The sequence below is a fragment of the Anabrus simplex genome, chromosome 1 (assembly GCF_040414725.1).
Source record: "Anabrus simplex isolate iqAnaSimp1 chromosome 1, ASM4041472v1, whole genome shotgun sequence".
In the NCBI taxonomy this organism is placed as follows: Eukaryota; Metazoa; Arthropoda; class Insecta; order Orthoptera; family Tettigoniidae; genus Anabrus; species Anabrus simplex.
Window position 1 is genome coordinate 731,134,268 of NC_090265.1, and position 113,816 is coordinate 731,248,083.

The 113,816-nt window shown below is 41.1% G+C and overlaps 1 protein-coding gene across 1 annotated transcript; it reads right to left on the reverse strand.

Annotated features, from left to right (window-relative positions):
- Positions 1–6,487: 6,487 nt before the first annotated feature.
- On the reverse strand, positions 6,488–110,915 carry Rh3 (Rhodopsin 3). The gene is made up of 8 exons (XM_067146644.2): positions 110,846–110,915; positions 87,270–87,449; positions 86,970–87,185; positions 67,417–67,547; positions 50,438–50,610; positions 25,824–25,984; positions 25,643–25,744; positions 6,488–6,952 (listed from the first exon to the last, which is right to left on the reverse strand). The coding sequence occupies exons 1-8, from the start codon at positions 110,899–110,901 to the stop codon at positions 6,844–6,846; spliced, it is 1,128 nt and encodes a 375-aa protein (XP_067002745.1). The 5' UTR covers positions 110,902–110,915; the 3' UTR covers positions 6,488–6,843.
- Between the last annotated feature and the right edge of the window lie 2,901 nt (positions 110,916–113,816).

Here is a 113,816-nt window from a genome sequence, read left to right on the forward strand (position 1 = left end):
CAAACGTACACTAAGTATGGTAAATACAGTATTTTACTGCTATTTTTGAAATGTACCGGTATACAGCCTATGCCACACTTCATAATGGACAACTTTCAAGCTTACCTTTCAGCTAGTAATCCCAGTATGATATGGTAATGGGAGAAACATGATATCCCCCCTGTATTATAATAAATAATTACACTAAACGATTATTGTGGTAAAGTATTCATGGGCCGCCTCCGTGGTGCACTGGTTAGCGTGAGCAGCTGCCACCCCTGGAAGCCCGGGTTCGATTCCCAGCTTCGCCACGAAATTTGAAAAGGGGCACGAGGGCTGTAACAGGATTCTATCAGCCTGGGGAGGTCAACTGAGTAGAAGTGGGTTCGACTCCCACCTCAGCCATCCTCGAAGTGATTTTTCGTGGTTTCCCACTTCTCCAGGCATATGCCGGGATGGTACCTAGCTTAAGGCCACGGCCGCTTCCTTCTCCCCCCCCCCCCCCCCACAAGGCCCCTGTTCAGCATAGCAGGTGCAACCCTCCCTCACAGTTGTATCCCCCGACCCAATGTCTCACGCTCCAGAACACTGTCCTTGAGGTGGTAGAGGTGGGATCCGTCGCTGAGTCCGTGGGAAAAACCAACCCGGGAGGGTAAACTGATTAAGAAAGGAACAGTACTCATGAGGATGCAATAATTTTAAAAATATGAACAGAATGAGGTTGTAACCTATTGTAGGTCCTTATGATTTTAAGGTTTCCTGTCATAAATATTTATGTCCATCGTTGTTTTTTTTTTTCTCTCTCTAATTTACGCTTAACCACAACAGCCAAGCAGGGTAACGCTCTTGTTCCGATTTCGAGGCCTATTCGTATGCCACTGTGCGATGATTTCGAACTACCCTACAATCAACTGATCGTGATGTTGGCCTCGTGCCGCAATATGATAAAGTGGCGGTATTCGCTTTCATGCTTCAAGCTTTCGGCAACGGTCTTTAATTATCGCCCAGCGATTCTAAAATGCGCATTTTCTACACTTTTCGTCATTTAAAAGCCATGCCCCCTTGCTTGTGTGACCACAGGAAACATGGCGGACGTTCGTTCTATTAGGTTCACCCAGGCAGCGCTTCCGCCTCTCTATGTTATTCTAGCTCGTTGGTCCGTCCTGTTCTTGTCACAACCTCCCTAACAGTACGGGACGACGACGGCTGTGTCACTGGACTGTTTGCGAATAGCAGTAACAACACTTCCCGGTACAGCAAACTGCGAGTCGCAGCGCAACACTGTCACAGTAGCAGACAGCAGTGGACCGTTAGCAGCAAACTGCAAGTCGCAGCGCAAGACTGTCAATGTACGACACATACATCAATCAAACAAAACAGTTCCGCACCATTAAACTCACTTCTCTCGGCCTAAGAGCTAGTAGTTTAGCTGTGGCCCGCCCACCTCACTTGTAGGTGGGAATAAACGAACTCCTTGATTGATTGATTGATTGATTGATTGATTGATTGATTGATTGATTGATTGATTGATTGATTGATTGATTGATTGATTGATTGATTGATTGATTGATTGATTGATTGTCCCACCGACACAATAGGTCTTATGGCGAGGACAGCCCCAGCATTTACCTGGTGTTAAAAAGGATTAAACCCTGAGGGTGTTAAGTGGGAGTTAAGACCCAAGTCAAAAAATACTCATTTCTCCAAAAATGTTTAATGTTTTATTCCATATAGCGGCATATATTTTGAAGCGTTATTAACAAAATACGCTACTTGTGACATATATTCGGACAATCATCTGTCTATGCAACAATTATTTAAATTGTGTCCTTTATCGGCATTCTTAAATTTGGGTGGACTATTGATTTCTGCTATGAACCTCGTTGTTCCCGGTCTAGCGACCGTGCGGAACTGTAATATTACCAACATTTATATGAGACTGGAATTATACTATAATTGAAGTATTGAATTAATAACAACTTTGTATTTCGTGGACTCTGATAATATCTGCCTATACGAGGAGTGGTGTACCTTTTCTTCGCATAGTTACTCTGTGTATTGTCGTTTCTAAGCGTGTGAATGCACTGTAGCAAATACAGTAGAGACAATACGCGACACTGAGCGAGATATCGAGGGACAGCTGTTGGAGCTCACTCTAGCGGATAGACCTGAACGGTACTGATTCTCTCATAAGAGCACGTGTATTTTTGTGTGAAGTTTTTGGTGTTATTTATGCGTTTTCAGTGAGCTGACATAATTAAATAGTAGCGTGTGTCATTCCTTGATATCTCCTCTCAACATGAAGGGAAAGGTATGTGCTGTGTTTGGCTGCAGTAATTACGAAGTAGAGAAAAATGCGCGGTCGTTCTTCAGGTTCCCTCGTGACAAGAAGTAAGTAATATTGTGTTTGATATATTCTTCCAGTGACAAGAGACTTTTATAGTACTTCATAATCATCATCTAACCTGCTCAACTCATATTTTAACTGGCATAAAATGTAATACGCATATTTTATTGTATAGTGCAGCAGTTAACCTTCAATACCGATGTGTTGTTGTAGGTGTGATCTGTGGGTTTTGAAATGTCACAGAAGTGATTTGGATAAGGTGTACAAGAAAGAAGGGACGTTACGCTTATATAAGAATTATAAGATCTGTTCAGATCATTTCCAGGCCAGCGACTTTAAAAATCCTCGACTATACAGCCAAGGGTATGTTACATTTTTACTCTAATTGTACGTAAATATTACTCAAAGCATCACTATCGACAGCATTTTCATACTTTTCTTTCTTTAATCCATCTCAGATTAAAGCCGGAATTTTATAGTTTTTCTTTCCGCTAGTAGGCTTCATGTTAAGAGGAAAATTGTCCAGCTTTTAAATGTTAATTCATTGCATCATGTGTGTAAGGAATGTGCCGATATTTTTATTGACAAGTGTCTTAATATGATGATACAATGTTTTTAAATGAGAAAAAAAGACAAATCCAACCGTAAGAGTTCAGGCAGGAATGCTAAAGCTAAAAAAGTAACGCATAAATGAAAGATCAAGCCATTTCACAGCAGCCCATTTCATATCTTGTTTATGTGTCTAATTTCAGTCTTTAGATAATAACCTTTTAAATAATTCTTCATTCATTTATCCAGAATTGCTTTAGCAACTTCGAAGTTAATATCTCAATACCACTTTCTTTCTAGACGTTATTTATCCACTTCCGTATATACATTTCCATTGATATTTGAATTTAGCGCGATTTGTTCAGGTCAAGTCACTAGGAGCGCTACCGTCGAATTGTCTCCCATTTTAGCAAGGCGAAATCCGTAAGTGTCGTGTATTATTATCTCTACTGTATTTGACTGTAGGCAGCTACATGGACTGCTATGCCTTCTATCAGATTACATTTGGTACTAATGAGTGTGATGTGACATTTGCCCACCAGGGCGCGTATCGGGTCTTTACTGTGTCGCTCCTACCGAGGAACTTGTAAGCGTGGCATTTTGCGCAGCAAGTCTTGGAGACTAGTCGTTGCAAGGATGGTTACTGTTACCGTTACCAAAGTGATGTCTCCTCCAACTGGAGTCGGATGATAACCTGGAAAAATCCTCATCTAAGGGATGGAAGTGACTATTTTTGTATTATACGTGTGTTCCTTCTGTATGTATGTATGTAGTTATGTAGGTAGTTTTATTTGATTCTGGTGATGTGCTAGTGTTAAGGTCAAATTACGAGGTGAGTTATCTTAGCATAAGGCCTACTTGTAAAAAGGTTTAATGTATTATTTCTAATGAAATTACCTAACGGTGTATGTATTATACTCAGTTTTGGTGTGGTATATTGATGTAATGGACATCTATATTTGGTGATGCCGTGTTCTGCTATAAGTGTGCGTGTAACAGGTAACGTATGGCCATTATTGTGCTGAGATAATATTTGAAATTTTTCGGTGTCGGTTTGTTTATTTTGGTCATTCTCTTCGCCCCGGGCTTATTTTTCTGGTGTATTTGCTGTTAATTTCTATGCTATGCCCTTATGCGTGTGCCGTTTTTCCTTGTAATTTGGTATTTTGTTCTCTTCTTTCGTGATGTATTGTGTGCTCATATTCATGTTTCGGTTTCTCTCCTTGGGCAATTGTGTGCTCTTGTCGCGTGTTTTGGCTATCGTGTACCCGTAATTTGACCTAACGCTACACTTACTCTTGTCTCTATAATTTTCTTTAAAATTCTATTAACTTTATTATTATTATTATTATTATTATTATTATTATTATTATTATTATTATTATTATTATTATTATTAGTAATACTTTTTTAAGATGGTTAATACTTTCATTTCTTAGGGAATATTTTATTTGAGTTTGGTCAGGCTATTCCCTTTCCCCTTTGGGGGCTTTTAAAATGATAATACTATATTGTTGGTGTAATATCGCATTAATGTTATCTCACTTTCAACAATACAAGTAACGTCTGTAAGGCGAGGGTTGGACAGCCCTGGAGTGAAGGATATGGTGCCTTATCTCATCTTTGGTTTGGGAATTGTTGTCTTTATCTTTTCGTGCTTGACAATTACTTAATTTTATTATTGGCGAGAGAATGTGTATTGTCTCTGCCGCGATGACTGTATGGTGTGTTCTGCCCCGTGAATACTACTAGGGCCTATGAATCTATTTTCTTCTGATACTGTTGGTTTGCTTTTGTGTTTTGGGTTATGTGAAGTGATCTGCTCGTGCTATTTTAGAGATGTTTCTGTGACGTAATTATTGGGCTGGTTATCCATGGTGTTGAGATTGTAAATTATTTTGATCTTGGGCAAAAATGTTTTTTAAATCGCGGTGCGAGTTTGTTCTTGCGACATTATGTCAGTAATTGTGGGCTGATTTATTGGTCATGTACGGTGGTGTGTCCTTCATGTCTGGATTTGTGGTGGCCCATTTACTTCGACTGGGTGCTGTCGGAGTCCTCGATTTGCAAAACTTTTTCTTCCTTTTCTAGCTTAAAAGTTAATGTTTCATTTAATTTTAATAGTCTCCAAAAATGTGCTTACCATGGTAATTATATAGTTCTACTGATGCATCAGTGTATGGCCCCTATATGTGTATATATTTTTGGGGGGAGGGAAAAGTAGGGTAACTTTATTTGACAATGAATTGTTTTTCCCTATTTTCTCTAATTCATTTAGTTACTAAATTTTCTTTTTACTCTTTAATGTTATCCTAATTGATTGTTTATCTATTCGTTTCAAGTTATTTAAATTTTATTTAAAGTTTTGAATTGTAGTGTATAGAAAGATTTATTTATTATATTTTATATTTTTGAAAATATTGGTGTTATTTTCTTGGTGTCTGCTACGCAATTTCCTGGATCCCCACCTCTATACTTCATATGGGTAGGCCTCCGCACCCTCCCCTTGCTTCCGTTATTCCGTATCCTTGTAGTGTTTTCTGATTTATCTTGTATTATTTGCTATTTTGACATTTTTTTGTACATGCACGTCTCTATGACTTATGTCGTTTATTCCTAATATATGTAAGGGCGTTGCAATTTTTAAAAGTAGATGCAGGGCAAGACAAGACTTCGAGAACCTTACTACAAACGGTATACCGGTGACGAAGTTTCCCCGGTAAAATTGAATTTAAAGTATCGAGAGTTTTAACTCACGTAATTTATGTAGGTAGGAATTTTTAAAGCCGGCCCTGCGGTCTAGCTTACCTGAAGGCAATAGGTTCAATTCCCGGCCTGGTCAGGCATTTTTACCTGGATTTGTGGGTTGGTTCTAAGTCCACTCTACATATGTGATCACTGATTACGATTAATTGTAGAGCTATCTGATGGTGAGATAGTGACCTCGGTCTAGAGAGCCAGGAATAATGGCTGAGGGGATTCATCATACTGACCCTGCATCACCTCATAATCTGCAGGCTTTCCGGGCGAGGAGCACTCGCTTGGTAGGTCAAGGCCTGTTAGGGCTAAGTTTGGTTTGCTTCAGGAGTTTTTTGCAAGTTTATGATTATACACATTACATTATTGTGATGTTTAGCCAAATAGTTGATAGTTTTAAATCATTCCCAAATTTTCTGTTTTCCCGTATTGTATGGGGTTCTTTCAGTGGTCCCTCCAAAAAAAGGAGAATTAAGGCTTGACTGTAGTGGGTTTGAACCCCACTGTCGGCAGCCCTGAAGATATTGGTGGTTTCCCATTTTCACACCAGGAGAATGCAGAGCCTGTACCTTAATTAGACCATAGTCACTTCCTTCCGACTCCTAGTCTTTTCCTATCCAATCGTCACCATAAGACCTATCTGTGTCGGTGCGACGTAAATCAAATCGTAAGGCTGGAAACTTTCTAGATGTGGTGTTGAGTAGTTGGACAAGGGAGATGAGCAATACTGAGGTGTTGGAGGCAGCTGTTAATTGTGAGTCATATCTCATGTGGATAGAATGCGTCCCCGACGAAGAATAATGCTGGACTGGAAGACATTACAAACAAGGATCATGGGAGAAGGCAAGTACACACTTTATAAATGCTTCAACACAAAGTTTTATTACTGAACGACACAACCAGATGTAGAACATCCAGTGTGGTAAAAGTAAACAACAATAAAAATCCTTTACACTGGCAAAATGTTGGCACTGCAAAGAGTCCTCATGGTTGGGTTGACCAGTTCTCCCTCTCTCCTGACAGTTCTGACTTAGAAACTAGTTTATTGGCACATTAAGCAGGATTTAAGAATATCTACTTGTACAGATTAGGATAAAGACTGATCATGAGCAGAACGTTATTGTCATGAATATGCCCCGCGCGTATAGTTGCAGTGACGTATTTTGCCAGCAAGCCGTGTCCGTGAAAAGAGCCGAGTCGTATAAGGTAGCCTAGCCGGAGACCGGTCCGGAGGCGACGGTAGTTGCAGTAGAGGCGGTATCACTGGCTGGTTGGTCTTCCTGAATGCACAGCCAGGGCAAACGTTTCTGCAGCTCCAGCCTGAAAATGGAAGACAGCCATTATGAGGATCTCAAATATATACGACCCTGTTTCAGATGTTTATCATCACCAGTGCTGCCCCTGCCTATTGGTCAGTACATGCCAATTCATATGGTCAATCGCATCATCCTGTTCATGGAGTCCTTTCAAAATGCAAATAAATAGTAGCAATAACACAATCACCAGTATCCCAAACTTTCTAGATCTTGCGATGGGTTAATCTGTCATGTATGACCTGAGCCATCCCTCCCCTGTGAACCATTTGACCTTGCCGCGGTGGGGAGGCTTGCATTTCCCAATGAAGCAGATAGCCGAGCCGCAGATGCAACCATACCGGATGGGTATCTGTCAAGAGACCAGACTAAGGAATGGTTCGTCGAAACTGGGGGAGGGGGGTAGCAGCCTTTTGGAAGTTGCAAGGGCGGCAGTCAGGATGATAGACTGATATGGTCTTGTAATAATACTCAACATGGCTTAGCTGTGTTGATACTGCTACACAGCTGAAAGCAACGGGAAACTACAGCCGTAACTAACTCCCGAGGACATTCAGCTATATGATAAAGGTTAGCACAGGATAGGCTACCATGGAGAGCCGCATCGAAACAGTCTATGAACTGAAGACTAAAATAAGAGCATTTGCCATCTCCAACTTCTTCCTGAGATGGTGAAAGTGTGTCTGAAATGCCATCAAGAGGTCCTTGGACTCATCAACCTCAAGAGATTCAGACCAAATTAAATTGAATATGACAAATCAAGACGTACGTGGAAATATCCTGACTGGGAAAGCATCATAAGTCACGAATTTCATTATGGTCCGTATTGACAATTGATCATTATCAAAGGGTAGAGAAGGGTCCAACCTATTCAATACCAATACCATTTGGACTTCATCAATATTTTAAATTAAGATTGTAAATTGTGACATACCGGATTGTTTAATTTATGTGTGCATATGTTTTCTAATTGGGGCGTGGCTGAAGATGACCCAATATATATGGGGTCGCAACTAGTCCCAGTTTTATAAGACAATATATAAGCTAATGGTATCGAATAGGTGGACCATTTTCTATCCTTTGATAGTGTGGGGAAGCATGTTTAATTTGTAATTATTTGTATGAATATGCTAGACAATAAAAAATAATCCTTCTGGGTTCTTTTACTTTTCTTGTCCTAATCCACTGATCTCAGTATTTCCTGTAATAATAATTGTAAGGTCTCGCTTGCCATGTGCAGGTACTCGGATTTGTCACCATCTCGGCTGCTATTGGATGACATATAGTTGGGTTTTAACTATCAGGTGAGCACCAAATGCTGACATCGTATGGTATGTAGTGATGAACGGACTACTGTTTCTGTTACGTTTCACATTCTCATAGCAGACCACAAACTGACAAGTGTGGACAGTGGACATAATGCACCCTTACAAAGAGAGACTGGTCAAATGTTATGAGAACAGCCCGACTCGTACACTTGGGTGCACTGCTGGTCAAGACTGGCGCAGGACATTGGATGATGTCATAAAGAAACAAATACACAAGAATGAAAGAGGCTTATCAGCAAGACAGAAACTGAAACTGTAAAATTATGATGATAGCAGTACTGTCATCATCCAGCAAGCTGGGTGCCTCCTCCAATTTGACCTCTCCATCCACGAATGTTGTCATATTTGCGACACCAGTTCACATCTGTAATTCCAAGGTCCTTGAAAATATGCTTCTCCCAAACCTCACTAGGTCTTCCTCTTGGTCTCTTTCCAGGAACACTGTGGTCAAAGTATGTTTGAGGAGCTTTGTGGGGATCCAATATTTTCATGTGACCATACCATTGCAATCTCTTCACTTCTAGGCTCTCGAGCAAGCTTCTTTCCAATCCAAGCTGTTGTCGGATATCCACATTCCTTATTTTATCCTTTTTTGTAGACAAGCACGAAGGAACTCCATTTCTGCTGCCTGAAGACGACTTTTTGTTGATCCAGTAAGTGTTCTTGCTCCCAGACCATACACCAGTATAGGTAGCAGCTATATTTTGTACAAGCCGATCTAAGAAATGAACAAAAATGTTTCATCCCCAAGTATTTGACGTACGGCGTGATAGAATGTGGAAGCTTTCTGTATTCTCTTGCTAATCTCTTGATGTATGGTATGGTCTGAAGACAGAACACTACCTAAGTACTAGAAGTTGTCTGCAATTTCCGTCTCTCGTCTCCAATTCTTACATGAACAATTGGAGAGTTTCTACTCATCACCAAGCCAACTGTCTTGATTTTGCTGATTTTAAAAGATAAGGTTGAAAAAGCTTCATGCCAAAGATGTAGTCTAACTTGAACTTCCGTCTTCATATTACTTCATCCCCTGTGGGTGGGGAGGTAGAATAACACCCATGGTATCCCCTGCCTGTCGTAAGAGGCGACTAAAAGGGGCCCAGGAGCTCTGAACTTTGGAGCGTGGGTTGGCGACCACGGAGCTCTCAGTTGAGTCCTGGCATTGCTTCCACTTACTTGTTCCAGGCTTCTCACGTTCATCAAATACAGTAGAATAATAATAATAATAATAATCGTATGGCCTCAGCTACCGTGTGCAGACATTTCAATTTGACGCCATCTGGCTGTCTGCTCGTCAATTTCGACGTTCCGTTTTTCTCTAGGCCCCCACTAGGTGGCAGACCGAGTAAACCGAAACTCTCTTGGGCGTCTATGGCTGAGATTTAATTAATTTTGTCGGGTAAACACCAAATATGTCACCAGAGATCTTTTACATGCCGACATCGTACGATATGGAGTGTCGAATGGACTTTTTTCCGCCCTTCAAAAATCCGACTACCTCTGCCGGGTTTGAACCCGTTATCTTGGGGGTCGCGGTGGGCTCTGCACCAGCTTACACTATTCCTTCCTCTCCTTACAGGTATGCACAACGCATAAAATTTTCAATAATTTTTATTTTTCTATTCTATGGCCTAAGAGCCGCTCGTTCGGGTTAGGAGTTGAAATAACTTTTTGATTCGATTTTTTTAGTCAACCCAATGAGTAAAGGTGTAAACATTGCCAACTACAAATATCTCGACATACTCCCACCTAATTTACAATTTTCTCAAGATTGGAAATTATCAAGACACTGAGACTAGCTGACAAGTGGCTTCTTTCTCCTCTGCATCATGAAATCAATGATTTAGTCTTTTAGGAGGAACCACATTTCTTCCTGTTCTTGTTCTTAATTCTTCAGGGGATTTAGACACATCCTCATCCTTGAGCTGGGTTATCGTTTGGTAACTCTCGGCTCTAGACTAGACCTCCAAGGGGTACACTCTCTGTAGAGGACGTACAACGGTACCACTGCTAGTATTTAGTTGAACTACCCGGACTCTTCCATCTCGCCATGGAATGAGATGCTCAATTCTTGCCAAAGGTCAATCAATCCTCTTTTGATTGTCCGATCCTATTATTACCACCTCACCAACTATAGGCTTTATAGTTTCACGTCGTTTTGTCCAAGTTAACTGTCCCAGATATTCTGAACGGAAACGTCTTCTTAGCTCTTCTCTCAGTCTTTGCAGATACCGAATTTTTCGAGTGATGCTTGCAGACTCAATGCAGTCTAGGTCAGACACTCCTGTCTCTCGTATTTCTTGTAGTAGCATGGATGGAGTCAATGGAATAGGATCTTTATTATCTTCCGCTGTATAAGTCAATGGTCGTGCATTGATCACTGCTTCACAGTCAATAAGTACCGGTACAGTCTGAAGTTCATCCCAAGACAACGCAGCCTTCCCAGAGTCTTCCGTAAAATTTGCTTCACCAGGTTCACTAATCGTTCCCAGAAGCCTTCCCACCATGAAGCCGTAGGCGGATTGAACCTCCAAATTATGCGTTCCCCGGTGCTGTATGTAACAATTCGATCCGAGTCTAACTTTTCCAGAGCATTACATGTTCCTAGAAAATTGGTGCCATTATCACAGAGGATCACTTTACGTCGACCACGCCGTGCGATAAAAACGCCTCAGTGCTATTATGAATGCTTCAGTGCCACATAAACTAGTTTTTAAGTCAGAACTGTCGGTTGACAGAGACGGAACTAGTTCCAGAGGGACAGCGCGGTAGCAAGCACACTTGAATAGGGCAAACCATGTCGTTGACGAATCACGAAGATACAAAGGTCCTGCAAAATCTAATCCGATGACTTCGAATACGGCTCCAACCTTGACTCGAAGAAGGAGGGTACTGAGTGTCAAAGTTTTTGCATGAAAACGCCGGCAATAACACATTTCTTGACAATTCCTCTCGCAAACTGGCGTCCTTTAAGGATCCAGAATCCCTCGCACAACAAACCTAGGAGAGTTGCTGGATCGGGATGATTATTTTTACGATGCAATTCTTCCGCATACCTTTTGACCACCGTATGTTTGGGAGGCAGCAAGGTTGGTAGTCTGAAGGGGCCCTTGTAGACACGTTCGACTATCCGTGTCTGGAATCTAATTATGCCCCTTTGGCCTTGGAATACTTGAAAATTATTAAGTCTCTGATCGTCTGGAAATTCGAAGGACTCTGCCTGAATGAGCAGAACAATTTTATCTTCAGCTGCAGCTACCTCACTTGTCGATAACGGACCTCTTCTTTTAATTTCATTACGTCGGCAATTGTTGAGAAATCTGAAGATCCATCCCACCATCCGCACAACTTTTTCATATATGCTGAGCCGGAATACAGCCACGCAGTGTTGTAAGTGACTGCAATAAGATTATATTCGTTTGCCACTTCATAGCTCATGTGAGATTCAAGCCACTTTGGCCCTTTCCACCATTTGGATTCGAGCGACGGTATATCCTCTTGAGGGTAGATCTGCGGGGTTCAAGTCGCCTGGTATGTGTCTCCAGCTGCGTGCGTCAGTGAGTTCGCTTATCTCCTTCACTCGATTCCTAATAAACACAGTCTTGTCTTCATTGCCAAGAATCCAGGCTAGCACAGTGCTTGAGTCGGTCCAGCAATGAACAGGGACTTCTTTCCAACCTAGGCTTTCTTGAATTGATTTCAACAAACGAGCCCCAATGAGAGTTCCTAATAATTCCACTTGAGGAATGGTCAGGCGCTTACGCGGTGTTACTCTTGCTTTAGCTACCACTAACAGAATGTGTACCTCGCCCTGGTAACCGCTCCTGATAAAAACGACAGCTGCATACGCATTCTGATTTCCATCACAGAATACGTGCAGTAAGATATCCTCCTCGCTGCCGAGATGGGACATCATCCCGATTTCCCTCAAGTGAGGCAATTCCTTCAACCACCTGTCAAAATGTCTTCGAGTAACTTCATCAATAGGGTTGTGCCATCCTAACTTTCTGGTCCATAACTTTTGAATTAGCTTTTTCAACCTAATCGATACTGGAACGGTTAGTCCAGTCGGATCAAAAATGCGGTGAACTATTGAAAGAACAGTCCTTTTCGTCAAATTTTCCATTTCCCACGATTTCTCCCACCAAACCATATTGATATTCAAAATGTCATCTCGATTATTCCACCTAATGCCAAGCAGTGTAGGCTCCTGGGGAGAGTTGTGTCCGGTCCACTCCCACCCTCGAAGGTCGAACCCGGCCCGCGCCATGATGGTCCTTGAAAGAGAAACGAATTCCTCTACTTCTTCTTCCCGGTCGAGGCTTGTCACTAGATTGTCAACATAAACATTATTCTTCAATGATGCCACGAATTTAACCTCCTTTGGATCAGTAGATTTCATACATTTTTCTAGGTGGTATTCAAGAACTGCTCCAAGGAGATACTGTGATAGTACATATATCACACCCCCGAATTATATGTAGAAGTTAGCGATATTATTGTCAGTATTGGATTTATTATTATTATTATTATTATTATTATTATTATTATTATTATTATTATTTGTATTTCATTTGTATATTTTGTCATTTATATTTGTAAGCTGGGAGATATCCACATATGTAGGTCTGAGTAATTTGTTTTGCACGAGTGGGGAAACATTACTATATTGGACTCTGGTAATTTGGATGGCTCATGCGGGCATCCCAGTGTCTGATGAGATGTGTTTGTTGATGTTATTGTACTAGTAAAGTTTTATGAGTCATGTGACATACCCCAGCGTTTGTTTATTTCTTGGGGCCAAGTATGGCTTCAGGGCATGGTCTTGACGAGAGCATCACTCATGATTGGCTGGCAAGGACCAATCCAGGCGTATTATCTGAGAGGAAGGGGAATGCTGATGTCTATAAAGGTTGATCAAACGGCGGGAACCAGACAATCACTACGGAAGAGAACCATAACTGACACACTGTATGAAGGAACCACAACTGGCACACTGTACGGGAAGGAAGTAGTGCTGATACACGGTACTGGAGTGACACGGCTGCAATGGACTGGACTTCAAACGTTCGTGGAGCGTAGTCTTGTTATGTTCGTGGAAAGTGGCTGATCGACAGATTGTGGAGTGCTTGCGCATTAAGTATTGTAGCACTTGTGGCAGCCTGGCATTATATGTTGGTGAAAGCTATCTCAGCCTTTCCATAATTTATGTTCAGGGTCGACAAGCGTGTGTTACTTAAATGTATATATCTTTACAACAAGTGTTAAAGTCTGTGAATACAGTATTACGAGGTACAGTATCTGTGTGATGTTAGAAGTGCTGATTATGAGAATTAGCAAGTAGTATTGATACAGAGACAGTGAAGGGTATTTATCTACATGTATGTACATTGTTCATCGGACTATCTATAAATGGTAGCTTAGTTCTCGCTTTCGTTTTCCCACTGTTTTCATTATTGTTGTTGTTGTAAATATGGAGTCTTCCAGCAATCTTTTGTGTGTGTATTATATGTATAATTTTGTGTGTTGATGAGGTGCTCATGCACGGATTTTGTTAAGAATATAGTTAGCTATTTTGGAATCAGTGGAGTTATTGATGAACCTAGGTGCAGTTCCTACCTATTTAGTCGTTTTCAGGAGGTTAGGTAAGGCTTGCAGCAGATGTACCAGTACACAGCATTATGTACACGCCCTGGGATATAAAGTTTATCATGCTCTATTTAAATTCGAGGGATCCATTCTGGTGAACTCTGGCGCCCATACTACGGACATTTCGGTTAATTATGTTTATTAACTTTATTAAGTTTTGAGTAATTTTATTTATATATTTTTATTCATGATTTTATTTATTAGTATTCATCAAAATGTTACAATACGGACTACTCGTAACACCGAATACGACTCTGGCATGTGGCATGACGAAGGACTCGTAGGTCTTTCTCATCATTTTCATACCACAAGAACTTCAGGTAGTCTATCTCCTCTGGGTGTATTCTTATCTGCAAAAATGTCTTTTTATATATCAGCTGTGATACCTATTCCCCGTTGTCGAAACCTCAAGAGGAATTCTGGTATGATTTCAACGAGGTTCGGTCCTTCTTCAAGGAAGTCGTTCAGTGATGGGAAACCTCTCTCTTTCGCCGATGCGTCGAACACGGAACGCACTTTCGTAGTTGCACTCATTTCCTTCAGTACCGGGCGGTGAGGAAGGTAGTGTCCTGTAAATAGATCCATTGCATCTTCGACAATGCCTTCTTTCACCCAGTCTCGTAAAATGGTATCATATTCTTCGTAGTCCACGCTTTACCTTTAATTTTCGGATCATTCGAATTAATCTCTTTTTGTTTGTAGTTTTACGTCACCAGATAGGTCTTATGGCGACGATGGGATAGGAAAGGCCCAGGAGTTGGGAGGAAGCGGCCGTGGCCTTAATTAAGGTACAGCCCCAGCATTTGCCTGGTGTGAACATGGGAAACCACGGAAAACCATATTCAGGGCTGTCAACAGTGGGATTCGAACCCACTATCTCCTGAATGCAAGCACACAGCCGCAGCCCACTAACCGCACGGCCAACTCGCCCGGTCGAATTAATCTGCCTTCTGCAATCTCTCTATTAGTTGGAAGGTCTGGAGCGTCTCTCCTCCATGGAAGACGTACCTTATACCTGCCATCTACAAAATTAACCGTATTTTTGAAATACCTCAGTGCTGACATCCTCTTCTCCCGCTTCATTGCATTCTCTACTGGATCGGTTATCCTAACGGTCTCCATTTTCCAGAGATCAGACACAGGTAGCTGAGTAATACTAAATGCAGTGACTGTATTCGCAATACTTGCATGCTTGGCTAGATAGTTTATTCCTACGGTGCATACTTCCTTTTTCTTCCCCGTTCCCGTTCATCCTAAACGGGTTTCAGTGGGTACCAGTCCTGAAGGTAGAGTCTTTATTTTACTCGTCGACAACTTTCCCGCGATGTCAGAACCTATCGAGTTGTCAATTGGAGTCCTAGAATCTCTGCGCATTGGAATGTGTGCTCTCAGTAATTCTTCCCTCGCGTCGTTCCTGACTTCTACTGATGGAATCGCACATGTAATTTATTGTTCTCTGGTCTAACGGTATGAAGTTGCATGCAAAGCCATAACATAAGCTGAGTAAGTGCACTTTATCGCATCTGTTGGCTTGCTACCAAAAAGAGAGTGAATAATGTTTTCTTCCCTAATCGGAAAGTAGTTCATTTCTTCGGCCAAACTACTAGAAATATGTCCGACTCGTTGGCTGAACAGTCAGCGTACTGGCCTTCGGTTCAGAGGGTCCCGAGTTCGATTACCGGCCGGGTCGGGGATTTTAACCTTAATTGATTGATTCCAATAGCCCGGGGGCTGGGTGTATGTGTTGTCTTCATCATCCTGTCATCCTCATCACGACGCGCAGGTCGCCTACACGCGTCAAATAGAAAGATCTGCACCTGGCGAGCCGAACCCGTCCTGGTGTATCCCGGCACTAAAAGCCATATGACATTTCTTTTACTAGAAATATACGAACGTTGGGATCCACTGTCTATCAGTAACCTGGCCTTCCTGATTTTGTCACCATTCTTTACATTAACTAGCAGAGTCTGTAGATAGACCTCCGTTTGGGAGCTAATTGTCAAATTGCTATCAACAGAGGAAGTATTGAACACGAAAACCTCTTCTCGTTTACTCTCAGGGTGACTCCCCTCAACACATTTTTTCTCTTCCACTTGGTACTTCTCAACAGATGGTCATAATAATGGCACATGTCGTCCACGACAAACAATACATCGTGTTCGACATTGCTGCGCAGAATGGCCTGCTTTGGTACAAGAAAAACAGCACTTAACTTTAAACAGAACCCCTTTTCTGTCTTTTCTGTCATTTTTTGTGCATGGAGGCATTATGTTGAATAATGATTTACCCCTTTACAAAATACACACTTCTGAGAGTCAGATTCAATTCCGAGTGCGACAAGATCGATCGCAGAGGCAAAATGAACTTTGTCCGTATCATGCGATTTCCCCGGATTCTTAGCCTGGCTATAGGAAAGGGACTGATTATTTGCCATAGCGACTCTCTCCTCCCCTTCTACTTCTCTTTTCAAAAACAGCATTAAATTATCCATTTGCTCCTGCAGTGTCCTGTTGGGTTCAATGGAACGTTGCCACACCTTCAATATGTCTGTGGGCAGACACGATTCTATAAGCGGCATTCTGTAATGCGGCATAATTATCCGAGAAGACATTTAATGCTTCTAGTGTCCGTAACTGCGTTTCTAGTTTGTTGTACAAAATGCTGATCTTGACTGTCTTCTTTTCTAAAACCAAACTCAGTAGCTCCCGAACATAATACTCAGTAAGGAGTCATTACGCCCAAATCTATCCTTAATTGCTTGAATGGCCTTTCCGTAATTTTCGCCTGAGGGAGGAAAACTCATAACAACCACGCGTGCTCGTGAATTCTCTTTCGTGGTTTGAATCAAATACTGAAATTTTTCTTCCCTACTTACCGACTGGCTCTCGTCAATTTGTGAGAACTCTGGCCAGAATGATATTCAACCGGCTATTTTCCCGTCATACTTATTTCATTCCAATTTCGGTAGACGAAGAGATATTTCGTTTCCCGAACGATCACCAACACAACTAGATGAAGTATGAGCAGCGCTATTCATTGTGATCAAATCGGAGGCCTTACCTTTAATGCTGTGGTAACGTAAGGTATACTCCTCTGATTTCTCCATTTCTGCCATCAGTACTTCTTCAAACTACTCTTCCTTTGTTTCAGCACAGATGTTTTCACAAATCTGACTGTCCAATTCCGACAACTCGTTTCTTCTCTCTTCGAGCACTAGTAAACGCGCCTTTATTAATTGTAAATTTGCATCCCTCTGCGTCACTAGTTCGTCTATAGCATTCATGGGCGCCCATGCTCGGGGGCAAGGTGGGGACGCCCCCTCCCCCACTCCTAGCCCTCAGGGAAAGGGAAAATATTCCGAAGTATTAAAAATACTACATACCCCCAGGTCTAGCCCCCACCCCCCACACTACAAACCAGTGGAGTGCGGTGGTTTCGAAAAGTGGGTATGCTGTCCAAAGTAGGACGTACTAATTACCTGACGTAGGAAGTACAATTTAACGTACGTCGATATATAAAAGAATGTAATCAAGCTGTAACGATATAGACTTCTATATTATCATGAAAATTGAAGAACTTCTAACCAGAGCGTAAGGTATCATGTCAAATCATTGGCTTTTCGGGAAACACTAAATAACTAGTGACGTCACTTCTGTAGAATTAAAAAATCGATATAGACTATATTTTAAAGCTGCAATTAACTTATTGAGATGTATAGAAATAGCTTATTTATTTCTAATGACAGTGCATAATCCGTAAAAAACGGAAACAAGCGTGTCATTGTTACGTTTTATGTCTGATAATTGTTATTTTATTCAGTTTCCTATATCAAAGTGCATAGATTAGTACAAATCACGTATAATTCATGAATTACCCGTCACTATTATGTTAAAAATCTCCTTGATCTCTTATGTATGTATCAGAAAACTCTCTGACCTGTTACACTTTTCACCCTTCAGCCTGGAAGCCGACTTGAAGTACCTCTGACACTGATGCAACAGCATCATTCATATTACATTGTACAGATAGGCCTATGTCAAAATTGATAGTAACTTACTTGCTACGTTTTTGTCAGAAGTTCTTATACTGTCCACTGTATGCTCCACTACTAACAAAACTATGCATGATGTTCCTCCGCAATATTTTTTGTTGCTTTGAGTGTACTGGAAGGTAAAATCTAGTCGCCTCTCTTGTTTTGTGAATGTTGTGATGACATTATCATAAAATGTGTCTGTACTTTTCAGTTGGTGCAGAACTTCCTCTTCTATGGACTGAACTGCCAAGTCTGAAAGTCGCTCTTGTCTCTGTGTTGCCCTATGATAAGTCTTAATCTTCCTGAGAGCTGAAAACTATCTTTTAACTAACGCTGTTGTGCTTGGAACAGTTACTATAAGTACACCCAACTTGTACACTTCAGGCAGAGCTGCATCTAATTGTTTGCTTTTCAGAGAACACACTAACTGATGAGGGTGTTGACCATAAAATTCGTCAAAATAATACAGCACAGTAAGTTCATTCTTCAATCGGATAAAATCAAACAAGACTTTATAGGACAGCTAAATATTTTCAAAAGCAGAATGAGGAAAAGTACCTTAGTACGTTTCATACTTCAGAGGATCCAATAACGATGTAAACTGTAATTGGTTTAATGACCCGAATCGTTAGTCTAATTGTACAATAATGTGGTAAAGAATCGAGTGGTATAGGAATTTCCTTGAAATTATTGGATCTTCTTCCCGATATTTTCATTTAGTTGGTGGAGAGTCTTCGACACCATGATAGACCAGAGTCTCGGATCAAGTTACGTCGCACTTATTCCCGAGGTTTAGTATCTCTATTTTGATTTCCTGAATATTCTGGGAGCAATATAGGACGTCTAAACGCTTGGATTGAAGGACTTTGGAAACGATATAAGTGAAGGTAAAAATGTTGCTAAAATCAGTAAAAAAAGGAAGTTTCAATGCTAGTTAGAAATTTCATGAGGCATTGTGCCGCTACTATTGTATACTGTACCAGTTTGAGCTTTCATCTAAAACAATCCGAAAGAATTCAAGGAATGAAGTGAAATGTTCTTTCACTGTGTGAACAAGACGAGATGAAAAATTCCACCGTGTAGGAGTATTTCTAGGCATCCTCTTTGCTGTAAATTCTTTCATTTCATGAGATCGTTTAGAGAACTTGTGGAAAAATGTTCCTAATCCCGCTAAGGTCTGAAAATATATTCTACATTCCTTGACACAGGAAACTGACTGTGACAAAATCAGATTAAGCTTGTGACTAAAGCATTGGATAAATGTGGCCTCGGAAATAGTTTTTGTACTTTGTATCTTAATTCACTTGTGTGGCCGGCCATCACACCTGCTCCGTCGAACGTTTGTGCAACCAACCTGTAATTTACGTCAAACTCAGTAACAATGTTTTACAGATGTTCAAGCAAACCACTGACTATTCGATCTTCGCTGACATCAGTGAAAGAAATTTACCTTTCGTGAACTTTACCACTTTCAGAATCAACGTATCTCAGAGTGGTTGATAGCTGAGACAAATTCATTATGTCTGAAGTCTCGTCAAGAAGAAGGGTAACAAAAATAGCTTGTTTTATATCTGACTTCACTTTTTCTAATACTACATCACTGACAGCCCTTATTAAGTCATTTTCTATCCTGTCTGGAGTTCCGCGAAACACGGTCGATGTTTCTAGGTGTGTACTTAACGTCGCATCGTAAGTGGCGAGTAAGTTCAATGCACCCAAATAAGCACCCCTGTTCAAAGAAGCTTCGCCCTCAGAATGTCCCCGGAATGGTAATTCGTGAGTAGCTAAAAACCACAACATCAATCAATCGTTTGAGCACCTCTGTTTTTTCGAACGGTTTCATTATATTGTACAGTGCTTGGACGGCAATTGAGCATCGAGCTGAACATCAATTCTAGATTTTACAAACGTTCTCAGCTCTAACAGTGCAGAAATGTGTGACTACGATATCTCATGCTTTTGAATGGCACTGTGCAAGTTACTCAGATTATCATAACCAGTGTCCGACTCGTTGGCTGAACGGTCAGCGTACTGGCCTTCGGTTCAGAGGGTCCCGGGTTCGATTCCCGGCCGGGTCGAGGATTTTAACCTTAATTGGTTAATTCCAATGGCACGGGGACTGGGTGTATGTGTCGTCTTCATCATCATTTCATCCTCATCACGACGCGCAGGTCACCTACGGGTGTCAAATAGAAAGACCTGCACCTGGCGAGCCGAACCCGTCCTGGGATATCCCGGCACTAAAAGCCATACGACATTTCATTTTTTCATAACCAGTGTCGGACACCAACGTTCGGTCTCTTGCAAAGAGTAAACATGGCCAGAAGAACAGTTTATTAAATTTGGAACTTCCAGCAATCCATTCTGTTTTACTGTACTGTGAACTTTGGAAACGACGAACGTACTCTTGATTTTTGTTTTTATGCGTTTCTAAGGTTGGACATATCTGGAGAAGGTTTCCCAGATTGAACAATTTCTAATAAGCTCTTAGAACGAGACTGCTTGTCTAACAGTTGTTCAATCACACAAATTGAGTCAGCCATCGTAAATATTACGATACGGTAGTTGAAAAGTAAGAAGAAATTATATTTCACTTAATACTTCTACATAAATACACAAGTACGCACTCACGACAAAGGCTAATTATAAGCACTGTCCACGTTGCGTGTTATTAATATGAAAATAATTAGAATATCCACTCCTACAAACACGCCACATGCTCCACTATAACGCTGGTACCTACTAGTAGCCAAGTTTTTCTCACACTGTTATATTTAAGAAAAAACTATATTTCATTTCTAAAAGGCATTGGATATTCGTACTTTTAATAAGTTCTTCACTGCTGTCAGTTGTCACTCACAAGAGCTGTTTCAGCAATAAGCTAAATCACCGTAAATAAGATAATGCTGCACCATGCGATCAAGCCGGGCAGTGTTGAGTTGTCGGCTTACCAAGCGCGGTTACTACGCATGCGTCACCTTGAGCTCAACGCTGGGCGAGCCAAGCGGTAGGTGTATCGCGTACCCTCGCTACTGCAGAAATTCGCTCTGCAGAATTTATTTATACATACTGCAGAAAACCATACTGGAGTAATTGTGTAGTTTAAAAAATTGGCAACTGACAAGATAAAATTAATTGTTGCTCTTACAGTCGCATTAGTTTGTTTACTTTGTTTCTCAAATCCAACGGGTAAGCCTGGCTTAGCCTGCATACCCACAATGCACGCCACTGCTACAAACTATCCTATGGGCGCCCGTGATAGCATTGTAAGCTTTCGTGAACAATGTGCGGATAACCGCTCTTCTCTTAGTTACTTGTGTAAACGCCATAATTGCGATATATGAAAGTAAACAACAGGTTACGTTATACTGGATAGGCCTATACAGACACAGTTATACTCGCTATCATCAAATTATAACTGCATAGCCTTTGGTGGTGTTATTTGAGGATCCAACCAACCTCTGGGCTGATGACCTAACAGACAGACATCATCAAATTATAATTCAACAAAGTCTACGTTAAGTCCTGTCAACGGTCGCCATATGTTGATTAGGTCGTAGACCTACATATAGCCTACATTATTTTTGTAACAACTTATTCAGTTTTCAATATTCATTAAAAAAATTTATTCACAATCAAAACATGATAACACCAGTCCACAGAATAGTCAACCCAATGAGTGAAGGAGTAAACATTGCCAACCATAACATCTATGAAAATTTCTACAATAACTATTGATAGCATTTTCATGCTTTTCTTTATTTTATCCCTCTCCTCAGATTAAAGCCGTGATCTGTACCAACACAGAAAATCCCAAAAAAATGAAACATCAAATGCTACCGACCCTTTCAAAAGGGGTGGTCCTTCCAAGAGAAAAAGATAAGAATGTGCCGATCTGTTTATTGACAATACATGTCTTATTGTGATGATACAATGTTTTTTTTAATGAGGGAATAGACACATCTAACCGGAAAAATTCAGGCAGGAATGTTGAAGCAAAAAAAAGACCAAGCCCTTTCACAGCAGTGCATTTGACATCTTGATTACCGTATATATATGTCTAATTTCAGTCTTCACGTAATAACCTGTTAAATAACACCGGCCTGCGAAAAAAAATGTCTCCGGCGAAAAGTTGAAGAGGTAATTTACCCTAATTTAGGTGTGCTGATTTCAAATATTTAAACCGTTTTTGCCTATCACGTACAGTTTTTTAAATCCAAAGTTGACATCTTGTTGTAATTTCGATAGAAAACACCACAAATGAAATGAAATGTCGTATGGCTTTTAGTGCCGGGATATCCCAGGACAGGTTCGGCTCGCCAGGTGAACGTCTGTCTATTTGACTCCCGTAGGCGACCTGCGCGTCATGATGAGGATGAAATGATGATGAAGACAACACATACACCCAGCCCCCGTGCCATTGGAATTAACCAATTAGGGTTAAAATCCCCGACCCAGCCGGGAATCGAACCTGGGACCCTCTGAACCGAAGGCTTGGATGCTGATCGTTCAGCCAACGAGTCGGACACCACAATAGAGAATGTATGCAATTTTAATGGAACATGATCAAATTTCAACGAATATGCAAAAAAGTAATATGTTCATTGCTAGAATGTATGAATCGCAGTACAAGAACACTATTATTTGCTGCACTTTGATGTGAATGAACGCTGTGTTGATTTGCGTTTGTGTTCCTCAGTAGTGTTATCTCGCATTAGACACCAACAGTAATCTGACATCATGGAGACGTCCCATCGCCCCTGATACCTTCGTCCCATTTCTTTTAGATCCTGATGGAACCGCTCGTCATGTTCCTCGCTGAATACTCCTAAATTTTCAGGAAAATAATCCAGATGACTGTGCAGGAAATATAATTTTAAGCTCATGCGGCAACCTAATTTCTGGAAGTTGTACAGCACAATCTGTTGGTATGTTGCCATTGATGCTTTCACGGCCCGTACTTGTAGACATGATATAGGCTTTTGGGCTTATGGCGTGTTAAGAAAATACGGTGAAATTCTTTACGTTTCGCAGAGAACTGTGCTCTGCGTTTTCTTCTGATGACGCAGAGAACTGTGCTCTGCAAAACGTAAAGAATTTCACCTTGTTTTCTTGACACGGCATAAGCCCAAAAGCCTATATCATGCCAATCTGTTGGTAGTTGACATCTTTAACATTACCCAGGAATTTTCTACAAACATCCTTGAATGATTCCCATGTCTGAAGCTGTGTTTTGTTCAACGTCGTACTGAATGTCAGATCCTTCATAAGCTTCCAAATTAGGGGGCCGTCAAAAACACCTTCCTTAATTTTGGCATCCGACAGTCCTCGATATTTCTGACTGAGGTACCGACAGCAGGGACTGCCTCTATCCAAACTCTTCACGTACTGCTTCATAATTCTCAATTTAATATGTAAAGGGGGCAATAACACACTTTGAGTATCAGTTAATGGACGATTTACAATGTTCTTCTTTTTTTCTCCAGACACGAACTGTTCCTCTTGGGCCACTCAGACTCTAACCAGTGACGATCCCTGTCCCGGAAGTCCCGCTCACACAGAAAACAGGGGAACTTTGTATACCATCCTTGCTGCCCTAATATGATACCGCACACTTTTAAATCACAGAACAGTAACCATCTCTTCTCATTGTAGTTCAGTTTCTGCAACACCATAGATAAATTGTGATAGTTTTCATGAAAAGATGTTGAATGGGCGACTGGCACTGAAGCAATATTATTTCCATTGTGCAGAAGAACACCTTTGAGACGTCTTTTACTGGTATCAATAAATAGACGCCAGTCCTTTGCCTGGTAAATAGTTCCAAGACGACGAATCAAGCCAGGGATATCACAGCAAAACACAAGTTCGTCTTCGTGAACAAAAAACTGCCGGAATTCTTCCTCTCGATTTCTGTAACAATATGAATTTGTCCCAGGAAGCAAAAAATTTATCTCTTTTAATCTTGATCCTAAAATTTTACTCTTTTCTTTAGTGAGACCTAGATCACGCACCAAATCATTTAAGTCACACTGATTATAACGACGTGGAGTTTTATCCTCAATATCCGGCACAAAGGTATCATCATCACCATCCTCCTCACTTGAAGATGACGAAGGCACGCTCTCTGGTAACTGTATTGGTGGTCTGGGGACAGGAATATCGGGTCCATGTAGTACGGGGTTATGGCAGATGGAAGGCAGGGATACACATTGTGGTTTTTTGTTTTTCGTATTCAACCCGAACACTTTACATACCGTACACAAAACGATTCCCTTGTTCCCGCCAAGCCATTGGGATTCCGAATGGCATTGGCGGAAACAACCCAGTATACCATTGCCGCACGTTTTCTACACACGTTTTACACACAATATGGCGTGCGAAATTCTTGTCCTGATCACCTAACTTCATGTTAAACTATGCCAAGTACAGGCTTTTTATAAATGGCGTAATATTTTGCTTCTGGCCTTTAATTGTATATTGACCACATATATAACAGAAAGAGCTGAGTTTGTTCACACATTTTCGCCTCCAAACATCACTGCCACTTGCCATTTTAACACAAACTCACTTATTCACTCAATCGACTTCAAGTGCAGACTTGTAAACAAGGCGTGACACACGTTCTCAGATTCTCTTCTCAGACTTCGGAGAAACGCGATCTTGGCGTTTTGACCTTGCGCATGCGCGAACTGCAACTGTTCTAATTGTTCTTCCGGTGTTTCTGTATGATTACTCTCATCCAAAACAGAGCACATACAATATTTTCTCTCAGACATGTCCATACCTGCAGTCCATACAACCAATCCAAACCTCATTTACAACGAAGAAGCTCCATTAGCATAAACATGAGACGGGCTTATGACAAATCTGTACGTGATACGAAACAATGGTATTATTTTTTACATAAGGACACTAAATGTAACGTAAATCATATACAAGCACTTTTTCCGGAAAATCTTCGCAGACCAGTGTATTCTTCTTTCATTTACCCTAAGTTATCTAGAAGCACTTAGCAACTTTAAAGTTAATATCTTGATAACACTTTATTCCTAGACGCAATTTATTTATCCATTTCCGTATATGACTTTCCATTGATATTTGAATTTAGCGCGAATTTCCAGGTCATGCCACTAGGCGCGCCACTTGTGAATTGTCTCCCGTTTTAACAAGGCTAAATCCGGAAGTGTTCTGTACTGTCTGTACTGTATTTGCTTTCATCTATCCTATCCGACCTCCCTTGGTCAACTCTTGTTCCTTTCCGACCCCGACGGTATTAGAGGCCTAGGGAGTCTTTCATTTTCACGTCCTTAGAGGCCCTTGTGTTCCTTTGGCGGATACCTTCATTTTTCGAAGTGTCAGACACCCTCAATTTTTTTTATCTCTATTAAGTGTTATATAGAGGATGGCAGGCGGCATTCCTCTTAAAACAATAATCACTACCACAACCACCACCTCATATTAGTTCAAAGGATAGGGAATATGATCCATGTTAGATGATGCCTCACAGGGTATGTGCAGGAGAGCAAGCACAGTACTTAAAAGAAAGTACAAGGGGTTCTGTAAACAACCAAAAGAAGGTGGGAGTTTTTAAAATATTTAAAAGTCATCTCTGTTATCCTGAAAAGTTGCTATTGAAAATTCCGTTTTTATTCTTAAGTTATTTACAATTTTCTGAAAGGTTTACCTGTATCGTGGATGGCTGATGGCATACACATAGGGATCAAGGCAGGCCACAGCTTTACACGCACAAGCTGGTATCATGGTGACTCCTGGCGACAGCAGTGCCCTACGACATAAAGACGTGTTACATCGCACGCAGTGAGCTAGCAGCTAGGTCACCGCAACGCACTTGCACTTCTACTTACTTATTGCCGAAGGTCCCAATGAGAGCCATGACTGCGTATGGCGTCCACGAAGCCACAAACAGAAAGCAGATCCCAATGGCTACCTTGGCAATTCGGATCTCAGCTGACGTCTGGTTGGCTTGTTGGTTGCTTCTCAGAGAGTCCACGTTCATTTTCTTGGCCTGCAAGCACAATACAGCTACATTCTCTAGAATATGTGATGGGGGAATAGTACAAGGAAAATCCTAAGAAGATAAAAATGGGATACTCTTTAAGGGTACAATCAAAGGTTCCACCTTTACAATAGTAAATAATTATATTTACTTAGGGTGACGTTAACAAGTTTCGAGACATGTTTCATCCTTCTTTTTGGACATCATCAGCTGAAAATAATTGTAAGATGAGTAAAATAGACAAGGTCACAAATACACATTAAAATGCGATTCGAGTTACCGAATACGTCGAGTTAAAATACACGATAAAATTCGAAGAATTACATGTGTTCATTTTATCTTTATTTCAACAGAACAAAAAAGCAATTGAGCTCCAGGATTTTGGGAACATTCTTCAAGTTTTATCATGTATTTTAACCTCGTCCGCTCTGTGGTGTAGTGGTTAGTGTGATTAGCTGCCACCCCCGGAGGCCCCCAGTTGTATCACCGACCCAATGTCTCACGCTCCAGGACACTGCCCTTGAGACGGTAGAGGTGGCATCCCTCGCTGAGTCCGAGGGAAAAACCAACCCTGGAGGGTAAGCAGATTAAGAAAGACAAGAAAGAAAGAAAGAAAGAAAGAAAGAAAGAAAGAAAGATTTTTACCTGACGTATTCGGTAACGTGAATCGTTAATGTGTATTCGTGACCTTGTTTATTTTACTCATCTTACAATTATTTTCGGCTGATGATGTCCAAAAAGAAGGACGAAATATGTCCCGACACTTCTTAATGCCATCCTAATTTAAAATAATTTTATGGTATTCTAAAGGTGAAACTTTTGATTGTACCTTTAAAAAGTATACTATCAACAATATGGGATTTGCAATGAAATTCATTTTATGCAATAAAAATTAGAACCAAGAAAGATGAAATGAACTTAAATTGCTTGGGATTTTGCTACATTTACTAGCTAATAATATTCAAGAAGCCAGAAATCAAATAAGTCTACAGAATATAGCACAAAAATAGGATTCCAGATATAATTAAAAAATTACTGCGATAATGGTAGTAAATCCACTAGTAATAAACCACATAACAGTAAATAACAGGAGAGTAAAAGTAGTGAAACAATTTAAATATCTAGGAGAAATTATAATGTACAACTTGGATGAAAAACGTGCACGGCAAGAAATAACTAATATGGTAAAATGGTAAAGCTCAAAAGTTAACAAGGTCTACATACAATAAAAAATGTCTATCGATCAAAACAAAATTAAAACATTACAAGATGGTGGTTCAACAAGAGGTGACATATGGAAGGAAACTCTTTTTAAAGTCACTCAGAGAAACAGAATTGATAAAATCCTAAAAGTAGAAAAGAATAGCCAGAACATGTATAAATAAAATATATCAAAAAGATGGACAATGGTGTTCAGAGAACTGCAGCCCATCACAGATAGTACAGAGGATCTCTTTATGGTCACATTATGAGGACACCAGATTCAGATACATTTATTGGAACCCAGTCCGGCTCCATGGCTAAATGGTTAGCGTGCTGGCCTTTGGTCACAGGGGTCCAGGGTTCGATTGCCGGCAGGGTTGGGAATTTTAACCATCATTGGTTAATTTCTCTGGCACAAGAGCTGGGTCTTCTTCATTATGTCATCCTCATCACGACACGCAGGACGCCTACGGGAGTCAAATCTAAAGACCTGCACCTGGCGAGCCGAACATGTCCTCGGACACTCCCGGCACTAAAAGCCGTACGCCATTTCCTTTTCATTGGAACCCAAGCACGGATTTTAAATGTGCAACCTCTGCCATTTTACGCACTGCTTCAGCCATCAACTGAACTTGTGCATACAGAAAGCTGTGATATTGGGCGAATTAAGGATATGTTAGGGATTACATCATCGGTGACAACATTTGTATTTGCTTCTGCGAAAAGAATGTCTGCTCTTCAAAGAGTGATATTAGTGAACTTGATATGAGAGAGAGTGAGCCAAAAAGACCAAGTAAAATGCATGTTGTCCTACTCATTGGGTAGAAATGCGGAGGTCGAGTCATAAGTCATAGAAAACTATTTTTTTTCTCCCGAACAGGAGGCAATATGGAAAATCTAGGATATGCATTTGGAAACGTACGGTATGTACTTGCGTATGATGCTACTAGATGGTGTATGTAAACAACAGTGTGGGTCTAAGCATGCTCCCAAGTTCAGTGTGTGAGTGAGCGCGTCACAAAATGGAAGTCAACAAGGAGGATCGTATATTGATATAGCAGTTCTCCGCGGCAGAAATGCACGCCAATGCCATGCAGAGCTGCAGGAAACATTAGGTGTGTGACTATGATCTAATCCCCAAAGGTAAGAAGCCATTACGTGGACAACGGTTTGCTAACAAACAGGACATCGTAGCAGTATTTCGGAGAGAGGTGTCACACGCACAGTGGAAACTTTGGGTGATTATTTCGAAGGCCTGTAACCAGTGGTGACCTGTCCTTTGTACGTAGTCTTGTGTATTTGCTGTCTATACCATAATAAAGCAATGTTTAGCAATAGCCTGTGTTCTGTCACTTTCCTACGAGAATCTCATGAAGTCAGAATTTGTCTTCAGGCACTATGCATAAATACATGTCCTATACGTATTTCCAAATGCATATCTTAGATTTTCCGTGTTGTCTCCTGTTCGCGAGAAAAAAATAGTTGCTATGACTTATGACTCGACCCTCGTACATGATAGCCTCATTCTATTTCAGGAACTAATGTTGAACAGACAAAAGATCCAGATAGTGAGATGTTAAGTAAAGCTGTTGCCTAAGGCATAGCTTTGAGAAGAAATTAATTATCATTGGTTTGGAAACAGCTGTTCACTATTTTACCCATACTGTGAAACTAAGCAAGTACTTAAAAGATCATAAATATTTATCATCTGCGTTGTCTTACATTGGCACAGTAATAAGGCAGGTTGAATATAACGAGAAAAAATACCGTTGGAAGGTGTAAAGGCATTTTTATTGCAGCTAGTGACATGGCTACTTCAGTGGGTGAAGAAATCCATCTCCCTCTTATTTGTGGCAGGTAAGCTCAAAGAATGAATGTGCCTGCTAAGATCCTAAGGAATACTTCAGTTAAGTAGTAGGCTATTCTTGCCTTTTGTCAAACCCATAATAAGCCTTTGTGATAAAGTTTACAAAGAGACCTCTTTAATTGGGGTTATTCCCAGTATTTGTCAGAGTTTTCAGTACACGAAATTATTAAAGTAGCAGACTGCACAGCAACATGTGCTGAATATCACTATGGAGAGATTATTGGACAAAATCGCATCCAGAAGAGAGCAGAAGCTAAAAATTTGCATATATTCTATGTAATGAAGATTTCTTTCCCAATATTAGACTATTGCTACCAATAATTGCCACCCTGCCAGTCATGACAGCCTCTACGGTGAGAAGTTTCTCGGCCCTACGTAAGCTAAAAACCTACAAGTACAACGGGAGAGAATGCGATTAATGGCCTTGCATTAGCAAACATTCATAAGGAAAGGGCAATAAATATTGAAGATCTCTTAAGTCAAAACCACAAAGGCTTGATATTTCTAATTGATCGAATGTTGATTGATGTGAACTGTTAATACGTAAGTATACATAGTAAAGTTGATAGGTATAGTACGTTAAACATTATTTAATGGAATTTTGTGGTGAAATAAATATCAATAAATTACCTTAACTGTACCAAACTTGAAAATTTCATAAATGTGCCAATTACTTGTTTTTGCTTTGTTGTATGGTATTTTTTTAAAATTTAGTCCCTCTCTTTATGGAATCTTGGATCCACCTTTCGCTGAAGTGGTTCAATGAGGCTGTAAAATCAGAAGAGGAATAAGAAAATAAGAATAAGAAGAAGTAAATGTTACATGGCACGTGAATTTTCTGTATCAAAATGGAATAGATGTTCATCGGCGCTGTGCTTCTAGTGTGAGCGTTATTTTAGCGTGAAGAGCGCTATGACTACGTGTGCTACGCAGTATCTTTGCCTACGAGATATACAAGGCGGGGACATAGCTACTAATCTGCCGCTGGACAGACGGCCCGACCGTGTTCACGGTTTGGCCGCTAGATGTCAGGTTTCTGTTCTGCTCTTGACGAACTTCAACATTGTGATGTACGGAGTAATTGTGATTTTGTGTTGATTTATTGAGCGTATTGTTTCTGTCGGTGAGTGTTCGTGAGTTTGAAAAGCATGGTGCACTGTTGTGTACCTTTATGTACTTCGGACACCGCTAAAAAGATAGAAAAATGTGACGTTCCACATTTTTCCTTCATGGTGCGGTTTAAGAAAGAAATGCAGGCAAGCTGTTTCGAGGCACGAGTATGTAGCTTGCATTTTAATACATCAGATTTCAGTGTAAGCATATCAATCAAGCGAATTCTCCCCAACGAATTTCCTTCTGTTGTTAGCGTTTATCCTGTTCACAACAGAAAAGTGTCAAACGCAGGAAGGCTCCAGCTCCAAGAAATGACGTATTGCCATCAAACTTTAGTAAAATTTCTGATTCAGATAACGATGAACAAACCATATCTTCAGCATATAACTGTTCTACGTCATCCACAAACAAAAAAGAATTACCTACAAGTCTCGTTTCTATGTCAAGGAAAGGCTACGAGTAACTATGTTAAATCTAAATATATATTGATGAGATTTAAAATGCCAGTTTACGGAAAACAGTTTTTATATTGAGAAGTAGGATACGGTAATGAAATCAGAAAAATTATTTAAGGTATCTGAACTTGACCAAAAGGTAAACCAAAATGAAAATAATGGTACAAATTATCATTTAGGATCTTTATTCCTGTTAGAACAAACTGAATCTTACGGGAAGAAAAACTGAAATACGAAGAAACGACGCTAAACATTTGTGTCCTGTGGCATAGGAAAGCACCTACTGGCTATAGACTTGAGATCTTTGCACTGCCTAACTGTACCACATTAGAAGATGCTAAACATTATATACGATTTTCTAATGGTGAAACGGGCATAACGTCGCTCTCCAAACAGCGGCTTCAATACGAATGTCGCAACATCAGACGTGTGGAGGAAAAGGTAGGATAGCTGATAATTTATAAGATGGTTCTTAAACCCAAAGTTATTTATGACCGCCATCTCCATCATTTTATCGGATACACTGAGGCAGAATTACAGAAAACGGGAAGAAGTGACAAACTCGCTAATAGACTTCTCTACTTCTTTCGTGATTTACTTATTTCGTTTAAGCAAAGTGTAAGAAATACGTTGTAGAAAGTAAGTCATACAACTGCTCTTGGTCTATATTTTTATCTCACATCTGTTTGGTGTCTTCTGAAATTGCTAGTTTTAGTGAATTTTTATAGGTTTTCGTACTGGAACGTGTTGCAATGAGCGGGAGAGACAGCTCAGTAAAGACTCTAGCGGCGCTTGTCGGAAGTATCTCGAGGCCGAGTCTGGTGTGCTGTATTTCCCGGCCTTATGTATCTCGTAGGCAACGACAGTATACAACAGCAACAATCCTGGCTGAAGGTTCTGTAGTGCTGAGTATCAATCAATCACTACTCATCTACATTTACGGCAGTCACCCAGGTGGCAGATTCTCTATCAGTTGTTTACCTCGTCCTTTCTTAAATGATTTTGAAGAATTTGGACATTTATTGAACATTTCACCTTGATAAATTATTCCAGTCCCTAACTCATCTTCCTATAAATGAATATTTTCCCCAATTTGTCTTCTTAAATTCCAACTTTATCTTCATATTATTCCTTCCTACTTTTAAAAGCTCCACTCAAACTTATACGTGTACTAGTGTCATATTAAGGTCCGTATTGAAATGTACCTACTTAAAGTCAAAGAATTATACTAGATTATAAATTCCACCTATTCAATACATAAGATTTTTTATTTAAATTTAAAAAATAGATCTTAACATATTAGATACAGGGACATGTTTCGCCCATAATGAGGGCATCATCAGCCTAAAAATATCATACCTGAAAGAATGAAAAGTCAGGATCCTGATTGTTCTTATTCGTAGTTTTTAACGAAGGTCTAAAATATAAATAAGAGGATACTGTTGTAGGTACAAATGCCTAAAGAAAGATTAGCAAGTGGAAGACAGTAGTTATAAGTACTCTTATGACGAAGTCTTATAATCAATCCTTATTATAGATTTTTACGAATGTCCTGTTTTTAAATGTGGTAACAAGTAGTGAGTTAAGAGTTCAAAATAAATACATAAATTGCTGCGTTGAAATGAAATCTGGTAAATATGGTGCCTTATTCTGGAGATGGCGAAAGGAGATATCAGCTTAATCTATATATATAAAATAAGAGTTTTGTCTGTATATTGCTCAAAATTTTAAAAGGATGGTATTTCTGTATCAGTCATGTCAGTAGGAACAAGGAAATACATTTTTTTAATTTTCCGTAATGTCTGTCTGTCTGTCTGTCTGTCTGTCTGTCTGTCTGTCTGTCTGTCTGTCTGTCTGTCTGTCTGTCTGTCTGTCTGTCTGTCTGTCTGTCTGTCTGTCTGTCTGTCTGTCTGTCTGTCTGTCTGTCTGTCTGTCTGTCTGTCTGTCTGTCTGTCTGTCTGTACACGCATCACGAGAAAACGGCTGAAGAGGATTTAATGAAAATTGGTATGTAAAGTCCGGGAATAAGTCGCTACAATCTAGGCCATAAACAATCTTTCTCACGCTGAGAGAAATGGTAGTTTAGGGGAAGGCCTAAAATTTAATTCTCAAATATTTATGTTATTAGTGGTTCTATCTTAATGAAAACCGGTATGTAAAGTTCTAAAGTCTCTACAATATTAACTATAAATAATCTTATTCATTTTGAAAGAAATGTTAGTTTAGGGGAAGGCCTAAAATTTTATTCGCAGATATTTATGTTATTAGTGGTCCTATCTTAATAAAAATAGGTATGCAAAGTAGGCGAATAAATCGCTACAATCTACGCCATAAATAATCTGAGAAAAATTGTAGTTTAGGGGAAGGCCTAAAATTTAATTCTCAAATATTTGTTATTAGTTGTCCCATCGTAAATAAAATTGGTATGCAAAGTCGGGGAATAAGTCGCTATAATCTCGGCCATAAATATATTCACGCTGAGCGAAATGGTAATTTAGGGGAAGGCCCAAAATTTAATTCTCGAATATTTGTGTTATTAGTGGTCTTATTGACAATTACTATATAAATAAAGTTACATAGTATTATTTACGATCATTTATGGCTTATACATTTTGACTGTACCGGCTATGATAACGGAGATATTCATGAATATGGATTTTTGTTGCTAAGATCATATCAGCGTCACGAAAAAATGGGTAAACAGATTTTAATGAAAATCGCTATGTAAAGTCGGGGAATAAGGAACTACAGTCTACGATATAATTAATTTTATAAGACAGCCTTATATTACAGAATAGTAAGAAAACTGAATGTGAAGGCCTACAATGCAGAAAGCTCATAACATTGATCAACAATAACATTACATTGACCATTGTTTGTTGTGATTTACTTTGTGTCTCTACTGCCATTCATCTCCGATTTCTGACGACTTCAGGTAGGAAAACCACAAAGACAGTCTTTCTGAGAATTCCGTAGCGAAGCACGGGTACATCAGCTAGTATTTAGGATAAAAGTCACTCTTAGTGGTGGTTAAATTAAAATCCAAAGTTGTTTGTCTGTTGAAGTTGTTAATCTTATGTGAAAAAATAAGACGGCAAACTGTTTAAAGCACTTAGGAGCGAGGACAAGTACTCGTTAGAAACGTAGCTATAATATATTAAAAGTCCAAAGGAAAATTTGCGAGTTTGAGTAGAGTTTGTGGTATTATGTCTGAAACAAGAGGAGAGTGAAATGTTAAGGAATAAAATTAAAGGAGAAGGAGAGAACGGAGAAAAACGATATGTGTGAAATTCCGTGGTTTCACATGTTGCTCTTCAGACGCATCCCCCATTCCCGCAACCTTCTTCCTAATCGATGATCTTTATTTTATATCCTCCTCCTTGATACCTATTTCTGCCAAGTCATTGTACACCTGTGTAAGCCACCCCGGTTGTTTATTCCACTTTTCCTGCAGAAGAAGTATCCTGTAGGCCAATCTCTTTTGATATGCGCATAAAACGTCGGTCTCCTTTTCCTCATCACAGTCGTAATTCTTTCTACTGTCTTGTAAGAGCTCCAAATTCGATCTTAACCGGAATGTGTTTGAGTCATTCGTCGACTGTCTTGGGCCTACGATTTTTCGTAAGAATCTTCTTTCTCTTTTTTCAAGGACTGGGTCAGCCATCCTCGTCAAGGTTTCTGCTCCATAAAGGCACTGTGCAGGAATGTTTTAACTTGGCCTGAATTGAGAGGGACTTGGAGGGACATAGAGGGACTTAGGGACATAGTCTGAATGCCAACTCCATCCTTCTCACCCTCTTCTTTCATCCCTCCTTTTCATTTCCATTGGGGGTGAGTATTTCTCCCAGGTATTTAAATTTTTGCACACGCTAGATATCCCCATACAGTGTAACAGTCTGTCCGTGTCGCCCTTTTTTTTTTATAGAATCTATGAATACTGTTTTTTCGAAGGAGATTCTTAACCCTGTTTTGACTGCAACATTTTGTAGTTCTTTGACTTGTTTCTTGACTGTTTGACGGTTGTCTGTAATAAGAACGGCATCGTCTGTGAAGGCAAGGCAGTCCAACATCATCGCATTTTTTCCACAAGGGCTATCTTTACCCCCATTCTTCATTCCATTTTCAGTCATTCTCAACCTCCATTCCCCAATAATTTTTTCTAAAATGCAATTAAAGAGTAGTGGAGAAAGGCTGGTTCCGTCCCTCAAACCCGTTTTTATCTCAATCGGATTTGAGAGTTCACCCATAAATTTGACTTGAGAAAAGGTGTTTGTAAGATATTGTCGAATTATGGCCAGAGATTTCTCATCCACTCCAAACTCCTGCCGAACGTTCATGAGCACTCCACGATCTATGGAATCGTATGTCTTTCTGAAATCAACGAAGGTTATGATTGTCCTGTTCTGATTTCGCATTTATGTTATTTTTATAAATGATTTTAGAATATAAATCTGCTCAGCACATGAACGCCTTTTCCTGAACCCGGCCTGGTATTCACCAATTTATTTACCTAGATGTGTTTCAAGCCTCCACTGCAGTGCTTTAGATAAGATTGTGTATGCTATAGGAAGAAGGGAGATACCTCTGTAGTTGTTGACGTTAGTTTGGTCCCCTTTTTTGTATAAGGGATGAATGAGTGCATTCTTCAAATCACTTGGTATTTCTTCTTTTTCGAAAATAAAAGCAAATAATTCCTCTAGTTTTTCCACTATATTTTCACCAGAAAATTTGAATAACTCTGCAGTAATCGAATCTTTCCCAGGAGCTTTGTTGTTTTTAGTTGCTTAATGATGTCCCTAATTTCTTCCTTATTTGGTGGTAATGAATCCTTCAACTTGAATTGAGGCTCTCCAAACAGCAATCCATCTTCAGGAGGTTCACAGTTCAGAATATTCTGGAAATAGTATTTATTTACGTATTTATTTTGAACTCTTAACTCACTACTTGTTACCACATTTAAAAACAGGACATTCGTAAAAATCTATAATATTGATTATAAGACTTTGTCATAAGAGTATTTATAACTACTGCCTTCCACTTGTTAGTCTTTTTTTTTAGACATTTGTACCTACAACAGTATCCTCTTATTTATATTTTAGACCTTCGTTAAAAACTACGAATAAGACCCAATCAGGATCCTGATATTTCATTCTTTCAGGTTGGAGATTTTTAAGCCGGTGATGCCCTCATTATGGGCGAAACATGTCCCTGTATCTAATATGTTAAGATATATTTCTTAAATTTAAATAAAAAACTATTATTTATTGAATAGGTGGAATTTATAATCTAGTATTATTCTTTGACTTTACTTACCCATTAGTCGAGCAGCTCCTCTCCTTCCTCCCAAGTATTCCCATCACAAACTTTGCAACATTTTTGTAAAACTACTCTTTTATTGGAAATCACCCAGAACAATTTGTGTTGCTTTCCTTAGGATTTTTTCCAGTTCACGAATCAAGTTGTCTTGATGACGGTCGCATACACAGGAACCATACACTAACTGCGGTCTTACCAGAGACATACACGCCCTCTCCTTTATATCCTTACTCATCATCATCTTCATTTCCCGTTCCCATCTTCCCGGATCGGGTTGTCTCCCCACCACTCTTCTCCTTTTTTAAGTACATCTGATTTTCCTCCCCTCTTCTTTATGCCCTCCCACACTGAATCTGTCCACTTTTTTCGGGGTCTTCCTCGTAGTCTCTTTCCAGTTAACTTCTCTGGAAAAGCCTTTTTTTGCACTCTCTCTTCTCCCATTCTCATCATGTGCCCATACCACTTTAGCTTTGTTGTTTCTATCCTGTCTTGAAGTTTCAAGATTCCTGTCCTTTTCCTTATATCTTCGTTTCTACTTCTATCCTTTCTGGTCTTGCCCCCGATACCTCTTAGGAATTTCATCTCCGCTACCTGTATTCTACTCTCCCCTCGTTTTGTTGTAGTCCACGATCCAGCTGCATAGGTTAGTATGGGTTCATAATAGGTTGAATATCATATTCTTACATTTCATCGGGACATCTTGGTTCCACAAAATACCCCTTACACTCTGGTAGAAGCTGTTTGCTTGTATTCTTTTCGCGATTTCCTTGGTTATCTTTCTATCTTCTGTGATTACACTTCCCAAGCACTTGAAACTTTTAACCTCTTCCAGAATTTTATCATACAGTTTTATCTTTGCCCTTCCTTCCTTCCTTCCTTCCTTCCTTCCTTAAATTCGTGACATTCGACTGGAAATCTTCGGACAGAGCACAACTCTGAGTTCTCTCCGAGCGATCTTCGAGACTTCGGCCAGTCCTACAGCAACTAACGGATGTTAGCACACTGCAAGAACTCTCCTGGTTCCTCACTCCATCAGACCCCGTCCGCTTGGGCGTTCCTGGCCAGCCACTGACGTCATCATTGAGAATTACCAGCCAGGGAATTGTAAGAAGTAAGGAGGTATTCCAACTAGTAGATGGGCGGGTGGCCTACCCCTAACTACTCTGCGGGCTGTTTGCCCCTGCGCCTCACATCTACATCGTGCTGTACCACTACACTAAGTCATCTTCTTCATGGTTCAACTCAGCGTAATTACTACTCACCCCCAGGGGTGACCAAAAACTACTGACGATCCTGGCAGAGCCGCAAGCGCCAGCACAGCAGCCCTGTAACCTCATTTTCCGAAAAGAGTAAGTCAAAAAGAGCACAATTTGTCTTACGGCTACTTGGTCTGCCTCCCGCTGGTCTAGTGGCACTTCTGACTTCCACCGTTGGATCCCGCCACCTGGTCGGTAGCTAGGCTGTACATAGCGCCAAGCAGCGGACCTAGGACTAATAGTAGCCTCCCCATATTTTTATCTTGCCGAATAGCGGCCATCATAAACTTCCCTCATAGCTGGGTTCAATAGTCGGCCCCACTGTGAGACTTGCCGAAACCTAACGGTGTCAACATAACCTTGGCTCACAGTGGTAAGCCGTAGCGCGGTTCCCTTGGTCCATCTTGCGACAATGACTGAATGGTTATACAGACGATAATAGTCACTGCCCCACACCACGACTTGTCTCCTGACCTCGGCAGAAGACGATACATAGGTACATTAGACACTTTTTTCCAAATAATTCCGCCCTTTAAAGTCACAATTATGACTTAAGGTTGGCCCCCTTTCACTCATTGCTTCAATTAAGCATGTCGGGCCGCCCCGACAGCGTAAGAAAACTAAAAAATCCCATGAGGATAAACAGGGTACCCCATCACTGAACCCACCGCCCACGAGCCCTGATAGCCCTAACCCCAAAGCAATGACCTCTACTACGAGAAACTCTACCTACACAGTAGCTCAAACTCCAGCCTCCACGAGAAGCTCTCCGCTATCACCATCTACCAGCGAAGACCGTGGCAACACCACTGAATCTGATGTTAACTCCACTGACACTGAGTCCGATGACTCACAAGATATGACCATCGTAGTAAACAAGAAGAGGAAGGAAAGGACCAAAGCCCCCAGGCCTACCAACTTACCTCAGCCTAAACCCCTCCCCACACGTAACAGATACGATGTTCTTAACCAGCCATCATCCAGCGCCGCCACGAATCCACCCTCAACCATAAATAAATCCAAATCCGCCTAGGTCACACCCTACCCCTGCCACCCAGGCCTCCAAACAGCAAGCGACATCAACCCAGCAGGCAGAAAGCCAAAACCAGATCCAACCAAGACAATCAAAAGTGAGGATTCCGCCGATCTACATCAAATATGTGAAGGACGTGAATGAACTGATCCTTCTTGTCATCACTATTGTTTTACTTTTCTCTGTGCTTACTTTCATCCCAAATGTTTCTATCGCTTGATTCCATACATCTACTTGTTTCTGCACTTCCGTTTCATCCTCACCCCATATCACTATATCATCTGCAAACAACATGGCTTCTGTTGCCTGTCTTTCCAATCTCTGTCTAATGTTCTTATGAATTTCATCCCTGACTATGATGAATAGTCCTGTCGGAGACCAGTTTCAACTTTAAGCCATTTTGTTTTTCCTATACTAGTCTTCACACCACTAACACAATTTTTGTACATAGCTTTTATCATTTGCACTTCCACTCTGTTAACTTGTTTTTTCCTTAATGTGTCCCATACGAACTGTCTGGGCACACTGTCATAAGCTTTCCCAATGTCAATAAATGGCATGACTGTGTCTTTTCCAAACTCCTACCTTTTCTCCATCACATGGTTATGAAGGTATTTAGGGATTGTAGTAAGGATGTAAAATGCAAAGAACAGATTTCGAAGGAGACCATAAAGTGGTGGTAGCTAAATTAAGACTTAGTAAAGGAAGTTATTAGAAAAAAAAGGGAAAGAAAAGTAAAGGGATGGAAGTTAAAAGAGAAGGGAAAAGTTTCAGGAAGATATGAAGAAAGAAATTCTCAAAGATGACGTGAACAGTGTAGAAGAGGAATGGACATGTTTCAGAAATGGTTTTGTAAAGTGTGCAGTAAACACCTGTGGAAGACTATCAGGGAGGAAAAAGGAAAAGGAGACTCCTTGCTGGAACAGTAGGTTAAAGGAAGCAATTAAAGAGAAACAAATGGCGTGGAAGAAGTGGATAGGCAGCAACAGGACAGAGAATTAGCAGAAATATAAAGAAGCCAAATATTAAATACAGTGAACTGGTAGATGAGAAGGAGCAAGAAGAAAGAATGGGGAAAGAAGAAGAACAAGAAAAGGAGATATCGATGTTAGAAATAGAGGAAACCATACAAAAGACGAAGAGCGGTAAAGCAGCAGGAGTGGATGAGGTACAGTAACTACGGAAATTATAAAAGCACCAGGACCAATAGGGCTACAGTGGCTGTATGGATTATTTAGAGTAATCTGGAGGAAGAAAGAGATCCCATAAGAATGGGGAAAAGGTTTAATTATCCCGATATTTAAAAAAGGTGATAAGAAAGGAATGTAATAACTGCGGAGGGATCAACCTTATTGCCCATGTAGCTAAGACGCATTTGAGAGAGTATTGGAAGGAAGAATGAGGAGGAAGCTAGAATGAGAAATGGAAGAACAGTATGGTTTTAGGAAAGACAGATCAACGTTTGACCTGACCTATACCCATTATTTACAATCCCATTCATGTGATTACCCCAATGAAAATCTTTTCTAATATCAACTCCCAGGTATATTCTCTTAAGATTTTCAGATGGTAAGATGATACGTTTCCATTATTGAGGCACTGCAATTCCATTCCATTCAAAATTTGCATGCTGCTAGCTAAGCTAGTGTTCTGTACTTTGGATTAAGTCATACAGCTGACTGTTGGCTGACCATGCCAGGCTGGTAATAGAGGAGTAGCATAGAAGACACAATGGAAACAAAAACATCCACTGGCATGGTAGGGTTTGACTTGCAGCGGAGTAACCTTTTTTACTTAGATTTATAGCAGTTGAGTGTTCCAAAAATCCACAGTTCTAACCTTTCAGACAAGCTACTCAATGTTGAAAATATCATAGGGATATGAGCTACGAATTTTTGATAAACAAAATATAATAAAGTATGAGAATGTATGCCGGCCCCGTGGTGTAGGGTTAGCGTGCCTGCCTCTCGCCCGGAGTCCCCGGGTTCGATTCCCGGCCAGGTCAGGGATTTTGCTCTCGACCTGAGGGCTGGTTTGAGGTCCACTCAGCCTACGTGATTAGAATTGAGGAGCTGTCTGACGGTGAGATGGCGGCCCCGGTCTCGAAAGCCCAGAATAACGACCGAGAGGATGCGTCGTGCTGACCACACGGCCCTTCGTAATCTGCAGGCCTTCGGGCTGATCAGCGGTCGCTAGGCAAGCCAGAGCCCTTTCAAGGGCGTTAAGTGCCATGGGGTTTGGTTTGGTTTGGTTTGAGAACGTATTCTTTATTTATTCCTAAAATTACAATCCTTTTCTTATCCGGTAGACCATATTAGCAGCTTGCCTCTTTCTACCACTACGAGTGCTAATATGAGTCAATGCAGAGTTTCACTTAAGCCCTTGTAACTAAATTCGGTGAGGACATTTTTAACGCCTGAGGGTATTGAACCAAGGGACACATTACAGAAAGAACTGCGTAAATAAATTAATTTGCTTGGGATGTGAATCACAAAGAAAATGAGTAAAGAAACAAGCGATTTTAGGCTATTTTTCCGGAACGGCATTTGGGCCGCACGTGATTTCCGATTTTGAAAAGTTTGATATAGCTATATAAGACTCACAATTTGAAACCTTTTCGGACCCTTCAGCCTTTCAACTTTCGGCACAATTGAGGAAATTGCTTAATGTTACGTTTTTCTTGGTATGGGGAGCTCCTACTTTGTCTGCTAGAAATGTGTTCAAGATTAAAAACACAGGCAACATTGAATACTAACATATCAACCCAAATAAAATTTAAATTGTACAGGTTTTGTGTCGTAGATGATGGTGCTTGTAAACAGAACCACGAGTGCTGTGTTACATATAGCAAAAATATTTCCACTATCACCTTACGTACCACCCCATCGTGTCTTCCATTCCACTCCTAAATTATCAACTTGTCGTGGTCAGCCGACTGCCAACTGTAACACTGACTCATCCCTCAGAACCTCTTTTAGCCATGAACTTATGCACAGCGTATCTCTGTGTGTATTTTCATAACAACATCAAGAGCGGCATTAAGTATTAATCTGGCCAGTTCAGTGGCGGTTCGTGCATGAAGGGCTTTTGGCCATTGCCCTGCCGCCTTTCCAAAAACATTTAGAATTGACTCACTCTGTAATTATTGATTACATAAAGAGATGGACAAATGTAGCGAATATTTTAATTTCTGTAGAACACTTTTCCGCCTTGTCAATACTTTACATTTTATTATAATTATCCACCGTACATGTTTCGAGAACTACTACTCTCTTCTTCAAACGGTGCTAAAACATCAAACTAAATCCTTGGACTTGATACATTTGTACAATACAGTCATCAACAAAACAAATTATACATAAATCTTGAAATCGTTAAAATATGTCTTTTGTGTCTAAACTGTTCACTTACACTTCTTATGTCATTTTTAAAAACTTTAAATATTGAATCATTTTCAAATCATAAAATGAATAAAACCTATTTCATCACTATATACTCAAATTTAAAATCTGCACTGCTCTTGAATCTTCTCCTTAAGTAGCATACCGGTACCAGTCTTTTCTCTTGCCTGCAGGAAATGACCAAAGATAGACTGCAAGATTGTTTGGAATATGTGACAATATAAAGACAGCAGTGGGAATTAATTTGAAATTTCCCATTTTATTGTATTTTTTTTTTTTTGGTTCAAGGTTTTATTGTGTTTGGACTGAAATTTTGGACTTGGAAAAATTGTTTCGATCTCATAAACGTGGAATTATCCAGAACATTTTGAACTGACTGTTTTAAAACTCTTATTTATGGGTTGTATAAAAATTATCATTAATCTGTGGATTTCAATTTTTTTGGTCAAATGATTGTTCGACACTCTGTACTCGCACGCGCAATTTTGAAAGAGCATTTTCTGTTGTACAAGAGTGAACTTTTCTAGTACATTCCATTCCCATTGAGTCAGCAAGAAAAAAGAGACTTTTGATTGGAGAAAATAAAAGTAAATGTAATTGGTGAATGTGAAATTTGAAGATGAATTCTGCATTCTGATTGGTTTTCTTGGTGGTCGCACTATTTCCTGTTCCTCGATCTTACCTCGCTTTTCGCGTAGCGTCTGTGTTTTTTTATCATCTGATCATCTCAGCGAGCCGATTGGGTACTTTGGCCATCCCAGGGGAAGCATTCTTCTTTCTTTTTCAGTTTTAATTTAAATTGAATTTAAATGTAATTCTTTTATTTGTTTCATAATGCAGGAGTTTGCCCTCGATTTTCACGTTCACCACTAATTTTAAAATTCATAACGCCTTAGGTTGTCAGCTAAGATTAACTCTCTTTTCTTCTGGGGCCAAACCCTGTTTTAAATCTTTTCGCTTATGTTAATTTAACTTATTCATCTGGTTTGCTATCTTGTAATTCAGCTTAAACTAACTCAAGTAATTGTTTCTTTGAGTCATCGACATGAAGTTCCCTATCGGAATCAACACCTATGTCATCTGATGGCCAGGCAGGCATCAATATTTGAAAATGAGATAACGTCTCTCATACTGCATTGGCACTGCCGGTGTCTCCAAGTAGGCTACGCAGTGGCCTCCACGGCCTCCTACTTGCTGTCGGTTCGCGGATGTTCCTGAGTGAAAATCTACGCCTTTCTGGAAGCTTCGAGAATATTCGAGTGGATACTACGTCACTTGTTCGAGACGGTTCGAGACCTTCGTACGTCACCAGTGTTCTAGATTCTACTACAGCTGCCAATCCTTCTCCACCTGGCTCTCCAATTATGGATTCGGAACAAATTAAGCAGGCTCGACGACTTTCCCCGGATCAGGATGCCGAAAGGATAAAACGCTGCGGGGAAGCTGCTGGTTCTGTCTCTACGGGCTCCACGCACACTTCGCCTTCATCTGCACATAATCTGAACTCAACACCTACGTCTTCTTCTTTGGGTATTAAAACCCTTAACCATCTGGATGAGGCTAACGTGGCTGCCCCTTTTCATCTGCCTCCTCCGGCTTCATCTTCTGCTGTGCCGTTCATGCCATCGAACGTGCGCAGTTATGCTCAAGCAGCCAAGAACCCCGCCTTACCCCCCCCCCGCCCACATCAGGAAAGGCAGCATTGTAAATCCTCTTCTACTTCCACCGGCACCATTTTTCGTCACTAAACTCATGCACGTTGATCCTGACAAAGCCAACTCCAGGTCCATTCATCAAATTCTAATACGTTTCACTCGCAACTATTCAGAATTAAACCTGGAAATCCAACGCACCAGAGATGGCTATTTTTATCTCAAAATTTCTCAGCCCATTCACGCTCATCTTCTCACCACTATTGGCCTGGAGCACTTCGGGAAGCATGCAAAAGCAGTCAACGTCACCCAGCAGACTCCAGCACGGCAACGGGCTCTACTTTCTCGACCCGCGCCCATCCACTCTGTCGTGGCCTACCGGGTCGATCGAAGCTGGACAGACGACGAGGTGGCTGCCCAGTTCCAGATGGAAGGCCACCAAATCTTCAAGGTTGTCCGGATCCGGAATGCAGAGGGTCCAACTTCTCTCATTCGGATTCTTTCCCGTGATGTCGCTACCCTCGACGCCCTCCTCCGAGATGGCGCCGTCATCTATGGTACACGTCATCGTGTGGAAGCTTGTCGTTCGGCGCCACCGCAGAAGATCAGATGTGAACGGTGCCAGCAGTACGACCACACACCCGGTACGCCGTGTCTCCAGGCGCAGGTATGTGCAATCTGTAGCCAAGAGCACCCCACTGTTAGTTGTCAAAATAAGTCTGAAAATAAGTGTGTAAACTGTTCTCAGCCCCATCCTTCCTTTTCTCATAAATGCAAGTCCCGTCCTGCTCCCGAACTCAATCACCCTGAAACCGTTATTCCTGTCACATCTCAAGACCTCCTCACGCCCGCCTCTTCCTCCTCCCTTCCCGCCCCCTGCTCAGAGAACTTTATCCGTTTTCTGACCGTGGTCCTTCAGAATGTCCTCCCCTTTCACCGCCCCATATTCTTCACTAGATTCAGTTGGCCTCCCGGTTGGTTTTCAACACCCACCTCGACGTCGCATATTCGGAGAACAAAATGCATTTTGTATTTTTCCCCTCAGTACTGTCCTGTTGATTGGCTGCAAGTTGAAAGTCTATTTTACTAATATACGGTCTGTCACTTCCAATCGGGATCTCCTGAATCTTTCCCTTGATATGTATGACCCGGATATTTTTGTTTTAAATGAAACCTTTCTAATGCCCTCTCAACAGCCCCGCTTTGCTAAATATCGACTCTATCGCGCTGATCGGTATGGCGACGCTCATGGAGGCGTGGCCATCGGTCTTAAACGACATATTACTAGTAAACTCCATTTTTATAACTTTCCTAATAACTTTTTTGAATATCTTATTCTCGAAACGTTTCTTCCTAATAATACTTCTCTCGTAATTGTCACCCTTTATTTAACGCCCCGCACTCCTCCCCCTCTTGACTTCATTAAATATATTGATTCTAAATTCGATAGTTATATTTTTATTGCTGATATTAATATTCACTCATATAACGTGACTCAATCTACTGCCTTCACTCACTTATTTTCTGAAATCCGGACCATGCAGATTCCTTTCCCCTTCCACACCTGTCCTATCTCCAATACCACCCCTGATGCCCTCATCCTTTCCCCTTCCCTCTCCGCCCATCTCACCACTGACAAACTCCTATCGGTTAATTCCGATCATCTCCCAGCACTCCTTACTCTTCCTACCGTTTCGTATACTACTCAATTCCACACACCCCCCCCCTACCTCCCCGCCCTCCTCCTACTAGACGGTATTCCCAAACCAATTGGTATAACTACCGTACCACGATCAACAATCTTCTTAATGATTCCCCTCCCCCCACCTCTCTCCCTACCCTCCTTTCTCTCATCGCTCAAGTTGAACACGCTCTTCAAACTGCTGATACTCTCCACATACCTCGTCATTCATTTCATCCTACTAAGCCTCCCATCCCTCCCAAAGCTCTCTCGCTCTCCTTAAACTTGCCCATGATTATTATCATTCCTACTAACGAACCCGCGACCCCACGACCTTACTCGCTCACCGACGGACTCTTCGACATGCTCGCTCTTTTATCAAAGCCATTAAGAAAAAGCTACTTGCATCAACCTGTCTGGCATGCACGACCCACGTAAATTCTGGACTACATTCCACAGGCTGACCAAAACTGCTCCCACCTACCCCATCCATACATCTACCCAATCCCCTATCACAAAGACAAAGCTGACGTTTTCGCAGACTATTTTTCTACGCTTTTCCCCCTTCTTCCTCTCCCCATTATTTCCATCCTGATGAACCTACCATTCTCCAACACTGACTTTTCCTCTCCACATTTTCAACCGTCCTTTCACAATTTTCGTGATGTTGATTACTCCCAACCTCTAAATGATCCGTTCACCCCACACTAAATTCTAACATTTCCTCGCTATAAACGCAACACTGCTCCAGGCTCCGACCGTATCACCTATCGCCATATTCGTGAAGCCCCCCTTTCCCTCATTCACATTCTCTGTACTATTTATACTACCATGTTGTATACCGGCTTGTTTCCTGTTCGTTGCGGTCAAGCCGTTATACTCCAATAAACCTCTCTCCGACGTCCGATCTTACCGTCCCATTTCGCTCCTGTCTGTCCTTTCTAAAATTTTCGAAGGCATTTTATGCCAGAGAATGTCTCGATACTTACAATCTCTCCATCTTTTATCTAATTCCCAAGCCGGCTTCCACGCTCATTTCTCCATACATGATCACCTCTTCCATATTACTTCCTCCCTCGATATATTTCTTAACACCCACCGACCCGCCGCCTTAGTCTGTCTTGATGTCAACAGGACCTATGATACCGTTTGGCACGAAGGTCTTGTTTACAAACTCTCACACTTACCTCTATCTATCACTGTCCTACGTCTATTATTTAACTATCTGAAATGTCGCACCGCTACCATTTCTATCCATGACACCCACTCTTACCGCTTTCCCATAACTTCTGGTGTTGTTCTAGGTTCTCCACTTTCTCCTTTGTTATATGTACTTTTCACCTACAATTCTTAGGTTGTATCAATATGCTGACGATCTTGCTGTTCTTGCTTTAGGACCGACTTTCACATCTCTTTCCAATAAATTCCAATCTTATCTCAATACTTTGAAACATGGCTCAATTCCTGGCACCTCTCCGTTGATCCTACCAAAACACAATGTATAACATTCCGAAAAAAGTCCCGCATTCGCCCCCTCAGTCATAGGCTCCAACTAACAATGTATAATATTCCTCTTAGCGAAACTAAACTACTAACGTACCTCGGCATCCAGTTCCAAAATAACTTTAAATGGACCCATCAGTTAGCCACTATTCACCGTAAAGTCCTATACCGTTACCGAGCCATTCGTTCCCTCACAGGCCCCTCCTGGGTATTGAAACCTCACCACATCCTCTTACTTTATAAATCCTTCATCCGCCCTTTACTTACTTGCGCTTCTCTGACTTGGCTCACAGCTCACCCTACGGACTACGCTAAACTTTCACGACTTGACCGACATGCTATCAGAATCGCTTATCGTCTTCCTTACGATACCCCCTCTGCGCATTTTCTTCCTTACTATACTTTTCCTCATATCCTCACTTATCTTCATTCCCTACGCCTTAAATATCTCACTGAAGGTACCCTACATCATAACCCCCTCATAACAGAAGCCCTTACGTTGTCTCCTCTCGCTACTTCTATCCTCAACAACACTCGGACCCCTCACACTGCCCATCTCTCTTCGTGTCCTCTTTAAGTTCCACTTACTTCATTCAGCCAACATCATATCAGGCTATCCCCTTTAAAATATTGCTTGAAGTTCAATGCTCTTGGCTGCGGTGGTACCTGCCTCCGCCACACACCGACACCCCGTGCCACCAGTGCCCTCAACAACGAGTGTAGTGCTGTGAAGTGTTGTGCTCTCACGTCTTTCCATTTTCACTGTGTTTTCCATTTCGTTATTCGTATTTTTCATATTTCCGTGTGTTCTTATTTGGACTTATCTCTCGGACTCCTATTACCGAGTACAACATGAAATGATGCTTTTCCTGTGTTTCTTGCATTGTTATTTTTGTTGTTATTAATTACTCACGTCAGGATGAACTCTCTTCAATTGCTGAATGTGATTGTTGACTTGTTATGTGCCATTGAATTATTATTATTATTATTATTATTATTATTGTTATTATTATTATTATTGTTTCTTATTCGCACTCCAAGCAGAACTTTCTTTATGTGTGCTAAAGAAATTGACATTTACCCGCGGCATATTTTCAGTTGTACACAATCCTGTACCATTATATTTCTTTCTGTATTTGTTTTCTGTCAATAAACGGGGTGACGTGGGGGTTGCCTATCCGGGGTGGGATGTTGGGTCTCTCTCTGGGTCCACTTGTTGTTGCTGTTGCCCCTGCGCCAGACTTTCACAGACTTTCCTTCCCACTTCCTGGTGTGTACGATACACACACCCCTCTTATATACCTTCACCAGTCTTTTTCCAATTCTACGGCCTAAGAGCTACTGGTCTAGCTGATGGCCCGCTTACCCCGAATTGGGTAAGAAATGAAATAACACATTTAAGCTAAGCTAAGCCTCCACAGCATTGCCAGACACACATCACATCGCTTCTTGGGGGACACTGTTGTACGTCTACGCATTTCTTCGTCTTTTTGCTCGGCCGGGTGGCTATCATCTTTAGTCAACTACCTCGCCGACCAAAAAAAGCATATAGGCTGACGCCTAGTTAGCAGTCGGCCTTCCCATCACCATGTTCACCTGTGTCATCCCAGAGATCGCTCCAGCTATATCAGAAGACGACATCTGCATCGCAATCCGTTCCGCCGGCTTCGGACTCCATGACGCCTACCGGCTATTGGATGGCACCAGCAGCTTACCATTTACGCAGATACTTCTCTACTTACCCACGTTGGACGACCAGAAGCGCCTCATCAACACCGGCGTGTCCATTCATGATCGTTACTACATCGAGGAACCCACTCCTCAACCCACACTTGCTCAACTCTCCGCCGACCCCACTCGCCTCCCTGCAACAACCTACATCGCCCTCTTCCTCTCTTTCCCCTACGACAACTATCACCACTACGCCCTCTACCACGACAGCTTATTTCTCCTCTCATATACCTGTCACTTTTGTCATGACTTGCCATCCATCGCCAATTACGATCTCCTCCCTTCCCATTTCTACACTTCCCGCCACAGTTAATCCCTTTCCACTCCCTGACAACCCCTCGGCATCCACCGTCTCATCGCTGCCGCCGCCTCCATCATCGCTTCAAGGAAACGTCGCAGCAGTAGCAACGTCACCACCGTCCACGCAGCTCCCCACGTCTTCCCACGGTCTGCCCAGCTGTGTGATTCGTGGCATCGAGCCTTCGATCTCCACCCAGGACATCCTCAGTGAACTTCACGCCGCTGGAGTCCCTGCCCGTCGTGCGTTTAGAATTCAGACAAGTTCAGGCCCGACGTATATGGTACGCCTACTTCTACCGACTGCAGACGACGTTCACAACCTCATTGTCACCGGTGACAACATCTACAGCCATCGATACAGAGTGGTGCCTTCTCGTTCCCCACCTCAACCACCTCACTGTCCATCCAACACCACCTACCGTCACCCCCGGCCAGTCCCTCCTCCTGTCCCACCCCCTCAACCCGTTAGTCCGCCCCCTCCTCCAACTAACTATTTCTTTTCGCCACCACCGTCGCCCCTGACCTTTTCCGACTCTTACACACTTCTCTTGTTACCTTCTCATTTGTGTTTCATATCCTTACTCTTCAACTCCCTCCTCACCCCCTTGCTTAAAACTTCTCTTCCTTTCGTTCCGCCATGTCTCTCTTAAGCCATATATTTAAAAACTTCCACACGCACCTCCCTTTTCCTCACTTCGACTTCCCATCTACCTAGTGCACTTGCTCCTTCCAAACCAGCAGAAATTCCTGGCCAGAGTGAAGGCGCAACCTCCTTCAGGGAAGGGAACGAAAACTTAAAAAAAGCCTCCACGGGGTCGGTAGATGCAGAGTGGGTCTCGGCCCTCAAGTGGCCACGGCTCGTCCGTGGTCCACCAGCTCTGCACTGTGACCGGCCAACCGAGCAGAGGAAGGGTGGCCACGGCTGCACCGTGGCTCTAAGCCTCTGCATTCGGGAGACGGAACAGGGCTGGACCTGATGACTGGCCCAACCGTCGGCTGTCCTGAGAATGGTTTTCCGTGGTTTTCCATTCTCCTGCACTAAGGTGAATGCCAGGACAGTTCCTAGTATAGGCCACGGCCGCCAACCCTCTCACCTTCTCCGAGCATCTCCTTCACCGTAACAAATCTCCCGGCCTGAGAGACGGCATCGCCGTCTACGAGGCCCGCCTCCCCCTTCAGGGAAGGAATGAAATATTTTAGTAATAGTAGTAGCCTCCACGGTATGCAATAGCAATGCGTCTTGGTAGGTGTGCTATTTACCAACTGATGAGCGCAAATTAGCACACTGAGGCAAAACTCTAGCAACCAGGAATGAGTTAGCTGGAAAATTTATAATGTCCGTAACAGACCAACTATATTGGTATTCGGGACAAATATTTCAGGTTCCCGATGGGAATCAACATGAAGTGTTTCAGCGATGACCCAAGTTAGTTTTGCCGCTCAGTTGGTGTAAACATTAATTACGATTTTGGTTTGTGTAGAATGGGACTAGCCCTCTGTGTGTCGCTGGAGTAGGTTTTTGCTGTGTTTGAATTTAGTGTCAAACAACTTGTAACAGTGAAAATTTATTTTAGCGTACTGCTCGTGTTTCAAGGTAGGCCTATACCAATATTTTTGTTTCATTTTGATTATTTTATCAGAGTTCTGTTTAAAAAATTTCTTGAATTTTGAAAATGCTTTTGCTTTAAAATAAAATGTTGGAACCCTCTCCATTTTCTTTCGTAGCAAAAGGCTACGTTCCATTACCTCTTAGGGCTCCATGCTACTTCCAACATCCGTTCCATAGTTGTCATGTCTCCTAACCTGTTTGATAATATTTTGTGTTGCGATACAGAAAAAGTTCCATGTCTTTCATAAGAAACGTTTCTTTGATGCTACTGGTAATTCTTCGGTTAAGCTTTGCTTCATCCATGTCAGATAAATAAAGATTATCAAAATAAATGGCTCGTACTTGCTCTCGTAGCGACTTCTCGTGGCTGACAACGTGGCTCACAATCTGGGAGTAGAAGTAGATGATGAGGCTCATGGGAACCACGTATGAGCACAAGAAGATGCACAGAACAAACATTGTGTTCTCCGGCGTCTCCAGCAGGTAGTCGAACGTGCAGCTCGTCAGATAGCCCTCTGTGAACAACAAGAAACATAGCAGGTTACAATACACAGGAGCCGAAGAAGACAATAAAAACATTCCTCGCACTACTTTCACCAGTTTCCGTAACCCCGAGGCACTGGTAATAGAGATGAGTGAAGTGACACTGCTCACAGTCTCGAAATATTCGATACGGCACAGCGAATTGCTTCGAAGCAGTGTGTCGACACACAGCGCACTTCCGTCTTGGACTGGAAGAGCAGTGTTTTGCGATGGCATGGTGGAACATGAACTAAACATTTTGGTAACGATAAAATATGAGGGTCGTGAAATATTTCTTTCTTTCTTTCTTTCTTTCTTTCTTAATCTGTTTATCCTCCAGGTTGGTTTTTCCATCGAACTCCGCAAGGGATCCCACCTCTACCGCCTCAAGGGCAGTGTCCTGGAGCGTGAGACTTTCGGTTGAGGGATACAACTGAGGAGGAGGACCAGCACCTCGCCCAGGCTGCCTCACCTGCTATGCCTTGTCGGAGATGGGAAGATTGGAAGGGATAGACAAGGAAGAGGGAAGGACGCGGCCGTGGCCTTAAGTTAGGTACCATCGCAACATTTGCCTGGAGGAGAAGTGGGAAACCACTTCCAGGATGGCTGAAGTGGAAATTGAACCCCACTCTACTCAGCTGACCTCCCGAGGCAGAGTGGCCCCCGTTACAGCCCTCGTACCACACTTCAAATTTCGTGGCAGAGCCACAGTATAATAAGTACCAGAATATAGTAATAAACTGCGTTTACTTCTTCATTAAGCGCTTACAATGATACTAAAAGGAATCAGTTTTACACACTAAAAACAGCTAATTTTAATATTTATAAACTGATTAATGACATTTAAGAAGAGTTCAAAACAGGTATTCTATAAACAATAAGAATCTTAACATACTACAGTTACAAAAGCATTCGTAATAAATTATCAGTCTAAGTAAGTGAACTAACTTGAAAAAATGAGTAATGAAATCTAAGAAGAGTCCGAAATCGGAATTTTACGTGCATTAACAAGCAACCTACACTAGTTAGGAAAGTATAATAAAATAGATAACAAACTAAAAGAACCAATAATAATTTTAAAATTAATGTCGTAATGATCCACCTTTTCAATACTATAATATGCAATATTTTTCAATTACATTACTAAACTAGGGACTAGTTTCGGCCTTGGCTGGCCATCATCAGCCTTAATGTATTACATCTAATAACTAAACAAATGTGCAAACACACAATTGACATAAAAACAAATGTACAAATACACAATTGACATTAAAAATCTGGGATGAACTATGTGTAAAATTTGAAAAATAAATTAGGCTCTAAATTCTTAGCATCTGGAGTATGCTAATCATCCAAACTCTTTCTTGCGTTAATAATAATAGAACTGTTAGTTCCATCGCTGCTAATCATTACAATTTCAATTGCAAAATGGGAAACTGGTCAATGTTGATTCTGTAGTCAGGTCGTCAATCACCAAATCTACTTGAGTGGTATTAGCAGTACTCAAGCCACTGGACGCCACTGTAAATAACCACCAGCTGACGCAGAACTGATAGATGGTGTTTCCATATCAACCAGCGCAAATAAAATGAAATGTTCCCGTAATGCTTGTTAAAATCATGCTGAAATGCTGTTGGACATTGTCAGGACGGCACATGAAGATATGGTTAAAACTGACACGTTCCTAATTTGTGGCTGGTATAAATTCGCAATTCATTGCGGTTTCCATGAAGTTAACCTGAATAAATTATAGATAAAATGAGATAAATTGAATGAACTGAAGGAGAGAGCGTGTTAGTCAAATGGCGTAGGTTATATGAGACTTACCTCTCGTTGAAGCATGTGGTGTGTGGTATATTGTTGTGTGCCTCATACTAACGGTTGCGAGATTCAAAGGAAAAGGAAGGGGCGGGGCAAGGGGAGAGGTTGGGAAGGAGAGGGGGAGTGGAGGGGGAGGTAGGGGGAAATTAAGGCGGGGCCGAAGGATGTGGGAAAACACGTGGCTGCTGAGGAAAGGTCTGTGAATAGTATGAAAAACTGAATTATGACTTGTTGGTTTGACGTTTCTAAAAATGGGAATTAGAAGGTCAAATAGGATATTTGGCTTTTCTGAAATGTCATTAAGGTTACGATTCGAGTTAAAATATTGATCTATACGTATCATCGCTGCTTAATTTCATTAATTTTATCTCATTTTATCTATAATTTATTCAGGTTAACTTCATGGAAACCGCAATGAATTGCGAATTTATACCAGCCACAAATTAGGAACGTGTCAGTTTTAACCATATCTTCATGTGCCGTCCTGACAATGTCCAACAGCATTTCAGCATGATTTTAACAAGCACTACGGGAACATTTCATTTTATTTGCGCTGGTTGATATGGAAACACCATCTATCAGTTCTGCGTCAGCTGGTGGTTATTTACAGTGGCGTCCAGTGGCTTGAGTACTGCTAATACCACTCAAGTAGATTTGGTGATTGACGACCTGACTACCGAATCAACATACACCAGTTTCCCATTTTGCAATTGAAATTGTAATGATTAGCAGCGATGGAACTAACGGTTCTATTATTATTAACGCAAGAAAGAGTTTGGATGATTAGCATACTCCAGATGCTAAGAATTTAGAGCCTAATTTATTTTTCAAATTTTACACATAGTTCATCCCAGATATTTAATGCCAATTATGTATTTGTACATTTGTTTCTATGTCAATTGTGTGTTTGTACATTTGTTTAGTTATTCGATGTAATACATTAAGGCTGATGATGGCCAGCCAAGGCTGAAACTAGTCCCTACTTTGGTAATGTAATTAAAAAATATTGCATTTTATAGTATTGAAAAGGTGGACCATTACGACATTAATTTTATAATTATTATCGTGATCACAATTCAGTACGGATCAAAACCATGAATTTTATATTCTATGAAAAAAGTGCCATTTTGAATTATTATACTGTGTAATGAGTACCTAATTCAATCTAAGAAGAGTCCAAGATTTATGTATAGTACGGTAACAGACTTGACCTAATCCGGTTTAAAAATCCATTTCAAATTGAAGTTTGAAAACATAATTTTCGAAACTTCTGCACTTGACAAACAGGGGCGTCTTTCTGTTATGGTATGACCCTGCTTTGAGAACAATAATGTTATTTTTCTGTGTAAAACAGAGACCTTACATTGCGGAGTACTCGAGATTCAGAATATGAAGCGTCTGTTAACGAGTGTCGGCTCATCTTCATGAGGAATGTTTCTAATGAGGAGAGGGGATAGACGAAGCACCACCACTGTATTAAAGCTTTGCTGTTTCGAAGTATCCATGTAGCTGACATGTACGGAATGGCTGGAGTTTCTGTTCACGCGACACGACACACAAGGCAATCTATCTACTTCAAAATAGTGAAGCGTTGTTGTGTCGAGGCATCGACACTGCTGATTGCTCCGGCTCAGTGTTTCGAAGCGTACACACACTAGCCAACTCCAGCTGGTAAATTTACTGACGTGAGCCAACTGGCAACTTGATCTCACTCAGCCCGTTGCTCTTACTGGTGACTGTTTAACTACCAGACATTGTTAACTAGAGTCTGGATTTAAGACTCCTCACTTTCATCTTCCAGTACCCGACTTCCCTTCATCAATTGTTCTCCTCTTGTGGCCTTGACGGTATTGGATTTGCGAGGCCTAGGGAGTCTGTCATTTTCACACCCTTCGTGGCCCTTCCCTTCGTTCTGTCAGGTGCCTGCTCTGACACCTGAAGCCTACTGCCAGAAATTTGAGATTGGCAGGAGATCTGATATCAAGGGTCTAGAAGCAAAACTGGCAAATTCCAATCAGATGGCGGCGTGTGCGGAAGTGATTCTGAGTGTTATGCGCGGTATTATTATATTTTTGGTAGTAAAGAGTGCAGTGCAATACTCAAAAAGTGCTATAGTCGCTTCAGATAACCATCCTGGATCCCTGGAAAACGTAATTCTATTGGAAAAACTATTGGTGAGTGAAAAATGTACTCTTAACTGTTTGTCGTGGTGCAGTGGCTGAAAGTCTGGAGATGGCAGCCATAGGTCGGCCACGGTGTTGTCTCACTGCCTGTAGCTAATTGGCTACCGCTATGCTTGGCGCTTGCCCTAAGTGGGGACATCGACCTGAACCCAGATCCACAACAGAGCACAATTTGCGGAAATAGCGGTAGGAGGAAACAATTATTTGCCCACTGTAATAACTGCTTGCTAAATGGCCATAGAACCTGCGCAAAACTCTCAGTGTCCGATTTCAGAAAAATAAAGAACGGTTCCCCTATATGGTTATGCTGGCAGTATGAATGTGAAATGCCGCCGTTATCAGATTCGTTCTTTACAGTTACCAGTGGTACGCCCAGTAACTTAGTAAATAATTCTAAATGTACATATCTATCACTTTTGCCTTCAATGCATGCAGTATTATGCGACCTGAACGGCTACAAAATATTCACCCATCGCTTGATAGCTTTGACCCGACCATCGTATGTGTCAGTGAGACGTGGTGGTCCAGCAAAAGTAATGACTCAGAAGTGTTTCCTGACTCGCCGATATTGTTCCGTAAGGACCGATCCCACAGCTCTGCAGGGGGAGTTCTAATTGCAGCCAAGCTAGAATGTCATCCAACTCGAGTTCATCACCTGGAGACAGCAGCCAAAGCACTATGAATGGAAATGACATGTAACAAACACAAATTTATCGCGCCCCTAAGTCGTCCCCGGAAATGAACGATGAACTAATCTTCTCTCTCTTGAGCGTGTGCAACATGTACAACAAAACTGCGATGCCATTTATACTGTCGGTGATTTCAGCCTAGAAATTACGTGGTCCAGAAATTCTGCACCTGTTCCTAATAACCCCCTCACCAATAGACTCCTTTCCGCTTTCTATGATTTATTCCTTCATCAATTAAAATTTTAAACCACGCATATTATGCAAACAACTCGCTCAACCCTTGATCTTTTCCTAAGTAACGTACCACAATCCGTCCAGTCCCTTAATATTATTCCTGGATTTTGTGACCATCAGGCAATTCTCGCAACACTGGCCCATATAAAACCATGCCCCAAACTCCAAACCAGAACAGCTTATAATTTTTCTCCGAACAAACTGGAACGATCTATCAACTTTATTATCAAACCGCCTCTCTGTTCTCACCACAGATGTCACCGGCAGTACAGACATAAATAAGATATGACAAGACTGGAAGAAAATTTTCTTCCAATGCGTAGAAGAGACCACACCAATAGTATATATAACCAGCGGACAGAAATCCCCGTGGATTACCAAGGAGATAATACGAGAAATGGAAAAGAAACCCATCCGATTGTGAATGGGAGAAATACAGGCTGGCTAGGAATAAGGCTAACCAATCTATCAGAGATCCCTACGATTCTTATATTCACAGTCTCAACACCAACTCCAAGGAACTGTGGGTTTTAACAGAAGTAAAGTTTGCAACAGAGCTCCATCTGTATTTAAACATAGCGGTACGGCAGTCTACACACTACAAAGAAATTGCAGACACCTTCAACAGGAAATTTAAAAATAACTTCTCTGTCCCTACTGAGGAAGATAACATGCTCTATTCAAGGACAACATCTATCCCTCTCTTCCTCTAACCAACCTGTATTTCCCAACAAATGAAGTCAAGGAGAATCTTCTGAAAACAAGACCACATGCCGCGACCGGGCCGGACCGTGTGCCACCCAGAATTCTCAATAATTGTGCAGTCGCCTTGGCGCCCTCTCTTTACGTTCTCTTCAACTATTCCATGAATACTGGGTCTGTGCCTGTGGAGTGGAAAGAAGCCAATATAGTCCCGGTTTTCAAAGATGAAGATAAGGAAAACGAAGATGATTACCGCCCCGTTTTGATAACATCAAGGGTCTGTAAATGTATGGAACAGCTAGTTGTAATGTACGGTACGTTGGATTTTCTCAAGGAGAGAAGCCTGTTGAACTCAAACCAGCACGGCTTCATTCCGAGAATATTCTGCACAACACTTTTTTAAAAAGTCATTGATGACTGGCAGTTCTCTTTGGAGCAGACAGATATCTCACAAATAGACTGTGTGACTCTCGACTGGAGCAAAGCTTTTGACCAGGTGTCAAATCAAATACTTCTGTTAAAACGTAACAACCACGGCATTCAGGGTAAACTGCGGATTTTTGGTGGATCGAATGCAGTGTGTTGTGTACGGAGGAGCCAAATCAGATCAAACCACAATTACTTCCGGAGTAATTCAAAGCAGTGTGATCGGGCCCCGCCTGTACACGATTTACGCTCTCGACTTACCGGATTGTGTAAATTCGACCGTGGCGCAGTATGCCAATGACGGAGTCATTTACAGAGCCATGAAAACCAATGATGATATTGTACAATTCCAATCGGATCTGGATAGTATAGCTCTGTGGTGTGAGGTAAATAACATGTATATAAATATTAAGAAGTGTAATTATATAGGCCTAAGACTAAGCAGAGCTAGACAACTACTCCAGAACCAACCTACTCTAGGTGAAATCCAACTACCGACGTCTAACTCCATCAAACTGCTCGGTATTCACATTACGGACAATCTAAAATGGAATAAGCACGTGGAGGAAGTGAGGTGTAAGGCATACAGAGCGCTAGGTTTTGTCCGTAGATGTCTCTCAGGAGGAAGAAATAAAGCCTTACAAACGGCTTATATTTCCCTGGTGCGGCCCATACTACTATATGGCTTTCCTTCCTGGAACCCAACGACAACGGAGAATATGAGGAAACTAGAGGGTGTCCAACGACGAGCAGAACATTTAACAAACAAACACATCCCTTTAAACACAGCCAAGTCATTGCCACCAGTGAATTCGTTACGTACACAAAGAGACGTAGCCTTTCTTAAGAAATCCCTGACAGACAACACACAACGTTCCCCTTTCCACCGCCTGCAGCTTAATTACCACTGTGTTAAGAGAGGCCAAGGAATTACTCTTGTCCCTCCCTTCACCAGAACAACCTCATATTTGAAAGGATTTTACGCACGGTCTGCTCGTATCTGGAATCTTCTACCATCTGACGTAAAACTGCTTCCTGTTCCTCATTTCCTCCGCGCAGTAAAGAAAATGTATGTGTAAATAGAAACTCATATATGATGTATATAACTTGTATAAATTAGAATTGCAAGAAAGATGGGTGCAAGTACAGCTGAATGAGGGCGAATGTGTATGCGTGCGCGTGTGGGAGTGGTTGTGAATGAGTGTGTGTACAGGAGTATGAGTGAGAGTATAAATGGCTGGGTAATAATATAATTATTATTCTAAGAGTACAGTGTTTGGAATGTAAATATGTAAATTGTCTACATAGCATATATGTAAATATTCAGTAGAGTTTATGTACACATACATGTGGGGATGGAGGCACTTCCGTGTCTGTGGGGATTTCTCCATCTCCTACCCCTAAATTGTACATGTACAATTTAAGGAAAATAAATAATAATAATAATAACCCAATTTTACAAGAAAGAACTTTGTAACTAGATGAGATAAATGCATGATTTGTTTATAGAATATAACTCTTCTACACTTAAGGATTTTAAAATGCAGCATAAACTAATATATACGATAAACTTTGGACACTGCCGTTATTCAAATTGGAGATTGACAAGTTTGCATCTAACAGATAGAGATTTCCACTTCCGCATCCAAACTTCTTAGGAGCTTGCCGTAATCGCAAGTGAAATAACATAAAATCATGATCAAATAAGAGTTCAGTGTGCATTAACTGTGGTTAATGACAAGTAGAACAAAATAGATTGGGGCAAATATTCATTTATAGGATGAGGAGTAAGGGATTTGAATAAATTATCAAGGGAAATGTTTGATACATTTAAAGTTCATTGAAAATATTTATAAAGAAGCTAGGTAAACAATTGTAAATAAATGTAAATATGAAGTAAACAATTGTTAGTGAATCTGCCACCTGGGCAACTGCCCTAAATGAAGATCATTGATTTGGAACCACCAAATCATCTGTTTCTAGAGAAACTTCCTCTCCCTCAATGACTTCCTCCTCATTCTCTCTCACGACATTCTCATTGTAACCAGCAAATGTATGTAAAATTGGAGGCTGTCAAACATTTTCCACGGATTGCCGAAATGTTTAGGCAACACTTTGTCCACGTCCTGCAATTTCAAGGCATTCACTTTAACACCTCTTTCAATTACATTGGAATTAATCATTGTTATACTTTTTCCACTTTTACAAATACTTTTAGACACCCTTATGCTATGTCAGGTAACATTAAATTTCAAACAATGAGTCAGGTGACATCTAGCTCACTTGTGATTGGCCAACATGGAGATTGCCATTCCTGCGACTCAAAGCTGCATTGAGATAGCCAATTAGTAAATTATTCCAATCCTTTACTCCTCGTCTTATGAATGAATATTTGCCTTAATTTGTCCTCTTGAAATCCAACTTTATCTTCAAATTATGATCTATCCTATCTCTTAAAAGCTTCACTCAAGCTTATTCGTCTGCCAATGTTATTCCACGCCATCTCATCACTGACAGCTAGAAACATCCCACTTAGTCGAGGATCTCGTCCCCTTACTCCCAAGCCTTCCCAGACCAAACTTTGCAACATTTTCGTAACACTACCTGTTTTAATAATACCAATATAAATGGTCCGTTATTGGACATTATAAATTTCCCAGCGCCTTAATTCCTGGTTGCCAGCGTTTCACCCCAGTGTGCTAAGTTGTGCTCATCAGTTGGTAAATAGCAGACCTACAAAGACGCATGGCTAGTGCATACCGTGGAGGCGGCGGCGGCGGAAAAGTTTTCATTCCCAGCCCAAAAGGCGGGGCGGGCCCCCTAGAGAGTTACGCTCTCTCTCGGGCCGGAAGAAGTAAAGAGAACATTGCAGTGTTGTAGATGAGGAAGATGGGTAAGATGAGTTGTAGAATTGTAGGATGAAAACGGATGGAGCCTCTTGGCTACGGAGCTGGGATTAGAGGGGAATGTGTGCGAGATGTGAAGGTTAGAAGAGAGTTGCAGGATGAAGCTGCATGGTGAGGAGATGGAGGGTAGTTGTAATATTATTAAGGGAAGTGGTGAAAAGGCGAAGGATATCTAATGTCGGAAGGGGCGGGAGGAAGTAACTAGTTTGAGGAGGGGGTGGACAAACGGGTTGAGAGGGAGGAACAGGAGAAGGGGCTGGCCGGGGACGACGGTATGTATTGTTGTAGGGTTGGTGAACAGTTGGGGGTGGGGAACGAGAAGGCTCCACTATGCAGCGATGTCTGTATATACTGGCGCCGGTGCTGATAAGGTGTTGGACGTCATCTGCAGTAGGAAGGTGTAGTCGCACCATGTATGTAGGGCGATTGGCGTTGTGAATCCGGAACGCACGACGGGCGTTCGGAGATGGCAGGTTCTATGCCACGGAGAACACAACTAGACATGGTATGGAAATATGGTGGTGGCTGCTGTGGCGATGATGGTGTGGCGGCTGCTGCGGCGTCGTCTTGAGAAGATAGTTGTGACGATGGTGGTGCTGCGGCGGTCGAATCCAATGGGGTGGCAGGGAGTTGCTGGGGACTAGGCTGTGCGGGGATCGAGGAAAGAGGGAGGGATGATGACATTATGGACGAAGGGTGGCAAGTCGTGCCAGTAGTGACGGTAATATGCGAAGGGGTAAAGGCGGACGTCGTGGTGGTCGTGGTGGTCGTGGTGGTCGTGGTGGTCGTGGTGGTAGTATTTGTGGGGTAAGCGGAGAAAGAAGGCAATGGCGGCTGCTGCGATATCCGGGGTTGAGACTCGTTGACGGTAGGAGGAGTAGACGGGTCTGCGAAGAGCTGATCTAGGATGTACGAAGGAGTAGGCACCACTTCGTAGAATCTGTGGTAGAGTCGCGCCGTTGGCTACGAGACATAGCATGCCATCCTCTCTTCGTAGATATATCAGAATCTACAATGATGGGGAGGGAGTGGAGGCATCCAACAGCCTGAAGACATCATGGACTGGAACGCCGGCTGTGCGAATGTCGGTTAAAATGCCATCTTCAGAGAGGGCGGGATCCACACCAGGATCTAGGCAGGTATACATGGTCGTTGGGAAGGCTGAATGCCAACTCGGTGTTGTACACAAAGTATCTGTGAGGTAGCGAAGTATAGATGATAGCCACCCGGCCGAGCAAAATGACTTCGAAATGCTGCGACGGAGATTAATTGTCCGCTTTAGCGACGTCGCTGAAAAACGCCGTGGAGGCCACTGCATAGGCTACTTGGAGCCACCGGCAGTGCCAATGCAGTGTGAGAGACTCCTCCTCCTTTGTCCTTTTTCCTTTGTCGGAAATAATCCAGAACAATCTGAACTGCTTTCCTTTGGATCCTTTCCAATTCTCGTACCCCTCTAACTGCGGTCTTACCAGAGACATATGCTCTCTCCGTTACATCCTTACTACAACCCCTAAGTACCCTCATAACCATGTGAAGAGATCTGTAACCTTTCTAAACCAATGAAGATCTTTCCTTATTTCAATACCTAGGTACTTACAGTGTTCCCCATGAGCTACTCTCACCCCATCAACACTGTAATTAAAACTGAGAGGAGTTTGCTCATGGTGAAACTTACAACCTGAGTTTTCATCCCAGTGCCAGTGGGTCATTGCCTGCTGTCCATCTCACAATATTGTCGAGGTCATTTTGCAGTTGTTCACAATCTTGTAACTCATTTTCTACTCTACACAGTATAACGTCATCAATAGCCTTATCTGCGATCCCAGTTCTTTACTCATATCATTTACAGTACAATCTCGATAATCCAATGTATTTGAGGAGAGGGCACCTGAGATTTGAAATAATTCGGACTACACGAAGCAACAAAGAGAAAATCATAAAACATAAAAAATCGGCAATAATTGAAGCTAAAGTCCTGTATTGTCATTTCTTATAGTGTTATGGAGTGAATTATGGTTATTTTTTGAAACAAGTCTTTAATAGACCTTTGTTTCTGAATGTGCAGCGATGTCACGCCATCGCTTGAGGAACAGGCTGACGGTGGGGGTTGCCTCTAGATGTAGTTCTACGTAGTGTAGCGCCACCTGCAATGCAGTGAGACCCTCGCTACGAGACGTATTTGGTGCCGTCTCTACTAAAAAACTTCTTCCTCACTATCTTCTGTTGGTTCATTCAACATTTCAGTGATTGATGCACCTGTAATTTCATACTGTTCATCACTCTTCATCCACTCCGTAACTTCGATTTCACTTGGATCTTTACATCTGTGTACCTGTGAGATTAAATCTGACAAGTTTGGTGTGTCATGATCATCGGACTTACTGTCAACAGACACGTGATTCTGCTAACCAATACACTACGTCCCTCATGGTTATCTGTTTGAGGAAGTTCGTGATGTTTTCCTCATGTTCCGTTGCTTCCAGGAGTGAATGTAGCAGGCGGTGCCAATATTCATTCCAAAACGCCCTGACCCATGGGTTGTATCAAACAGTGACGTATACTGAGGGCTACCAAGGCTACCGGTAAAGCCCTGACCTCAAATGGGAATGATGGATTTTTTTTACAAGTTGTTTTACGTCGCAGCGACACAGACAGGTGATGGCGACAATGAGGCAGGAAAGGGCGATGGAAATCTAAAGAACATTATAAGTATATGACACATTGTTCCATTTAGAAAACTTGAACGCAATGAAATAAAACGTCGCTCGCATTTCTGAGAGCAAGGCATTGGAGAAAGATATTACAGCCCAGGTAATGCGTCCCTCTGCCCTCGCCTCGTCCTGCATGGCTTGCTTCTGAATGGCCAGTGCCCAATGGGTACACGGACCTGGGGGGATAGGTGTCCTGGGCCACATAGGCTTCGATCCGCCAGATCGCCACTGCTAACGAAGGAGGGATAGCTCAAAGACTCGAAATTCTCCGGAAGTTAACGAATTGACACATGCGTTCCTCATCGTATATACTTCCTCACCTCATACTTCAGACTTAATTAGACAGATAACAAAGTGCTGGTATTTCCCTTTTTTTTGCTTCTACATCCTTGCAGAAAGACACTGCAGGGCTGCTGTTATAGGAGTAACATAGTTTTCTTTTTATAGGTAGATCTGCTAAAATGGAATGTACTCTTTGAAGTGTAGAGTTCTCTATGGTTGGTTGGAATTGAACCTGTGATCACGGATCGGACACCACCACTGATCTCCCGAGGAAGCTAATAAATCAGTGAACGATGGGTACGACTGTTGGTAATGCTGTAAAATTCAAAATTTTAATATAATAATAATAATAATAATAATAATAATAATAATAATAATAATAATAATAATAATAATAATAATAATAATAATAATAATAATAATAATGGTACGTGCCAGGCATGACGTTAAACTACGTCCACAAACCAAGTGACCACCGGTATAAGTCGTCCTCCTCTACCAAGTGCCAACAGCCTCTTTGGAAGGCGGATGAGCGGGTAGAGGTTCAGGGCACTCTCTTGCCCTTGGGGTGGGAAACTACCCCTAAAGGCGGAAGAGCCACTAGATGGCCAACGGCATAGGATAATAATAAATCCAGTAGCTTCTGTTCGCCTATTTGCTGCAGCAACTGGTCAGCGTCTGTACTCCGAGTCGGAGCGGCTGCCTCAGAAAACCTTCAGGAACTCACCCACTTGATTGTACTCCAATCCCTCGGGATCAACTCAGTCCCTTGAGAACAAGCATACTATGAATCTTGCAAGTGGTAACCAATCCACCCGCCAACTGAAAACGAAGGCGGCAACCAGCCACTCGGATTCTAGAGAAGCCGGGCTTACACGAAAGAGAGAGTCAGAGCTCTCTGGCAAACTTCCCACTGAAACGCCCTTCTACATCGCCTCGCTAAACATAAACACACCCCTGCAAACAGGCATACTTCTCAGATTAACGTCAGAATTAGATCAGCAAAAAATCCAGCTACTCGCCGTACAAGAGACTAGACTCACTGAGTCGGAGACATCAGAATATGGTAACTACCGCATTTTCAAGAGCAAAACTACACGAACAGTAGAAAAAGCCACACCAATGTTAGGCATGGCCTTTTTCGTACACAAAAATATCGTGAACCCATAAACAACAGACTAATGACCTTGCGACTTCGCTGTGCAAATCGCCACTACACCTATGCAAATGCCCACGCACCCACCAACGGCTGCAAAAATCAGATACAAACAGAAAACTTCTGAACAAACTTGAAACCACACTCATCAAAATACCTGAAAAAGACACAATCATTCTCCTCGGCGATATCAACGGTAAAATTGGCAAAGAAAAGTGCAACAGAAAAACCGCAGGAAGATTCTCAGCACACGAAAAGACTAACAAAAACGGCAAACGCCTCATCGAGCTCTGTCAACAACGCGACCTGAAAATCATGTCAACATCCCTACGGGAAACCCCAATAAGCTCTTCACATGGGAATCACCTAACACCTGCTGCGGCAAACACTAGATCGATCATGTCGCCATCTCCTTCGAAAACAAAAAGAATTACACAACGTCCAAGTCCGCAGAGGAGCCAGCATTGACTCGGACCATCATCTAACGGGAATCAAAAAAAATCCCAAAACGCTTCTACCAGAAATCCAAGGCAAACAAAAAATTGGACACAACACAAATAAAAACATCAAATCTCACGGAAACGTGGGAAAAATCCCTGCCAAAACTTGGAACGAATTCCACGACAAAATCATGAAGAGTGCATCGGAGCAAATCCCACTACAGGAAAAGAGCAGACACCCGTTTTGGAATACCGAATGTGACCAAGCCACATTTAGTAGATAAACGCATACCAGAAGTTCATCGGCAACCGTACACCTGAAAACAAAGAAAAATTCCGCGAAGTCCGCAGGCAGACCTCTAAACTCATCAGACAGGCCAAGAGGAAATACCTGGAAGACCAACTGAAGTCGGCCGAACAGGACTTCCGCAACTACAACACCAGAGATGTTTACAGCGTCTTTCGCAACAGATTAAATGGGTACACGCTCAAAAACCTCTGCTTCACAAAACAAAACGGAAAATTGGTACTCACGGATGACGAAAACACCAAGGAAGTCACGAGATACTTCGAGTCACTACTCAACTGCCCAGAACCAACAGAAAGGTTTCCATATAAACCCCATCCGAACCCAAACCCAGACTCATCCCCACCTACACAAGAGGAAATACACCGACACATACAACGACTGAAAAACAACAAGGCATCTGGAGACGACGGCATCGTAGCAGAGCTTCTTAAGCATCTAGGAAATAATTCTCTCCAAGTACTCACACAAATCATACAAGAAATTTGGACAACGGAAAAACTACCAGAAAATTGAACAAACGCCCTCCTCGTTCCACTTCACATAAAAGGTGACCGAACAGATGTGAACAATTACAGGCGAATTTCCCTGGTGCAAGTCGCATACAAAATCCTCTCCGCAGCCCTCCTCCAAAGAACACAGGAACAACTAGAACCACTCATAGGCGAATACCAAGCGGAGTTCAGGCCCCACAGATCCTGCGCAGAACAGATACTCAATCTGAAAACCATCTTGAAACTACGACACACAAGAAAACACCCCACAATCTGCACCTTCGTGGACTTCCAGAAAGCATACAATTCCACTGACCGGCAACACCTCTTCCAAACACTGAGTGAATGCGGACTGGACAACAAGACTCAACAAATCATCAGACTAACTCTCGCCAACACAACCTTCCAAGTAAAATTCATGGGAAATATATCTGAAAAAATTCAGATAAAACCCGGTGTCCGACAAGGAGATGGACTTTCCTCACTACTCTTTAACATAGCCCTGGACAAAATCATAAGAGAATGGGAACAAGCTCTAAAAGCTCAAAGAAATTGGCAACCATTAAGTATGACAAGAAAACATGTAAAACTCTCCTGTCTCGCTTCCGAATATGATCTCGTGATCCTCGCAACAAACGAACAACAGGCAATCAGCCAATTCAACCCTCAAGAAATCCTCAGAAAATTTCGGCCTACAAATCTCCTTCTCAAAAACCAAGGTCCAGCCTCCAGAATTTCAACACGAAATTTGGCACAATCGAAAAAGTAACTGAGTTCCGATATCTCGGAGAAATTGTAGTACCAACAGGAAAAGAACAGAAGGCCCTCGAGGTCCGCATCCCGAAATGAAGAAAGCCCTCAGCCGAACGCAAAACATTTACAAAAAAAAATGCCTTTCAAACTTCACCAAAATTCGACATTACAACACTGTGATCAAATTTGAAATACTATACGCGAGTGAAACACTGGATCTCCACAGAAAAACAGTACTCGAAGACATCCTGAAAGAGGAACGTAAAATCATCAGAAAAATTCTCGGCGCAAAACTGACTGATGAAGGATACCGACTGCAATCTCGTACAAAAACCGAGGAGCTCTCAAACCTTGCGGCCGACATCAGAAAAAGACGCCTGAAATTTTACGGCCACATCAAACGCCTTCCAGAAAACAGACTGTCAAGAATCTTACTTGAGGCAACAGAAAACATCAAAACAAATAGGTGGACAACGGAAATCCGCCAAGACCTGGAAAAATCAGGAATCAAAGTGGCCGACATCGCTGACCGGACCTGCTACATAACGAAAATCAGCAAGTGGGAAGTAGAGTCAGAGAGAAACCACAAGTGGACAGAAGAACGAAGAACCACAATGAGAGAAAAATTGAAGGCTGCCTGGCAAAGAAGGAAATGCACAACTTCTAAGTGAGCTTTGCGTGATCAGTTTTCTGGTCTTTTTCGCATATAATAATAATGATATTAATAACATCAATAATAATAATAATAATAATAATAATAATAATAATGGTGCATGGCATCTGTATAGGCTTGGTGGTCACCTAATGAGGATAAAATGAAAGGCGAAGACGTGATAAACACCCAGTCCCTAAGCCAGGAGTATTAGGAGTACGATAGGGTTGATTCTGAGATTTGAACTTGGCCCATCGGACCAAAGGCAAGCATTCTATGAATTTCGCCACAACGCTGGACTTTAATTTGTCAAGGAATTTAATTTGCTAAACCTACGGCGACCATCTCCACTGATCAGGTGATGATTATTGACAGTAGCAGAGGTCAGGGCAGTAGCTTGTGAAACAGGACTGACAACACAGCAGGCTACTCTGTTGGCTGTTGGCTACAGCTCAGAACGCTTAGGGCTCGACATTCATTAAACCAACCATCAAAAAGGGGTAACCTAAGTCTAGTGGTAGCCCACGTCTTGATCACAGCATACGCCACTGGTATCAAAATTGTTATGTTATGGTGCAAAAGTAAGCACAAATTCCATCACATACTAACTAGTTCCTGTTCATCTGGATGTGGCCCTGCATTGCCCAGCAATAAAACTGTTTCTTTCTCAAAAACAATTTAATTTCAGTAGTGGGGAGGCACTGTGTGATTTCATGGGAATGAAGTGCTGTAGAAAACTCATTTTAAATTGCAAAAAGAAAAAATCAAATAACACTTGGATTTAACGGAGCTTTGGAATTCTGAAACTTGGATTTGTAAGACTCTATTCTATAAGAAAACATAAAGATCCAATAATGCCTGTAACAGCTTTCTTATGACACAAGTCTTAGCAAGCATGACTAAAATGATGGGTCCCTGAAAATCTAAACCAGTCAGACTGAGAGATCTGAAGAGCGGCTAAGACATAACTGACAATCACAAAGTTGAAAACTAGGAAAAAGCTATTATTGTACACTAAACTTAGTGTATGGAATGGAACTCACCTGGTGCATATCGTCCCCATACTTCGAGCAGAGGCATCACAGCCCAAGGGAGTGCGTAAGCCCAGATGACTCCAACCAGCATCACTGCGTTACCCACCGACAGCTTGCTATCAAACGGCCTGGCTATTACCCTGCCACAACACAGAAATACACAGTCAGAATTTAAGATGAACATCGATGATAGGACTGGGTAATTCTGTCTGAGAGAGCGACACCATCATCAACCAAAAACATAGAGAAATGTTCAGTCAAATAACACTTCGATTTAACGGGGCTTTGGAATTCCGAAACTTGGATTGGTAAGACTCTATTGTATAAGAAAACATAAAGATCCAATAAGGACTGTAACAGCTTTCTTATGACACAAGTCTTAGCAAGCAAGACTAAAATGATGAGTTCCTGACAATCTAAACCAATCAGTAAGATAATATTGATACAAAACTGAGAGATCTGAAGAGTATTTAGCCAAGAGGGGCTAGAAGAAAGAAAGCAGTTTTATTGTTGGACAATGCAGGGCCACAGCCAGATGAACAGGAACTAGTTACTATGTGATGGAATTTGTGCTTTACTTTTGCACCATAACGTAACAAGTTTTATACCAGTGGCGTATGCTGGGATTAAGACGTGGGCTGGGAAGAACTGGGAGAAAGAAGACGAGCTGCTCGACTAAGTGGTATGTTCCGAGCTGTCAGCGGAGAGATGGCATGGAATGACATTAGTAGACGAATAAGTTTGAGTGGTGACTTTAAAAGTTGGAATGATCACAATATGAAGATAAATTTGGAATTCAAGGGGACAAATTGGTGAAAATATTTGTTTATAGGAAGGGGAGTTAAGGATTGGAATACCTTACCAAGGGAGATGTTCAATAAATTTCCACTTTGAAATCATATAAGAAAAGGCTAGGAAAACAACAGATAGGGAATCTGCCATCTGGGCGACTGCCCTAATTGCAGATCAGTATTGACTGATTGATTGGTAATTTCGAGAAATGATTAGTTTATTTATCGCTTGCTACATGTTTCCCATATAACTGCATCCTCTCACTGTCTTCCATGTTATTTTCCCGTCGAGGGTTGGTTTTACCTCCAGACTGAGCGAGCAGCCCCATCTCTGGAACGTGAGGCATCTGCTTGGGGGTACAACTCGGATGGGGGACCGGCACCTCGCGCAGGAGGTCTACTCTGCTATGTCGTAGATTGGCCTTCTGAGGGGTGGGAAAGGGGCCGTGGCATTAACCCTCGAGTACTCGCGATGACGCACTGACGTGCAAAAATAAAACCGTAATTACATTGTTGCGCCAGCAATCTGCTGACCTGTGTTGTTAGCTATTCCTCCAGTACAGTTCTGTGTAAGAAGTCAAATCAATATTTCTCCAACGGAAGCGAATTAAACAGCGATTTTGAGCTCACAGTGTCACGAGTGGCGCAATGGAGACTGTCAGTGATGCGGAATAAACGGGGCAAAACTGAACTGCGCTGAGGCCAGATTTAAGTTCATGTGCTTCAATATGACATAACAATTATACTTCTTGTAGTTGACTCACAAAAATAGACTACACTGACATTACATTTGTATGTACTGATACTCAAATTTGAATATAAATACACCTGTTAATGTTAGTTCTGGAGGTAGGATTAGTGAATTTACATGACTTAATATTACATTCTTATGTAATATAGTGAGGTAAAATAAAGTTACCAATGTAAACTAATTAACTTCGAGGGAGATATTAAAATAGGTAATGGAGCACAGCGTGCGCCATGCAAGTGCTTGAGTGATGAATATGAACGTGAGTGCTCAAGGGTTAAGTTAGGTACCATTTACCTGGAGGAGAAGTGGGAAAACACAGAAAATACTTCAAGGATGGCTGACAAAACAGCGTCGTATTCAGGCCGTTGCGCTCGTACTGTCAACAGATGAAGTAAAAAGGATGAAGCACGTTGATTTTTCCCATTAGCTATAAGAAACAACAGAACTAAACCAAAGAGGGAATGAGTATCAAATCAATAGCTACAATACCTATGTTATTAGGGTGTATTTATAAAGAGATAAGTGAACTATTTTCCCTTTTTTTAATAGGTGACTTTATTTTTATATTTGCCTTTCTGCTTTCTCATATAAATATAGTTCTTTTTAAAAACAATTTATTTAAATACCTCTTCATTACTCTTCCTCATCTGGAAAGAGGCCTCCACAATGTTGTGTTATGGTAAGCAGATAATGGTTGGGGTGAAAGTCAGGTTATAAGCTTCACCAAGAGGAGAACTCCTCCTTGCTAGTGTGTAAGCGTCTCATGGGGATCTCTGTAAGCCTCTGAAAGAAGTTTGTGTACCCGTAGCCCACACCTGGCTCCAGCAATAATAATAATAATAATAATAATAATAATAATAATAATAATAATAATAATAATAATAATAATTGTGACCGCGGGAAGACAGCAAGGGAAATTTATTTTGACCTTCTCATTTTATTGTATTAATTTCTTATATAACTTTTCATTCGGTTTAAACTGAAATTTTGTACTGGGAAGAATTGTTTCAATGTCAAAATCTGAACTTGGCCAGAACATTTTAAACTGTCTGTTTTAACAATGCTTATTTATTTGTAGCAGAAATTATCATCTAATCTGTGGATTTCAAAGTTTTCTTTTGGATCAAATTATTTTGTAACACAATGTACAGTTTGGGAAGTGCATTTCCTGTTGCTCAAGACACAACTTTCTTGAACATTTAACACAGAGTCAGCAAGAAAGAAGAGAAAATAAAAGTAAATGTAATCGGTGAATATGAAATTCGAAGGTGAATTCTGCATTCTGATTGGTTCTCTTTGGTGGTTGCACCATTTCGCGTTCCTCGATCTTGTCCGGCTTCTTCGGCGGGAGCGAGGTAGGATCTGTGTCTTTGATCATCTGACCATCTTAGCGAGCGGACGTGCTCGTCCTTCGGTCCCTAAATGGGAACCTTCACCATCTCAGGGTAAGCACTGTTCTTTCTTTCATTTTCAGTTTTGATTTAACTTGGATTTAAATGTAAGATTTTAATTTCTCTCATAATGCAGGAGCTCGCCCTCGAATTTCACATTCATCGCTAATTTTAAACTTCAAGATGTCTTAGCTTCATCTTTTTTGTTTTTGTGGAGGCAACCTTGTTTTTCACCTTTTCGGTTATTTGACTGTTAACTTTATTATTTATCCGGTTGTCATCCTTTAAGTCTGCTTCACTTAATTAATCTAATTGTATTCCTCAGAGCCATCAACAGTCTGTAGTCGGCTATGGTATTCCTGCCTTATCGAAGTGAAGTATTTCAGCGACGACGCAGTTAACGGTTGTCTCTTGGTTAGCGTAAAATTTAAATATGATTTTGGTTTGTGTAGAATGGGACTGGCCCTTATTTTAATCGACATGTGTCGTCGGAATAGGTTTCAACATTTTCTAATTTGGTGTCAAAGCAATTGTAACTTGTAAATTATTGATCTATCGCTCTGTGTACGTGTTTTGTCAAAGTAGCTTCAATAAGCATTTTATTTATTTATTTATTTATTTATTTATTTATTTATTTATTTATTTATTTATTTATTTATTATCTTACTTGAGTTCGTTTAAATTTAGAGATTACAAGTATGTTAATTTGGAAATAAATTGTTATATTCTAGGGAAATTGAAATCTTCTAATCTTTGGTCGTAAAAGTCTACATTTTACCGCCTCGCAGGGTCTCCATGCCGCTTCCCAAATCCGATCCGTAGTTGTCATGTTTCCTAACCTGACTGGTAATATTTTATGTTGCGATTAAGGCCCCATTCACAATGCAAACGTAACCATAAAATTAACGTAAAATTTGTGGTATTCACAATGGAGGAACGTAACACGAACGTAAAGAGTACACAGCAGCCAATCAAAACACTGCCATGTTATTTAGCACGGAAGTCGGGTTTTAGCCTATCTCGCAGTTTTATATTTTAATATCTCGATGGAATCAAACAACGCGGTATCGGAATTCATATTACTTCAAACATCTCTTGCCTTGCTCCTGGCAACTGTGTACCTGTAAAAAATACCTGAAAAGGCGAATTAAACAACAGTGCAGAAAATGGGTTCATCCCTTGCATCAAAGAAGGTTATCTCAGGGCGATTTTGGTAATCTATTGTAAGAAATGACCCTCATCAGTTCGTTTTGTACATGTGGATGAAACCTCAACTGTTTGACACTATCTTACGATTTGATTTCCCTTTTCTAATAAAAAGAAGTGTCAGATCTCCTTTGCCGACATCTATGTGCCTATAATAGCTATCACACTCCGATGAGATGTCTGGATGATATCGTTTTTGTAAACTCGGTCTGTCATAATGTAAAGACATATACAGGGACACTATGTTATCTATGACAGGGATTGTCTCTCGTCCGGTCGCCAGGGCTGCGAGCTTGTCTGCCGTCATATACCGTCAGATTGCATTGCTGGAACATATTTATTTCCACATATTCTCTTTCGGTACAGCTGCTCTGATTGGCTGGTTCTTAAATTTAACATTAACCGCAAGAGCTTGGAGTTTGCAATGCTTTAATTTTACTGACTCGCAGTTAAGTTTACGTCAGCGCATTGTGAACGGTTCCATCAGATAACATGGCCGCAAACGTCTGAGTTAACGGTAACTTTAAGTTTTAGTCACGTTTGCATTATTTCAAGCAAGTTTAAAATTTCGTTATTTTATTATTATTATTATTATTATTATTATTATTATTATTATTATTATTATTATTATTATTATTATTATTATTATTATTATTATTATTATTATTATTATTATTATTATTATTATTACGGCACACTGGCGACGTCAAATGAAGAAAATTGCAGCATTCTGTCAGACTACTTCAAGAATTTACTTAACTGCTCGAAACCGCAAAGCCCCATTGAGACCAAGGAACCTTACTCAGGTATCCAGATTCCAGACCACCCCACAGAGATGAAATCAGGCGCCACATTGCCCGTCTCAAAAATAATAAAGCACCTGGGAAGACCCAGTAGTAGCAGAACTATGGAAATATGCCCCAGAGGAATCACTTGATATCTTGCAAAATCAAAGAGAAGAAATTTGGAGCAAGGAGACCCTACCCGAAGATTGGAAAATAGCTTTGATTCATCCATTACACAAAAAAGGCAGCATGAAGAATATCAACAACTACAGAGGAATATCTTTGCTACCCGTGACTTACAAAATTCTATCACTTGCCATCCTGGAGCGTTTGGAAGCATAAGTCGAACATCAAATAGGTGAATACCAAGGAGGGTTAAAAGTCGCTCAACAGCCGAACAGATCCAAAATCTCAAAACGATCATCAGATATTGTACACTAAGGTCCAAGCAGTATGTGTCTGTCTTTGTGGACTTCTAGAAAGCGTACGACTCCATTGACCAGGAGGTCCTGCTAAACATCTTAAATTAATTTGGAGTTGATTTGAAACTGTTGCCATTAATTAGAGCTACCCTGACCTATACAAAATCCAAGGTGAAGTTCCACGGATGTATCTCGCATTCCTTTGACATCAAAACAGGAGTCCGACAAAGTGATGGGATATCCCAGATATTCTTCAACTGCGTTCTTGAAAAGATCATCAGAACCTGGCGGGTGAGATTAGAGGAAACCAACTACAGTCCATTAAGAATAGGAACCAAAGCCAAGGGGATCACAACAGACTGCTTAGTTTTTGCCGATGATATTGCTGTGCTCTCAAACGACATAGAAACCGCTAGAGCTCAAGTTGAAATTTTAAAGGATATTGCCGAACAAACTGGTCTGCAGATATCGTTTGAGAAAACAGAAGTAATGACTAACATCAAAGAAGCCCCAACAAAACTCCATACAAAATACGGGGACATCACGCGAGTAGACAAATTCAAATACCTGGGCGAGATCATCATAAAAAAATGGACAGGACAAAGAAGCACTTCGGGAGCGAGTACGCAAACTGGAAATAGCCTACCAAACATCCCGCACAACCTACAACAAAAAATGCCTTTCCCAAAACACCAAGATACGTCACTATGAAACAGTTCTGAAGCCAGTAGTTCTATATGCAGCCGAAACCCTGTCTCTAAATACCAACAAAGGACTCCTTGAATCACTGAGGAAAAAAGAGCGCAAAATTGTGAGAGGAATCTTGGGATCAAAGTACAGAAATGGAATCCATCAAAAGAGATCCAAAGAGGAAGTCTACAGCAAAATAGAGAAAATTGCCGACACAATCAGGAAAAGACGGGCACGATTTTACGGTCATCTGAAAAGAATGGACAGAAGAAAGTTAACTAAAGAAATGTTTCACTTTTTTTATTCAAACCCCAAAACCGCAATTGCCAGGTCTATAAATACCAAAGAAGACCTGCAAATGCTACATATCTCAGCTTAAGATGCCCTTAACAGAGATCGCTTCCGCAAGAAAATATTGACGAGCGGGCTAAACCGAGACGAGCAACCGAAGAGAAAATACGGTGCCCCTTGGACAGAGGAGCTTAAGCAGGACCACTCACAAAGAATGAGGGAAATTTCGGCTCTAACGAAGGCCAAGTTCAGTGTCAAATGCAACAAGACTTAACGTGGTCCTTGATGGCCCCAGCGAATTATATGTATATATATACCAGGTGGCTCTCGAACGCCGTAATTTCTATTTACAAATGTCCCGCATGCACAAATGATGAATGGGATGTCTACCAACTGATTTTCACAGGCGCACTACTGCCAGCGGGTAGGTTACGTCAGAATATGAAGAGATAAGAACAAGCCTGTCGCTCGCAGCATGTTACTCAGCGTTACAGGTCTAATGCACCCCTTACATTAGTAAACATCGTTTTCCACCGCATATTTCTAGGCTGGTGTATGGTACAGCCGCACTATATTTGCTGTCAGCATATCGGCAATGGATATTGTGTTCAACAGCGACAAATACACAGACATTATTTTAATCTGGACAACCTGGTCGGAATACAGCCGAAGCTCCAAACAGACGTAGGCCAATGCCCCCTACACACGTATTTCACCGAATAGTATCAGTTTTTGTTTCATACAAACAACTCTATTATCGAGTGGAATTTCTACATGTGCATAAATTAATAAGTTATTAAATTTCCTTTTCTGCATCTTTGGCGTGTTTACAAACAGTAGCGGTGACTAGTGGGTGGAGCGAGGAGAGACAGTGGCACCCTCCCCCAACTTTTTGGAGTAAACATTGCATTTTTTCCACTTTAGCCAGCTGGAACTAGGAATTATTTTTAAAAAGCTATTTGTACAAGCCTTGTTTTGTTATCTGCTAATTATTTCCTTGATTTTCTTTCATTATTAACATAATTATTAGTGAAAATACGCACAAAATGCCGTTCGTCGCGGCTAACCGATTTGTATAGCGCTGCGGCAAGTAGTGGAGACTGCATGTGCTGTGAGGAAGGGTAGTAGGGGTATATATATATATATATATATATATATATTTGACAAGGTCGTGGACACTGAGTTATAATTCACCCGCTTGCCGCGCGCATCCGTCAGTCTGGCAGTCTCGTTTAGTGTCTGTTAGTTTCTTAGTGTGTATTCAAATACTGATGGCCGAGTGCATCAACCTTGATTACTGTAATCAGTGTTTAAAATAGCATTTAATCACTGTTTAAGGTCGCTTGTAGTGCATCAATCCCGATTATGGCCTTAATCACTGATTTAAAGTTAATCGGTGAAATTTGGGCGTTTAAGAATGCTAATCATTGATTAGCAACGAAACTTCAAAATGGCGGCAAGGTTTGTAGACGGTTTTGAAGACGAGTTGCTGTATCTTCAATATCTCGAATATAATGATAATCAGGGCGACGATATGGTGATAGTTGAGAGGGGTAACCCTTTTGAAGAACTCGGTGAGAAAAAATTCATGGAAAGGTTCCGTCTTTCGAAACGAACTGTGTTATTTTTAATACAACAAATTCGTGATCAGCTGGATTTTCCAACGCGAAGAAATAATCCTGTTTCTCCAGTAAATAGGCTACTGACTGCTTTGAGATATTATGCTACGGGTGCTTTTAATATTGTAATAGGAGATACTGCCGGAATACACAGGACAACTGCAGCCAGGATTATTCATGACGTAAGTGACATTATAGCCTCTCTCAGCAACAGATATATATTTTTTCCAAGAACAGATAGTGAAAAAAGAGAGGTCATGGAAGGGTTTTTTAACATAGCCAGATTTCCTGGAGTGATTGGAACAATCGATTGCACTCATGTCCGTATTCAATCTCCTGGTGGCAATAATGCAGAGATATTTAGGAACAGAAAAGGTTATTTTTCGATAAATGTGCAGACTATATGTGACAGCAATTTGCTAATAAGGGATATTGTAGCCAGATGGCCCGGGTCTGTGCACGATAGCACTATTTTTCAGAACTGCAGCAAGAGAGCGCAGTTCGAAAGAAGAGAAATAGCAAATGGCTATTTATTAGGTGATAGTGGTTATGCTTGCAAACCTTACCTGTTAACACCATTACTCAATCCCACAAGTAGAGAAGAGCAGAATTATAACAGGGCACACATAACAACCAGGAACACGGTGGAACGTCAGTATGGAGTATGGAAACGTAGATTTCCTGCCCTCTCAATTGGTTTAAGATGTGAAATTCACAAAGCCTTAAACATCATTCTTGCTACTGCAGTGTTACACAATATTGCTGTATCATCAAGAGAAGACAATCCTCCAGATGATCTGGCAATAAGACATGTGTTAGAAGAGTTACAACAAAACAGAGGTCCTGATGTTGAAAATGATGCACCAATTGATGCAATACATCATATGTACAGAAATGATGATAACGCTGGGAGAGCTGTTCGCCAGGTGCTAATAAATGACTATTTCAGGTGAGTAAATTACACTGTTATACATAAAGATTCTCATAACTTTATTGTTACACATAATTTCAATAATCCTGTATAAGCAAACAGACATAACTTGCAATTAAGTTATTCACTTTTACTATTCATATTTTGCCAATATTTTAGTTTTTCTTTTAATACAGCTATTGTTAATTTTTTTATTTCAATTTCTTTTTCATGTTCTTTTTTCATAAACTCTAATTGCTGTTCTAACACAAGAATTCTCTTTTCACAGGAATCTATAATTTTATTCCTCGGAGACAGACCTACTTTCTTCTTCGGAAAGCTAGGAGTTTTCTTGTTTGGGTCTGGAGTTGAAAATGATGTTCCCGATGATCCTGACTGTGGGTCATTTGCGGGTGAAGTCTGTAGGCCTATTGTGTCCACTGTTTGATATGTTACATCTGGGCCTACATGAATTACCTCTTCGAGTGGGAAGTTTATTTCTGAAACAATTATAATGAAGTGGCATTTCTAGTGACAGACTGCTAATAATAGAATTTGAAACCTGAAAAGTGAACAGGACTGTATATTCATCATCAAGATACCTAAATGTGTTATTATTCAGGTGATAAATTAATTATTGCATCACATATACATAGTGAGAATTACCTTCAGTTACATCTCCTTGGTATAGTGCATCAGAGTCATGTGGATTTTCTAGAGGTGTTATTGTAGGCCCAATTAGAGCCATGATGTTTTCGGCACCTTTGGAATTGGGAGGCTTAAAATAACCACCACCAGTTTTATTCCTATTAACTTTCTCATCTGCACATATCTTCCTTGCCTTTCTTTTCAGATTTTCATAGCAGACTTTTAAATGTTTGTAGTCTCGAGAACGAACACCTTGTAACAAAATAATGAAAACGTCAATCAGAATAATAAAAAATACTACAATAGATTGATTTTTTAATTAATGGTAATATATACTAACAGTCCTACTAATAAAACGTATTTTACAGTTGTTTAACATTTGTATAGTGACACACTGAATAAACCCTGTATAAGCGATGCAGATTTTTGTTACTAATAATCATGGTATAGGCATAGTATTACTATACTGCATGTATACACTAATTGCAAGCAGTAGGAATCTCTTCCTGCAGTTCACTGATGCACTTCATCATGTACGCTGATTTTATGATCGCTCTTACTGGTTATCTAGGAGAAAAACATTTCAAGAAGCTGCATGGTAGCACAAATAAACTTAGAATCTCAAAGCCAGTGGCAACATAAGAGGTGAAAGCTGACTGGCAATTTGATTTATATCTGACAACATTTCTGTAGCTTGCTTGTGTAATGAAAGAAAAAAATATAATTGAATTAAAAGAGAATATACATGAACGTTATGTTTAATGCCTGCAAGTTAATTCCACACACACACAGAGAGAAAATCAAAATAGGCCTATTAGTGACCATTGGGCAGCTGTGCTGCTGACTGCAACATCTACTTGAAATTACATTGCAATGTAATAATAAAACCATCATGTGAAAACTGTTATCATCACCAGCACAGAATTCAGTGTTAACCTCCTTCACTCCCTCCATGTTAACATGTCTACTTTTGGTAACTTTGTCAAGCCTGGAATGTGGATAAGTGCTATATTGCAAGTTAAAAATACGTTAATCACTCAAAAATCCACAAGATCAACTTCCTCAGTAAAAGCAAAGATTGCAACTTGATCATGGCTTATGGCCTATTAAAACACAACGAAGGTTAAAATCAATCAATCAATCAATCAATCAATCAATCAATCAATCAATCAATCAATCAATCAATCAATCAATCAATCTCAGTGCTGATCTGCATTTAGGGCAGTTCCCCAGGTGGTAGATTCCTTAGCTATTGTTTTCCTAGCCTTTTCTTAAATGATTTCAAAGAAATTGGAAATTTATGGAACATCTACCTTGGTAAGTTATTCCAATCCCTAACTTCCCTTCCTACAAACAAATATTTGCCCCAATATAGCACTGACTATAGCACTTCCTAACTTGTTAAGATACAGTAACTAAAAACATTCTAATAAAAATTTCTACAACTTCCAAGCTTGACTTGATCCTAGAATTTGGCATGAACACAAACACAAGTGTATATCACAACTGTGGGAGCACCTGAAGCACATGGCACTACTATGCTTCACTATAATAAAATAATTTACTAAAGCAGACATAACTGAAGACTATTACATGTAGATCACTATTTTCAGAAAACCAACAGCAACAAAACTAAGGCAATGGTAAGCACTAAGCAGTTTGCCTAGGCATTCTTGACTCACTATCACTTCAAACTAAACTGATTAACCACTACAAAAAATATCCAACATCCATGCCCAAATTATTAAATATTATTATTTAATTATCAAATATTAACATACTGGCCCACTATTATTTATGTCACTTTTATTATTAGGTTTAGGAATTATGGTTAAAGTGAATATGAACTAGTATTAACATAGGCAAAATACGTTGGAGCAGCTGACCTAACCGCCACTCGAGTACAGGCAACACACTCTACGTTCCACACTAGGACATGCCAACAATGTGGGAAAACACCATTCACACAGGCACACATATGCTGCCATCAAGGAAAAGAAAAAATAAATGCTCTTGGATTGTGTAACATTACCTATTCACATTCACAAATGTAAGTAAATGCAATTCATACATGAACATATGGTTGAGCCTGGCATTAATAAAAACACTTCACTGAACCAAGATCTAGCATGGTTGAGGCCCTGAGCATCTCACTGAGCAAAAGTGAGCTCTTATAGCAGCTGAAAACGGCCTTCCTGCTGGTGACAGGTCAAAATTTCTTAGAAGAATTCCAAATTTCACTTAAAAGACACTGTCCAGACATCACTAACATGAAGCACTGCACCAGGCAAAAATGCTTACTGAATACCATATGAAATTTAACAGAATGGTCTCTAAACATGCTAACAAGGTTTCTACTCTAGCCGCAGGCTAATTTACTCATTAAAAAGGGTTACAAATATGAGTCACTCATCATCATCTTGACCATATGTTAACATAGATGACTCTGGTTAACCTTACTTCATGAAACACAACGTATTTGCCTTGTATATGAGAACGATGATACTTGAACACACTACTAGGGAAATGAACTCTTGAAGGGACACTCTGGTCATCACATGTAGTACTTAAGGGGATATACATGTAGGATTTATTTCAACACATCCTTCATAATAAAACATGGCCTTCTATTACCGAAGACTTATACACAACTCGTATCAACATATCAGGGCACATATTTCCTCGAAGACTTCCTGTTCAACTTATTTACTGGCCTACCACATTTATATTTCATTAAAAACATTCTATCACTTATCTACTGGCCGGTATAACATATATTTCATCGAAGATATTACAACCACTTATCTATTGGCCTGTATAACATATATTTAATCAAAGATATCATTTGAAACATCATAAAGGCATGTATTGTATCGAAGAATGCTGGGATAAGCACTAGCCTCCTGCTACAACCTACAACAAGGTTCTACACTGAATTAACACTATAATAACCTCCCGAGTGATCACACTACAATATCGTGGCAAGAAGAAAACATAAACCTAACCTGAAAAGTACTTAATGAACATGACATAGCTGAAAACAGGTTTAGAACGTACAAATCTTGGTCGTAAATTATTGAATTAGATATTAAATTTAAGACACTTTAAAGGGTTTAGTGCGCATTGGTATCACCTAAATATCACAATAAAATTTGTCACAAATGGAACATAATAATTACTTTTACACATATCAAGTGAAAAATCCCTGGCAAATTAAGAAATATGTTTTTTTGGAAGTACATTTGGTGTTGCGCTCATAGTGACACACGTATGTCTTTTGTCTTACACTTTGAACAATTCTGTGTGTGATATCTGTGTTCACTGAAGTTCTTTGCTTTCGTTTCATTCTTCACTTGTCATTGACATCATTTCATGAATTGTATCGCGATATGCTATATTTAATAGGCGACAAAATGGTATGGCCAATGTACATAAGAAAAATTCAGTGGACTAGTGATTTATTCTTTCGAACAGAAATAAAAATATTTATTGGTCCAGGGATCATGCTATTTTTCTTTTAACCTCCATTTTGCTGTTTGTACTGGCCAAAGATTCTTCTTCTTCTTCTTCTTCTTCTTCTTCTTCTTCTTCTTCTTCTTCTTCTTCTTCTTCTTGAAAGGTGTGGTTGGACTCATGTGTTATGAGAATCTACAGACATAGCACTCCCATTCCACGGTGCTAGCCCTGGACCTGAAGAAAGTAACAAAAGACGGCACCAGCAGCGAATGGACAAAGATAATGAGAATCCACCAACGAGCTAGAAAGAGGACTATAGAGTGGCTATTGGACCACCATATTTGAATCTACTTGAAAGCCACGTCCGCCATATTGTAAGCGATCAAATCGAGTGGGCTTGTGATGAAGCAAGTACAGAGGCTGCGGGAATAAATACCGTTTCACAGTTTTTTAATTTTTTATTAGGGAAGCACTCAAAGATGCGCAATATCTGTTTAAAAGGATATTAAAAATACAAAATACAGGCTACGTACTTACATATTGTATAAAGAAAGAAAATTAGCGCATTTCCAGTAGTCCGTATTACAAAACAAATCACAAGATATTGCCAAAAATTTAAACCCACTTACAGGGAATGAAAATATAGAACAGAAAACCTTGAGCAAAGTAATATAACATCGAGAAATAATTCATATAACTTTAATAATAATAATAATAATAATAATAATAATAATAATAATAATAATAATAATAATAATAATAATAATAAATCATAGTAACTTTCCATTTACCTGGAATTGGAATTTTGTATGGATTTAGCCTAATTTTACGACCGGATGCCCTTCCTGACGACGCCAACCCTAGGTGGAGCGATGTATTTACTATTGCATGTTTTTGTAGTGGTTTGTGGTATGTTCTGTTGTGTGTAGATGAAGAAGGTTATCCAGTCCCGGATCCAGAGTAATTAACTGTCGACTACCCGGTTAAAATCCTCAACCCGGTCGAATCCGGTGCCCTCTGAACCAAAGGCCAGCACGCTGATCATTCAGCCAAGGAGCCGACACTAAACAACTTGGCAGGTTCGATCCTGGCTCACTACGATGGTATTTGAAGGTGCTCATATCCCTCAGAACTCCTGCGGGACAACATTCCGGCACCTCGGCTTATCCGATAAAGTAGTTAATAGGACGTAAAACTAATAATAATTTACGAAAAATAAGTATTCTATAGCCGTGGGGTACAAGGTTTGAAGTGAACAATGGTGTAATAAAGTATCCCTTAATAATAATAATAAAATAACAAGAATTTGAAATAATTGTTGAAAAAGAGAAGAGTTCTTCTTGTTGATAATGATCTTAAATCACATAAGTTAACTTTCCTGAATAATTCACTTCGGTTATCTTTGGAAGAAGATTATGGTAACGCCGATTTTTATTTGCCTTAAGTAGCACCCACTCAGACACGCCTTATAGCTACGATGGGATAGGAAAATACTAGGACTGCGAAGGAAAATACTAGGACTTCGAAGGAAGTGGCATTAAGGCACAGCAGCCTCCGTATTTGCCTGATGTGAAAATGGGAACCACGGAAAACCAGCTATCAGTGCTGTCGGCAGTGGAATTAAAACTCACTATATCCCGAATGCAAGCTAAGAGCTATATACCACGAAGCACGTAGCCAACTCGCTCAGTAGTAGTGATGATGTAGGACTGAAAGTCATCATATTACTCCGTATCGTTGGCAGAGGGGATGGGGTGACTAGGAAATTCTAAATACTGTAGGTGTGGCGTTGGACAGCAGGCGTCTTGTAACACCGTTGTTCACTTTATATTTATTTTCAAAATGCTGGGGAAATATGCTGTGTAGGATACAATGTAATAATAAATAGTGGTCTTGGTTTTTCTTCCTACCGACTACTTAGTACGGTTTTCGGAGAAGCTGAAGTGCCGGAGTTTTGCCCCGGCGGAGTTCCCTTACGGGCCGGAAAATCTACTGACACAAAGGCGACCTATCTGAGCATCTTCAAATACCAAATATGGCAACTTGGGCTCATAAAGCTAGCGCTCTACCGTCTGAGCCACTTAGTCAGGCAGGATACATTGTTATCGTGTTTGGCTGCCAGTTCCTACAAGAAAATAAAAGTAGGCCTAATGTACACGTGCTGGACTGTGCTACACAGGCAACGTAATTCTGCTAATCGCCCAAAACTGTGTACTTTAATAAAAAAAATCTTATGTGAAATATGATATTTATTCTTCGTGTTTTCTCTACAGTTTATGCAATTGCATGCCACACACGTAGAGAGCATAATTTCTTCGATCTAATCTGTTAAAAGTATCGCACCGTATGCGGAAGAAATTATATGAATGGCGCTTAAACTATGGAGTCGCTATTTCGTCTTGGCACCACCCAGAGCGCTGTAGCAGCCATGTTAGCCACTCTATAGTCCTCTTTCTAGCTCGTTGGAGTCCACAGACATAGCCCTCCCATTCCACGGTGCTAGCCCTGGACCTGAAGAAAGTAACAAAAGACGGCACCAGTAGCGAATGGACAAAGATAATGAGAATCCACAGACATAGCCCTCCCATTTCACGGTGCTAGCCCTGGACCTGAAGAAAATAACAAAAGACGGCACCAGCAGCGTATATGATCCTTGAGCAGCGTAGTACGACATAAACCAGTCCTGTCTACAAGCCTTAAGTATGTTTTCAAATTTCTCAAATAACGACGGTATTTCTTAATTTGCCAGGGATTTTTCACTTGATATGTGTAAAAGCAATTATTATGTTCCATTTGTGACAAATTTTATAGTGATATTTGGGTGATACCTTTGCGCATCATACCCCACTTTAAACAACAGCACAGCTAATACTCTGTCCTATCCATCTTCACTCTGACTCAACCAGTTGACCATTCAATACCTAGCCTACGCTCAGACACCCAAACTGACCATTCCAAAAAGTAGAAACATGCAAAAACACACACTGAAATCCATATACAAATCATACTGCCCACATGTTCTAACTAAAATGAAAACCCAATGGCCTTGACTTGGCACAGATATCAAAGTGATAATGAACACAGACAATTTTAAAAAGTGTGCACTTACAGCTGTGAAATATAGTAAACATGGGTTACTCACATTGCATTAATGCCCTCAGGGATCTATCATGCAGATAGCTACATGTGTCTCTGATGCAGACTTGCTTTAGCCTGGGATTTTAGCACATCACAACATTTACCTTCACACTTGTTGCATGGAAACTACCTTGGTGGATACATAAACTGGCCTCGAAACTTCATCATTATTTAGCTGACTACACAATCACATGACACTTCAAATATGTTTAGGCTGGTTTACCATTAAAAGGAAAACAACACAGAATTTGCTATATTTTTCACAAGACTTCCTACTTCCATGATAATCAGGAGAAATGGATCACTTCCGTGTCTTAAAATGTTTCGTTTTACGATCATTTGCAGTCTTTATAACCTCCAAATGTACTTTTACTTCTACATTTAAAATATCGTGGAGATCATCAATGTTATTTTCCATTCTTTCACTGCGTGCTTCTCTATTGGATAAGTTGGATATTTTACCGCAATTATATTACTGCAGACTATAAACACCACCAAAATAATACACTAATCACTCGTTCCTACAGAACGCTTATACAGGGGTCCTGTGTTCTGTTTAAGCAATCAGTGAATAACTATAACAGATGTACACACAGATATACGTTTTATTAGTAACAAATTGCACATAAACGGTGTATAAAAGTTATACACTTTTTATTAATAAGACAAATAAATATGCTCACCGGGAATTGCATTGAATTCATTTTCAATTATTTTCCAGGTCTCCAGCTTCTTCTTTACAGTAACTCCGTCCGTCTTCTTGTTTTCAACAACATCCTTATATTTGACAACTAATTCAGTCAAGATGTCGGTCTCAAAATCGGTATAATTTGCACATCTCTTCCTTTTATTTTCTTCCATTTGGAACCGTTTGCTTATAATATGTGTACTTTTGATACGCGTGTATTCGTTTTTCCCACCAAGACAACTGCCGAACGAAATACCGTGAGCGCGTTCAGTATCGTGTTTTCGTATGATCACTGATTAAATCTCACGCTAACTAAACAGTACTAAGTAATCAATGATTACGGTTGGTGCACCGCAATCTTCTTAAACGGAGGTTAAAATGTAAACAGACATTAAGTAATCTATGATTAGCAGCTCGTTAATCGAGATTGATGCACTCGGCCATAAATGATTTTAATTGGATAATCATTCCGTACTTCTATTTAATTGCACGGCGCGAGCAGGCCGTAGGGTTAGGGGCGCGCACCTGTGAGCTTGCACGTGGGAGATAGTGGTTTCGATCCTACTGTCGGCTGGCCTGAAGATGGTTTTCCGTGGTTTCCCATTTTCACACCAGACAAGTGCTAGGGCTGTACCTTAATTAAGGCCACGGCCTCTTCCTTTCCACGCGTAGCCCTTTCCTGTTTCATCGTTGCCATAAGTCGTATCTGTGTCGCTGCGACGTAAAGTCAATTGTAAAAAAGGATATTTAATTGTAATTTCAACGGGAGATAATACCAACTTTACTTTCACCGGACTAAATTATTTCGTTTGTGTTATGTTATTTATTATGTAAATGTAACTAACCTGCCCCGTGGTTTATTTGTAATAATACTTTGTTGAGATTGTGATTAAATGCTTTATACTAAAATTTTCACCACGTCTCAAAACAAACCACGGGGCAGGTTAAATAGATTTACTTAATAAATAACATAACACAAAACAAATAACAGCCCAGTGAAAGGAATGTAGGTAATATCTCCCGTTGAAATTACGATTACAATTGAATTTATTTTACAATTGGTTTATGTCCGCCTCTGTGGTGTAGTGGTCAGTGTGATTAGCTGCCATCCCCGGAGGCCCGGGTTCGATACCCGGCTCTGCCTCGATGTTCTGAAAAGTGGTACGAGGGCTGGAACGGGGTCTACTTAGCCTCGGGAGGTCGACTGGGTTGAGGTGGGTTCGATTGCCACCTCAGCCCTCCTCGAAGTGGTTTTCCGTGGTTTTCCACTTCTCCTCCAGGCAAACGCCGGGATGGTCCCTAACTTAAGACCACGGCCGCTTCCTTCCCTCTTAGTTGTCTAACCCTTCCAAACTGCCCATCCGCCCACCAAGGCCCCTGTTCAGCATAGCAGGTGAGGCCGCCTCGGCGAGGTACTGGTCATCCTCCCCACTTGTATACCGACCCAATGTCTCACCCTCCAGGACACTGGCCTTGAGGCAGTAGAGGTGGGATCCCTCGCTGAGTCCGAGGAAAAATCAACCCTGGAGGGTAAGCAGATTAAGAAGAAGAAGAATTGGCTTTACGTCGCACCGACACAGATACGACTTATGGCAACGATGAGACAGGAAAGGGCTACGCGTGGAAAGGAAGAGGCCGTGGCCTTAATTAAGGTACAGCCCTAGCACTTGCCTGGTGTGAAAATGGGAAACCACGAAAAACCATCTTCAGGCCAGCCGACAGTAGGATTCGAAACCACTATCTCCCACGTGCAAGCTCACAGCTGCGCGCCCCTAACCCCACGGCCTGCTCGCCCCGTGCAATTAAATAGAAGTACGGAATGATTATCCAATTAAAATCATTTAGTATTTGAATACACACTAAGAAACTAACAGACACTAAACGAGACTGCCAGATTGACGGATGCGCGCGGCAAGCGGGTGAATTATAACTCAGTGTCCACGACCTTGTCAAAAAAATATATATATATACCCCTACTACCCTTCCTCACAGCACATGCAGTCTCCACTACTTGCCGCAGCGCTATACAAATTGGTTAGCCGCGACGAAAGGCATTTTGTGCGTATTTTCACCAATAATTATGTTAATAATGAAAGAAAATCAAGGAAATAATTAGCAGATAACAAAACAAGGCTTGTACAAATAGCTTTTTTAAAATAATTCCTAGTTCCAGCTGGCTAAAGTGGAAAAAAATGTAATGTTTACTCCAAAACGTTGGGGGAGGGTGCCACTGTCTCTCCTCGCTCCACCCACTAGTCACCGCTACTGTCTGTAAACACGCCAAAGATGCAGAAAAGGAAATTTAATAACTTATTAATTTATGCACATGTAGAAATTCCACTCGATAAAAGAGTTGCTTGTATGAAACAAAAACTGATACTGTTCGGTGAAATACGTGTGTAGGGGGCATTGGCCTACGTCTATTTGGAGCTTCGGCTGCACTCCGGCCAGGTTGTCCACATTAAAATAATGTCTGTGTATTTGTCGCTGCTGAACACAATATCCATTGCCGATATGCTGACAGCAAATATAGAGCGGCTGTACCATACACCAGCCTAGAAATATGCGGTGGAAAACGATGTTTACTAATGTAAGGGGTGCATTAGACCTGTAACGCTGAGTAACATGCTGCGAGCGACAGGCTTGTTCTTATCTCTTCATATTCTGACGTAACCTACTCATTTATGCATGCGGTACATTTGTAAGTAGAAACTACGGCGTTCTTGAGCCACCTGGTATATATATTATAATAATAGTAACAATGCAGTTTCCTTACCTGTATCGGTCATATGCTATGAACGCGTTGGTCATACCAGCGCCAATGCCTGAACACGAGCCCATGAAGGCGAAGATCTGGCAAGCTCTGTGGCCCAGAGCAAATCCTTGGTGGAACGAGTTGTAGATGAAGATCGGTGTTTTCAGCATCATAATGAAATCGCACACAGCCAGGTTGATCACAAACACGTTTGAAGCAGTTCGCAGGGATTTTGCACTAGAAAAAAATGAAAAGCAATATTTGATAGTAGGTTGAAAGCCGTATCGATAAGTTCCAGACATCGTTGTAAGTGGTACTCACGAGCCGAAGACCCAGATGACGAGCCCGTTGCCTAGGAGGGCCACCACGCAGAACACAATGTAGAGCATCCCCAGGATGTAGTTGTACATCGGTTCTGGCTCGGGGTAGGACAGCCAGTGAGAGGGGATGTGGATCAGCTCTTCAGCGGGCACGTTCCAGCCCAGCAGCCGAGGTGCCACCCTGCAACATCCCTTTGACTTTAACGCAATACTTAAATTAATTTCTAGATCTTAATTTTTCTGACATAAATGGGTCTTACGGCTGGGGTCATCCGAAAATTTGTGTAACTGACTCGAAAAAAAGTGACGTCACATTAGTCGTTACTGTAGGCCTTGGTCGACAAAGATGCTGTGGCTGTGGAATTGTATAAATAGAGCGTGTTGAAATAGATATAACATTGAGTTTCATTTATTTTATTTAATACTGATTTGTTAAAACCTCCGTGGCTCAGGCAGCAGTGCGCCGGCCTCTCACCGCTGGGTGCCTTGGTTCATATCCCGGTCACTCCATATGAGATTTGTCGTGGACAAAGCGGAGGCGGGACAGGTTTATGTCCGGTTTCTCCAGTTTTCCCTGTCATATTTCATTCCAGCAACACTCTCCAGTAACATTTCATTAATCATTTCCCCAGAGGAGTGCGACAGGCTTAGGCAGCCGACATAATTCCTGTCCTCGCCGCTAGATGGCGGCTTCATTCATTCCATTCCTGACCCGGTCGAATGACTGGAAACAGGCTGTGGATTTTCAATACTGATTTGTGTAAATTCAAATGTTTCTGTGATAGCCGTGACAGGACATTATCAAGAGGATGCATGATACTCGTAATTTGTTGCTGGTGAACCCATCAACAGTATCCCCTACCTGTAGTCATTGATGACGGGCTCTTAACTTGGGAGCGGGGGTTAGCATCCATGGGGCCCTTAGCTGAGTCCTGGCATTGCTTCTATTTCCCTGTGCCAGGCTTCTCACAATCATCTATCCAACCTCCCTCGGTCAAGTCCTGTTATTTTCCGACTCCGATGACATTAGAGCATTCGAAGCCTTGGAAGTCATTCATTTTCACGCCCTTCTTGGCCCTTGTCTTTGTTTGACCGATACCTTCATTTTTCAAAGTTTTTAACCCCTTTCACATTTCCCTCTGAATAGCGTTAATAGAGGATGACTACCCAGTTGTATTTCCTCTTAAAACAATAATCACCACCACTCAACAATCTGTTTTTTCAAGTTCGTTTTGGCTGCATGTCGACCACGGTGCTCATGTCTTAGCGGTGTTGTTGTTTGCCGTATTCCTTCATTATCTTGCTGAACTCAATCCTGCGTTCCGCCACCATTTCCTGGTCTCATTGTGGGTAGCTTCTATAACAGATGTTACAAAGGGTCAAATTGTGCGGGTTCGTATTTTAGTTATCCCTGACCGTATTTGATGTTTTTTCGGCGCTAGACCGGACTGCAGTGATTGTGCAGGACACGTGGCGTGTATTTCAATTGATTTTAGTATGCGCTTGACCGCCAGGGCGAAGGAAGAAGAGTTTAAAAAGCACAGTTGATCGGCGAGATGGTGGGAAGCAGTAGTGCCGAAAGTAAGTATTTATTTACTGCGTTTGTATTAATCTAGAAGCTTTACTGAATACCGGAATATATTCAATGAAGTGTGTACATTGGTTAGTGAACGTAAATTTTGAAGCTACACCATCGTACGTGATACAACGAGGTTTTGAATTTTGATACGCACAATTGTGTGGGTCCTGTTTTTCGGATGTTAGTTTTTATTTTGTAAAATAAACTATTAATATGTGTATTGAGGAGCATTTTAGTCAGTTCTTGACGTACAAACAAAAATTCACACCTCCAGTTTTCTTTCCGGTCTGAAAGGGTTAAACGGTAGTTACTCCCTTTATTTATTGTAGTTCGATTCATATTAAGTTTTGCTAGGTGCTTCTCTACCTCCTTGATCAACAGGGATCCAAGGGCTACTTTGGGGGATACCATTCTGTACAGGTAGCTAAAAAAAATGGCGTATGGCTTTTAGTGCCGGGAGTGTCCGAGAACATGTTCGGCTCGCCAGGTGCAGGTCTTTTGATTTGACTCCCGTAGGCGACCTGCGCTTCATGATGAGGATGAAATGATGATGAAGACGTCGCATACACACAGCCCCCGTGCCAGCAAAATTAACCAATTGTGGTTAAAATTCCCGACCCTGCCGGGAATCGAACCCCGGACCCCTATAACCAAAGGCCAGCATGGAGCCGGACTGTACAGGTAGCTGATGGCCTGCTACATTTTCCATACTTCCAGCAGTTGTTGCATTCAGATACACTTTATAGCTACTATGCCGTATAAATAAACGCCCGACTCGTTGGCTGAATGGTCAGCGTACTGGCCTTCAGTTCAGAGGTTCCCGGGTTCGGTTCCCGGCCGGGTCGGGGATTTTAATCGCTTCTGATTAATTCTTCTGGCTTGGAGACTGTGTGTTTGTGTCCGTCCCAACTCTCTCCTCTTCATATTCACACACTACACTACCAACCACCACAGAAACACGCAATAGTGATTACATCCCTCTACATAGGGTTGGCAGCAGGAAGGGCATCCGGCCGTAAAACAGGGTCAAATCCATATGTGCGACACAGTTCGCACCCGCGACCCCACACGTGTAGAAGAAGAAGAAGAAGAAGATACAGTATAAATTGTAGCTTCGAACATGATCATATCAATCAGTCATCAATGATCTGTATTTAGGGCTGTCATCCAGATGGCAGCTTCCGTGCCAGTTTTTACCTAGCCTTTTCTTAAATGTATCGAACATTTTCCATGGTAAATTACTTTAATCTCTAATTCCACTTCCTATGAATTAATATTAATAGTGTCCTCAAATTATAGGGGAGAGTGGCCATAACCGGGTAGTCTGGTTCAAACCGGGTACCGTACCCCAGTTCTGGCTCAGTTATTGTTGCTACCTAGCTGCTGATGGCCGTACACAACTGCCAAGATCAAGGTGAAGTTGCGGGGAGGTCGCAATTTTACTGTGAAGATTTGTTCAGTTGTGACAAATATTTTTGTATTTTTGTGATTTCTCGTTTCAACTTTCTATTAAGCTGCATTGATTACTACCAAATACTATAGCACTAACAGTAAAGCTAAGTTCATTGCAACTAGTTTATTGTTTTAGGCTTACGACGATATGACTGTATTTTATATTCAGTTTGATTTTGTTTGGCTAGCCCAAGTGTTTCGTTACAACTACCAGTGGGGTGAAACCGGGTATGACATGTGGGGCAGGGCCGGTTTTACCCCACCTATTTACCACTGCTCACTAATAGCTATATAAATATATGTTTTAATAACAGAGAGTTTGTGATAAGTGTTATTATTTGAAATATTGCACAACTTTTCAATGTGTAGGCCTGAACTTTACAGTTTTTAATTTTTTCGAAAAATATTGTGTTGCTAATTTCACTTATTTATTCATTTTTTGTTTAGAATCTGATGCTGGAATAAGATACCGAGAATATACGTGAGAATATGGGAACAGTAAAGTACGGAATTACGAATGACGATGACTTTGTGATCTGTGCAAACTAAGGTGATTGTTTAATGTTTTTACATAGGGGGACAAACAAGAATAATCAACAATTTTATGCACAACTGCGCTCAAATATGTACGCTATTTTGTTGCTAAATAGGACTAATTATCGCCGTTTACAATCATAATATAGACAATGAAGAAAAACAGTATTTTCTAATTTTTCATATATTCAACATGTGTGCCCGATTCTAGCCCACCGGTAGGGTAATAATAAACAGAATGACTGTCTCGTTTATTATTGAACGCTATGTTACGAAATAACTATTCAAAGATTATCTATGCAGGTTTTAATACTTATCTGCGGAAAAAACATATAAAATGAAGTCGCCATAGTCTAGCCACCCGGTTTTACTCCACTTTCTCCTACCGGTACTTTAAAAGAACTTACGGTACTTAAGATTTTATATTTTCTCCACGCAGTACAGCTTAGGCAAGCGACAAGTGGAGACGTGCTGAGTAGAGTGTGCCGGTAGCGTGAGAGGGGAGTGCAAGAGCGAAGCGAAGAGCGTCGAGGAAGATGATCGGTGTGGATCAATATAGGACAGTTATAGGAAGATGGTATGGGAGAAAGAATAAGCAAAAAATAGAGCAAGCAAGATGGAACTGTACATGAAGAGGGTCATATGCTCGCGGAAGCGCTGATTATGGTAATGCTAATTATCGGTTGAGTGTAATTGAATTCCGGGCCGATCTCTAGTGGAAGCATGAGCTGGGAAGACGTGGAAGTAATTAGGAAGGTGCTTAAAGAGGTGGTAGAAGAAGTTTGCCCGTTTGAGCAAATTAAACATATGATACAGGAGCAAACGAAGGAGTTCGAATATGAAGAAATGGTTCCAGGAAAAAACAGACAATACAGCAACTAAAGTGGAAAATAACGGTAAAGAAATTGCGTCACTAAGAGAGAAAATAAGAAAATTAGAAGATGAAGTGTCGAAGCTGAAATCAGAAGTAGAGGCCAGTAGTCAAGATCGAAGAAAGAAATGATTATTTATATATGGTGTTCCGGAAGATAAGGGAGAGGACAATGTGGTCACAATTTATAAAGTGGTGGAGTTAATCCAGAGAAAAATGAAAATTAATTTTAGCGAAGTTGATATGGACGATGGGGAAAGAATAGGTAAAAAGCAGGGTAGCAGGACTATAAAAGTGAAATTGTTATCTACTTTGATAGCCGAGATAGTGATCAGAAATGTGGGTAAAATTCAGAGTGAAAATATTTGGATTAAGAGAGACATGGGAAGTGAAGGGATTAAGAATTTAAAAGTTCTTAAAAAGCATATGGTGTGGGCCAGACACTAAGGATTGAAAGCTTACATAGGGGACAGCAATTACTAGCAAGGTAGATAAGATTTTGGCCTGTGAAAAACTTGCTAGAAACAGAAGAAAAAATGAAACAAGATGAAGATACGGGGACGAGAATGGAAGAAAGGCTAGTAGCGGGAATCCTTCCCGGAAAAGATGGACATGAGGAAAGGGGAAGAACAGGGTCAATGAGGTCATAGAAACTGCTTCGGAGGTGGCAAATCCAGAGGAAAGAAAGAGAGATGATCGCAGTGTTGGAGTGGTCATGCATAGTGATAAAGAGAGGTCAGTGTTTAATAGTGAAGAAATGGTATCACCTAGGATAGCAGGCGAGGGCTGTTTACGTGAATTGGAGAGAAGTACCACGAAGGTCTGAAAGAGAAAGTAAGGAGATACTTAGTAAAGGGAAGACTTTGAGGAAAGGGGGAAGCATGAGTCTAAAAGATCTGTGGGGAAAGAAAGATAAAAAGGAGGAGGGTGTAGTAACGAGAAGTAAGAAGTTAAGTAAAGAGAGCCAGTAGATGATAAAGTATGTACATGATGAGTTGGTGTGATTATAAATACTACGTAAAGAGAATGTGGTTCACCAGCACGGCGGATGATGCAACGCTAAAGCTGAGTTTGCAACTCAAGTAGGTCAGAAGAGAGGTAATCGTACGGGCTGGATTGTGCTAGGTTGCAAGCACAACAGGATGAGAGACGAAGGTTGTTTAAACCACATGTGCCGACTGCCGATGTTCTTTTATTTGACCCTGTTATTATGTTATTATTTTAGTATTTTGTTACCCTGGTGCCTTTTTGAAATGGCCTTTGGATCACCAGCAAGGGTTGATCATGGGCCATATGACAGTACATATGGGGGCAGATTGCCGTTAATTTTATTTCACTCTATTTGATACATTCTGTATCTTGCTTAAGCTATTACGGATTTGAACTGTGTATTGGGAGAAAGCCTGTGAGGTTCAATAAAGCAGTTACAGTCACAGTATACATCCTTACGGAGTCCGCGGACCTGGAAAAATATATTTTCTCTACGACGTGGTGGGATCACCTGCCCTTGCTTCCTCTTCCCCTCAACTTGCTACGTGTAATCTTTTTGCCGACGTATTCATTGTCGCTCCTCATTAGATTGCTAAACCACCTTAATCTTTGCCCCAATGTAGGCAGTTTTCAGATTTCAGATCCTTTCTATCCTTATCTCTGCTACCCCGTTCTTCCTTTAGGCTGGTTTTACACTACCTAAGGTAATTTGTCAAAGATCTTCAGTGAAATATATGTCACTCTAAAGGAGGAATATTTTATAAAATGTCCCTATATAAAATTTATTTGATAAATTGTATGAGCATCGTCGTGCTATTATTTTTGCAAAAGAGTTGACTTGTTAAATCCAAAATTGCAGATCGTAAGTTCAGTTGGAACGTTGCTACAACAAAACTGTTTATTTTCGAGTATGAAATGAATGAAATATTGAGGAATACAAGACACCAGGGATATAAAAATAGAAATATAAGACAGCAAATGAATTTAAACATGCGGAGGCGACAAATGCTATATAGGAAGGATGCAAAGTTTTGAACGGGAAAAAGAAATTGAATGGATTACGTAGGCAGTATTTGGCTGGAAAACTAAAACTGAATATTGTCTTTACATTATATTTCTTCCAGTTCATTAATTTTGATCGTTGTAAGCGACTTCTTTTATTTTATATTTCTTCTAATTCATTTAATTTTGATCGCTGTAAACGACGTATTTTATTTTTCTGAAAAGTCACGTTGTAGCAGGAACTTGGTATGGGCAAGCAGACATATATGTAGAACTTGTGATGAACTCTCCTTTTACGGTTTAATTTTAAAGCATACCGGTACATTTTATGAGAATTTTTGTCATTGCAATATATGTAAAAACTAATAATACGGTACAGTAGTCAAACATGCGCACAACTGTCCTTCATCGATTTCTGCTGAACTACGGTATAATAAAATATTTTATGAAGTGTAATGGTGCAGAGTTGACTTACCGAGCTCGATAGCTGCAGTCGCTTAAGTGCGGCCAATATCCAGTATTCGGGAGATAGTAGGTTCGAATCCCACTGTCGGCAGCCCTGAAAATGGTTTTCCGTGGTTTCCCATTTTCACACCAGGCAAATGCTGGGGCTGTACCTTAATTAAGGCCATGGCCGCTTCCTTCCCACTCCTAGCCCTTTCCTGTCCCATCGTCGCCGTAAGACCTATCTGTGTCGGTGCGACGTAAAACAACTAGCAAAAAAAGTTAACTTGCACGAAATATTTTACAAAATATCTTTGGCAAATTTCTTTGATACTGTAATACCAGCCTAGAGGCACCGTTTCAATGACGTGCCGTACACCATAGCTGTCCTGTACACCGGCACCTTCCTATCGCAGAGCGTCTCTCTCTTAAGTTCCTGCAAAGTGTCCCGACCAGTAGCGATGGGCTCTCAGGAGCACACGAGCACGTGAACACCCAGTTCTAATGCATATTCAAGCATTTATGGAAAATTCAAAATTGTGTCCTTTGTTTCTGTCCGATTTCATCAATCGATCGAAAGTATTCGACTTACATCGATGCTCCGTTACACTGACAGTTGTTCGTTCCGACTGACAATGCAGGGAGCACACTGGAGATTTTGCTACTAGCCTGAAGACTATACGCATGCGCATGGAGTTGACGTCATGGTTTATGCAGACAACTACAACTACAACTACAACTACCCTCAAACAAGTGATAGTATTACAGTTGACCACAAGGGTCCGCCACCTCCCTGTTACTGTTGACCACAGCTCCCAGAAATTATTATTGTATTACATCGCCGGACGATATCGCTAGTAGGTAATTCTGAACACACGGGAAGAAGTTTGCTTCACTTAATGGGTGGAGAATCATTTCAATTTGAGTACTGGTAAATGTGATCATTGCACGCTCTATTTTTATGCTTGTTGTCATACTTAGGTGAACTTCGTGCTATGTAAATCCAACAATAGTGTTCGCATCTTTTATTTTTTGCTACAATACAGCAACGTAGCAAAGTTGCTGTGAATTTTACTTTTACCGAGCTAAGTATTGAACCTGCCAACTTGGGGTCAGAAATTTGTCTGAGAACTCAGCCCGGCAGTGTAATTTTAGTTTCGTTGTACACTCGCTGATTAGTCTCGGTAAAGTGCATCCTCGATTATAGGGGTTCTAACAAATTATGAGTGGAGAAGCAATCGTACAAGGAACTTTTAATGAAATGATTTAAGTAGGCCTAAGTTATTTTGTACTGATTTGCATCCTACTTCGGTATAATTGAGACGTGAACACACATTTTGTTGTGAACCCCCTGAAAATTTTGTCACGGGCCGCCACTGGTCCCGACATATGAACAATAAATTATCGAGAACACCTTTGAGAGGATACAGAGGCTAATCAAAATTCCAAAAAGTCCAACATCACCAAAGTCGAACGTAAAACAGTTAGGTATCTGATGGAACGCAGTAAGTTTTTAAGTACGATGTTTGCATTAAACAATGGAACATGTAGCCTACTTGTAGTTTTATATTTAGAAATGTGACATCATTGGTATCATGGATAAATAAAAAGTCTTATCCCGACCGTCTCAAAATTAAGTACGTCAGACGAGTTCCACCCTACAGGAACACACCCTGTGGGTGGGGGCGGTAGAATAACATCCACGGTATCGCCTGCCAGTCGTAAGAGGAGACTAAAAGGAGCCGCAGAGGCCCTTAAATTGGGAGCGTGGTTTGGCGACTACGGGGCCCTAAGCTGAGTCCTGGCATTGATTCCACTTACTTGTTCCCCCTGTGGGTGGGGGTGGTAGAATAACACGCAGGGTATCCCCTGCCTGTCGTAAGAGGCGACTAAAAGGGGCCTCAGGTGCTCTGAACTTTGGAGCGTGGGTTGGCGACCACGGGGCACTCGGCTGAGTCCTGGCATTGCTTCCACTTACTTGTGCCCGACTCCTCACTTTCATCTATCCTATCTGATCTCCCTTGGTCAACTCTTGTTCTTTTCAGACCCCGACGGTATTACGTATGAGAGGCCTAGGGAGTCTTTCATTTTCATGCCCTTCGTGGCCCTTGTCTTCCTTTGGCCGACATCTTCATTTTTCGAAGTGTCGGATCCCTTCCAATATTTCCCTCTGATTAGTGTTATATAGAGGATCGTTACCTAGTTGTACTTCCTCTTAAAACAATAATCACCTACACCACAGGAGATTCAGAGGTGGTGGAATCACTTCTCTAATTAGCCTAAGTGATGTTTAGATGTCACATCATTAGGCCTACAAGAAAATTATTTTACATTGCATAATTTATTTCACAAGTTTCGTCCGGATCATGATTACTTTTTCACTTGCACTTATGATATGTCGCAAGGCATATTTTGGGTTCTTCCATTCTGATGATGTCATGACATCCGTCTGGTCAATCGAAATGAGTGCAGGTATTTAACAATTGAAGCTCTCAATATTATAACTGCACAAGTCCGCTTTTTGACGCTATATGAGTTATATACTGCATATCACTGAATTCCTCTAGCTGAGCTCTAACTAATGAGTAGGCCCCGGATTCATACGCACTAAAAACTCCAAAAATATGCATGACATATGCACTAAAATGTTGAAAATATGCACGAAAATATGCACTAAAAATAAAACAAAGTACACTTACCACGCGTATTATTTAATTTTAACTCAGTGTTAAACTGACAAACACGTTTCATTCCTTGCAAAGTGATGCATGGCAGTAGGTTATCAAGAGTTGTTCAATGTTTTCAGGGGTCAATGGCTTTCTGTTGTTGAATAGAATTACTTTATACGCTGAAAATGATCGTTCTACATCGACGGACGTAACTGGGCAATACTTGTACACTGCCACTGACTGCTCGGAGCATTCTTCTGGCAAAGACTGCCTGACTTCACTTTTGGATTGAATCTTTTTCAGTCCTGGGCTCGAGTCCAACAACGCACTGAGTTTCCTTTTAACCTTTTCCTCAGTTTCACCAGGGACACCATTTAAAGAACTAATGGTGTTTTGAATTAACTGAAGGGATTCGTGTAGGGGTGCACCACGAGTTTCTAGGCTCATAATCGCCTTCGAAAGTGACGGATAATGCACATGGATGAAACTGATATCTTTATATACTGTTTCAGATTCAAATGCGGACTTGGCTTCTCGAACACACGCAGTGTGACTATCATCAATACTTTTAACCACATCTTTCACCTGGTTAAAGTTCTTCAGGTAGAACGATACTGCGGATAACCAAGTTCCCTATCTTGTGACAACAAGTTCCAGTGGAAGAGAAACCTGAGCCAGATTAGTTTTATACAACTGTACACGATCCGGTGCTTTTAGGAACAGTTTTTCCCAGTTGAAATTACTTTGTTGACATATGGAAAGAGGGTACGTATCTTTTCTGTAATGCGGTGCAATCCATGGGCCAAACATGTGACATGGATGAGATTTGGAAAAAATACTCGGAAAGACTGCCCATCTTTCAACATATACGAAGTTGTATCTGTGACTAAAAGGCGCACTTTATAACAATCACTCTCCGATTCACTAGGTCACAGAAGTCGTAGGGAATAGTTAACAAATCTTGCAACTGTAGTGTGGTTGTTTTTTCTAGCACTTTGCACGGAAGGAAATTAAATTTGCCGGGTTCTTCCGGACATAATTTACCCACTATGCAGTTCGCAATGTGTCGACCACACGAATCGGTTGTTTCATCTACCGATATCCTGAAACAGTTCCCTCCTATGTCTGATCGTACCGAATCAACTACAGAAGCGTGCAGTGAAAGTAAATAGTTCTTCCTAAGGGTAGATTCATCTGGTATCCTTTGATTAGCGCAATACTTTTCGAGAAACGAGCGTAGATGTGGATTATTTAATTCATACAGTGGAATGTTGCTGCATACAAAAGCTTTACAAATATCAGACGAAAATGTAGTAACTTCACACCGTGTTTTCATATCGGTTAAAAGTAGCTGTTGCGTATTCATACTCTGTAACCGTCCAGGCTTCTCCAGCCATACTAATTTAGTGTACAATCCTTTTACCCGATATCACTTGATATCAAGTTTATCCGCCATAGGCAATTATTCATAATGACATATATTATTTTAATTTCAATCATTTGTAAATAAGGCTTTTGGAATCATATTGTATATATTAGAATATCATTTATTATTTAAATTATTATATTATGTAGGATAGGAATTCATTATGTATTGTAAATATGGTCAATGCTGAGACAGAGTTGGTGTCATTTCATCTCATACTTGTGTATACGGAAAAGTTATTCTTGAAGCGGGGAAGTTAGATGACTCACGGGTTTAACTCATGAGCAAAGGTAGTATACAGCGACCCGCGCGCGAGGCTAACAAGCCAGGCATCTACATCATCGCCACGCCTACTGGTTACTTGTGAAGAATGAAGAGAGGGAGATGATAATGCAACTACGAATCAGATGCTTCATTGTATTGAGATTTGGTATTGAGCTGTTACCAAGAGTGGGGAGAGCCCGGGGATATATTATCTAGCGCGGAGCAACCCTCGACACACTACCAGAACCACAACTACTTTATTATTTTTGAGACAGTGAATGGTCGCTTCGAGACATAGTTATTTTTCGTACAGTGTGTTGTCGCTTCGACACAGTACTTAGCTGCTGTGATGCTGTCGGATCAGGGTGAGACGAAACAAGCTTACAGCTTGTGATATATTCAGTAATTATTCTGGACGAAGAACTACGTTTAGTTCCAGTCCACGGAATTTGGTACAAGTCTGTATTGTATCAGTAGAATAGCTAAGTTGGATTGAGATTTCTGCTAACATGGAAAAATTCATATCTCTGAATTTTCTCCTCCTACGATCAACGGTTATCAATTTCACAAGTATAGGGCCAATGTCTAATTTAAAGACTAGGAAATTAGGGAGTGCTAGTCCAGATAGCCCAAACCATATCACAGAAGGAAGGAAGGATGTCCATGGAGCCAATTCTACAACGAGAAGAGGGGAACGAGTAACCACGGAATATAGATGACCTCAACGGAAGCTGCAATCGGTGAGACTCAATTAGATAAAGCAAGCAACAGTTAATTTCAGTAACGTAAACTCTAAAATCCCTCCAAGCTTTAAGGAACTTTTCCGATTCATCTCATTTTTGTATAATAAATTCATTTTATTTTATATTCAGTTAATTTTCTTTCTAAAGCGATACTTGATGGTTAATTATTTAAAATCCTACACCTGTGATTTAAGTATAAGTCTCTATGCTAGTAAATATAAATTTTGCTTTACAGTTTTGTTTAAAACTGTAACGCTGGCGCCCAAACATTGCATAGAGAAATGGGAAACCATGGAACGATTAGTGATTCTATTTGCGTGGCAATTTGCGGGCAAGCCACATATAGTTTATTTTATATCCATGTGTCCCCAGGTATTAACTTTCGTTTCCTCTAATGAGAAGATTAAGAGAGCGTACAGTTACAACTCTGCTCTTTTGATCTGAGATATGAAGTCGTTTTCGAATGCTCTTCAATCTGAATTTTTTAATCACATTTTACCCTCTGATTGCACACTTGACAGTATACTACATCACCGTCACTTGTATAATCACTATTGCCTGATATCCATTGTTTAATTAAAAATACCTAGAGCTCTTATCTTTAGGCATTTTTGCCGTTTAATCTGATAAAACACTGCAATAGACGACCAGCAAGTTAACGGATGAACGCACTTGTTTAAGCAAACCTTGGTAGGCTACTTTAAGGAGAAAGGAACGTCAGAAAGAAGGAAATAGGTTATGTAAAAATGGGTCATTATCCGCCTGCCTGCTTGTATTGCGACACTGAAAGCCCTTTCCTTGATCAGGGGAAGGCTTCTCGTGTTGCCAATGGGTGTACAACATATAGAGTTCATTATATTTTTCATTTCATTCACAAATCTTAAATAATCGATCATACATAAAAATACACCTGTATATTTATTAACGTTCAAAATTTGCACTAACGTTCAAAATATGGATTTGCATATGCGCATATGCATTTTTAAAATATCCGAGCCCTACTAATGAGGAACAAATCAACACAAGTTTCGAACATTTATGATGTTAGTTTCAAAACTACACAAGTGCAGGACTTGTTACGGAAGTCACCCGGCCATAGAAGCCTACTGCGTAGATATCTGAGCATCATAACGGCACAAGAGTGTGGCGCTGCACGGAAATTGTCAGGTGGCGGGAAGCAAAGACCTTCGATGTTATGGCGGGAACCAACAACAAGCAGTCGTCTTTGTTTGCTGGCAGCTGATGCCTCGTTATCGCGTGTTCTCAAGCAGAGAAAGTTGTTTATTGTAAGTGATAATTGAAGATTCAGATAATTACGTCCCAGCGCCACGAAAGAAATCAAGGCCACATGAATGGAAGGCAAATGAACGTAAGAAGAATATTACCTGTGGTGAACGAGTAATGAACGCTGTAGGCAAGGAAATACCAAAGAGAGTTACAGGACCCGACTGCAAGTAAGTAACTTTGAATAACATAACACACAATTTTATTTTGTTACTTCAGTATGAGATTATTCATTATACGGCAACATTGGGTTAAATTCCCGGCTCAGTCAGATATTTAAATAATGATCAATGGGCTGGATTTATTTTTAGTATGAGATAAAAATGCCCAACACCACGCAGTTTGTTGTAATAGGTAGTTTTCTGCGGTTTTCAGGTGTAGACGTATGTGTATGGCAACATTCTCTGAAGCTTTTTAAAACAGACATAAAACACAAACCCCATGGCACTACAGCCCTTGAAGGGCCTTGGCCTACCAAGCGATCGCTGCTCAACCCGAAGGCCTGCAAATTACGAGGTTTAAAACAGACATATTACAGAAATTCCATGTCATGTCTGCGAAAGATCTGCAGGATACATACTGTACCTAGCTGGTTTGATTTCTGTGTCAGTTCCACAAAGGCGCCGAAACAGAAAAATCGAAGCAACAAAGACTAATTCCGCTGTGTTTCATAACCGTTTAAGTAATGTTATATCTTACGTCTGTGATTGTGTTATATCCACTACTTTGTATTTCCACTGTAATACACTGACTGACAGAGCAAATGCAACACCAAGAAGGAGTGGTTCGAAAGGGATGAAAGTTGGGGAAAAAACAGAGACGGCACGGACGAATAATTGATGTTTATTTCAAACCGATATGCAGGTTACACAATGCGCACGGCATCGACTCAGTAGGATGTAGGACCACCGCGAGCGGCGATGCACGCAGAAACACGTCGAGGTACAGAGTCAATAAGAGTGCGGATGGTGTCCTGAGGGATGGTTCTCCATTCTCTGTCAACCATTTGCCACAGTTGGTCGTCCGTACGAGGCTGAGGCAGAGTTTGCAAACGGCGTCCAATGAGATCCCACGCGTGTTCGATTGGTGAGAGATCCGGAGAGTACGCTGGCCACGGAAGCATCTGTACACCTCGTAGAGCCTGTTGGGAGATGCGAGCAGTGTGTGGGCGGGCATTATCCTGCTGAAACAGAGCATTGGGCAGCCCCTGAAGGTACGGGAGTGCCACCGGCCGCAACACATGCTGCACGTAGCGGTGGGCATTTAACGTGCCTTGAATACGCACTAGAGGTGACGTGGAATCATACGCAATAGCGCCCCAAACCATGATGCCGCGTTGTCTAGCGGTAGGGCGCTCCACAGTTACTGCCGGATTTGACCTTTCTCCACGCCGACGCTACACTCGTCTGCGGTGACTATCACTGACAGAACAGAAGCGTGACTCATCGGAGAACACGACGTTCCGCCATTCCCTCATCCAAGTCGCTCTAGCCCGGCACCATGCCAGGCGTGCACGTCTATGCTGTGGAGTCAATGGTAGTCTTCTGAGCGGACGCCGGGAGTGCAGGCCTCCTTCAACCAATCGACGAGAAATTGTTCTGGTCGATATTGGAACAGCCAGGGTGTCTTGCACATGCTGAAGAATGGCGGTTGACGTGGCGTGCGGGGCTGCCACCGCTTGGAGGCGGATGCGCCGATCCTCGCGTGCTGACGTCACTCGGGCTGCGCCTGGACCCCTCGCACGTGCCACATGTCCCTGCGCCAACCATCTTCGCCACAGGCGCTGCACCGTGGACACATCCCTATGGGTATCGGCTGCGATTTGACGAAGCGACCAACCTGCCCTTCTCAGCCCGATCACCATACCCCTCGTAAAGTCGTCTGTCTGCTGGAAATGCCTCCGTTGACGGCGGCCTGGCATTCTTAGCTATACACGTGTCCTGTGGCACACGACAACACCTTCTACAATGACTGTCGGCTGAGAAATCACGGTACGAAGTGGGCCATTCGCCAACGCCGTGTCTCATTTATCGTTCGCTACGTGCGCAGCACAGCGGCGCATTTCACATCATGAGCATACCTCAGTGACGTCAGACTACCCTGCAATTGGCATAAAGTTCTGACCACTCCTTCTTGGTGTTGCATTTGCTCTGTCAGTCAGTGTATAATAATAAATTATGTAACCTAATAAATGTTATGTTTGTACTTTGTTTCAAACCAACCAATCAATCAATCAATCCTGATCTGCATTTAGGGCAGTCACCCAGGTAGCAGATTCCCTATCTGTAGTTTCCTAGCCTTTACTTAAATGACTTCAAAGAAATTGGGAATTTATTGAACATCTCCCTTGGTAAGTTCACCCCATAATACTGCCTTGAGGCCGAGCTCGATAGCTGCAGTCGTTTAAGTGCGGCCAGTATCCAGTAATCGGGAGATTGTGGGTTCGAGCCCCACTGTCGACAGCCCTGAAGATGGTTTTCCGTGGTTTCCCATTTTCACACCAGGCAAATGCCGGGGCTGTACCTTACTTAAGGCCACGGCCGCTTCCTTCCAATTCCTAGGCCTTTCCTAACCCATCGTCGCCGTAAGACATATGTGTGTCGGTGCGACGTAAAGCAAATAGCAAAAAAAAAAAAAAAAAAAAAAATACTGCCTTGAGGAATTCCCCTCTTAATTATTACAGGGTACTGGTCTGTAATTTTGTTGACTTAAGTTGGGAAAACCACAAAGACAGTCTTCCTCAGAATTCCGTAGCGAAGAACGGGTATATCAGCTAGTAACTGTAGCAATCAATCAATCAATCAATCAATAAATCAATCAATCAATCAATCAATCAATCAATCGATCAATCAATACTTATCAGATTAAGTGCGGTGATACTGAAAACATCATTTGCAAGCAACTTTTTCTCCCTCTACATGGCATTGGGAAGGGAAGAGTGCGGCGCATTGCTGATTTACTTCTGCACGGAATATCATCTCCACATGATAGACGCGGTGGTCGACGGAAAGCGAGATGCCTACCTGATGAACTGAAAATTCAAATGTTGAATCATATTAAATAATTTCCCTATAGAATCGCCCATTATGGGAAAACTAAGAGAAAAACGAGGTACCTTAGTTCTGAATTGAATGTCCAAAAAATGTGGCAGATATACCTTGAAAAGTATGAGCCGGAAGCTTTAAAAGGGAACAATGTAAATGTGATACCAAAAGTGAAGTATGAACATATTTTAAAAGTGTATAAAAAACTTGTAATTATCCATTTGGAAGGCCACGAGTTGATGTATGTTCTGTGTGTGAAAAACTTCAGTTGGAAATCCAGTGCAAGAAAGTATCAGCAGTGAGGCAGAAACTAAAAACTGAACTTCAAGTACATAAAGCTAAGGCTAAGCACGTTTATAATGCAAAGAAGGAACGTGAAATGCTAGCAAGGGAAGGAGGAAATGAACATTGTATGTCGGAAGCAATAAGTTAGCCTTTGACTCTATGAAGAATATTCCTTGTCCTCACATCCCTCTTACGGAGATATTCTACGCAAGACAGTTGTGGGTCTTCAATTTTGGTATACACCGCTTTTCTGATGGGACCTCTACAATGTTCCCATACACAAAGTTAGTTGGAAAGAAAGTTATCTCCTTCTTGGATCACTTCATAACGAACTTAATTGACATCAATATCAAGACTCTACTGTATGTGTTGACAGATGCATGTGCGGCACAAAACATAAATAACACTGTTGTGAAATATTTCAGCCATTTGACACAAAAAGGTAGATTCAACTACATTCATCACATTTACCCGACAAAAGGGCATTCTTACATAGCGTGTGATATGTCTTTTGCGCACAAGAAATGAAAACAGGACGTTGTTTACACTGTAAATGAATGGATTACGATGATGAAGAACTCATCTAAGAACATCAACATTGTTGATGTAGAACAGAGTATGATAAAGGATTTCAAGAATGTTTTAAAATAAATCAAGGAACCAATCCCCACCTCAAAGGCGCAGGACAAATAGAAGGTGACCAGTTATAAAGTTATAGAGTACAGATCCAACTCCATAACTACCAGCACAGCATCAAGTGGTTTTGTAAGTGAAACATTTCTATTGAAAGGCAGTGTTAAGACAGGGCAGTTGAAACAGGCATATGAGACTGAACTCCCGATCAAAGTTCATAAAGCGAAAGATATCGGTAAATACATATTTTCTATTCACCCTGAACATCTTTCTTACTTTCAAAATCTTATGAAGAAATATGGGCAGGTTCAAAATGTTAATGTTGAAGAGTCAGGAAGCGAAGTCTGGGACTCACATTAAAATGTGAATATGTTTTATTGCTAGGTGTGACTGATGCCCAGTTTGTTCAACTTTATTCAATAAAAACTATTGTGATATTGTACTCTTTTGTTCGTATTGTGTAGTTTACTTATTGTATGTACAGACGTGCACATTAATGGTGTCCCGACATAAACAATCAACACTGCCCCACTCCAGTACTGAAAAGGAGGGTAGGGAGAGAAGGGGTAGTGTTGAAGGCCACTCCAGCACAAACAAGAGGGAAGGGAGTGAAGGGGTAGTGCCGAAGGCACAATGACCCACCTTCTCGCTTAACGCATTGCTGCATGTAGGCCCGTTACTAGACTTTGTTGTGATTGAAATGGGCACAGTGGCGGATGAATTGAAGTACACCATTAGGTAACCTACCCTGATAATTACAGTATCAAGAGGTAAAACAGGTTTTTAACCGAAAATTATTTTATACTAGTTAGGAATATTTTGTAGCTGCGTTATATTGGGTCGTAATTTGAAAATACCTTTTACTGGTTCGTAACTTTGTTCTGGACTTTACTGAAGTTATATCATCATAATTTACCACCTCGGATATAGAATTGCGATAAATTCTACAAACAGAAAATTAATATGCTAAAATAAGATAGTGATGCATAACTGTGTAAACATTTCTTTATAAAAATAACTGAAGATACATTTTACTTCTTGAGCAATAAGAAAATGCATCTGAAAATAATTTAATATCATTCAAATTCCATAAAATAGAAAGTCGTGCCTTAAAATATACAACAAAAATGCTATTATTGCAACATCTCAACATAACTATTATAAAATTACACTTTTTTTAACAGAAATATCTTATCAAAAATTTGAACGTATCACATCTTCCTCGAAAATATATAAATAAAATAAACGTACGGTAAAATAATAAACATAATGCACTGTCTATAGATACATAGCCGGGCTAAGTGGCTCAGACGGTTGAGGCGCTGGCCTTCTGACCCCAACTAGGCAGTTTCGATCCTGGCTCAGTCCGGTGGTATTTGAAGGTGCTCAAATACGTCAGCCTCGTGTCGGTAGATTTACTGGCACGTAAAAGAATTTATGTGGGACTAAATTCCGGCACCTCGGCGTCTCCAAAAACGTATAAAGTAGTTAGTGGGACGTAAAGCAAATAACATTATTATTATTATTATTATTATTATTATTATTATTATTATTATTATTATTATTATTATTATTATTATTATAGATACATAATTTAAAGAAAAGAAAAATGGAAATTTACTCAAAACTAATTGTGAAATGGGTATTAAATAACTAAAGAGTTGTGTCAAATACTGAAATTACAACAAGTGTAAGTGACGGGTTTCTCCTCCCTCCCAGAGTTAATAATCAGTTTATGTTTATGTTCCTGTTTAGTACGTGCTCTAGCCGCTTGTGAATGGAATCTATTAGATGTTGGAAAAAATTTGGTTCATTCCTTAAATTCGCCCAATCTCGATGGCAGTGCATTAACAGAGCCGCTCTTGTCCTCTCCTGACCTAGAACCCACATATTTACCATTCGTGCCCAAACATGTTCTATTATATTTAAGTCAGCCGACTTGAGAGGCCAGTCAAGCACGTGAACGTCAGAATGCTGTTTGAAGAAAGCTTCAGTTACATGTGCAGTGTGAACAGGGGGGGGCTGTTATCCTGCACAAACCTGATAACGGGAACTTCTTCTATGGGGTAAATAGCTCGAACACTAGAAAGAACTGCACCTTCTAAAATGTCCACATATTCACAAGCAGTCGTATGTGGAGTGACCTCTATCAACTCTCCTCGACCAGCACCACTTATCCACCCCAATACGCCACATGTGACGCGACCCGACTGATTAGTTACCTGGACACAGTATCTAGTATTCGGGAGATAGTAGGTTCGAAACCCACTATCGGCAGCCCTGAAGATGGTTTTCCGTGGTTTCCCATTTTCACACCAGGCGAATGCTGGGGCTGTACCTTAATTAAGGCCACGGCCGCTTCCTTCCCACTCCTAGCCCTTTCCTGTCCCATCGTCGCCATAAGACCTATCTGTGTCGGTGCGACGTAAAGCAACTAGCAAAACAAAAAAAACAAAAAAGTTACCTGGACAAAGGGCTTTTCATAACGCTTTCCAACTGGACGCCAGCACTTCAGCTGTTTACCTGGATCCGAGCAAAATACCTTTTCATCCAACCAAATTGTAATTTCCTATTCCTGTCGTGGCGTAACACTTTCTTGTGCAAAGCCTACCCAAAGTTCTCTGTGGATAGGAAGAAGAAGCCCCTTTTTCGCAGCTCGGCGATTGTAAATATCTTCCGCGTGGAGTCGGCGACTCACGGTAGTCCGGCTTACTGGCAATTTCAATGCGACAATCGCATTATCGATAGTTGCAAACGGAGAATTGTTCATAGTTTGAACGATTCCAGCATCCTGTTCGGAAATAGTTTTTTTTTCTATTGGCTTTACGTCGCACCGACACGGATACGTCTTATGGCGATGACTGGACAGGAAAGGGCTAGGAGTGGGAAGGAAGCGGCCGTGGCCTTAATTAAGGTACAGCCCCAGCATTTGCCTGGTGCGAAATTGGGACACCACGGAAAACCATCTTCAGGGCTGCCGATAGTGGGGTTCGAACCTACTATATCCCGAATACTAGATACTGGCCGCACTTAAGCGACTGCAGCTATCGAGATCGGTAGTAGTTCTTTTAGGAGCCTTGTAATGTGTCCTATGATCTACCAATCCTTCTTCACCTCGTTCTCGCCATATTTCTACCCAAACTGACTTAAGACTGCATGGTATTGCATGAGCTACTGCTTGGGGGACCACGTGAGCCTCCCACATGCCAATAATACGGCCTTGATTCACCTGTGATAAGATAGGAGCCATCTTACAACGTTTATAACGAAATGTTGGCCGGAATACACACACACTGTGTATTCAGCACTACCTGTTCACTCCCTTCCCCTCTTTCTCGGTACTGGAGTGGCCTTCAACACTATCCCTTCACTCTCTCCCCTCCTTTTCAGTACTGGAGTGGGGCAGTGTTGATTGTTTATATCGGGACACCATTAATGTGCGTGCGTGTACCAACAATCCACTTAATCCAATACTTCAATCAATCAATCAATACTGATCTGCATTTAGGGCAGTCGCCCAGGTGGCAGATTCCCTATCTGTTGCTTTCCCAGCCTTTTCCGAAATGATTTCAATTTATTGAACATCTCCCTTGGTAAGTTATTCCAATCCCTAACTCCCCTTCCTATAAATGAATATTTGACCCAGTTTGTCCTCTTGAATTCCAACTTTATCTTCATATTGTGATCTTTCCTACTTTTATAGACGCCATTCAAACCTATTCGTCTACTAATGTCATTCCACGCCATCTCTCCGATGACAGCTCGGAACATACCACTTAGTCGAGCAGCTCTTCTTCTTTCTCTCAATTCTTCCCAACCCAAACATTGCAACATTCTTGTAACGCTACTCTTTTGTCGGAAATCACCCAGAACAAATCGAGCTGCTTTTCTTTGGATTTTTTCCAGTTCTTGAATCAGGTAATCCTGGTGAGGGTCCCATACACTGGAACCATACTCTAGTTGGGGTCTTACCAGAGACTTATATACACTCTCCTTTACATCCTTGCTACAACCCCTAAACACCCTCATAACCATGTGCAGAGATCGGTACCCTTTATTTACAATCCCATTTATGTGATTACCCCAGTGAAGATCTTTCCTTATATTAACACCTAGATACTTACAATGATCCCCAAAAGGAACTTTCACCCCATCAACGCAGTAATTAAAACTGAGAGGACTTTTCCTATTTGTGAAACTCACAACCTGACTTTTAGCCCCGTTTATCAACATACCATTGCCTGCTGTCCATCTCACAATATTTTCGAGGTCACGTTGCAGTTGCTCACAATCTTAACTTATTTATCACTCTATAGAGAATAACATCATCCGCAAAAAGCCTTACCTCCGATTCCACTCCTTTACTCATATCATTTATATATATAAGAAAACATAAAGGTCCGATAACACTGCCCTGAGGAACTCCCCTCTCAACTATTACAGGGTCAGACAAAGCTCTAACTCTCTGAGATCTATTTTCTAGAAATATAGCAACCCATTCAGTCACTCTTTTGTCTAGTCCAATTGCACTCATTTTTGCCAGTAGTCTCCCATGATCCACCCTATCAAATGCTTTAGACATGTCAATCGCGATACAGTCCATTTGACCTCCAGAATCCAAGATATCTGCTATATCTTGCTGGAATCCTACAAGTTGAGCTTCAGTGGAATAACCTTTCCTAAAACCGAATTGCCTTCTATCGAACCAGTTATTAATTTCACAAACATGTCTAATATAATCAGAAAGAATGCCTTCCCAAAGCTTACATACAATGCATGTCAAACTTACTGGCCTGTAATTTTCAGCTTTATGTCTATCACCCTTTCCTTTATACACAGGGGCTACTATATCAACTCTCCATTCATCTGGTATAGCTCCTTCGGCCAAACAATAATCAAATAAGTACTTCAGATATGGTACTATATCCCAACCCATTGTCTTTAGTATATCCCCAGAAATCTGATCAATTCCAGCCGCTTTTCTAGTTTTCAACTTTTGTATCTTATTGTAAATATCATTGTTATCATATGTAAATTTTATTACTTCTTTGGCCTTAGTCTCTTCCTCTATCTCGACATTATCCTTGTAACCAACAATCTTTACATACATACTTTTATCACTGGAACCTAAAAATTATGTGGATGAGTTTCATAACTACACAAGTCCCTCATATTCATTAAATTATTGCACAAAAAGTACAAATAATCGGTAAGTTTAGTCAAGTGTGTTTAATTCGTAATGGGACACAGTTTCTACAGTAAAAGGATGAAAGTGCTAAGCGCCCGTTTCGAAAAGTTATGAAGTTTTCTTTAGTTATCTCAGATGTTACTAAATGGGACTTGTGCAGTTATGAAACTCAGGGCTTCAATTGCTTGATATTGCACAGTAGTAGGGAGCGATAATAATCTAAGTCATGAGGGGTGAGAGGCTCCCAACCTCTGTTAATAATAATAATAATAATAATAATAATAATAATAATAATAATAATAATAATAATAATAATAATAATAATAATAATAATAATAAGTGACCTGTGGCAGCAAATGATGTTAGTTGAATCGTCTCTTAGTGCTTTCTTTGGAACTTCAGGAATTTGACATTTAATTTCAATTGTTGTTCGTGACGCTTAATAAAGGTGACAGGTTTCCTCACATGATCTATCGATGTCTAAAATATCCAAGAAAAGAGCACACTGTGGCCGTCACACGAGCTTACAAATCTAGTTTTAGGTAATCGTCCTGATAATTGCACACTTTTGTTTCTATCAAATTTTAACTTTACCGGCAAAAGCTGAAGTATTTTTACTTTCACTTTCACAGGATCGCATTTTGTACTGTGAATCAGCCACTTGTCCATGATTATGGTAATACATTTATCATCAAAAAGAAACCACTTTTCCGTTTGCGAAAATCAAATGATCATAAATATGTCTCCCGATCGAGGCCATCCATCCATACCTTACATCACAGCCTGCACGGTTGCTATGGTTACACTTCCGTCACACGTTTTGTCGCGTTACGTTACACAAATTTTCGGGTGATCCCCAGCCATGATCCATATTTATTTCAAAAAGGTTAACTGCCGTTACTGAAAACGCTACACTTTTTCACTGACTGACGAGTTTCGGGCCGAGAAAGAAGAATCTATTATCTTAGCGCAGCGAGGTAGTGGCGGTAACATGTCAAGTGCCTTATTGTCATTAAGGTACAATGAGTAGAAGTTGGCACCACACATGGTAGGTTCTATAGTGAAAGATGTGTGGCTGCACTTATCTCCAAACTCGTACTGATAGCACTTGTGAAATTCTAAGTAAGGTAAATGTGTTAACGTGAAAGTATAATAGGAGTGGAAGTTACCTGGCTTGTGGCCGCCACGCGCTCAAGTTGGAATCCAAGCCGTCGTGGAGCTCCATGCTGGCTACTGACCCTTGACATAGGTCTGCACCTGTTTTATACCCTGTCAACTCCCATTAATCCAGCGGATAGCCGGTGTCAGCACTAGATAATCCTGAAAGCCTCTCAGTGCTTGTAGACTCAGCCAATTTCCTTAATTCGATCAACTTTACTAACACATTCAGTCTTCTCCTTCCCAACGCTTCGTCGTCTACAGCTACACGACCGGGAGAGAAATATAAGGCCCCCCTACCACATTTCCTAGTGAATAATAATAATAATAATAATAATAATAATAATAATAATAATAATAATAATAATAATAATAATAATAATAATAATAATAATAATAATAATAGCCCTCCTGCTGGCCATGATCGTTAAGGCGTTGAAGTCTAAACGGTTTGACACCGTGGTTAGCCAGTTCGAGTCCCGCTGCTCGAAAATATTTTCACCATCTGAATGTTGGTCGGCAGGGTAGGGGAGGTGGTGGTATAAAATGTGTAATCACTAGATTGCGTGCCAAAAGCCTGGATTAAATTCCAAACCTCTCCGCAGTGCTCATACGGAGTGAGGGCATATGACGCTGTTGATGGTGATTCGTCCGTTGGATGGTGACATTAAGCCTTGAGCAGACCCGTTGGTACTATTTGACAGGAGTAGGATATGTGCCGGCACCGGGTGTCACCCTCTCCCTTTCTACTATCATGGGGGCGGTAGAACAACACTCACGGTATCCCCTGCCTGTCATAATAGGCAACTAAAAAGGGCCCAGGTGCTCTCTCTGAACTTCGGAGTGTGGGTTGGCGACCACGGGGACCTTAGCTGAGTCCGACATTAATTCGACTTACTTGTGTCAGACTCCTCACTTTCATCTATCCTATCCGACCTCCCTTGGTCAACTCTTGTTCTTTTCCGACCCCGACGGTATTAGGTTTCTGAGGCTTGCGGGTGAAATTACGGAGTTGATCATCTCTGTGAATTTGTTTTTCTTTCGATCGTTCGTTCTAATTGCTGAGAACAATGGACATAAGATGGACATAAGATACATTCATGCATACATCAACATTATAGACCGTTATGCCTTTCAGCGTTCAGTCTGCAAGCCTCTGTACCACTCTAAAATTCATTAGTGAATGCGTTCATCACGAGTAGCTTTTGATTACTAAAATGCACTGCGCACACTTTTGTATCAAAGGTTTAACTTTATGTAGTAACTCATTAAATGTTACTTCTGACATTCGCAAGGTTAAAAAATAAATAATGTTATTCGCTTTACGCCCCAGCAACTGCTTTTACGGTTTCCGGAGAGCCGAGGTGCCGGAATTTTGTCCCGCAGGAGTTCTTTTACGTCCCAGTAAATCTGCCGACACGAGGGTGACATTATTGAGCACCTTCAGATACCACAGGACTGAGGCATGATCGAACCTGCCAAGTTGGGGTCAGAAGGTCAGATCTCTACTGTCTGAGCTGCTCAGCCCGGCTATTAACAAATACTTCTGTCGATCCTCCTCGGCTAATTATTTAAAAATAATTGTACTTGTTCCTACATAATTCCTTCTGGTTATCCGTTTTCATTCCTAATTTCGGTCACCTATTCCTCAATTTCCTCTAAAATGTCATCCAACACGCAACGAATAACGTCACTAACAAGTTTTACTCGCTGTTGATGGTCGATCGCCTTATCTCTGATCTAGCTGACGACGCAAGAACGACTGAATAACTGACTTCAGTGACAAATTGCCGTTTGTCATTGTACTAAATGCTTTCTTACGTTTAAATTAGCCAACGTGAGTTAAGTAGTAACTTACCACTTACTACTGTACTAAACACTGTCTACTTGTAAACCGGCCATAAGTGCAGGAGAATGGAAAACAACGGAAAACCATTCTTAGGAGAGACGACGGTTGGGGCCAGGACCTCTCCGTCTCCCGAATACAGCCGTGGCCACTCTGCATCTACCGACCCCTTGAATTCATTTCTGAAGGTGATGCAGTGTGGCGAAGTGGGTGGTCGCTCCCTTGTCGCTCTGCTACGAGGCTATGGTTGGCGTGGACCTGCGGGAAGTAACTAAAGATGGACTGCAATGGCACGGACACTGCCAGAAGTGACCAAGGGACTTACTTTGAACATGGTGTTCCATGAAGTGATATGAATCTTCGCGGCGAGTTTTTACGACCTGATGCCCTTCCCGACGTCAATCTCATCAGAGAGGTTCAAGAAATGAAATGAATGACGTTGTATATGATAGTAGGAAGGGAGAGGTTGAAACCTGATGCTGGCACTTAGTCTACTTGTGTCGAATAGCACCAAGGGGTCTGCTGAAGGCTTTACGTCCCCATCCGACAGGAGATTCAGCATCAACAGCCTCATATGCCCTAACTCCATATGAGCACTGAGGAAAGGTTTAGAATTCAATCCAGGCTTTTGGCACGTAATCTAAACTAGTGACTAGAAATTGTATGCCACCACCTCTCCTACCCTGAACATTTTTTTCTATCAACGGGACTCGAACAGGCCAGCCACCTTATAGACTTCACGCCTTAAGGATTACGGCCAGTGGGCGGGCTGCTTTCCTTTTTATTTAACAAAAAAGCAAAGCAAGGAAAGTCACCTCCGTACAGGCCATGAAGGCTCTTGGAGGAGTAGAAGGTAAAGGTTTCCACCATTGTTAACCTCGGCACGTGATGGGGTAGAATGGTTAGCTCTACGCCCGGCCGCCTTTGCCCCCAGGAATTAATCTGGTACTCATTTTTGGTGTAGGTGAGTGAACCTCAGGGCCATATGTACCTCCGGAAGTGGAAATCTCGTTTCTTAAATTTTACGACGTCCTTCCGGGCGAACCGAGCACGCCTTTACCGCCTCGGCCAGGCAGCCCCTCTTTTTATTTAACAGTTACGAGAAATTATCCTTCCATGTTTCCATAGATATATCT

Coding starts and splice junctions, on each gene's coding strand:
- Rh3 (XM_067146644.2), bottom strand. CDS start 110,901: ATGGAGCTCCACGACGGCTTGGATTCCAACTTGAGCGCGTGGCGGCCA. Junction 67,548..86,969: donor ATAGCATATGACCGATACAG/GTAAGGAAACTG, acceptor GTGTTGTGGCAG/GGTAATAGCCAGGCCGTTTG. Junction 25,745..25,823: donor ATTGGGACCTTCGGCAATAA/GTAAGTAGAAGT, acceptor TTTATGTCGTAG/GGCACTGCTGTCGCCAGGAG.